The following is a 119,921-nucleotide window of genomic DNA, read 5'->3' as shown; positions in this document are numbered from 1 at the left end:
ATTTACCTGGTCAATACGGTAAGTTTTACGTGCAAATGAGTGGGTTAAACTGTATTAGGTATGACGATTAGCATTTCAGGGACTTCGTGGGGTTCATTTTCAATTTTGGACTTGGGTGGTTTTTTGAATCATATACAAAGACAACAATGTTTGAATGAGATTACCACTAGTAAGATAATACAAAATAAAGCACACAGGTATGTATAATGTTGGTAAGCATTCTGCCATGTAATATAAACCACACACTTTCCTTTATTAAAGCCATTTTTTTCCAAAAGTCACTCTCCAGCAATTATGTGTTACAAGCGGACTTTTATACATACTGGATTTCAATCAATGTGTTACAAGACTCAAATCATGGACTTGGGTTATTCTTTCATACATGCTATTTTTCACATGCTCAATAGACACAGTGGATGAATTTGAGTTGTTTTTTCATACATATGACAGGCCTATGCATAGCAACAAATTCCCATGCTTAACTCAATTTGGCCACAGTATGGACTTGGGTGGGTTTTGTATTCATATATTCAATTCAATTCAGTAATGCCTTGCAAATTGATAGCAATATTCCTTTTTATTATTTTCAATTCCCTGGCATTATGTATCAATAGTGAATTATTGGTTCCACCATTTAGGTGTTTGTTGAAACATACAGAACATTGTTAGTGTACCAAATAATTGTTTGGTTGAAGATGGTATCAAAAATATATTAAAAAATAAATAATCGTATAGTAGTACCTTAATATACTGAGAAATAACTGTTGAGAATTGTCTGTTAACCATGTCCACCCAAATATAACATATTTCAGCTCTAATATTTCTGAGTTTTTATTCAGTGAATAATAGTGTACTGCCACAACTGTCCATTTTTATATGTGAAGATAATACATGTGGTACTGGTAAGGTTCGTAATATGTATGTTGCTTTTTTTTGTAAAACATAAAAGTACCCTTTATTTCCTGCCTTTCACTAGGAGACAAAAATCTGCGATCGGTTGAAAAATCAATGAAAAATCTGTGATCCAACAAAAAATGTTCACGGATTTTTCCAGTCACAGCTTTTTCTCGGAAAAATGTCTCCTAGTATTTATACTTTTACAATATTATGAATATGTAATTTGATATTCAAATTGTTTATCACTTTCAGTTTATACTTAAAGACCCATTCAGTGATCCCAGCGCAAGTGTAAAAAAAATTTTTTTTTTTATAAAGTGAAAGATAAGTCATTCAAATAATTGTCATTTGGTATTTTTGAAATGACAAATTTGCAAAAAAACGAAGAAAACATCAGTACTGACGAAGTTGAAGCCCCATTCAAATACATGTAGCTAATTTAAATAATGTCAGTATCTAAATTACAGATTCGTGTAAAATGTCTTATTTTGTCTTAAATACACGGCTTTCGGCTGAACCACTCGCAGGCTACGTTGGCACGTCTATGACAATGACAAAGGTACCAAAATCTGAATTTTGATGATTTTTACGATCGTCCGGATGAGCAAATCACTGAATGGGCCTTTAATTCGGTGACCGAGGTGCTAATGTAAAGAAGGCCCTATCTGTAATAGCTGCACTATAGACATCTAGTTATTTCTGCTAATATAGCCTATATATTATTGTACACATATACCACCTGGCAGCTATTGCAGTTAGGGGCTTTCTTGCAATAAACATATCGAATTTAAAACCAAGAAACTGTTACTCATTTGATTAGAAATGTTACTCATTTGATTAGGAGTGGTCAGATATTGTGATCAACTGGTCAAGCAATTATTGTTAATTATTAAATATATTAGGTTAGTAAGGTTAATAGGGTTATTGAGTATTTATTTTGGTACCCGTAGGCCGTAGCTCGTAATAAGTACTTTATACATTTGATATAATTAAAACTGCGGCTCTTTGACCCTCTCAGTGTCTTACCCTGCCGAGTTAATTAAACTTTTAAATATAAATGAAAAAATAAGTGAAAAAGAAAATTCGATTCTTTAAACGATTACGTTGTAATTAACCTTTAGCTATGGCCCTGAAAATGTCATAAAAAAGTAAACATTAGTTTTTTTCGTAGCTCTTAAGGTGATTTAGTTTTTCTCCATTGACGTTCATATGAAAATGTTTGATTACAAAAACGATCATCTTACAAATGCTCGATACACCGGAGTACATAAATATTTCCAGCACAGCGAGTCTAGTTTTCACGCAGTCTGTGTTATACTACACGCATAACATCATAAAAGCTGTGTGAGATCTAGTGGAAAATAGACATCTGTGATTGGTTTTTGCCAAAACCTTAAGTGTTTCCTTCATCCAATCAGATGTTTTTTTGTATCGAACGAAAGCTTACACTTCCCCCTAAAAACACGTTTTGCATTAGGTCAACAGATAACACAATTCAATGTTATAGCAAGGCGAATGTGGTAAATCTGTAAAACTACCTATCCTAGCACAGTTTTGGACCGAAATGTAGGTTCTAAATGTCAAAACCTCAAGTGTTCCTTAAAATATTTGTCAAATGTTATGTCATTAAATGAAAGAGCGCACTTATATTGGCCATATACTAGCTTTATTAGAATGAGTAATGGCCAATTCTCTTTAAATTGCAAATCTTGTGCCACTTATTTCCTCTTTTTTATCATTCGGTTGTAAAGTCAATTAACTATGACTTTGCTAAAGAGCGTTAACAAATTGATATGAATCCCATTATATTCCAGTATAGCTTAAGAATTATTGCTTTAAAAGCATCATTCGTAAAAATGGGAGTCATGGTGTCCCACTGTCTTACTCATCTGTAAATACGTCACTATCTCTATAAACATGATAAAGCTTGATAGTAGCTGTGCCCTTGCTGTAGATGTCACTGATGATGTTGATGTAAGCATTGTAAATTCCTGTCGACCAATGCTTGGAGTACAGCTGGTATTTCAGTGCTGTTAAATGCCTTCTCATAATCTATAAATGGTTGTTGGTATTCATTTGTTCTCTCTATGAGTTGGTTACTTCAGATTACTTACTGTTTTTTGCGTTCAGATTCTTTCTTTCTTTCTTACTTACTTTCTCTCTTTCTTGGCAAAAAGTAAAAAAGTGATTTATAGTTCAGTTTTTTCATCTCAAAACAAATTATCAAGTTACAAAAATAATTGCCTGAGTGTAACAAGGCCAGATTTTGTAACATAAAAAATTATGAAGAAATTAAAGGCATGGGTTTTCATTGCTCAAGTGCATTTAGCCGAAATGTGGCATATATCAAATCAAAACTTTTTCATTTGAAGGACTTGATGAACAAAAAATATTTTGAATGATTCATTAAAAGTTTTGTATTACTGTTTATAAGCTTTCTGTGTTACTTTTTAATATTTAAGTGACTACAAGGTTTTTGCCAGTTTTTGCCACCTTTTTGCCAGCTTTCGAACCCTGCTTTCTTTCTTACAATATGTATCTGGTTTTCTGATCAAATTTAGTTTAATTGGTTTCACCTTTGCACCATATTTGAACATTTTAGCTACAATATGGCAAATGTTTACGCTCTTCGCACACATGAATTTTGTACATAAACTTAATCTGTCGCCAAAAGGTGCTGGATCATATACTTCAAGAAATGTTTTCCAACACCCCAAAAAAAAAAAAAAAAAAATCTACGCCACTGGTGACCTTGATCTTTTTTCTGCCTGGAGAGAGATAAATTCAGTCTTAGACTTACGCTCAAATGGGAAATGGTGCCCACGTTTAGAATCATTGCATCGATAGGAAGAAGTTGACACGTATTTTGACCTGATCGGTGGATGCTGAAACATTTGATCCCATGCAAAGGTTCGTTGACTTTCGACTGTTTTCGGGCATATCTCCAAAACTAAACATCTTCGATTAAAGAAATGTTGACTTTTTGTTCCTTGTTTTGTACATGTTGAGATACACATGAGTGTTATCTTTTTCTTCAAATTTTATGCCATTACTCCCCCACCCCCATAATTATATTTTATTTTACGTTTTCTAATACATTCAGCAGACTAATACACTCTCCACATTTAGCTCATTTCGATTCCTAAATCTGAGCGCACCAAGAGGTTCTCTTTCCCATGCAGACACAAGATCCATGGCAGACATTTGAGAAACAACACCCACATCACCCAATAATCGACAGGCACTATCAGATTTGCAAACAGCTCTATTCCTTACTACAATTGAAGAAGACCGTAAGTCCACTTGGCCCCTCAACAAGTATACACTAAAGTTACGTATAGTTTCTTAGGGTTTTATAATGTTTAATTCATGTTCCAGGGTGAAAACATCATAAAAGGTTAATATGAGATTTGTTTTGGCCCCTGAACATGTATAAAACATTACCAAACTATACGAAACTATACGCAACTTTAGTGTATACATGTTGAGGGGCCAAGTGGACTTACGGTCTTCTTGCGCTCAGGTCTTCAATTGACTTCCTGATTGACTTTGTTGTCTGTGCTATTCTTTACCTCTTCAGTTCTTCAGTCTGTGGTAATGTGATGTGTTTTCTAATTACTGTTTCTCACTTTGTTATTTTTTTACATTTTCTATTAAGCAATTTTGGCCTAAGGGTCGCGATTGTGTACCAATTAAGATCATACCATTATCATATCATATCGTAATCATATCATAACTTCGGTGTTAGATGATTTGACGATGATTTGACTACTTCATTTGAATTGGAAAGTGTTCAACTTCCTGTTATCACAATCATCGATTTTCCAAGTTTCACAACCGTATAATAATACTAACATTACCAGAGATTTGAACAGCTTCGGTTTGGTTCCTGAAAAGTGAGTTTGCTTGCATTCCAGATTTGTTTGAGCTTCATAAATGCCTTGCAAATTCTGTTCTTCATGCCTTCACCCCCTCCTCCGTGCCCTTAGTCGTGTTAATGTTCACAATTCACGGAACTATACTCTCAACCCTTTTACACTTGTTTAGACAACATCGATGGCTACAAGTTCATATTGAAGTCTATACGGAATGATAAGGCCCATACACTGGGAAGTAGTCAAATCATCCAACACCTCAGGACCATCGACCAGTAGTTTTGACTACTTCCCCTCAAAACATGTTGTATTTGTATAATATCATATCATATCATATCATATCATATCATATCATATCATATCATATCATATCATATCATATCATATCATATCATAATCAGAAGCGAACCTAAGATGAGCAAGGTGAAAACAATTTGAATATGTACAAAATGACTAGCACACTCAGTATAATGTGTCTCGTCTCAAGTTGAGCGTAATGCCATGTTGGATTTCATCCTGCTCGTCTAGTTCCAAAAGGGACGTTGTGCAGTATCACAAAGAAGAATAAGAAGAAGATTCGAATCAATGCATTTACGGGGTTGCGTCGCCAGCGTACGGACAAATCGCGCTTCATACGCGCGTGTATAGTCCGATTTGAATCTGCTACTGTGAAATCCAACAGGTCGTTCTCTCAACTTCAGATGAGACAGACTATAAAGAACAGTCTATCAGAAACGTTCAATGTGTTTGAAAAAAGGACATCTTGAACCCATTAAATTTGTTACAAAACTTCTCAGACCTAGTGCCAAGTTTATAATCAATGCACGATTATAAAAGGGTATCAGATGAACGTCAGTACGACCAGATGTTGACACTATAGTCCCAAGATGAAAACACATCGGGCCCTTGAAGGCTTCTTCAACACTCCTTCAAATCGTCTTAAGTTGTGGTTTCATGTCGCTACCAAAACACAACCTTTCTTTGTCTGACCTACTCCAATTGCATGTGGACAGTTGTTGGAATCTTGTATTTGTGTGTCGAGTGGTTTGTCCAACTCTCAAGAGACCTCCCTAGTTTTACGTAAAATATATATAATAATCCATTGACGACAAATAAAGCACTACATGTATTGGTACAAAAATCGACCTGGATATATTGTGTAAGAATTCAAGCAATTTTAAAGTTAACGGATGTTATAATCTCGCGAGATTATGCGGACTCTGCAATTGCTACGTGATTGGTTAGATGAATAAATATTTGATGAATTCAATCTGGTAGTTTGTGTAAAGGTTTGAATTTGAATCCAAATGGCAAACGAGTGTAATGATCTGCGTAATGTCTGGAATTTGACGTTAGTGATATCATACATCCTTAAGGAAGTGGAAGGTCTTTTTAGATATATAGTGATTGTTATTCTCCTTTAAATAATGGCATGGCCGGATATACTTGTTACTTATATCAAAAGCTGATAATAACATTTAAAGAAAATAATATAAATCACATGAAGCAGACTAATGATTTCTCGCATTGCCAATCAGAACCACGTGTGATGACGATCAAGGAAATCACGGATAAATATTGGGTTTCCCATATCAATTACGAATCTGGAAAACGTTATCAATAGCGCGTTATATTTCAGTATTAACAACCTACGTTTTTCACGTGCTGCTTTCTCATGCATGAAACCCAGTGACGGGGGAACATAAATTGCGCAAGCTATATATATATCAAACATTGTAATTTTTCTAAAATCTATGTATATTAAAAATTGCAAGTTTTCCATACTTTGATGTGATACTAAATGAAATTTAAATTAAACTAGTTTCCTTAGAATTCTTATCGTGTATATTGCCAATTAAGACCAAAGCAGACGGACTCGTGATTTGTCATTCACTTTATGCCTCGTGTATGGGTTTAGAAATGTTGGAAGTTATAAATAGAATAGTATTAATTAATTGATTTAGCTGGGTTCAAGATAGTACAAGATTGTACTTGTACTACATATGAAGGCAAGTAGGCTGGCAGGGGCCATATTTTCCCAGTTTTACCTATGCATTTAACTAAACACAGCGGCGTACTTCTTAATATTAATACATTGATCTTATAGGAAATGAGTCAATAAAGCCAATAATCGTATTTATATTTCAATAGGTTTGTGGTTCTTGAGTTAAGGCTAATAATATTCCAAAATGAAAGTTTTGGCATTTCCCACCTCCCGATTAAAAACGTGCAAACGGGCATGGGGCGGACATGACACCCGGCTTATATCAAGCCTTGTGCTCTTCTTTAAGAACACATGCCAGAACACCTCTTGTATGTCAGCTTTATTTGTCTCAATACTTGAGTGCAAATACTACTAGGTCATGCATGCTCCCCTGCGACGCTCCTTAATCATGTTAATGTTCACAGTATCAAAGAATGCGTTGTATTGTCAACTCTTTTACGCTTACTTAGACTACATCGATGTCTGTAAGTTCATATTGAAATCTATACGGAATGATAAATCCTGTACATTGGCTTGGTTCAAATCCATTTTATTTTACTTTTTGAAACTGATTTTGTAACACCTGTTGTTGGGTTCCAGACTTAATATTTTGTAAATCCTTTTGATAAATTCCGATTGAGTCATTGAGTGAGATACTAACAACGCCGTCGGTAAATTGCAATATAATCATTGCATAATTCCGTACGTAACCAATTCTCTGTTCTTTATCGCAGTTTCAAAGTCCTATTTTTGCGTTATTGTCAGAAAGAACCCTTTTTAGTATGATTTGCTAAAAATACTCATAAATATTTTTAATGCCTTTACGAAATAAGAAAGTGACTGACATAAATCCCCACGCAACAAATGCACGTTGTTACTCCCCACGCAACTAATGCACGTTGTTACTCCCCACGCAACACATGCACGTTGTTACTCCCCACGCAACAAATACACGTTGTTACTCCCCACGCAACAAAATACACGTTGTTACTCCCCACGCAACAAATGCACGTTGTTACTCCACACGCAACAAATGCACGTTGTTACTCCCCACGCAACAAATGCACGTTGTTACTCCCCACGCAACAAATGCACGCTGTTACTCCCCACGCAACAAATGCACGTTGTTACTCCCCACGCAACAAATGCACGTTGTTACTCCCCACGCAACAGATGCACGTTGTAATCAAAATATATCACATGTAGAATGTGAAAGCTGAGATACGTGCCCAAGTCACTCGTAAGGGAACCCTTTGCGACGTAATTTATTGAGATATTCAGAGATATTAACTCAAAAACGGGTAGTCAAGTTTGACAACTACAAGATAAAATTTGTATACAGTTTTTAATAATGGGTTGGTTCACGCTTACAATTCCAGATCCACACAGATTTTCACCTCGTCCACCTACAATCTGATCAATTAAATTAAAGAGTGATGCTTAACGTGCATATGTTCTATAATCCGCAGTATGTTCTATATTTTGCGAGTTCCATATTTAACTGGAGAAAAATCCGATTCACAAAATTAATAATAATTACACATTCAAGTAATGAAAAATACATCAAGAAATGCAGATTGTGATTGGTTGCTCATTCAACAGTAACGTAACTACTGGATCATAGACGACTAGTTGACGTATGTTTACTTTTCAACATGGGATAAGCTGAAAAATGTCGCTTAAAGTTAAATAGAAATAGTGAATTTAAAGCAAATATGGCGGTTGAATGGCACAGCTCTTTGACGATCAAAATATTACTTTCAATGTCATTCTGAAACTTTAGGCGGGCTTCTTCTAGAAATATTTAACAAGGAAATAAGATGGTTTACAAAAAATAATAATATCCAATACACATTTTCACAGCATCAGCTTTTATTCAAGATTTCACTATAAAAACATTTATTTTGGTAAATTTTACCCAGCATTTGGTTATTTTCAGTAGTTTCCAATGTTGGGTAAACGTTTACCCAACAATGGGTAAAAACCTTACCCAACCCATGAGGTATGTTCATGTTGTACCCAACGGTTGGGTAAAATTACACTTTTACCCTACTTGAGTAAATAATTTACCAACGGGTTTTTTACCCAGTGTTCTAACAGTGCTGCTCATGTAAAAAAAGACTGAAGACAAGGAGAAGTAATGTTACTGTTGAATGAGCAACCAATCTCAATCTGTAGTTCTTGGTGTATTTTTTGTTACTTGATTTTGTGAATCCTGAGATGTTTGTTCAGGCAAATTTGAAACTCGTTTAGCGTCAATTTTTAAAGGCACATTAAATGATTTGCTCACATTACGTTTTGTTACCTGGAGAGATTTGATTATGTCTCACCTGTGTTCTTAAAGGAGATCCCAAGGCTTGACATAACACATGCATAAGGGGTGCTATGTTCACTCCATGCCCATGTGCATGATTTTTATCGGGAGGAAGGAAATACTAGTACCCAAAACGTTCGTTTCGTTTTGGTATTATTATTGGCCTTAACTCATGAACCGCAAGATTTATCGAAATATAAATACGATTATTGGCTTTATTGACTCATTTCATATATGATCAATGTATTAATATTAAGAAATACATTGCCGTTTTTTAGTTAAATGGGTAAAACTGGGAAAATATGGCCCCTGCCAGCCTACTTGCCTTAATAAGGTCAAATCATACCATCTTGTACTATCTTGAACCCATCTAAATCAATGAATACTATTATAATCAGCAGTTCCAACATTTCTAAACCCATACACGAGACATAAAGTGAATGACAAATCAAGAGTTCGTCTGCTTTGAGCTTAATTTGCAATATACACGATAAGAATTTGAAGAAAATTAGTTTCATTTAAATTTCATTTAGTATAACAGAAAATTGTGGAAACCTGCATGTGATATTACTTGTTTGCAACATTTAACAAAAGTATTGCATGCTTAGATTTTAGAAGATAGGAATCAATAAATGTTTGATATAATTTGCGCCATTTATGTCCCCCCGTCACTGGGTTTAATGCCCGGGGTTTAATGCAAGGGAAAGCAGCACGTGGAAAACATTGGTTGTTAATACTGAAATATAACGCGCTATTGATAACGTTTTCCAGATTCGTAATTGATATGGGAAACACAATATTTATCCGTGATTTCCTTGATCGTCATCACACGTGGTTCTGATTGACAATGTGATAAAGCACAAGTCTGCTTCATGTGATTTATATTATTTTCTATAAATGTTATTATCAGCTTTTGATACAAGTAACAAGTACATTGCTTCAGGCCATGCCACAATATGATAAAGGTACAATCACTATATATCTAAAAAGACCTTCCACTTTACGCACATCATTACACTCGTATGACATTTGGATTCAAATTCAAACCTTTATACAAACTACCGATTGAATTCATCCAATATTTATTCATCTAACCAATCACGTAGCAATTGCAGAGTCCGTATAATCTCGCGAGATTATAACATCCGTAAAATTGCTTGAATTCTTACACAATATATATTTTTGTACCAATAAATGTAGTGCTATATTTGTCGTGAATGGATTTTTATATATATTTTACGTAAAACTAGGGAGGTCTCTTGAGAGTTGGACAAACCACTCGACACACAAATACAAGATTCCAACAACTGCCCACATGCAATTGGAGTAGGTCAGACAAAGAAAGGTTGTGTTTTGGTAGCGACATGAAACCACAACGTAAGACGATTTGAAGGAGTCCCGAAGAAGCCTTCAAGGGCCCGATGTGTTTTCATCTTGGGACTATAGTGTCAACATCTGGTCGTACTGACGTTCATCTGATACCCTTTTATAATCGTGCATTGATTATAAACTTGGTACTAGGCTTGAGAAGTTTTGTAACACTGATTCAAGATTTCCTATTTTCATACACATTGAACGTTTCTGATAAACTGTTCTTTTCTCGGGTTCTTTTTCCGCGGTTTCCGCGTATTACCAGGCCTTGGCATAAACTGACCTTGCAACAAAAAAGAAGTCGCTCTAATATTATTGTTATTGCACACTTATTGTGCCAAGGAAAGAAATGCTGTCGGAGACCGTTACCTTGGCCCATATGTATCGCCCAATGATGTTCTGATAACACACATTACATGATGAAATGGGTAATGGTTTTCTGACACCAGAAAGGGACACCATGAGGAATATAAATATATGTTCCAAGAAATCACTGCCTTGCCACTGCCAATCTTGTGTGCTCATAAAATGGGGCATGCGTAGTGTTCAAGGGACACCATGTTTCAAAGATCATATCCGGTGGCAAAAAAATGCTTATCCTAATGTAAACGGTTATCGAACTCAGATCGCCGACAGGGAAGAAAATGCTTTCACGCATCTATTGATGTAACATGAACAGGTAAATGCTTGTTTCATTATCTCTAATTGGTTTAGGCAATTTTGCAATTTAAATATATTGTACTCAACTGAAGAGAAACACATAAGTTAGGTTATGCACAGACCTTAAATACCCTTATTTCTTTATGATCAGAGGGGTGGCACATAGTAACGTTTCCAATAATAAAATCATTTACTACGTCCCTCATCAATAATATATTGTAATTTGGCCGAATGTACGTACGAAACTGAAAACTTGAACTGAAACAATTTGCGATTTCATGCTAAGCGTATTTGAAGATGGCGTTTTAGTGGTGTCGTAGATGGTATAGTAAAGGGAACTTTTGAATGCTTCCAACCCAGCAAAAATGGTGAAGAAATACGTTTTTTCCCTGATATTTCAAAGATTGAGAAGTTATTCAACTTAGCTAGTGGAATTGTATAATTAGGTATTTTGATACGAAAAGGCGATTTTAAAATTGCAATATCAGGGTTTTATGATTTTCATGTTTTGCTAGAAGTACTAAATAATTGATTATCGATTAATCACTGAAGTTTTGAACGTTTTTGGCTATAGTTTTGAATTTGTAGGGAGGTTAGTTTCGGTCACAATCTTCATTTTACATCTAGGACAACTCTTCAGGACAATAGAGCATTAATTCTCGCTCTTCTGGGTCACATATCAATCACAATCAACCTCATATTAGAGCAAATATTTGAACTCCACAAATTATGCGTGGTTGTACCAGGCTAGACTTGCGGCTGGCCTTAAGAAAGCATCAATATTTTCATAATTTGACTAGCTTGTTCTTTTTGCATGGATCGCACGTTCAGGTGGAGCCATGCTTGGCTAAGTTGCCAGTGACCGTAAATTGTTGCCCTAACAAAGATCAGTTGTCCGCTTTAAGGCAGCGTGAAGAAAACTAGTTACAGTCGTGAAATGACTCGTCAATTGTATGTCGCATTGAGATGAAAAGCTATTTAAATTTAAAAGTCGGTTATATTCCTGAAGAGAAAGGGTCAATAACTAGGATTTTTTGGTATATTTATATAACCTCATTGAATTAAGACAACAAGCGAAGACATCGAATATATCGATTATTGTATACAGAGTTTACTATGAGTACAACGATGAACTGAGGTTTAATATATAGCGGGTCATATTTTCCTTCAAAGTACTAAATCTTATTTTTCTTTACAAGGTAAAAAGAGGCTAAATATAATTTTGATAAACGCGCCATATAGGAGAGGCTTCATGAAAATAGGAGCCAAAGTAGGATCATGACAGGCATAATATTCCCTCGAAATATTTTATTTATAAATTAATGGATGAACAAATGAATGAATGAAAAGGGGATGGGTTTTCAAAATGCAACAAAGGATCCGCATGATTTGTTGATTAATGTCATAAACAGTTGCATATACAATAGATTCTTTGCCTTGTTACCAAGGTAACAAACCATCTGAGATATGTCAAACTATTCTTTTTTAAATGTTTCTGCAAGCGGAGCAATATCAAACCATTTTGATGAAAATCAGAGTAATTTTTGTCCCCCTGTGGAATCCAAATTTTGACATTTGACCTCCCCCCCCCCCAGAATTTCTTAAGGTTTTAGCAACAATTGACCAAATGTGAAATTTCACCCCCGCATAAGCGGCCATTTTGGATTTATGCAAATTAGGCACTGTTCCACTACTTGGACTTTTGGGGACTTATACGTTCTTTATTACACGAATGGTGATTAATTGGTTTCTGTTACAATTAGTGGTGGGTGATTATTTAATTTGATTGGCATATTGTCTCTACCTAAATCTGAAGTTTCAACGTCTACATTTTGAGTGATTTTGAAATACGAATGAAAGTTCGGGGTGATTTATCACATATATAATTCAATAGGTTTGTGCATGAAACTCACGTGGCCACTGTGCATGTGCCGGTGTTTGACCATCGATCGTGATGATTTAAAATACCAAATCAAACCTTGGGATGTATAAAAGTAATTTCCGTTTATTATGCATCGGATTCTTATTATTTTCTGTTAAAATTTCCATTCAAATCTGTGCCTTTTCTGCACCATCAAGGGTCAGTGCAGCATCAGTGAAGGACATATTACATAATCCAATTAAATTTTCGCTAACAGCGGCTGATTAAGCCCTTAGTAACTTGCATACCCGGTACATACCACCAGCACCGAGGTGTGATGATCACAGATTCAAAATATTACTGTAATTAATTATTCGTGTTGATTTCAGCATTATTAAGTTGTTTTGTGAGTATATTCAAATAAACGAGGGGCAATTTTAATACGGTCAGGAATGCGGTGACCTTGAAAGTTTAATTAGAGCGAAGGTATGCATTTGTGTAAGATTAGGCTAATAAGAAATATTTCTTGTGTCCAAGCCTATTCTCCGAACGTTTATCGTTGGTTTTCCTTCAGACCTCTTGACTGATCGAGCTGTTGGCCCCGGTGTTCCATCGCAAATCATGAACAGTTTATGTCCTCCTACGAGGATTGCGCCAATTTTTAGTGGCGCCAAAAGTCAAAAACTGAGAAAAAGGACGTCACTGGTCCGGTGTACTGTCCGACCTCGATTATCCGGCCCTCAATTACCCGGATACCTATGTTATCCGGATGTATTTTGCAAGCTGAATAATATAGTGTTGATAGGTTTTTAATAAATTTGTCATTTGTCAAAAACGAGTAAGCTTACTTTGTAAGGACATCAACTGCAAATGCCATTGACCAAGTTTTAGCGATAAACCATGTTGTTAAAACTCATGTAGGCCTATTATACTCTCCGTCACCCATGTTGACTTCCACACGTTTTACAGATGTAACTGTGCTCTCAATGGGCTTTTAAACAAATCAGCAAGGCCAAGAGCGTCAAATCAAACTCTAATAAGGATATTACAGTTATATCCAAAAGATTTTGTTACCATTATATCAAAGAAATCTTGGAACCACTTCGCAGAACTTTCAAGAAATTTGGCATAAGGTGGCATTTAAATTACGAGGATATTGCGCCAATTTTTAGTGGCGCCAAAAGTCAAAAACCGAGAAAATGGAGAATGGTCCGGTGTATGTGATTCCATGTCAGGGACAGACCACAAGAGGAATCTGCCACAAATCATACACAGGGGAGACCTTGAACAAAGACGTCCAAGCAAGCACAACTTCATCGGAAGTCTCCAAATACATCCATATTGAGTCAAATTTTTAGGGTTTGAAAGAGGAGTTAAGGAGACCATCCACATCAGGGCCAACCAAACCAACCATCTCTACAAGTTACCAAAGGTTTATGACCCGATCATTGCGTCACACTTCAAGAGTGTACGATCGGGTCATTCCACTGACGAAGGCTGTAGAAGTAACAAAATCGGTACCAAACACCTTGGTGTTTGAAGGTTTGCAGGTTGTCTTTGGAATTTTCCCATTCTTAAGCATCTGATTTGCAACTTGCCGAGTGCCGCGTTTCCACTGTTTTTACTGTTGTTGGTCTGTGGATTCCACCACAATCTGCCGTGATTAACCGTATTCTGGGGTATTCTGCAGATAATGCATGGCTCTCATTATAATGTTTGCACAACACAGTGGTTTCCTCAGTCAATTTTATTTATATTTTTTATATTCCTGGAGTTTGCACTTTTTGTTGGTGTCTGACCTGCAATGTACTCATTGTACGGCATTCTCTTGAGGTGTTCTTCCTCGATGCTCCTATGAAGGCTGTAGTTAACGCCCGTTGGTTCCAAGTCCTAGGTTCGTGATCAAGCTTGATCAATCGTGCACAATCGTGATCTTTCGAGTAACGTTTCGGTATTTGAACTTGCGACGAAATGGTACTGTAGCATGAGTGACTACATTCTTATACCTGGATGCCAATGGGGCGACGTTGTGCTTTTGGTATTTGACCCCGTAAAATCTTCCTATAAATTTAAATTGGAGACGGCGATGTAAGGATTATACCCCCTCTTCCATCAACCACTGTTGAATGAGTAAGTTAGCGTGGGATAAAAGGATGAGATTAAGTTTATTGGATTCCTTGCCCTTATAAAATACATAACATTTGTTACCAGTGTGTTATTATTTTTTGAGAAAAATGCAAATATAGTCACAAATTTATCAAGGAGTGTAGTACCACCTTAAATTACATTATATTACACTACGTTTATTCAAATGCCCACAATCGAGTTGTTCAATGTCATAATAATATAACTTTCTTCTGTTTACTCCCGTAAGGAATTAGATTAAATAAATAGCGAAACCCAGGCCTTTTGTTTTTACGGTATTCTATAACAACAGTAAATATGAAGTTCAACATGTTATTGAAATGAAATATTGACAAAGACCGTGGTATCGCAATCTTCGTTTAAGTGATATAAATAAACATTAAAATAGAGCGACGTGTCTTTATCTAGAACACTCATTTTGTATTTTTCCATTTTAAAATTAACCTCATTCGTATTAATACGTAATATTGTACATAATATTTCAAGATACCAGATTGTGAATTAAATTACAACTTAGGATAAATATTATAATATTTTCCAGTTACTACATATAAACGTCTTTTAACATCTCATAGAGGGGTATATTAGATGTAAAATATGCACTGGATTCCTGATATGATCTTGACTCCTTCGCATGGTATTTCACAATACTTGGTACCAAAAACAATATTAACACACGATTTTAAAAGCTATTTATGAACCCGAGATATTTTGAAAAACAAGCCAAATATTCCTTGCTACATTTATCACAGTGTCTTCCTTTAAACTTATTTCCAAAGAAGGGTCTGAAATCTTAGAGTCATCCACATGCCACGTTCCCTCATTTAAATTATTCATTGACCCCACGCATCAGCATGATGCAAATAATAGTTTTTATTATATACAATGAGGATTTAGAATTACAACTGAATACATTGTTACACTAGGCAATGATAGTGCTGTTTAGTGAGAAACATTACTTAAATGTGCAACACAATGCTCTAACACGTTTATTTATGCTTTCCACACACAGAAATCTCCACACACAGCGTCTCTGTTGCTTTTACAAGTGGCGGCAGTTGGAAGTGTCCTGGAACAATGTTGAAACACATTCAAAACAAATAGGTAAAGGAGCTTTTCTACCAAGTATGTCAGGAAGTGTTTGGATGCCAGCTGCATATTAGCCACCAATTGAATACATGAATGAAAAACACACCCAAGTCCATGCGTTGGCCAAATTGAGTTAAGCATTGGAAATTGTTGCTTATACATGGGTTTATCATATGTTTATATAACAGGATAACTAAAATCCACCTTCTACATGCGTCTAATGGGGAAAAAATGGGTTTAATCAAGGAAATTGTGTGCTTTATATTACATGGTAGTGTGCTTATCAACATAAATATCTGTGTGTTTTATTTTGTATTATCTTAATAGTGGTGTATTCCCATTCCAACATGGTTGCCTTTGTATGTGATTCAAAAAACAACCCCGACAACAAGTAAATCTAACGGAAGGAATTAAAATGATACACATATTGTTTTAGTTTTCCATGGACTTGGGTGGGTTTTGTATTCAGGTATTCAATTCATTCCTTAAACATTTACTTTGTCTCTCAAACTTAGTTGCGAAGTTGCTAATATTGTCTCTAGGAAATATTGCCACCATTTAAGAGTTGGTAAAAATTCAAACAAAATTTCAAACAAAAATAGTAAAGAGTAATGTGCGTTTGATATGGCGTAGAACGCCTGGTAAAATGATTGCAACAAAATAAAGAGTACTTATATTTTCTAGAGTTTTCTACGACGGGGAATACCGTCCAAAATAATTGGTATAATGCAATGTGTGATTTCAAGGTGGGGAATACATCGGAAAAGTATTGATACAAAGCAAAGAGCAATGTGCGCATTAAAAATTATAGCAACAAAGTACAGAGCAACATGCGTTTGCCATGACGCACATTGAAAGAACGGTGCCAGTGCATGGGAAAGGTCAACCCAGGTTAAATAAGAATGAAATAAAAAAAAGGTTTGGAAAACCTGGTAAAATAATTGCAACAAAATAAAGATTGATGCGCGTTTTTCATTCCATGGTGACGGAATACCTCGTTCAATTATTGAAACAAAGTAAAGAGTATGGCGTGGAATGCCTGGTACTCCTATTGCAACAAAGTACATGGTAATGTGATCTTGACACAGGCATTGACACATGCATGGCGGTTAGCAGCTGCTTTGCAAATTACGTATTCAATGTAATATTTAAAAATATTATCTCAAAATATCAAACAATTGATCGTTATACACAGAGTCACACTCACCCCACGAGCTATCCCTTCATACCCATATAACCACGATCATTCATGAATATACACCCACGGCAATCTTTGCACACAAACTCAAACTATTAAAACTTCAAAATAACAGGACAATAACGATATGACAGGAGAGGGATATATTTCCACTTGATGAATGATCTACCACATCAAACCTAGCACCCTCTCAATCAATCATCCATCCATCCATTCGTTCATTCGTTCGTTCGTTCATTCATTCATTCATTCATTCATTCATTCATTCATTCATTCATTCATTCATTCATTTCTAAATGACTTATAAATAAATAGGAAGAAGCCAAAACCAGGTCATTGATCTCAGTTCAACAAAACACTTCCAAAACGTTAATTGTCAATGTCATATTTTCCAATCGAATATCATCTGAAAATATTTCGAGGGAAATATTTCATGAGGCCTCTCCTATATGGTACGTTGATCAAAATTATACCTTGAAAAGAAAAATAAGATAATTTAGTACTTTGAAGGAAACTATGACCCGCTAAATATTAAACCTGAGTTCATCGTTGCACTCATAGTAAACTCTGTATACAATAATCGATATATTCAATGTCTTCGCTTGTTGTCTTAGTTCAATGAGGTCATATAAACATACAAAAATTAATACGAGTTATTGACATTTTTTCTCCACGAATAAAACGACGTTTCTATAAAATGTAAAGACATGAACTTCCAAATTAATGGAAATTGCCTTTAAAGATTCAGAACTTCATTGCCTTAAAGACTATTTCTTCCCAATGCGACATACAATTGACGAGTCATTTCACGACTGTAACTAGTTTTCTTCACGCTGCCTTAAAGCGGACAACAGATCTTTGTTAGGGCAACAATTTACGGTCACTGGCAACTTAGGCCAAGCGTGGCTCCACCTGAACGTGCAATCCATGCAAAAAGAACAAGCTTGTCAAATTATGAAAATATTGATGCTTTCTTAAGGCCAGCCGCAGGTCTATCCTGGCACTACCACGCAACATTTTTGGAGTTCAAAAATTTGCTCTAACATGAGGTTGATTATAATTACTATGTGACTTAGAAGAACGAGAATTAATGCTCTATTGTCCTGAAGATTCATCCTAGCTGTCGTATTAAAAGACCAAAAGTAACTCATTTGGACTCACGGAAACATCAAGCTTATCAGCTTTAATCGTTTAGGGGGACATGCGACAATTCAAACCCCAAATAGGTATAAATACGGCTGTGACAATACCAATGATATATCGTTCCGGACTCGGACTCGAGTCCGGACTCGAGTCCACTTTTTGTTGAACTCGGACTTGGCTCGGACTCGGATACAAAAAGACTCGGCTCGGCTCGGACTCGGACACAAAATGACTCGGACTCGAAGCCGAGTCCGGTCCGAGTCCAGTCCAATTAAATCCATGTAAAATGTGAAATGATTATCTACAACTGTCAAAATAGATCTCAAATTTGTTGACTTTACTTATTTGGCCATTTTCCAAATTAATTGGGGCTGTGATATGTGATATATCCTACATATCCACCAAATTATTAAAATTTATCTGTCATATTATTGTTATCATTTAAAATGAAATAATTGATAATTAATTAAATGCATAATTTTATTAAATATTTGGACTATAAAAAAATATCTAAGAGATATTTCATGGAACTTTCCAATCCATTAAATTCTTGAAAGAGAGAAACATGTACACTACATGGACCCTACATCTCAGCTCCCACTCAGTAAATTGGTACTCATCCATAGGGCTATAATAGAGTGTCTGTAAGTTGTGTGTGCTTACAATGTACTCATTACTCACTGCAAAATATGTTTAGAATTAACATACTGCAGTTACTGTCCGTTTTCCTATACACAATACACAGTGCTCTTACCATTGACGCGTGACCCCTACAAATGATGTATGTTGGGAGAATGGACACTTGCCTAGTTAACATCACTGTGTGAAAAATAACCAGCCAATATTTTATTTATTCTCCAAAACTTCTAGCAAATATATTTCTCTAACATGACCTAAAATTACAGCTAGGTTAGATGTTCAGAAATGGTCGTACTTTTTGTAAAATATGAGTGAGGGCAAGGCATAGCTAGCCAACTCCCGTGTTATTTGAATGGAGATTTGACCGAAAATATTGGTATCGGACCGCTCACTTCTGAAGGATGCCACAAAAAACCGGTAAAAGCTACATTTAAATTATTCTAAATAGGTTCTAGAAAATAAAGTTTTGTAACATGTCCTAAATTTTAGCTAATTCAGGTGTTTGGAGAGGGTCGTACTTTTGTGTTTTAGGAAGGACATGTAAACGACAGATAACACCAAAAATATGAAGAAATTATTTCTAAACCGTGTTAAGTCAAAAATCATTATGTTGCTCATTTTCAAGAATGCTGGTTTACAAAAAGCACGACATTGTCTGATTTCGTGAACAAAGCCACACATAACATTGTTTCCTTTCGTTTCCTTTATAATCGGTTACCCAACTGAAGCTATGAATACCAGCTTTATTGCGATATCGCACATGAAAACAGTCACTTGTGCACAACCAGAGAAGATCCGATTTAATCAGTTGAGCTGTTTCAATGAGTGTTATCTTGGTTTAATAGCTTTTAATGGGGTTAAGTCCTGCAAAGGTCGAGATGAATTCTACTGTAGACATGACTGCATCATGATGGGGAATTTCTGTTAGTATTATTATTATTATTATGACGATGATGATAACGATGATGACGAAGGTGATGATGATGATGGTGATGATGATGTTATTTTTCTCTAATGTATTTGAATACATCGCAATTCATTTACATGTATGGATCTCTAGTCCCTGGGTGCAAGAGTTTACATGTAGTGTGCCACACACACACAAATATCCCCACATGCATGACTGCTGTCTGATACAGGTGATCTGATACATGTAGATTTTACCTTCAGGAGTTCATACATGTCCCATTGTATGTACGGTTGGTTGGTTGACTTGGGTTGAGTACTTGAAATGTCAACTGTGTGAGGTGGGGGTGGGGTGGGGTTTGGTAAGGTGGGTGTGTATAGGGAGAGGGGTGTGTGGTGTGGTGTAGTGGGTGACCTTTGACCTTCTTTTTCTACAATTTTATCATCAAAATGCCATAAAATGAAGTGGAATCTTTGAAATTATCTTTTTTTTTCAGCAAATTTGTATTGTAAAGTTTTTAATTAGAAACAAAAGTAAAATTTTACTCCATTTCTTGAAAATAATGATCCATTTTTTCAAAATTTTATACCAAATGACCCCTAGCTTATTTTAAAATTTTTATATACGGTACCCAATTATTTCCCCTTTTTCATTTTGTTATACCCAATGACCCATTTTTATACAAATAGGCTCATACTAAGCAATGCCAATAGGCAGATACATGTCACATTTGAATGACCTCCCCCCCCCGAAACCTCCGGGCATGGACTCTGACCGAGTCCGGACTCGAGCCGGACTCGAGTCCGGACTCGGGTCTTATTTTTGTTGGACTCGGACTTGGCTCGGACTCGGCACCTCCGGACTTGGACTCGAGTCCGGACTCGGACACAAAAGGACTCGGACTTGGCTCGGACTCGGATACAAATGGACTCGGCTCGGCTCGGACTCGGACAAGCTGGACTCGGGTACAAGTCTGGACAATACACTTTAAATATAAATTCAAAACTATAGCCACCTTTCAACCCAATTGCGTTCAAAACTTTAATGATTGATAATCAATTTAATACTTTAACCAAACATGAAAGTCCTATAATCGTATGAAATTGCGATTTTAAATTTGCATTTCCGTATATCAAAATACCTAATGATGCAATTCCACTACTACTTACAGGGCTGCAAATTGTGATTTCTTCCTCTGGAGCAAGATTTTTAGGCTCAAGATTTTCTCAATCATAACCAGACATAAAATATCTTTATTCTACACTTCGAAAGACGACAATGGTAACATAGCATTTTTTTCAAGTCTTCGAGCTTTCAAACTGGGTTTTTTTTGGGACGATGTGCGCACGTAGCGCGCAAAAAGTCGCTATTTCACACTAGTTTAGCACATAATTTTGGTGGGACACAGTCTCCTTTCCCCTTCCCCCTCCCCGATTTTCTATTTCATTTTATGTCAGAGTGAGCACATTTCTCTTTCATATTTGTCAGGGGGCTCTGCCCTCCAGGGCATTGCTCCATTGCCTCAAGTCACCCTTCCCAACTTCTTCCCAAATTTGATGTAAGAAAGCACATCTGATCTTAGTTTGATAGACTTGATGACAAAATCTTTGGAGCATTGTGTTTTGTACTACTCTTCTGTCCAGCATCTCAGAAATCTTTCTAAGCTAGTTGCATTCGGTGAGCAAATCATGTGTAAAGTGAGCTCTGTGTAGACTAGATTGAGTGAATCAGAGAATTACTTCTGATCACTGTTATGAAGAGGGACGTAGTAAATGATTTTATTATTGGAAACGTTGAAGTCCCACCCCCTTAGCTTCGCCTCTGAGCATAAAGAAATAAGGGTCTTTAAGGTCTGTGCATAACCTACCTTATGTGTTTATCTTCAATTGAGTACAATTTATTTAAATTGCTAAATTGCCTAAACCAATTTAGATAATGAAACAAGCATTTACCTGTCCATGTTACATCAATAGATGCGTGAAAGCATTTTCTTCCCCGTCGGCGATCTGAGTTCGTCAACCGTGTACGTTAGGATAAACAGTGTTGTTTTTTGCCACCGGCTGTGATCTTTGAAACATGGTGTTCCCTGAACATTGTCACTTTTTGCTTTCTGCGCTTGCCCCCATTTCATGAGCGTACAGGATTGACACGAAGCAGCGCAGTGGTTTCTTCTGCAAAAGGGTCAAAATACTCATTAAGGATGGCACTTTCTGGTATCAGACCAGCAATGTACTCGGTACGGCATCCTCTTCGGATGCTCGTGCTTATCGTCGATACTTCTCTGATCTTCTTCACAAAAGGGCGCAGTTATCGGCCGTTGGTTCCATGTCGGACATTGAACCATAGATTATCAACGATTGAACGATCGAGAGTAGCCTTTCGGTATTTGAACTTGCGACGAAATGATGCTGTGGCACGAGTGGCTATGTATAGCCTAGACCTGGATGCCAATGGGGCGGTGTTGTATTCTTGGTATTATTGGATCCCATATAATCTTCCTATAATAAAGTCTGCACAAAAAGAAACTCAGCTGTTATAAATACGCCTATAGATTCAGTACTAAATTATGAATTGTTTTCACAATATTTCAACATAGTGAGAAGGATGATTTATTTACACGCATTTTGATACCCCATTTGTCCAATGCCGTTCAATATTGACAACACAGCAGAGCTTTTAAAGAAAAATACCCAAATTTAAAAGTTGCAGTTTACAGCCATCAATGGTTATTACACAAACATGTGACACGTAAAACCCGCCATTATCTTCGCGCTAAACTTCAAATCAATACAAATAGCGGCAACTTTTAAATTCGGGTATTTTTCTTTCAAAACGCTGCTGTGTTCTTAGTATTGAACCAAATTGAACAAATGGGGTATCAAACTGCGCGTAAATAAATCCTCCTCCTTTTTATGTTAAAATATTGTGAAAACAATTATTAGTTCTGAAGCTATAGGCGTATTTATAACAGGTGAGTTTCGTTTTGTGCAGACTTTAGACCATCGATGTGTAAACTGAAGATGGCGATGTCAAGATTATACTCACTTTTCCATCGACCATTGTTGAATGAGCTAGGTAACTTGGAATCAAGGATAAGATTCAGTTGGTTGACATCTATCTAAACATTGTGCTTTTGTACCTCGGAATATCCTTCGGGCGATATTCCTCGGTTCCAAACAACTAATGCGCAAACTTCTAATCTATTCCTCTACTGATTCACCATTTGGGTTTGTCTCTGTATATCCCTCTGTTATAAATTAGATTACATTAGCTTACATTACATTACATTACATTGCATTACATTACATACATTACATTACATTACATTACATTACATTACATTACATTACATTACATTACATTACATTACATTACATTACATTACATTACATTACTTTACATTACGCTTTCATTACATTTCATATAACTCATACAAAGTTTCTTGTCACTTGATTGGCCAACTACTATTGATTATTTCTGGTATTTTTCGCGGCCAGCTGCAAAAGGACATTCCGCGTCCGTGCAATAGTTATTTTTCCATTGAACGGACGCGGAGCTGCCATAGCAACGCTGAAAGACGCGAGAGCGTATAGCGCAAGGTTTATTGCCTGCTACTAGCAAAAACTGCTACACATCTAAAATGCATCAGGTACTATGGATAGCCTTTACAAAACAAGCCTTACATTGCCATTATACACAAAAGGCCATAAATATATGATATCAATGATATAAATCAGAAATAAATATATTTTCAATTTTAAGTTGCCATAGTTAGTCATATCTTCATATCTCGTTGTACGCTATATTTGAGTACGAGTATTTAGTACTACGTTTATTCAAATGCCCACAATCTGAGTTGTTCAATGTCATAATAATATAACATAGAACCCGACCCCATTCTTCTGTTTACTCTCGTACGGGATTAGATTAGGTAAACAGCGATGCCCAGGCCTTTTGTTTTTATGGTATTCTATAACAACAGTAAATATGAAGTTCAACAAGTTATTGAAATGAAATACGCATTGACAAAGACCGTGATATCGCAATCTTCGTTTCATATAAATTAACATTTAAATAGAGTGATGTGTTTTTATCTAGAATACTCATTGTTTACTTGTCCATATTTAAATTAACCTAATCTATATTTTTGCACATAATGTTTCGAGATACCAGATTGGGAATTAAATTAAAACGTGAGATAAATATTTAAATATTCTTCAATAACTACATGTGAACGGCTTTTAACCATTCATAGAGGGGAACGATGGAAGTATACATTCCTGACATTACATTACACAGTACACAGTGCCAAAAACAATAAAGAACATTGATTTTTAAAAGCTATTTAAGTTATTTTGAAAAACAAACCACAAATTAATTGCCACATTTATCACAAGATGTTCATAATTTTAAATTTATTTCTAAAGAGGCTTAAATCTAGAGTCACCCAGGTTCCCTCGCCTAAATTATTCACTGACCTCAAGCATCAGTATGATGCAAATAATAGTTTTTGTTTACAATGAGGAATTAGAATTACAAACTGAATACATTGTTACACCAGGTAATGATAGTGTTATTAAGTGAGAAACATTACTTAAATTTGCAACACAATGCTCTAACACGTTTATTTATGCTTTCCACACACAGAAATGGAGGTCTAGTTGAAACTCAACGTGGTTTAACGCATTAATGTGAGTCAAATCATTATCAATTCAAGTCGGCGCTGCGTCTCTGTTGCTTTTACAAGTGGCGGCAGTTGGAAGTGTCTCTTGAAACAATGTTGAAACACATTGAAAACAAATAGGTAAAGGAGCTTTTCTACAAAGTATGTCAGAAGTGTTTGGGTGCCAGCAATTCCTTCCTTAAACTTTTACTTTGTCTCTCACCATTGCTTACACTTCTTTTAAACATATTTTCTAAGAAATCTTAGGATCACCCACGCTATTACCTCACCTACAATGAATTCATTGACTTCCCGAATGATGCAAATGTTATAGCTTATATTACAATGAGAACTTGTAAGCAACTGAATACATTGTTACACAGGGCAGTGCTACTGCTGTTTAGTGAGAAACATTACTTAACTTTGCAACACAATGCTCTTACACGTTTATTTATGCTTTCCACTTAGATTAATGAAGGTCTGGCTGAAACTCGACATGTGTTTATATGCAGCATCAGATTAGTCAAATTAGCCCTATTATCAATTCAAGTTGGGTCTGCGTCTCTGTTGCAGTCTTGGAACTATGTTGAAACCATACCGTGGAAACTTGGCATGTTGCCCATTGGGAACGACGCTAAGTCATGTACCGCGTGAGCAAACTCAAAAATAGCGCAAAAGCGCAAGCGTACACATAAGAAACTTCGCGCGATGTCGCCAGGTCTGAACGCTGTCAGCTGAATTCGAGTACGCTTAGACTATACAGGGCACAGGCATGGAAAATTCCAATCTGTGTATTAATAATCTAAGGTTGAAACAAAGAGGTAAAGGAGCTTTTCTACAAAGTACTAGTATTTAAAAGTGCTTGAGTGTCAGTTATAATATAGCCACCAATTCCTTCTTTGGACCTTTATATTGTACCTCCTACTTAGTTGCAAAGTTATCATATATTGTCACAAGGAAAATAAGCCATCATTAAAGAGATGAGAAGAAATTTAAATCTTTGTCTTTAAAAATGTCAAGATCTTTAAACATCGATATAAAGTAGCGTACCAAATTGCAATAGTTAATCGTTTACGTATATTTGAGTACGAGTATTTAGTACTACGTTTATTCAAATGCCCACAATCTGAGTTGTTCAATGTCATAATAATATAACATAGAACCCGACCCCATTCTTCTGTTTACTCTCGTACGGGATTAGATTAGGTAAACAGCGAAGCCCAGGCCTTTTGTTTTTATGGTATTCTATAACAACAGTAAATATGAAGTTCAACAAGTTATAGAAATGAAATACGCATCGACAAAGACCGTGATATCGCAGTCTTCGTTTCATATAAATTAACATTTAAATACAGTGATGTGTTTTTATCTAGAACACTCATTGTTTATTTTTCCACATTTAAATTAACCTAATCTATATTTTTGTACATAATGTTTTGAGATACCAGATTCGGAATTAAATTAAAACGTATAAATATTTAAATATTCTTCAATAACTACATGTGAACGGCTTTTAACCATTCATAGAGGGAACGATGGAAGTATGCATTCCTAAAATTACATTACACAGTACACAGTGCCAAAAACAATAAAGAACATTGATTTATAAACGCTATTTAAGTTATTTTGAAAAACAAACCACATATTAATTGCCACATTTATCACAAGATGTTCATAATTTTAAACTTATTTCCAAAGAGGCCTAAATCTAGAGTCACCCACGTTCCCTCGCCTAAATTATTCACTGACCTCAAGCATCAGTATGATGCAAATAATAGTTTTTGTTGCAATGAGGAATTAGAATTACAAACTGAATACATTGTTACACCAGGTAATGATAGTGTTATTAAGTGAGAAACATTACTTAAATTTGCAACACAATCCTCTAACATGTTTATTTAAATGCTTTCCACACGTAGAAATGCAGATTTAGTTGAAAATCAACGTGGTTTAACGCATTAATGTGAGTCAAATCATTATCAATTCAAGTCGGCGCTGCGTCTCTGTTGCCTTTACAAGTGGCGGCAGTTGGAAGTGTCTCTTGAAACAATGTTGAAACACATTGAAAACAGATAGGTAAAGGAGCTTTTCTACAAAGTATGTCACAAGTGTTTGGGTGCCAGCTGTATATTAGCCACCAATTGAATACATGAATGCAAACCCCACCCAAGTCCATGCTTTGGCCAAATTGAGTTAAGCATTGGAAATTGTTGCTTATACATGGGTTTATCATATGTATAACAGGATAACCAAAATCCACCTTCTACATTCGTCTAATGGGGAAAAAATGGGTTTAATCAAGGAAATTGTGTGCTTTATATTACATGGTAGTGTGCTTATCAACATAAATATCTGTGTGTTTTATTTTGTATTATCTTAATAGTGGTGTATTCCCATTCCAACATGGTTGCCTTTGTATGTGATTCAAAAAACAACCCCGACAACAAGTAAATCTAACGGAAGGAATTAAAATGATACACAAATTGTTTTAGTTTTCCATGGATTTGGGTGGCTTTTGTTTTCAGGTATTCAATTCATTCCTTAAACCTTTACTTTGTCTCTCAAACTTAGTTGCGAAGTTGCTATTATTGTCTCTAGGAAATATTGCCACCATTTAAGAGTTGGTAAAAATTCAAAAAAAAATTTCAAACAATAATAGTAAAGAGTAATGTGCGTTTGATATGGCGTAGAACGCCTGGTAAAATGATTGCAACAAAATAAAGAGTACTTATATTTTGTAGAGTTTTCTACGGCGGGGAATACCGTCCAAAATATTGGTAGAATGCAATGTGTGATTTCAAGGTGGGGAATACATCGGAAAATTATTGATACAAAGCAAAGAGCAATGTGCGCATTAAAAATTATAGCAACAAAGTACAGAGCAACATGCGTTTGCCATGACGCACATTGAAAGAACGGTGCCAGTGCATGGGAAAGGTCAACCCAGGTTAAAGAAGAATGAAATAAAAAAGGTTTAGAAAGCCTGGTAAAATAATTGCAACAAAATAAAGATTGATGCGCGTTTTTCATTCCATGGTGACGGAATACCTCGTTCAATTATTGCAACAAAGTAAAGAGTATGGTGCGATTGCGATGGCGACCTATTGCAACAAAGTACATGTGATCTTGACACAGACATTGACACACGCATGGCGGTTAGCAGCTGCTTTGCAAATTACGTATTCAATGTAATATTTAAAAATATTATCTCAAAATATCAAACAATTGATCGTTATACACAGAGTCACACTCACCCCTCGAGCTATCCCTTCATACCCATACCCACGATCATTCATGAATACACACCCACGGTAATCTTTGCACACAAACTCAAACTATAGTATTAAAACTTCAAAATAACAGCACAATAACGATATGACAGGAGAGGGATATTTCTACTTGATGAATGATCTACCACATCAAACCTAGCACCCTCTCAATCAATCATCCATCCATTCATTCATTCATTCGTTCGTTCGTTCGTTCGTTCGTTCGTTCATTCATTCATTCATTCATTCATTCATTCATTCATTCATTTATTTATTCGTTCATTTATTTATTCGTTCGTTCGTTCGTTCATTCATTCATTCATTCATTCATTCGTTCGTTCGTAAAAATAAATCAATAAATAGGAAGAAGCAAATCCCAGGTCATTGATCTCAGTTCAACAAAATACTTCCAAAACGTTCCAAAATGTCAATGTCGTATTTTCCAATCGAATATCATCTGAAAATATTTCGAGGGAAATATTTCATGAAGCCTCTCCTATATGGTACGTTGATCAAAATTATACCTTGAAAAGAAAAAATAAGATAATTTAGTACTTTGAAGGAAACTATGACCTGCTAAATATTAAACCTGAGTTCATCGTTGCACTCATAGTAAACTCTGTATACAATAATCGATATATTCGATGTCTTCGCTTGTTGTCTTAGTTCAATGAGGTCATATAAACATACAAAAATTAATCCGAGTTATTGACCTTTTTTCTCCAGGAATAAAACGACCTTTCTATAAAATGTAAAGACATGAACTTCCAAATTAATGGAAATTGCCTTTAAAGATTCAGAACTTCATTGCCTTAAAGAGTATTTCTTCTCAATGCGACATTCAATTGACGAGTCATTTCACGACTGTAACTAGTTTTCTTCACGCTGCCTTGAAGCGGACAACTGATCATTGTTAGGGCAACAATTTACGGTCACTGGCAACTTAGGCCAAGCGTGGCTCCACCTGAACGTGCGATCCATGCAAAAAGAACAAGCTTGTCAAATTATGAAAATATTGATGCTTTCTTAAGGCCAGCCGCAGGTCTAGCCTGGCACTACCACGCAAAATTTGTAGAGTTCAAATATTTGCTCTAACATGAGGTTGATTATAATTAATATGTGACCTAGAATTAATGCTCTATTGTCCTGAAGATTCATCCTAGCTGTCGTATTAAAAGAGCAAAAGTAACTTTGCTCAGATCTTACGATATAAACAGTAGTTGCACCAGGATTACTAGAGTTGATCTGGGGGGTGTGTGTGGGGGAGGTGAGAAAAAGGGTAAGAAAATCTTGAGATTTTTCGATGTCTGGATTTTGAGCCCAGTTTGAGGAAACCTTTTGCGACACGGAAACATCAAGCTTATCAGCTTTAATTGTTTAGGTGGACGTGCGACAATTGTGATGCGATAAACAAAATCAGTCGGAACTCGGAAATATTGATTTTGAGATATAATAATAATAATAATAATAATAATAATAATAATAATAATAATAATAATAATAATAATAATAATAAGAGAGATTTAATAGAGCGCCCAACGCAAATAGCCCCTGGGCGCTTTCCAAACAAAGGAAATATTTCCTTTTGTTTTCTCTTGTTTTGGAAACTCTTTAATTGCTCATATCTTTGGAACTTGCTGTTCAATTTCAATGGGTTTTTTGCAAAATCAAACTTTGTAAATACTTTTTTACTATCCTAACTGAAAGTTTCATATTTCCGAGTTCCGACTGATTTTGCTTGATCGCGTCACAATTAAACCACAAATAAGTATAAATACGGGTGTGACAATACACTTTAGGTGAAAAATGACGCAAGTAGTGCTAAAAATAAAACCAATTGGTGTGGCTATCTATTGAATACCAGATATGTTAGATGTGACACCCTAGTTTATGCAGTGTGGGTAAAATAAAGATTGTAACCGAACATATCCCCCATATAAATTCAAAACTATAGCTACCCTCTCAGACCAAATCCGTTGTGTATACTGAAGCGGATCTCTGGATTGCCGAAACCAAAATGAATAAAACAAACAGTATTTAAAAGCTATGATTGCTACCTGGACGTTGATGTAAGCACCATGTCACATCAGTATTTTCTAATTACCAAAGAGGGCGCTTTCCACTTGCACAATTTTTTTAGACATGCTGTATTATTGATGATGTCACTTCGTGACAAATCACGAACTGTTCATGCTCTGGTTAGATGAAAGAGGGACGTATATAGTAAATGATTTTATTATTGGAAACGTTGAAGTGTCACCCCTTAGCTTCGCCTCTGAACATAAAGAAATAAAGATCTTTAAGGTCTGTGCATAACCTACCTTGTGTGTTTCACTTCAATTGAGTACAATTTATTTAAATTGCAAAATTGCTTTGACCAATTTAGATAATGAAACAAGTATTTACCTGTTCATGTTACATCAATAGATGCGTGAAAGCATTTTCTTCCCTGTCGGCGATCTGAGTTCGACAACCGTGTACGTTAGGATAAACATTGTTGTTTTTTGCCACCGGCTGTGATCTTTTGAAACATGGTGTCCCTTGAACATTGTAACTTTTTGCTTTCTGCGCTTGCCTCATTTCATGAGCGTACAAGATTGACATGAAGCATCGCAGTGGTTTCTTCAGCAAAAGATGAATGAGTTGAGTCTATATTGGTTTCAGGTCTACGTGTGTTTTGCTCTGCACCCTATCACTCCGCTACAAAACGAAATGTGTATGGGGCATTCAGGGTGTGGACACGAAGCACCCGACTAAAGCGTGGGGTATAAGCTGTTCAGAATCAACACACACTATATATATATATGCACTACTCAGTATGGCGCTCCTTTAAGCGCCACACATTCCTCATAGAAGATGGGGAGCTAAGGGATCGTCTTACACAGCCTCTCGAGTCAGCACTGTCGGATCCTTTTGCAAATGATCTTTACTCCTTTTGCAGATCTTTACTCCTCGTCATACAAGGGACATTGATGCCCAGGTTGATAACAGTGGTGGTGATCTATTCAGTGCTGTGATCATGGAGGCCCGACTGAATATGGAATGGTTGAGATCGGCAGTTTTCTCTTAGGCTGTTTTAGCCAAGTCGACAGCTTTACTCACAACTCACAGAGCTCTTCGTCTTCTTCAAGATGATCGATATGAAGTGGCCAGGCGATCTGTCTTTGATCTTCTGAGACAGCCGCCGTGACAGCTGCTCATTACTGATACCAAGTGATGAAATGTCTCTTGTCTCTTGATACTCATTAATAAGCATTGAGTAGGTCCTTGAGATTCGATTTTACAGCACCCACTGCATAGCCATAGTCACTATGCATAGCATAGTCATGCGTTTGTAGTCTGCTATAAAGAGGGGCTGCAGTGAATGGATCCTGTGCTCAGTGAAGATGATCGAATCCACGTGTCGAAAGAACAAAGTCTTTACCTCAGCTCCCCATCTTTTACGAGGACTGTGTGGCTCTTAAAGGAGCGCCATGCTGAGTGTGTGTTGATTATGAACAGCTTACCCGTGGTCTATTCGGGTGCTTCAGATCCACACCCTGCATGCACCATACACATTTAGTTTTTTCGTGGAGAGTTCCACGCACAGATGAACGCGGGCGCTTGGGTGCCAATGGTCCCTGTCTCATCATCAATTTCATAACTTGGTGGTTTACTTGAACACTGAGCGTTTACAAGCTTGTCTGAAGATGATATTGAGATATAATGTAACATGTGATGCATGTAATATGACTTCTAGACCCATATTACCTTGAAGAGATGTTGTAAAAATCACCATATTTGTCAAGTTCTGACAAGGTTTTTCATTTTTGTTTGTAAACTCTCCCATTTACCATGTTTACCTTGGACGATAGTATCAGACGACTTAGGCCCTACACGGCTTGCCACATTTCAGTAGACATCGTTAGGGGATGATTTTGCTGTAGGTAACAAGCAAGCAGTGTTGTAGGTGATCTATGCACAAGTCTCATAGAATATGTTTCTTTCTAAATGTTAATAAATATCTTTGATGCTGCATTCATTCATTATTGATAGGGTGCAGAGCAAAACACACATAGACCGGAAACCAATATACATTGTAGACTAAACTCATTCAAATAATGTGAATATATATGTGCGGGTGTGTGTGTGTGCCAGAATGGGGTATTCATTAGAGGCTATTATGAAGACTCTACGACTACTAAGCATGCTAAGAGCTTTAATTAGAGTATATTATGAAGGCTATACGACAAATTTGAAATTTTTACCTTTCTCAGCTGAAAATCGGCGGCCATCTTGGATTTGAAGGTCAAAAACAGGTCAAATCATTATTACTTGTAGTTTTTAGTGTCCATCACTCAACTCAGCATGTTGAGAGCTTGAATTAGAGCCTATTATGAAGGCTCTACGACAAATGTGAAAATGTGACCTTTCTGAGCTAAAAATCGGCGGCCATCTTGGATTTGAAGGTCAAAAATAGGTCAAATCATTATCACTTGTAGTTTTTAGAGACAATCATTCAAGTTGGCATGATGAGAACTTTAATTAGATCCTATTATGAAGGCTATAGGACAAATGTGACAATTTAACCTTTCTGAGCTGTAAATCGGCGGCCATCTTGGATTTGAAGGTCAAAAGTTGGTCATATCATAAAATCGACAAAAGGGTCAAAATCCTCATTAAGAATTGCACTTTCTGGTATCAGACCTGCAATGCACTCGGTACGGCATCATCTTGGGATGCTCATCGTCGATGCTTCTGTGATCTTCTTCACATAAAGTTATCAGCCGTTGGTTCCATGTCGGACACTGAACGAACGAGAGTAGCCTTTCGGTATTTGAACTTGCGACGAAATGTTATTATGTTTTTATTACATTACATTATTTCTTAGCTTCGTACATATATCATATACAAGGTACATTGCCCGCTACTCATCTAAAATGCATCAGGTACTATGGATAGCCTTTACAAAGTCTTACATTGCCATTATACACAAAAGGCCATGCATACATCAATTATATAAATCAGAAATAAATATTTTTCAATTTTAAGATCCCATAGTTAGTCGTTTACGTATATTTGAGTACGAGTATTTAGTACTACGTTTATTCAAATGCCCACAATCTGAGTTGTTCATAATATAACATAGAACCCGACCCCATTCTTCTGTTTACTCTCGTACGGGATTAGATTAGGTAAACAGCGAAGCCCAGGCCTTTTGTTTTTATGGTATTCTATAACAACAGTAAATATGAAGTTCAACAAGTTATTGAAATGAAATACGCATCGACAAAGACCGTGATATCGCAGTCTTCGTTTCATATAAATTAACATTTAAATAGAGTCATGTGTTTTTATCTAGAACACTCATTATTTATTTTTCCACATTTAAATTAACCTAATCTATATTTTTGTACATAATGTTTTGAAATACCAGATTGGGAATTAAATTAAAACGTATAAATATTTAAATATTCTTCAATAACTACATGTGAACGGCTTTTAACCATTCATAGAGGGGAACGATGGAAGTATGCATTCCTATATAAAGAACATTGATTTTTAAAAGTTATTTTTGAAAATCAAACCACATATTAATTGCCACATTTATCACAAGATGTTCATAATTTTAAACTTATTTCTAAAGAGGCTTAAATCTAGAGTCACCCACGTTCCTCGCTTAAATTATTTACTGACCTCAAGCATCAGTATGATGCAAATAATAGTTTTGGTTACAATGAGGAATTAGAATTACAAACTGAATACATTGTTACACCAGGTAATGATAGTGTTATTAAGTGAGAAACGTTACTTAAATTTGCAACACAATTCTCTTACGCGTTTATTTATGCTTTCCACACACAGAAATGGAGGTCTAGTTGAAACTCAACGTGGTTTAACGCATTAATGTGAGTCAAATCATTATCAATTCAAGTCGGCGCTGCGTCTCTGTTGCTTTTACAAGTGGCGGCAGTTGGAAGTGTCTCTTGAAACAATGTTGAAACACATTGAAAACAAATAGGTAAAGGAGCTTTTCTACAAAGTATGTCAGAAGTGTTTGGGTGCCAGCAATTCCTTCCTTAAACTTTTACTTTGTCTCTCACCATTGCTCACACTTCTTTTAAACATATTTTCTAAGAAATCTTAGGATTACCCACGCTATTACCTCACCTACAATGAATTCACTGACTTCCAGAATGATGCAAATGTTATAGCTTAAATTACAATGAGAACTTTTAAGCAACTGAATACATTGTTACACAAGGCAGTGATACTGCTGTTTAGTGAGAAACATTACTTAACTTTGCAACACAATGCTCTTACACGTTTATTTATGCTTTCCACTTAGATTAATGAAGGTCTGGCTGAAACTCGACATGTGGTTATATGCCACATCAGATTAGTCAAATTAGCCCTATTATCAATTCAAGTTGGGTCTGCGTCTCTGTTGCTTTTACAAATGGCGGCAGTTGCATGTCTTGGAACAATGTTGAAACAAAGAGGTAAAGGAGCTTTTCTACAAAGTACTAGTATTTAAAAAGTGCTTGAGTGTCAGTTATAATATAGCCACCAATTCCTTCTTTGGATCTTTACATTGTATCTCCCATTTAGTTGCGAAGTTATCATATATTGTCACAAGGAAAATATAGCCATCATTAAAGAGATGAGAAGAAATTTAAACCTTTGTCTTTATATTATCACAAGGAAAATAAAGCCATCATTAACGAAATTTAAATCTTTAAACATCGATGTAAAGTAACGTACCAAATTGCAATAGTTTTATTGCAATAAACACCTGACAGATTGTATTTTGTCATTTTCTTATGAAATATGTAGCCATTCACGTGATGAGGACACTAAAATATCAGCCTATGACGTCATATTGTCAATCACATGACGTCATCAAAAGGACTATCCCAATTGTAGACAAGATATCATCACAGCATCACCATCTGAAGACGACTAGCAAAAACGTTCCAGGTGAGCGAAAAATGGTGGTAGCTCAGCTCAAACACAGATGGACTGAATCATGCCCCAAACATGGTTACTTTTAACTATTTCAGCATTTCACTTACGAATAACAAACTTTATATTTGATGGCAATCGTACTTTGTGGCTTAAAGGAAAACAAATGGAGTATTCTGAATATAAAATGACAAACAAGGCTATTCAAGATCTTGTGTATGCACATGCCGATATAAATTGTCTTTAAGTTGGTGGATTTGTACCCCACGATCGACCCACACATGTTTACCCCTCCCCCTGATCAAAATCTGAGCTACGCCACTGAGTGGATATATTGATATAGATGGCTCCAAATATCAATGTTGTTCAGGATTTTATTTAAATTGGTAACAACTGTAGATAAAATTAATTCAGACTTCAATTCTCCTCATGGAGCATTTGCAATAACCACGAGAGTGTCTGTCCTTACGAGCATGACGAGAGACCTTACCATAAACAGTGCGCCGTAGCATTCACAAAAAGGCAGGGCCAGGGGGTTAACTCTTTCAATCAATCCCGATTCTATATGAATTCACAATTCAATGATCTGACGAGCTCTGACACTAGTATCTTCTAGAACAGGTCTGCTGTGACCTTGATGCTAGTTAAGAATAGTGATACTTTGAGATTTTGTCGGTAGGTCAGGGTCACTCTCGGCATTTCACCAACTTCCGCACATAACTAATAAAAATGGCAAACTCGTGCAAGCATGAAAGGCGTGCTAAACTAATGATGAAGGCGCTGCTTGAAGACTTCCACTGTTGGTGAATTCACAACTTCTTCTGGGAGCTCATTCCAATCAGCTACAGTGTGGACAAAAAATGATCCCTTGTGAACATCAAGTCTTTTGTACAGTCTTTGGAACTTGAGAGAGAGTTACTTCCTCTTGTCCCTGTGTCATTTGCTGGCATCAGATAGTGTTTTCCCTCGATACCAACCAGTCCCTTGGTGATCTTGTACAGCATTGTGAGTCTATTTCTCCTCCTCCTTTGTTCTAGTGTGTCCCAACCCAGACTGACAAGCATTGTTGTTACACTACTGTATCTCTTGAAATCACTAAAGCAAAATCTCGCTGGTCTCCTTTGTATCATTTCAATCCTCTGCTTCTGGATGTACAGGTATAGCCATGCAGTTGAAAATTACGAGCCACATTAAGGGATCTAAAATGAGCGTTTAAGGTCCTCGAAGTAAATTATATAAATCTAATGATATATTCTTAAAGTGTATGTAGCAGGGAGGAAAAGCCGACGGTCAATTGAAAATTTTGACCTTTCATATTGAAGATATGGATTTTTTCCCAAAAAGACCTAATTTTTTTTTGTGTTTTGGGAAAAAAATCCATATCTTCAACACGCAAGGTCAAATTTTTCAATTGATCGTCCGCTTTTTATCCCACCTACATACACTTTAAGTATCAATCATCAGATTTATAAAGTTTACTTCAAGTACTGTTAAATATCAAAAATATCAATTTTTAATGATTTGCCATAAAATGTGTATTAAATTGCGAATTTCAAAAATCAAAATTATTTGATATCAGAATGACATTCTTCGTATTCAGAATGCAATTCGATATGTCTAATGTGCTCTGATGTCCCAAAATAAATACTGTCCAAACGTTCATACCCCAGCCCTTAATGGGCTATCAAATAAGAGAATACACTAGATTAGTAGTATCAAAAGTAAAACGTAGTATTTGGCTTTTGTGGTTTAGACGTTTTATTCTCAATTTATGCCTTCATTTGCATCACATGTTTGCACATGTGTTTGTAAAGGAGACATATTGGAAATAAATATTCCTTTTTCATTTCATTTTTAACTAATTGAGCTGTGGGGAATCTGGGGGAAAAGAGGAAGCTGCTCCCCTGTGAGAAGACTTGCTCTTCTCTTGAACTCTTGTGCGATGCTGAGCGCCCTGATATTTAAGATTTTGCTTCATTTTTATGTCTTTTTTTAATACTTTTTTGCTAATTTTTGACCATTTTTGTTAAATTCCCCCTTGAAAATGGCCATGCCTCTCCCCCTACCCCCTCAGAAACAGGTCTTTGCTACGCCAATGGCACGAAGCATTTAAGACAAAACGCCAATAAAAAAAAATCTGAAAATTAGGTGCCACTGAAAAAAGCCAGTCACAGAAATAAAGACATAATATCTATGTTTATGCTAGAAAGTTACAACCAGCACGTCAATGAAACAACAAACTTGCCACTAGTGTGCGTTTTCCCGAATCTACGTCACCACGGTAAATTATTCCACTGCAAATCCTGAACAACTTTTGTACCATCACATACCTAATGGGTATATTTTATGTGGGCTTATTTCATATAAGGGAATTGGTGGTCACCAATAAAAGCACACTTAATACCGTTTACGATGATATAGGAGAAAAATTAGAAGATTACGTATATATATACTACGTGGTCTAAATGACATCGTTATCGCATTGCAGTATTGATATCAACTTCTATGAATAAAGCAGTCGCTCAATTCAGATTGTTGCTCATAGCTCACAAGTGAGGGCGACATATCACACCAAGCACCACACCTTCCGCTATTTCTTTTTTTCTTCTTTATAATATTATGTAGTTCTTAGTAGTAACGACCCATACGCTTAAGTAATGTCTTTGTTGATTATGGTTATGAGTTTTACATATTTTTCAGTTTTGTATTAAAATGGAATAGCTATATGAGAAGCTCTTATTGTTCACGGAATGAACATTTCCCCCACTTGAACCCATATCTCATATGCACATTTTATATTTTAAATAAATAAATAAATAAATAAATAAATAAATAAATAAATAAATAAATAAATAAATAAATAAATAAATAAATAAATAAATAAATAAATAAATAAATAAATAAATAAATAAATAAATAAATAAATTAATTAATTAATGAAAGGCGTGCTAAACTAATGATGAAGGCGCTGCTTGAAGACTTCCACTGTTGGTGAATTCACAACTTCTTCTGGGAGCTCATTCCAATCAGCTACAGTGTGGACAAAAAATGATCCCTTGTGAACATCAAGTCTTTTGTACAGTCTTTGGAACTTGAGAGAGAGTTACTTCCTCTTGTCCCTGTGTCATTTGCTGGCATCAGATAGTGTTTTCCCTCGATACCAACCAGTCCCTTGGTGATCTTGTACAGCATTGTGAGTCTATTTCTCCTCCTCCTTTGTTCTAGTGTGTCCCAACCCAGACTGACAAGCATTGTTGTTACACTACTGTATCTCTTGAAATCACTAAAGCAAAATCTCGCTGGTCTCCTTTGTATCATTTCAATCCTCTGCTTCTGGATGTACAGGTATAGCCATGCAGTTGAAAATTACGAGCCACATTAAGGGATCTAAAATGAGCGTTTAAGGTCCTCGAAGTAAATTATATAAATCTAATGATATATTCTTAAAGTGTATGTAGCAGGGAGGAAAAGCCGACGGTCAATTGAAAATTTTGACCTTTCATATTGAAGATATGGATTTTTTCCCAAAAGACCTAATTTTTTTTGTGTTTTGGGAAAAAAAATCCATATCTTCAATACGAAAGGTCAAAATTTTCAATTGATCGTCGGCTTTTCATCCCACCTACATACACTTTAAGTATCAATCATCAGATTTATAAAGTTTACTTCAAGTACTGTTAAATATCAAAAATATCAATTTTTAATGATTTGCCATAAAATGTGTATTAAATTGCGAATTTCAAACAATCAAAATTATTTGATATCAGAATGACATTCTTCGTATTCAGAATGCAATTCGATATGTCTAATGTGCTCTGATGTCCCAAAATAAATACTGTCCAAACGTTCATACCCCAGCCCTTAATGGGCTATCAAATAAGAGAATACACTAGATTAGTAGTATCAAAAGTAAAACGTAGTATTTGGCTTTTGTGGTTTAGACGTTTTATTCTCAATTTATGCCTTCATTTGCATCACATGTTTGCACATGTGTTTGTAAAGGAGACATATTGGAAATAAATATTCCTTTTTCATTTCATTTTTAACTAATTGAGCTGTGGGGAATCTGGGGGGAAAAGAGGGAAGCTGCTCCCCTGTGAGAAGACTTGCTCTTCTCTTGAACTCTTGTGCGATGCTGAGCGCCCTGATATTTAAGATTTTGCTTCATTTTTATGTCTTTTTTTAATACTTTTTTGCTAATTTTTGACCATTTTTGTTAAATTTCCCCCTTGAAAATGGCCATGCCTCTCCCCTACCCCTCAGAAACAGGTCTTTGCTACGCCAATGGCACGAAGCATTTAAGACAAAACGCCAATAAAAAAAAATCTGAAAATTAGGTGCCACTGAAAAAAGCCAGGCACAGAAATAAAGACATAATATCTATGTTTATGCTAGAAAGTTACAACCAGCACGTCAATGAAACAACAAACTTGCCACTAGTGTGCGTTTTCCCGAATCTACGTCACCACGGTAAATTATTCCACTGCAAATCCTGAACAACTTTTGTACCATCACATACCTAATGGGTATATTTTATGGGCTTATTTCATATAAGGGAATTGGTGGTCACCAATAAAAGCACACTTAATACCGTTTACGATGATATAGGAGAAAAATTAGAAGATTACGTATATATATACTACGTGGTCTAAATGACATCGTTATCGCATTGCAGTATTGATATCAACTTCTATGAATAAAGCAGTCGCTCAATTCAGATTGTTGCTCATAGCTCACAAGTGAGGGCGACATATCACACCAAGCACCACACCTTCCGCTATTTCTTTTTTTCTTCTTTATAATATTATGTAGTTCTTAGTAGTAACATGGAAGAAAGAGATGAGAAGGAACCACAACGACTTCGATCGGCCAAGTTTTAATCCGCTTATCTATTGACGCATGAAAAGAAAAGCTATCAATGGTACTTACTTTCATGTATGATCCATTTACCGCGATCGATGCTTGGCAAAATCATTACTGGGAAAAATTTATAACAAACCTATCCACGAACAAACAAACGCTACCCAGCAATAAGATTATGGAATTTCACTGATGCTCTGAACATGTATAGTAGCTTTGTTTTGGGATCTACAGTCAAACTGTTTTCTTGATCGTGTTGTGTAGAAAATGTCCTATAAAACATCGAAAAGGTAATCAAAATCGGCCGGTTTTTTGCTGAGTTTCATCTTTAGCAAATAAGGTGAGATTTTGGTGACTTTTTCGATGAAAAATAGATGTAAAATGTTCTTAAATAATGCACAATGTTCCGGTTGAGTCCGGTACATAAAACCTGTTTAATTTAATAGTTTATATGTGTATAATCGTAACTAGCTAACTCGTTTCAGTGCCAAAGACTGCCAACTCTGAGAAAAAAGTCATCAAAGTTCGGAAAAATTGGGCAAAATGGAAGAAAAGATGTAGGCCATCAATGACCGATGATCACGTCACCAAAGAAAATCCTATAGGGTGCTTGCACGGAAGGTCATTAGTTCAAATCATCCTTCACACACGCTCCAGAAGACATGCAAATACATGGAATACAATACCAATCACCTATTTAACGCGGGGTATTGACCAAAGTAAATCCTCATGAATAACAATGTCAACTAAATGTCGGTAAAGGGAGTGGACAAAGTGAATGCGTTCGTTGTGGTTCCTTCTTATCTCTTTCTTCCATGGTAGTAACGACCCATACGCTTAAGTAATGTCTTTGTTGATTATGGTTATGAGTTTTACATATTTTTCAGTTTTGTATTAAAATGGAATAGCTATATGAGAAGCTCTTATTGTTCACGGAATGAACATTTCCCCCACTTGAACCCATATCTCATATGCACATTTTATATTTTAAATAAATAAATAAATAAATAAATAAATAAATAAATAAATAAATAAATAAATAAATAAATAAATAAAATAAATTAATTAATTAATTAATTAATTAATTAATTAATTAATTAATTAATTAATTAATTAATTAATTAATTAATTAATTTACAAATAAATTACGCTATTCCATTTCAAATCCACCCCGGGTAAATATCACTGATATTTCAATTCCAAATGCACATTATAATCAATCCAACTGAAATGTTTGCTGCAAATACGAATCCACTGTAAAATAACTAATACAAGATAATATCCATGAAAGATTGATTACATCTCAGTTTTTAGAAAATATATGTGTCATTTTGACAACAGTTCAATTATATGATTACACAAATCGTTAGCAACGAAAGAAAAGGTGAGAGGATTATAAAGGATATGAAAATTTAAGGCAAACCACAAAAAGTTTTCTACACATAGCAGAGTTTTTCTTATAATTGGCACCTTCCAGCCGTTGATGGCGTTTTGGCTCGGCTAACGCCACTCAGGATAAAACTAGCGAAGCCAGGCAACACAATCGTAGCTTTCAGGCTTCACAATCGTCAGTTTCAGTTTTCGCTCGCTACTTCAGGCCTGATTGGAGTTAGGCGAGCCAAAACGCCATCAATGGCCAATTATAATAAAACTCTATACCACTTTATATATACTGCGCCAAAAAGTATCCTTACACATGGTTCAATCCAATTTCTAAGAGCAAATCGGTCGGTTTTTGTCGCACCGGTTTTGGAGGGACAGGCTGTTTGTAGGTATATATTTTACAATTCAGATTCGACCTTTGTAACTTCTTTTTTTTTATCTCCTCAGATCTCGTGAATCGTGATAATGTTTGACCTTTAACCCAATCCTCAAATGTCATGTTTCTCTCACAGTAATGAATGAGTACCCGAAAGCCCACGTACATGTATTATAGCCTATGAAGTTATAAATTATTTTTAATATCTTAATCCAGACCGTACAATAATTTATTAGCGCCTCTGCATGCTGCAGCCATAGCTAGTCATTTATTCTGCTACTACTGGACATGCTGGATATAGCCTTCCTGGTAAGGAATTTAAGCTTCATTTTGTTTTTAATGCTTGTGTGATCTTTAAGCAGGATGTGTAATGCTGATTTCATACTTTCTGCCGCTTGCCGCTGAGCGGCGTGACGCTTCATCATGCCGCTTGCACTTGTCTGCAAGCGGAGCGGCAGCGGCATGACTCTGAAAGCCAATGTTGCCGCTAAGCACCGCTCCAAAATCGTATTTTGTTCTCATACGTCAGAGCGGCACCGCTCCGAGTTGACTTGAATTTAACTCCCAGCGGTGCTGCCGCTTGGGCAAAGCGGTGGAGTGATCAATATATCCGCTTGCCGCTGGTCACCGCTAGCATTTTTGGTGCGACTGCGCAGTGAAGCAAAATCATCTTCAGAGCGGCAAAGCGGCAAGCGGCAGGAAAGTATGAAACCAGCATAAGTTGTTTTTATATTACTCATACAAAGATTCTTGTCATTTGATTGACCAGTTACTATTGATTATTATAATTTGTTATTTTTAGTAAAAAATACTAATGAACTCCGCGCGAGTGCAATATATAATAGTTTAACTCATACAAAGATTCTTGTCATTTGAATGGTCAATTACTGTTGATTATTTTTGCTATTTTTAGAAAAAGAACATTGCACTCCGCGCGAGTGCAAAAGTCAATTTTCCATTGTACTCACACGCAGCTACCATGGCAACGCTGACATACGCGCATTGTAATGCGATTCCTCAGGTAATTCATTACTTAATTGACAAACTGTGTGATGTGAACAGCAAAGGACATTTGTATCTTTCAATTGAATTCAACTGAGCACAACTCCAGAACAATAAACCTGTTCCAACATGATTGAAAACTGCATTTGATACAAAAATAAAAATATTCCAAACTTTTGTCCATGACTGTATTATACTCTGAACATTTGCATTCGGAACTCGTACCGAACTGGTAGTAGGGAAGCTTCGTGAGTTCTGCTCCTCCATAAACTGTCTGTTTGTAATACCTTCTTCCAACATAAAAAAAACAAACCAGAAAGTCTACCTGTATATCGCCTTGTGGTAAATACCAGAATATGTTGAATTTCATTATCACCCAACAGGATGACCGGAAAAAATTTACAACTGTCGTCGATTCACAATCTCCGCGCCAAAGTGTCACTGTAACCAGCATATTAAAGCTAGTCGGACCAATACACTGCCAAAGCAATGACTCGACTCATGATCATTTCTTTATGAAGGAGATTGTTACATTTGATATGCCTTAATGGATTTCTGCTTAAAACGTTGAAATTTATTCCAGTGGAGCAACTTTTTTCAGGCAAATTAATGTATTCATAATAACATCTAAAAAAAGTAACTAACCCCCCTTAAATAAACACCATTAATCCAAAAAAATTCTGTAAAATGCGTAAAATTTATTTCTGCACATTTTGACACCTCATTTGTAGCAATTGACTAAATATTGACGTCACATCGTACATTTAAATCAATGTAACCCAAGATTAATGGATGGCTGCTATACAAGAATGTTAAGATCAGCATTAAATGTGAGCTGGAAAATGCATATGACCAATAAGGAATTGTATGGGGACATTCCACCTGTGACCTCAAAAATCAGCACAAGACGGCTACGGTTTGCGGGACACACTGTAAGAGAGCCAAAGGGAGGATTACATCTGATCTGGTAACATGGAAGCCCACCCAAGGAAAACGAACCAAAGGACGTCCCAAGAAGACCTTTGTGGACCTGCTTCAACAAGACACAGGATACACAGTGGCAGAAATTGAGACCAGCATGCAGGACAGGCGGTTATGGCGAGCCATCATTGATGCCCGACAGCAAGAGTCGACGGAGTAAGTAAGTAAGTAACCCAAGATTTGAAAGTTCCAGTAAATTGTATTGATTTCATATTCAGTATAATGGAAGGAAATATGTGTTGTGATATCTGAGTGTTTTTGTATTTATTTATTTATTCGTTATTTATTGTATAAGTGCAACTTTCAAAACTTTCACAAATTTACCGGTGTTTTATTGTTTTCTGGGCTATTGTATCAAAAGAGGTGTCAAAATGCGCAGAAATAAATTCTGCTTCCAAAGCATTTTACAGATTTGTAATACAATAGCCCGTTTTTGAATAATGGTCATTATTTAAGGGGGGGGGGGTAATTACGTTTTTGAGAAGTTTATTTCTTTTACGTTTGCATCAATCGTATGTCAGTCATTTCAATCGGTCTACTAATGTCTTGTTTTAGACACAACGTCTAATATTTGGTCTTATAGCGCTATCTGTGCCCCAATACGTACCGATGTCTCTTTCTATTATGCCCATTATGAGCATTTGCATAGTGCTTTCGGTTGTTTTTATTTAAATGAAAAATGATAGCACTATGCAAATGCTAATTATTGTACTTGATACAATTGATTACATCACCAGGGTATGATAGAAAGAGTCATCGGTACATAATCGGGCACCGAGAGTGGTGCCTTAGATAGCCCTATCATTTTTATTTCATATACGATCGAAAGGAAATAAGAGTCATGAAACTTCAACTTCCTTAAGATCTAATTAGTTCTGTTCTTAAATTTCTGCAGATACTGACGGCTAGCAATGGAATTCAGACTCTTCACAAACCTTCTGTTCACGGTTTTCCTATTGATTACCCAGATTCATTGTCAAGTTGTACCTGGTTCTGATCCAAACATGAACTGCAACTCATGCTGCCAAGGACCTGCTGGAATTAATGGCATTCCAGGTCCTGCGGGAATCCCGGGGTCAAATGGTAACAACGGATCACCAGGAAGAGATGGAAGAGATGGATTGAAGGGTGAATCCGGTAATAAGGGTGACAAGGGAGAGGTTGGAGTTGGACAAATTGGACTACCAGGGCCTAGAGGATCTTCCGGAGACCGCGGTGATTCTGGATTACGAGGCCTTCCCGGGAAGGTTGGACCAAGAGGTCCAATAGGTCTTGTTGGTCCCGCCGGAATAAAGGGAGATAAAGGATCAAGTGGAAGCAAAGGGGATTCTGGACAGATTCGAGAATCTGCTTTTAGTGTGTATAAAACTAGCTCACAAACAGCTGTAGCCAATCGTGAAATAATAACATTCGATGCAGCTCGCGTCAACATCGGTGGACACTTCGATCTGAATACAAATTGCTTTACCTGCCAGATAGCGGGGACATATTTCTTCTCATACAGCGCTCACGTCATTGGCGCTAGCAATCCGGATATTATACTGGTGAAGGACGGTATCGATATCGCCAACGCCAGAGCTGAAACGGTTAAGATTCAAGTCAGTAGTAGTGCGGTGCTTGAAATGGTGGTTGGTGATCTGGTCTGGTTGAGGTTTGGTGATTCAGGAGAAGGTATTGAAGGTGTACGTGATGCTAACTATGGCCACAATAGTATGTTTTCTGGTTTTCTGCTGTATGAACATTAACCAAGATTTGAAAACAAACAAGCTCGATAAAAACATATATTTTAGACACGGTAGTTTGATGGCATGTAGACTGTATTCACCTTTAAGCAAAGTTGAATACTAATGGCGTAATTTATCTCAGAATTCCTCCTTTGATGCAAAATAAGTTACTTGTCGCAAGTTAATGATATTAAGGTAATGGTTTCCGCAGATAAATATTTATTCCGTAGGTAGATATAATTTGAAATTATACGTTTAGATTATATTGTGAAGAAATTAAGATTACTAAATACTGGTATTCAATAACTTTGCTATGCAAGAATGACGAATTTCTATCAAAATTGCGGCCAAGAATACGATGAATACTATTCCCATTAAAAAGATTAAGACTTGAATAGCGAGGTCACCGCCGGGGGTCAGGGATCGGGCTCGATGTTACACTCACATTGATACGCATTGGTCACATGTCCAGAGAAAATTTAACCATAAACAATGATCAGCAAATAACTGAACTTATAAAATATAATTTACCATTTTAGCTGTCCATAGTATTTTTTTTAAAATATCATGGGTGTGTTTTCATTATTATTATTTTTTTTTTTTGTGACATCCAACTAGGTGATTTTAATTGTGATTTTACTAATAATGTATATTCTAAAGAAGCTGAAAATTTGAAATTCGTATGTGATATGCATCAATTACATCAATTGATCGATTTACCAACAAGAGTTACTGATCACAGTGCAACAATAATTGATCTGTTTTTCACCTCTCAACCTGATTTGTTCGTGGACAGTGGAGTTATTCAAACATCCATTAGTGACCATTTTATGATATATGCAGTAAGAAAGAGTAAACCGATTAAAGGTATGCATAAAACTATTGAGTATCGGTCTTATAAGAATTTTGATGAAAAGTGTTTTCTTGATGAGCTTTTAAATGTTCCGTGGAATGATATAAAAAATTGTGAAAATGTTAATGATGCATTGTATATGAAGAGCTTTGTTTCAAAACCCCTTGCATCCACTTTTGGCCAAATTGAGTTATTGGTATAATATTATAGTGTGGGTAAAAATACACATTTTGGTGGTTGTTTGACCTTCATACTACCTTCCCTTCCGGAGTTATCGCATATTTCCCGTTTGGGAAATCTTAGGAATTTCCGGAAATCTGAACTTAAAATGAATATAGAATTGTTTTGTTTTAAATTTTTGATGTATAATGGTAGCCTGGAATGTTCTTTACCTATTAAAACCAAAAGGAACTGTTTTTGGGTCACTATGTTTGAAAAAATCATTTTAATTAACAAAAGGTGTAGCTTCGGAAATACCCAAAAAATGCCATTTTCCCGAATTTAATTAAAAATTCATAATTAAAAAAGTAAATGAGATATTTCAATTTTTCTTTTTGATTTTCAAAGCATTAGTCAAGTTACATAATGTAGTGCAAACAAATGGGCTCAAATTTGATTGCAAAGGTGGTTTCTAGAAAAGGGGTAAATTTATTTTGTTGCAAAACTGCTTACATCCACAAAAGGTGCGATATAAAAGAAATAATAAAATAAATAGGAAGCCTTGAAAATTGTCCCAAACCTATTCTTTTAGTTTCTATTCATCAACACTTTATCCAATCCCAAATTGAATCTAATCGAACAAGTAATACTTGCACAATTAAAAAAAGCTGTTTTTCTCCAAAAGTCAAAAGTGGATATAAGGGGTTTTGCAACAAAGCTCTTCATATGTGGCAGAAAATGTTTAATAATGTTGTAAATAAGCATATTCCTAAAAGATGCAAGCGTGTTAAAGCTTCTCCCTCCCCATGGCTTAATAGCAACATCACAAAGCACATGTCAAAATCCTAATGTTATCACCCATGGTATCGATGTGAAGCCACAATTGAATTTACCTTGTATTTCGCATGATTTTGTAAATAATGAAATTCTTAACATGAGTCCAGCGAAAGCTACTGGGCTTGATGATATAAGTTGTAAGCTCCTCAAAATTGCTAGACCTGTCATTGTTGATAGTTTAACATATATTATGAATATGTCTTTGTATACAGGTGTTTTTCCAAACGTATGGAAAGTAGCTAGAGTTGTTCCCCTTCACAAAGGTGGCGATTTAAACAGCACTAATAATTATAGGCCAATTTCCATGAAAGGCTGTTCATAGACATGTTTATACATTTCTCAGTAACCACAATTTGATTAACCAACATCAGTCAGGTTTTCGTCCATTTCATTCAACAGAGACGGCGCTAACTGAAATGACAGATCACTGGTTGAGTAATATGAATTCAGGTAAAATGACTGGCGTAGCCTTTGTTGATTTGCGTAAGGCGTTTGATACAGTCAATCATGATATGTTGTTGAATAAATTACAGGAAATGGGCGCAACTGACCACACAGTTAAATGGTTTCGTTCTTATTTACATGATAGAACACAACGAGTGTCTTTTAAGGGAGCTTTATCAAATGAACTTCCTGTAAATTCAGGTGTTCCTCAAGGTAGCATACTTGGGCCACTATTATTCATCATTTTTATTAATAGCATGTGTAAAGTAATTGAGCATGGTTATATTTCAACGTATGCTGATGATACCACACTGTCTGTTAGTGGGGATGATGCTCGTGATATTGCAAGTAAATTAAGGTGTGATCTTGAAAAGCTTATGATTTGGATGCGTACGAATAAGATGTTCCTTAACTCTGATAAGACAAAAATCATGCTAGTTGGTACTAGTGCTAGACTTAATAATGTGCATGCAAATGATTTTTCTGTTAGAATTGATGGTAATGTGTTGATAATTTTAAATGCTTGGGTGTTGTAATTGATAATCAATTAAAATGGCATAAGCAAGTTAATAATGTTGTTCGAAATTTTTTTGTAAACTTGCTTTGTTACGTCGTGTTAAACCATATCTTAATGTTGATACTTTAAATGTTCTTTATAAAAGTATGGTTCAACCTCACTTTGATTATTGTAGCTTAGCATGGTATGGTCGTTTTAAAGAAGATTGTCATAGACTTGATGTAATTCAAAAGCGATGTGCGCGAGTGATCTTGGGTGTTAATTACTACACTCCATCTAATTATATGTTTCAAGAGCTAAGGTGGTCACGGCTATCAGATCGTAATGATTATTTCAAAGCTCTAATGATTTATAAATGTCTTAATGGTCTTGCTCCACAGTATTTAAATAATATGTTCAATTATGTGCGTGACAATCACGATCGTGTTACGAGGCAAGCTGCAGCTGATTTGCTAGCTCTTCCACCCATTGTTCATGGTACTGACATTGAGTCTTTTAAATTTTCGTTTAGCTATCGTGGCGTTAAGTTGTGGAATAATATATAATATAATTTTGTGTCTACTCAGATCTCGTGATAATGTTTGACCTTTAACCCATTCCTCAAATCTCATGTCTCCTTGACGTGTTGTAATGCAAAAGCCTACATACATGTATTATAGCCTACGAAAGCCTACATGATTTCTACGGGGTATTATAGCATACTTAAAAGATCCGATCGTACAATTTATAGCGCCTCCTGCAAGCTGAAGTCATATCTACTCATTTAATCTGCTATACTGCTGTTATAAGATACGATTTTAAAGGATAACACTGACTGGTAAGAAAAGTAAGTTTCATCTTGTTTTTAATGCATGTGTGTCTTTAAGAGGAATGTGTAAGTTGTTTCGTATGATTTATTTAACTTGCGTGACGTGATGCAAGGAAAGAGTGCTGGGCAGGATGACATACTTGACCAAAATTTAACACAAATTATGTACAAATTCATAATTGTGATTGCTCTCGAGCCAAGCAATTTAATTAAAAATTACACATTATATTACAATATCATCCTTAGATAGTGTTCTTTAAAATATAAAACATTACCGTGCAGTTATGGGCCGTTAAATTTACGCATGTTTGTACCACTTAGGAACAGGTAGCCTATAATAGGGGAATGGCACAGTGCGTATAACCAATGTGATTATAAATGTTGGTCATGTGTAGGATTTCGCTAGTAAATCAGCCTGTCATGGCTTTGTCAAATATCCCTTTAATGACCTTTTGACTCTTATGTGAATGTTCCTTTAAATTATCATGGCCCGTTCATGTGTTTTTAAGGGAATTTTTGTTTCATTACATTTCATTGACAAGAAGACAAGAAAATTTTGTTTCGTCTCGTGTCAAGCAACTTAATTAAAAATTACGACGTAAATAATGAATATTGTTCCAAGATATTGTTCTTCAAAATAAAAAATAAAAATCATCATTGGGATTTTTGTTGTTGTCGTTTATGCGACGTTCACATTACGCATATTTACCATTTATGAACAGGTAGTTTACAGGTAAATGGCCAGTACGTGCAATCACCCCCATCTATACCTATTAAAATGTGATCAGAAAATAAGCTGTGGGCATGTGGGATTTCAATAGTAAATGAGTCTCTCATAACACTTGCAGAATACCATATACTCTTATACTCTTTCGGTCTCTTTTGACTCTCTCCCATACCTTTAACACATACTTTACATACAAGAAATGTATCCACGAACATAATCTACGTCAAGCTAATCTCTTGAACCATCCAATTAACCACAAAACACTTGCTTTGAGACGCTGTTTTCGATAATGTTCCATAATTAAACTTGCACTCATAGAAATGACTTGTTCGCCTTGTTGGCGCAATTCAAAAGGAGTAAGTTTGGACAACTCAAAAATAGTGTAAAAGTTGCCAAAACAAAATTCATTTTAGTTATCCGAACTTAAAAATGCTGAAAAAGCTCAAAAGTTCCGTCAACTAATCAACTTTGTTGGCATTACTTAAAAAGTTGATGTAAGTCGTTGCGTCAACTTTTTAAGTAATGCCAACTTCTGAATTCAAGTTCAGGGAACTTAGAAAATAAACAAGGTTCAAAGAACCAATTAGTTGAGTTATTGTAACTCAACATGTAAGTTGATGTATTACTCGTTCATATTAAGTTACTGGTACTTATTGTTTTGAGTTATTCCAATTTGGTACTTTGTTACTTAATTCACGTAATTGAATCATTTTCTGCACAATTAGCAGTATTCAAATATTTATTTTTGTAATCAGTGCAAAATTTTGTATACTATAGCACACCTCTAGAAAATTATGCTAACCAAGTTTCATTTTCTGAGTTGTAACAACTCAATAAAGTAAGTGCAAATGAGTGCGACCAACATAATGATATCGAGTCAGCGTTGCTCAAATTGTACGCGTTGGCATTACTCGGAAAGTTGACGCAACGACTTACATTAACTTACTGAGTAATGCCAACGAACAATTTCTATGAGTGTGGAATTCACTCCAGCTAATATCCAAAACGCACTCAAAATCAACACTTGATCGGCATCTCCTTTCATCTTCCCGGTAATCTTGTAAATTCTTCTTCTTCTTCTTCTTCTTCTTCTTTTTCTTCCTTCATAATCTTCTTCTTCTTCTTCTTCTTCTTCTTCTTCTTTTTCTTCCTTCATAATCTTCTAGTATTTTCTGTCAACAAATTTCTATATTGCTCAAAAAGTATCGTTACACTTGAAAAAGTCGCGATGATTTACAACAGACGAAAATGGTATTGAGCAATATACTCGCTGAATGCAGCACTTTATACTGCCAACTTTGACACCTCATTTGTTGTTCTGTGATCTCGTTGAGAAAGTTACAAGCATTTCAATTGTAAAGGGTCGGATTTCAAAAGTTTCAATAGCCCCTATACAAAAGTGCAAAGCCAATAAATGGGCTATAAATTCATAATAGGAACATTTTCTTCACTCAGAAGGTCGTTTCAAGTTATGGGTTTTAGGATTGGTTTTGGTTTTGGTTACGGGGTATCCTATTATCCTGCCTAAGCTCTTATCTGACATACCGATATCTTTGTCTGTCCCTTTGTTAGAAACTTGTCATGCTTGTAGAAAGCAGTTTCGGTTTTCATTTCAGTTTGTTACATAATCATGGAACCGGAAAATCTCTTAATTTGAAGTTATCTTTATACTCAAAGTATACAAACAAAGTTTTTAAATTTCGCAGTGCAATATTACTCTATCAGTGGCATCACTGAGCGAATAGCGGTTGGTATTTGACCAATGAAGTAACGGCGCTTTTCTCAACGCAACAAAAAGTGTTGGGTAAAAACCAATCGCTGTCGCTCAGCGATGTATATAGTATAAGTTCAGCTTTAGATGTTATGAATGCAGACAAGTTCTGGTTTCTGAACAAAAGAAAAATGGAAACTCATATCTTGAAATTAGGGAGTGGTAACTTTTATTGAACCTGGTTATTTCAATCTCATGCAAGTCTTGTTTTCATGCATGTATTCGTTACTCTCAGTCATGTCAAATGCAGTTTACTTCAGTTTATCCTTCAAATATCGTTACAACAACTGTTGTAATGCGACGTCGCATACATCGGTGAGGTGGCTTATGTCATCTTGGTGCAATACTGTTCATAATAATTTACTCTTAAAATGCTGTAAAAATATTTTCAACAAGATCACAGAGCAACAAATGAGGTGTTAAAATTCGTGGTATGAAATGCTGCGTTCAGCGAGTTTATTGATTTCGGCAGTCTTTTTTAAGGAGATCGTTACGTTTGCATCAGTACAAGACTTATCAATTGATCATACTGATCATGGTATTTGTGGATCATTTCAACGCGTTAACGTTCTACTATGTCTTTGTTTTTAGATATTTTTACTTATACCACGACCATATATATATATATACGACCAAAGGTAATACAATGATATTATCGCATCCAAAATAAATGTCTATTATTTTGAGCTACCATTTTCAGAATTGGAGACATGAAGATTGAAGCAATTTTTTCTATTTTAATTACTCTACACAAGACACCTCTGTCTTGCATAAGATTCGTGAAACGGTTTTCACCTGATTAACTTGCTTCAGATTAACCATTTCTGTTCTTATATTTCTGCAGATACTGACAACAATGGAATTCAGACTCTTCACAACCCTTCTTTTCGCGGTTTTGTTGAATACCCAAATTCATTGTCAAGTTGTTCCTGGTTCTGATCCAAACATGAACTGTAACTCTTGTTGCCAAGGACTTGCTGGAATCAACGGCATTCCAGGTCCTGCGGGAATCCCGGGTTCAAATGGTCACAACGGATCACCAGGAAGAGATGGAAGAGATGGATTGAAGGGAGAGTCTGGTAATAAGGGAGACAAGGGAGAGATTGGAGTTGGACAAATTGGACTACCAGGGCCGAGTGGACCTTCTGGAGACCGCGGTGATTCTGGATTACGAGGCCTTCCCGGGAAGGTTGGACCAAGAGGGCCAATAGGGCTTGTCGGTCCCGCTGGTCGTGTCGGACAAATTGGGCCTGTCGGCCCAATTGGCCCACCTGGACTAATCGGCGCTGCCGGAATAAAGGGTGACAAAGGCTCAAGTGGAATCAAAGGAGACTCTGGACAGATCAGTGAATCAGCTTTTACTGTGTATAAAACGAGCGCACAAACAGCTGCAGCCGATGGTGAAATAATAACCTTCGATGCAGCTCGCGTCAATATCGGTGGGCACTTTGACCTGAATACAAATCGCTTTACCTGTCAGGTGGCAGGGACATATGTCTTCTCATACAGCGTTCATCTCAGTGGCATTAACAATCCGGATATTATACTGGTGAAGGACGGTATCAATATCGCAAACGCAAGAGGTGAAACGGTTAAAATACAAGTCAGTAATAGCGTGGTGCTTGAGATGGAGGTTGGTAATCAGGTCTGGTTGAAATTTGCTAATTCAGGAGAAGGTGTTCTTGGTGATGCTTGGGGTGCCTACCTTAATATGTTTTCTGGTTTTCTTCTGTATGAACATTAAACAATCAACCAAGAATTGAGAATAAAATGTAATCAGAATGAACAGTATAATATTCTGCAATGTGTGCTGTCCTTACACACATCTCTCTTTCTGGAACACATGGTCGGTCGGCCGGTCGACTTTTTTTTCAGGGGCTCGGATTGTGACGTCTTCACATATTTTTTGTGAGACATGAGGGCATATCAGACATAATCGAATTGCATTTTGAATGCGAGGAATGGCCTTCTGATATCAACTAATTTAGATTTTTTTTTAAATTCGAGATATAAGGACATTCCTCGTATTCAGAATGCAATTCGACACAATCTAAGAAATAAAGGTTCTACAAAGGTTCTAAAATTGCCCTCTCCGGATAACCCTTAGCTTAGAAAATGGCCTAAAATGTGATACAAAACCGTTTTCTGTTCTTTAGAGAACTTTTAAGGGTTTTCCAAAATTAAATAACCTTTTTTAGACGTTCAAAAGGGAGGATTCTCCTGAGAGGACAAAAAAGTTCTATTTAGATCCTTTATTTCTTAGAGTGTATGTTGGATGTACTCTCATGTCCCACAAAAATACTGTGCAAACATTGCTATCCGATTCCTTAAGTTATTGTTAATTTCACAGTCAAATATGTTTAAAAAGGCCGTATTTTAAAATGTCCCTATTCTCAAGATTTTCAAAGTTACGGTCGGTCAGGCAAGGATAAGCAAACAATTTGTTTAGCCTTATTAAATAGCTTTGTCAGCAGGCTCTTCAAACACAAAATCCTTTTCTTCGGAACGTTTTTAAGGGCTCACACAGGTTCTAGAAAATGTTAAAATGTCGAATGTAATAGAGGTTATAAAACGTTTTCACAATATTTTTTATTTTTTTTCAAAAACAGTTTCAGAAAACGTTGCTCATAATGTTGTATGAAACTTGAAAAAATATTTTAAAAACTTTTTAGCGGTGCGATTACTGAACAATTTTCTGACGATCAACCCAAATTGATTTTCCGTGTCACAAATTGAATGTTCATTTTGTGAAATGTACGAAGACCACCCGAGGTCGAATCTGAGTTTTTTGTATGAACGTATTAACCACATTAAAATACATCTTTTGGTCTTTGTTTCACATTCATATCTTTTCCGTTGCAGATATATACTCAAATTATTGATTTACTGAAATCTTCGTTATTTTTCGGAAAATGGGGCGAAAATTTGAATAAAAACAGGTATAAGAAACCAATAAACTCCCCTTTTAATGTTTTTTGTTGAATTAAGTTACAGAACAAAGTTCTTTTACATTTAAAACATAAAATTACCATTTAAAAAAATTAAAATTAAATTTGATGAATTTTCGGAAAATCCCAAATAATTGACAATTTTGGTCATTTTGGCTAAAATTTTGACACGTGAAAGCATAAACCAATCATTTCCTATCAACTGGGTCTATCATTTTGCTTATTTAGTATTTACTTTTCTCTTTTATTTGGAGATGAATTAACTCAAAGCAATAATTATTAAAAGCAACGGAATTTCTAAAAATGTTTTTGTGGCCTTTTGAATATTTTAATTGTCATCTGCAATCACGATCGCAGTGATAAGTATAAATGCAAAAGTGACATGGCAAAATTCAGTGATTTCCAAAAGTCAGGTAAAATAATTACATTGTACAGGCAGGAAAACACAATTCAATACACGTGTACCTGCTATGCACGCCGCTATATAACAATATAAGAATAGAGTTGAAATTTCCATTCGCTCCTAATCAATGATAACTATCCTATTTTTAGTAAAGACCAAACAGAATAAAAATCCTATATTGTTGAGGGACAATAAAATAAGCATTTCTTCCTCCATTCTTACGTCAGAAAATTTATTTCTTTTCTATTACTACCTCAAGAAATAAAACAATGAAATAGACAAGGACACGAAAAAATCTTATTGGTGAACAATTGGTAACGGCGTCGAGCGCGCAAACCGTGCCGTAGTTCATTTATTCATCATAATATATCTTCTTTTTCTTCTCATTTTTCTTCTCATATTTTCGTAATATTCAGTCATTCATTTCATATTTGCATACATATAACATATTCATGATCGCGATTATAGATTTCCAACGTAGGTTGACATTGAATATGGGTAAAATACTTAATAAAGTCTCAGATCGCTCAAATCCCGAGGGACTTTGAAGCCAGCAAGGTGGTGGATGAATCGAGTTTAAGATAGGCATTTCTGGCCTTTTCGGTCTTCCATCGTCCATGTTTTGAGATCAGAAAGGATGGCACGTGAGCATTACAAGCAGCTGATGCTCCCCCGGACCTAAGGCTATGAAGGCCATATAACATAATGTCCGGAACTAGGGGCCTGAGTGCATCTAAAACGATCTCACGAGTGCGCGTATAACTCAATGAACTGGAAGAAGGAATGAGACCCGAACGTGTACTGACTAGCCTACGTAAGACAGGCAAAGGTGAATCTGGGGGATCGCCTAACGCTTTGAAGTACCGCTCCGCGACGACCACTGGGCATGTCGGCTTTGAAGTCCTGGCGATTACCACGTCTGCTCCATCCCTATATTGATCCGACTTTGATTTTGCTAGGTGTATAGTCATACGATCAGTTGAAACAGTACAGTCTCTTCTTGTGATCAGACTCAAGTCGTCGAAACGCAGAAAGCCGGCATAACTCACGAAGCATGTGAATAAGACACGGAGGTCGGCCAAGTTTGCGTTGGAATGACCGTGCGAGCTAAATAACTTGACCAACGTGTCTGAAGTGATGGGCTCCTTACGAACGGTTGGAGTTGATCTTAAGCGCTTAAAACCTTGCAAAGCAGTTTTCACCATAGAGTTAGACGTTGGTGAAGGAATACCGGCTAGACCGTGCGCCCAACTGACGGCTGCTGCCGCGGATACCGCGATAGATTTTGGACCTGTGGCAGCGAGGTGTGAAATATAAAGGGAAAAATGAAAAGGGCTAACGGGAAATGTGGAAACTTCAGGATTTGATGAAGCCCAGGCCTCCCATTTTTTCCACGAGGCTAGGTATTTCTTTGTGGTAGATGTAGCCTTTGCTGACATGAGAAGGGCTGGAAGATTGACGCTGGCGAGATGTTTTAAAGTAGGGTCTTGAAGCGAAGATGTTAAACATTTCCAAGCACCTGCAAAGCAAAAATAAAGAACAGACACCAATGGGTTCATAACAATGACGCTAATAGCGTCTTGTAGGCATTCAAAACATGCATACAATAACATGTACAAAGGATTAAACTGTAGAATAATCACAAATTGATTGAGTTATTATTAAATTGTTGATAATTTTAAGAGGTTAAAGATGCTCTTACGATGGCTGACCAATTATATATAACAAGTGACTACACCACATTTCGCCATAATATATTCTAGAAACGCTTGCTGTTAGAATAAGAAAAATTTTAATGCTAATTTATTGCACATTCTAGGGAAGCGTGGTTACCTTTTTAAAATAACCGAGTGAGAGGGTTTTCAAGAAAATATTTTTCCTGTCAAAACTGAAGCATCCTCTGTATAAAAGAAAATATGAATATTAACTGCACATCATATATAACGATTCGTGATACCCAATTGTGGCACATTTGATGTCGTTTAAGAAGCAGAGAATTTTATTTCAATTTTATATACGCCGAAATATTTTTTTAATTGAGCAAAAATAAGGATAGAAAAAACGTTGAAAATCCTATGTGAATATTACATTAGACCCGGCAAAAGATTACTGTTTCGTTTTGATGGTAATCTAATCTTTTATTTCCTGAAAAAACATTTGGGGTCTAAAATGGATTTTTATGTAATTGATAAAAACATCGAACGTGTATACAAGAAAATGGTAGGTTTTCCTCTATAGTATTTTACTGACCATGGAAATGTACTGAGACACAAGCACGTGTCAAAATCGATATAATGTATTGTCCATAGGCAGACGCCCAGTTAACATGTTTATTATTGGATTTTTTTTGTATAAAACACGCAGTTAACAATAATTGAGCGCTAATAATACACATAAATGTTTTTAGGCAAATAAAATTCCAAAATATGGTACGTTTTCTGCCTTTGCTTGTCACGTGGTAGGCCAAGTTGAAGTTGCGATTATATCTTCAAATAAGTTTCAAATGAATTCCAAGAAGACAAGTGGCCGAGTGGTCTAAGGCGCTGGGTTCATAGTGTATCCAAAGCAGTCCGCCGCCGTGAGTTCGAACCCCGCCTCCGCCAAACTTTAATGAAGTAAAATTAAAATTAAAATTTTACTTTAAAAAAATTTCATATTGGGGAAATGTGACTGGCAGAATTTATGTATGGCGTGGAGTGGTGTGACAAGTGACAATGGATTCTATGAATATAAACTGAATGTGAGGTAGGCCTATAAGTTAATACAGCTCTATGGCTTAAAAAGTGCAGATTCGGTGTTGAGCGACGGGCCAACGACGCGGCGTTGGCGCTCAGTGGCCACGAAAACCCCGGTGGAGGAAACGTGAGTGCATCCAGGACGCTCAACGGAGGTGCACTCCCCCTGGACCGAATATGTATGAACAATTCAAAGGGAAAAAACAAAAAAGTAATATGACAAACGAAAAAACAAATTTTGGGTGGGTTTGGGCGGGAAATTACGTGTTGCACGGATGCTTGCTTGACTGAGAGTGAGCTATCAAAAGCGAACCCCAATTGTGGTAGTATGGGTGATTATGTAATCGCCTATTGTGTACCGGTAAACGGTACAACGACCTTTCGTACGCAAACGAAAAGAAATTTCACTTTCTTCCTCCATTCTTACGTCAGAAAATTTATTTCTTTTCTATTACTACCTCAAGAAATAAAACAATGAAATAGACAAGGACACGAAAAAATCTTATTGGTGAACAATTGGTAACGGCGTCGAGCGCGCAAACCGTGCCGTAGAGAAACGCAAAAGAAAGGGCAATGTTGCTACTGATACGAGAGTAAACTCATGCGCAATAGAAACGATAGTAGAGCTGATATCAAATAATCAGTCACTCGTGACAAAAAGCCTTTTAGTATCTTGCCTCAAACTGGCTAAATTCATCCAAAAAACGTCAAATATACAGATGGTGGCAAGCGCCTATAATATCTGCCTCAATATGGCAGTGAAAACAAAGTTCCTCAATGCATACAAAATTACTGCTCGAGTAAGCAAATACCCAAGCTCGTGCCCCAAATAGGCTTAGGTCTAAATGGGTACTTTGACCTCGTGATTATCTAAACACAAGCCTGGCAATAGCCAAGGTCAGAGGCACAAAACCCTCTGTTTATCTTCCTAGGTAAGCATCTATGATCAATTCTCAAAGCTAGCGTCATGAAATTGGGCGCGCTACCGAAAATGGAATTGGGCGTGATGCGTGGTGGGATGAATGAAATATTCAACAATCGCCAATCATGGATTGATGTGTCAAAATGGGTACCATCAGGGCATATGGATGGCCAAAAGTATGCCGAAGGCCACCTAGGAATAATGAGTGTACCGTGACCTTTACTTTTTCGTAAATGCCTCAAAGAGTGCACTATGAGTGAAACTGGTGGGCACAAATAATTGTTCTCACCCGACCAACTATGACAAAAAGCGTCTACGCCCAATGAGCCGCGGCACCAAAATCTTGAATTGAACTTCCGAATCTTGAAGGTGTGGGGAGAGGCAAAACGGTCAAAAGTATGGGGCCCCAAATAGTATCAATGTAATCAAAATCTGATTGATGAATGGCCCAATCGTCAAAATCTGAAACTCGGCTGATCTTATCAGCAATGGTATTCATATCGCGAGGAACCCATTCTGGCAATAGCACGATGTTGTGCTTCATTGACAATGAAAAAATAGACAATGCCAAGTCATGCAAATGAGGTTTCATGCTACCATGCTCAAGGATACGAGGGACGTTGGTGTTATCTGTGTACCAGCGGACCTTTTCATGTGCTAACTCCTCACACAGTTCAGTAAGCATTTTGAATACGGCTGCTAACTCGCGCCACGTAGAGCTACGTAATTTCTCGTCCGCAGACCATGAGCCATTGATATGCAAATGGGAAGACCCAACAACATAACCACCATAGCCAGAGTCGCTTGCGTCCGAATATACGGTGCGAGTGGGTGTATGTTGATGCTTAATAGCAAAACCATTAAAAGCATTGAGATTAGACTGCCAAAATTGTAATTCACCAGTTACGCAATCGGGAATAACAAAAGAATCTCTCCACGATGACCTCGCCTCAATACATCTATACATGGCACGTGTCAAGAGGCGCGTGACTGGTCCAAGGGCAAGGGACATGGATATTATTTGACCAGCGACTGCAGCGAGCGCTTTAATTTGAATCGGTTCTGCACGAGCGTGAGAGACTAAAATATCCTCAATAGATTGAAATAATTTTGCTGTTTTGGTCGCGGGCACCGTAAAGGTTAATGAACGGGAATCAATAACAAGGCCGAGAAATTGTATACTGAGTTGAGGTTGCCATAAACACTTTGTTTTACTGGGAACAAAACCACTTTTGGTCACGCATTCTTTTACAAAAGCGGAGTTACGCAACGCTGATTCTAAATCGCGAGATACAATCAATCCGTCATCTATGTACATAAAAGATATGATACCTTGTGAGCGCCAATGATATACAAGCGGTCTTGTTAGCTTCGAAAACAAATAACAGGCGCTTGTGAGGCCGAATGGGAGGACTCTAAACACAAAAAATCTAACCTTTGCGTTAGCATCAAAGCGCCAAGCAAATCCCAAATACTTTTGGTGGGGAGGAATATGTCGACATGGTGGTAACCAGATTCTAGATCAAAACTCGCATAAAATTGATCAAAATCGAGGACCTGCGAAATGTATTTTAAGTCCTCGTATTTAAACTTTGTTTTGAACACGAACTTATTTGGGTGACGCAGATCGAGTACCAACCTTAACTTTTTGCCCTTGGCCACTGTCAAAGGGTTGCAACAATAGGGGGGTGAATCTATTTCAATAATACAGCGCTTGCACAACAGTTCCGATATAGCGGAAATGACAAATTCGGGGTGATCCAAGCTTGACCTATTGTTCTTTGCATAAAACGGTGGCGGCGTAACAATGAATGGTATTTTATATCCCGAACTTATAACATCAAGCACAAATTCACTTGCTTTCAAATTATCTTTCCAATACAAGTAATGGTTTATCAATCTACCTTGTACTCCTTCCGGTGGTTTAACATCCCCTTGCTGATACTCCCAATCTCTAGTATTTTGCGGCTGTGCTTGGTGGTCCTGACTGCTGCCGCTGAATGGATCGAAGGGCGGGGCAGGACGATCTGACGTGGCCTTGTAGCCCGCACTGGAAACAGGTCCGGGAGTCGTTGAAGCTTCGGTAGGGACGAAAAATGGAGACTGCCTAGCAGTAGAAGCAAAAGAACTCGTTGCGGGTCTGATATATGGCGCAAAAGTCCCTGTCCTTGAATATGCGGCGTTGCTACCACGTTTTTTGGTTGCTGGTTTCTTGGCCGCGGCTGCCTTCTCGGCCTGAAAAAATCAATGCAAAAATTAGCATGAGAAATACGAATGCTTTCATTATTTAAAACATGAGAAAGACGTATCTGAAACTTTGACAATTGGAACGAAATAATTGTATCTCACCTTTTTGATCTTCCTGACGTCCTCTGGGTCCGAGGCAAGGTTATCCGTGACATATTCTTTAACTACTCCCCAACCCAGCTCAGAACGATCGGCGAGTTTGATTAACTTCTGACGCTCTTTTATTTCGTTAATGGCGTCTTGCAAGTTGGTCTTTGCCTCATCCACGTCGAGTGTCTCGAGGTTGCTCTGTGCGGATTGGATGTGTGTCAATACTTTTTCAGTATGCCTGAACTGTTGCTCATTTCCTAATCTCTTGAACGCAGGGACCTCAGTGAGCCGCTGTCTTTTGCATTCCTTTTCCACGCGGCTTTCGAGGCTGTCCTTTAATGAGTTAATAGCCGCAAGTACCTCAGCGTGGCTGTTGGGTGGGGCAGCCGGTGGGTTTGGCTCGCCGTCTTGCATAGTTGAAACCAAAAATATACGTGGTAGACACTGGGTTGAAAGAAGAAAATTACGTGTTGCACGGATGCTTGCTTGACTGAGAGTGAGCTATCAAAAGCGAACCCCAATTGTGGTAGTATGGTTGATTATGTAATCGCCTATTGTGTACCGGTAAACGGTACAACGACCTTTCGTACGCAAACGAAAAGAAATTTCACGTGTCTCGCCGTCTCTATAGAATTCCTGAATGATTAAACCACATGGTGGCAATGAGATAATTTGAAGTAATCACTCGCGCTCTTGTCCTTTTCAAGTGGGCTAGGGGAATTGGGCCGGCCGAGTTGTGCATCGTGAGTGGTGTATCCGCTATTTGATATTCAGACGATAGATCTTTGGATATCGGGGTAGAAAATTATGAAAATCTCCCATCATTTTTGCTTTGTGTAAAAACCAATTGTAAGGCTTGCACTTGAATATATGTCTTGAAAGAACATGATATTCTTAAGTGTGCGTATTGACAAACAACAGTGCGTTTTGAAACCAAAAACTGACAAAAACATAGGGTCCCGTGCATCATTTTTGGACAAAGGTGCCAGCCGGGTAATCGTTTTACCCAAAAATATCAAATCTAAAAGTACCCATAACTTCAAAAGAAAATTGACTGCAACCTTAACTTTTGCTCTGAGTAATAGAGGGCATGTGAATATTTATATCTGTCAACAAAAATATGCCATCATACCATATTGGGTTTTTTCCTGAAGCTTCATTTTTCAACCCAAATATCTCAGCTCACGTCACTTTCCAGAAATGCCAGCCGGGTTAATCACAAAGATGAGACTCTTATGGCTAATTTAAGCCCGGCTGGCACCTTTGTCCAAAAATGTTGCACGAAAACCTTTAACTAGACCAGATAGACCGATGTAGCCTGATGTGACCGATGGGTGACTTATGTCACAGGGGTAGGTGATGCGTCTAGTGCACATAGTTGTAGTTGTAGATGTAGTTAGCTGCTGTTTCCCTACCCTTCATTCTTAGCTTTCTACCCTACTAACATTCTCCTAGCTTCTCTTCTATCGATCTCCTCGCTTCTCTTTTTGCTTGCTTGAAATGCTTCTATACTGCAGATCAACCCAACTTGCCGCTGGCTAGCCGCAAGGCGAAAAGGGAAGCAAATTATGTAAGTCTCCTCCTGCCAGTACATAGCCTCTCCTTACTCAAGACTCCTCATGGCCTCCCAGCGGTCACTACTGGGCAACTGGCATCTTGCGATACCAGGCAGACATGAGGGGATCTGGGAGCAGCAAAGGGCCCCAAAGGTGTGGTACGCAGGCCCACCGGCGCGTGGACATGCCCTGGTTACACACCAACCTTTGCCCCAGCAATCGGTCAAATAGCTGAGGTAGTTCACTACCGCAGGCGTAAGGGAGATAGTATCCTAAACGGCAAGAGGGCGTAGTGATTAGACTTCACCATACCGACCAGTGACCAAAAGCAGGGTGTCTTGGAACCTGTACTATTTCTTGTTTTCTTTGGTTGGAGACAGAGATTACAAGTGTGAAGGGCGCAAGAAAGATGTCTCGTATGTACATTTTACAGGGTCACTGGACAAGCGGAGAAGGAAAACTCTGTTAACAAAGCTAGCTGTAGGAGTTGCGACCACAGCTATATCAGCAATCGAAAAACTATGATGGCGAACCAAAACTACATTAGGGTTAAAGTCCCTAATTCAGTCTTAACATCTCCTGGTGCAGACATCGATTTGCAAATATCACATGACGCCTCGAAATCCTGATGGAAGGGACAAGTCCGATGAAGGTGCCTGCAGGAGGAGAAACCTTGTAAATTGCAAGAAAGTCATTTCAATCTCCACCATGAATGTACATGTACGGACAATAAGAGAACACCAGTGTAGAGAGGAGCTAGTTTCTAATCTCAATGAGTACAATGTGGAAGTATTGGGAATACAAGAGCATCGTATTATTACAACATCAGCAACTAAGAACGATGCGGGAGCTGCAGTTGGAGGGGTTGGAATCCTACTGAACAAAAATGCTAAAAATTCACTAGCCAGTGTAAGATCACACAACAACAGAATTCTTATTGCAAACTTCCAGGGTAACCCAGCAACAACTGTCATCGTTACATATTGCCCAACCAACGTAGCTGATGAAGACATAGTAGAGAATCACTACGATAGTATGACATGTATGAGGAGATTCATCCCAGCTCATAACCTCTTGATAGTAATTGGACTGGAAGACTCTAAATTTACATACCATGACACCACTAACAGAAATGGAAAGTATCTTGTGGAACTAACAACTGAGAAGAATCTCATAATTGTGAACACACAGTTTCGTAAGAAAGCTGGCAAATTATGGACATTTACGAGCACAGGAGGGAATAAATACCAACTAGACTATATACTCATACGAAGAAAATGGAGGAACAGTCTGCAGAACGCTGAGGCATACAACACCTTTGCTAGTGTGGGCTCCGATCACAGAATAGTGTCGGCAAGAATAAGACTAAGCCTCAGAAAGAGCAAGACTTTACCAAGGAAGAACCAGTTCGATTGGAAATCCCTGAGCACTGATAGAAATATCCAAAAGATGTACACCATAGAAGTGCACAACAGGTTTGAAATCCTTGAAGATATGGAGGAAACAGCCACGGATAAGTACAGCCGATTTATCGCTGCCAACAAAGAAGCAGCTGAGAAGATCATCCCTGCAAAGAAGCGATCTCGAAGGGTAAAACTTTTCTCGTGATCCAAGAGTCATAAAGGCAAGAGACCATATCAGGGAGACGTATGAGGTGTATCAACTGGACACTACTGATTGCAAAAGAGAGGAGTACAAAGAGGCGAAGAAAAACCTTGATGATGCATACAACCAAGTTATCGAGGCAGATTTAAATGGCAAGTTGCAAGAGGTTGAAAGAGCGCATGTCAACTCTAAACATGGTGAAAGTTGGAAACTGATCAACGACATCACTGTTAGAAAGGCATGCTGTACAGGTCAGTTGAAGGGAAACACCCACTGAAAGGGTCACCAATTGGTACAACCACTTCAAAGGCCTTCTTGGAAGCCCTCCTGACATTGATGATGAGGAAGAACAAATAACACCAATTTTAGACGAGCTTGATATTAAAGTGGGGCCATTTGACAAAGAAGAATATGAAGAAGCTAAAGCATCTTTGGTTGAGGGAAAGAGCTGTGGAGTGGACAACATACCTCTAGAAGTGCTGAAGAGATGCAATGACGCACTTCTCAAAGGGAAGAAACCGGATCAATGGTCCATACTTAATATTGTTCCTATCCCCAAAACAGGAGATCTTAGTTCAGGAAACAACTGTCGCGGTATCATTCTAACCTCCATCGTAGCCAAAACGTACAACAGAATGATACTTAATAGGATCCGACCTGAAATTGACCAGCATCTGAGAACAAATCAGAATGGATTCAGAGTTGGTAGAACGACTGTTGGACACATCTTTGCACTACGTAGGCTGATTGAAGAGGTAAAGGCGCATAACCTGCCAGCGATAATAACATTCATCGACTTCAAGAAAGCTTTCGATACCATCCATAGAGGCAAGATGTTGAAGATACTCCATGCCTACGGTATTCCGGAACTCATTGTTGAAGCTATTTGCCAAATGTACCAAAACACAAAAGCCAAAGTAATATCACCAGATGGCGAGACAGAATTGTTTGAAATCTTGGCAGGAGTACTTCAGGGGATACCCTCGCACCGTATCTGTTTGTGATTGTCCTAGACTTTGCACTGAGAATAGCTATTGATGGAAATGAAGAGGAGCTAGGGTTCCATCTGGAAAAGAGGCGAAGTAGGAGAGTTGGTCCAGTCGTGGTGACAGACTTTGATTTTGCTGACGATATTGCACTGTTGTCTGAGGAAATACACCAAGCACAAGAACTGCTTCATAGAGTGGAGACTTCAGCTGCTAAAGTGGGTCTGAAGATGAATGGAAGTAAAACAAAGTACATGTCCTACAATAACAGAAGACTGAAAAGTTTCATCTGTGGGATTGTTCGTAATAATTGATTTAATATAGCTGTTTATTTCTTTGTTTTAAAATTCTTTTTCAGTTTTAAAGCTCTGTAATTATTGACATTTGTGGATTGTGAGGTAGACATAAGATAAATTATCATGACTAGCGGGACACCCGCGTTTCGTTCACCTTATCCTCCTCCATCGTCCTTATCTCCTTTTCCCGTTTCTGTTCTTCGAAATCTTTTCATGTACATGTGGGCCTATGTATTGGTCCAAATGGGACATGGCCCTAGTGGGACATGGGCCCTAGTGGGGCATGGACCTAGTGGGACACGGACCTAGTGGAACATGCCTTAGTGGGACATGGACCTAGTGGGGCATGACCCTAATGGAACATGACCCTAGTGGGACATAGCCCTAGTGGGACATGGCCCTAGTGGGACATGGACCAAGTGGAACATGGCCCTGGTGGGACATGAGCCTAGTGGGATTGGACTAAAGTGGGATTGGACCAAATGGATTAGACCAAGTGGGAATGGACCAAGTGGGAATGGTCCAAATGGGATAGGACTAAGTGGGATTGGACCAAATGGTGGTCCATTCCCACTTGGTCCAATACATTTGGTCCAATCCCACTTTAGTCCAATCCCACTAAGACTTTGAAAAATTAATGTCAACTTTTCCTTTTACAGTGTTTCCTGGTCGAGCCCCCAATTTTGTTACGAATCGATATTGACTCAAGGCCAAAATCACCTTTTACCCGAATTCACAAGAATACACTGTTTGATTAAGTTAACAAAATCTAAGTCTTTTAAGTGAAAAAATATGATTGATACATTGCAACAATTGTACGTACAATATAATCACACAATCACAGTTTTAACTAATCAGTACTTAACCAGCAGTCTTCTTTTTGGTGATCGCAGAGTTCTATTGCAATGTTCTGGACGGCTGTATAATTATCCTTAATCACGTATCCTGCGAAAATTACTGTTCAGCGAAGTTCACTGTACATTTGCATTTATAATCCTTTGCGTATAAGATCTTCGCACAAAAATGGTGCTGCTTTCTCCAAACACCTAATTCCTTGCGCAGTTCTCCAAACAATTAACTCGTTGCGCCGTTCTCCAAACATTTAACTCCTTGCACAGATGACAATCTCCAAAACAAATGGTGTTTCTTTCACCAATCACTCACTTCCTCCAGGAAACATCACAATATCATTTCTTACCATTCTAGAATATTCTTAACTATTTATGGGATATTGTAGCATTTCTAAAATATCTCATTAGATCACCACAAGCCAATCACAGTCATTAATCTGTATACATCATATCTAAATAAAGAACATTACCACAACACAAACCAATCAGATCTCATTAGTGTGTATAGATGGTTACTGTAATAGCGCTACCAGGACCACCTAATGTTCTAAAATCTTCTGGGGCACTCCTGATCATTCTAGTAATATCCAAATGTTTCCAGAAATTTCTACATGTAACTAGATATGAATTTCTTGCTCACTTTAATCATTAGCATTCTAGAATATTCTATGACTTTCCAGAATATTCCAAATTCAAACAAATAGAGATAAAATATCAAAACAATTGAAAATTAATGTTTGATGACAAAATACATAACTTTTACTGAATATTATGGAATATTTTTGGGACATATAACAAATCTCAGAAAAAATATGTTCCAACACTCTAAAAGCCTAATTAGCCCATCAGCTGGCATCTATTTAATCACCCGTCTTGGAAATGGTTTCCTTCTACCCCGCCCGTCCAATCGTTGAAATGCATAATAAAAATTATGCTAATCGTCCGGGTTTTTTGTTGTTGTTTGTTTTGTTTTGTTTTGTTTTTGTTTTTTCAATTTTAATATAGGGTCCACAACTTATAAGTTCCCCTCTAAATATTTTTTAAAATAAATCGAAAAATATTTGACGAAATGCAAACCTGTAAAAAGATATCGGTAGCCTTATTTGTTTTCACATGTGGACCAAATTTCAGCGTCCCACATCATTGTGTTCAGTCACAATGGTTCATTATGTAAAAAAAAGAGACCGTTTTAAACAGTGTTAAAAGTTGCATCTTAGTCCATAGGACTCAATTCTCAAACAATACAGTAGGCCAGGGATATTCATGTGATTGTAAAAGAAAACTTAATCTTTGGTATTTTTCTTCTTCTTTTTCAAAAGAAAAGCAGGTGTTTAATTCTTTTCTTTTTTCTTTTTAATGATAAATGGCTGAGATGAGCATCTTTGGGACCATGTTAAAATGAGGTTGACCTTATCAATGAAAACACAACGCTGCAAGAGCTAACCCGAGGCTCCCGAGCAATCCAACATGTATGGAACAACATGGACCAGCAACGGGTCAACAGATCGCGGCGACGTTGCAATGCACTTGTCAACAGTGCAGGAGGACACATTCCCTACTAAACATCTAGACTTAAAGTTTTATTTCCAGATTATATCAACACTTTGTTTCAACAGGGTAACACTAAGGAAGTCTTCCATGGGTATTTGCGGCAAACTTGATGTTTCATACACTTTAATATTTGGAAGACTTCTCTTTAAAAATTTGGAAGACTTCTCTTTCTTTATGTCGTTTCATTATTAGTTGTGTCCTTTTCTATTGTCACTTTGCGTGGGTCATCAATTATGGCCCGCTAGCATTCCTTTCAGTTGGCAAAAAAACCGAGAGGTTTCTTCTGCCACCTCTTAACGAAGATTTTTCATCATAAACTCGTCGGACACCCACTTCTTCCTTTCTTTGTATATGTTTGGCGCCCTCGGCCGCGTTGGTACTTTTTTCTTCCCAATTTAATACGTGTAGGTACGAAGGGAGCGCTGCTGTGACTGGATACCTCACCAAATCATTGAAAGTACTGGTTTTGGGTCTACTGCCACTACAAACAAGTCCACGGGAGCAAGATAATTGGTTTTTTTAAAATAATTATTAAAGAAAACTTTAGAAAAGATATGATCATGTCATAAAATAAGTACGACTATGCATCTTTTCAAAACGTTGGGAGCTGTTGGGCCCAGCCTGCTGATCCGCTAGTAGCCTATTTAGCTCTGGTGGTAAGGAAGTATTCGTGCAGACTGACGCTGTTTCTCAAAAGGTAATCTAGATTTGTATTAAAAAAAACAAATTCTATAAAAATTCATTTTATAAAATTTACACTTTTGAGGAAATAAATTCCTTACCTTACCCTAGATCCACCCAGATACTTATTTCACATCGCTATTTAAATCCCAGGGGACTTCGAGACAGGGGCATGATCCAGGCCCGTGTATACGCACTTTATTGCCTGACAATGTAATAAATCATTAGGAATAGAACTTTTTCCTTATCCTATCTCAGAAAAAATGTTCCAACACTTTAACAGCCTTATTAGCCCATCAGCTGGCATCAATTGAATATTCCTGGAAATGGCTTCCCTTCTACCCTAGACTACCCCGTAGTCCACTTGCCCATTGTGCATACTCTGGATATTGTAATTAAGCTTAAAACTCTGATTTAATTAATGTGTGCACAATTGATAGATTTTCACATCTGATCTTTTCAGTCACCCTACTCCCTCTGTTTGTTAGCTTCCCAAGTGGACTACTGACATTGGATTGCGGTTTACATGCTTAACACGGCTGTCTATGAGCTTCTATGGATGAGATTGTCGGAAATCTGGCCTACTAAAATTGGCGATGATGTAATGCATCTTTAAATGGATCTGGCTTGTGATTGGTCGCCCAGATCTCGTTATGGTTTAAATCCTCCGGGTACCTGTCATTACCATTAATAACTACATGGTACACAAGTATGTGGCCTACGCCGCCTTTGTGTTGTGTAATTGCATGAACGCGTCAGTAAGTCAATGAGCGCGTCTTGTATTTGCTTGCGGTTAAATTTGATTGATAAACAAGTATGATTGACAGTGTGAGTGTTAGGGACTTTGCCTGTTCAAAATCACGTTTTTAATTGAATGTCCATAGTCTATTTTTAACCTGGAATTTCGCGATTAATAAACTGGCAGATTCTAAAATCAGAATTGTTCAGTACTGAAGTGCCAATACAATTATGACATTATGATATGTTGCATTCAATAATATAAGCCACTTTACTTTTACTGTCACTAATATAATTATATTAACTTTTTCATAACAATTTTATACTAGTATTTTGATGTATTAAATATCAGTATAATTTCGAGTTCAACTGAATGCTTTCATCATGATTAACATGCTTTTATTTATCAAAAATAGACTATGGCATAGTCTACTTCTACCCCGGCCGTGCAATGTTGAAATGCACAATATGCTAATCGTCTGGTTTTTTTGTTTGTTTGTTTGTTGTTGTTTTTTTGCTTTTGTGTGTTTTTTTTATTTTTTTTATTTTTTTTATTTTAATGTATACCTATATACAGAGTTGGGTGGATTTTTTTTTTACTCATGAAGGCGATTTTTTTCGTCTATAATATGTCTAGCCTTGATCAAGGCTTCCTCCTTGCTTTTTCTCTATTCATGCTCTTCATAGGACCCATGTATAATCAGTGGTAGAAGTAGGCCTATCATATACTGGACTCTCTCAAATTTGTAGTCAGGTGAGATTTTTTGTGTAGGACGCTGGCAACATGAGCTAGGGAGGAAGCATGCCTTGTGGGCGTGGTGGGCATTTTGCTCAAACACTACCCCTGCAGTGCACAGTATGCCTGGAGTAAAGTAAGATAAGAAAGTCCACTATCTGGCCTCAACAATTCAAATGTCAAATAAAGTTTTACAAAGTTATGATCATGATGAATAATTATTTCGAAATTACTTCAAAATTTTGTAACAGAAATTTTTGGAATATGTGGCAAAGCTTCCAAGAATTTTACATTCACTAACTATGGACGCCAAAGGACTTGAAGCAAGTCTATAATATGTCCTCCCTGGAAATCAAACGGTGCCCTCTAAGTTATCCTTATTTACCTAATTCATAAGCCATAGTAAAGACCTGGGGTAATGATTATAACCAGGGGCGTAGCCAGCTTTCTTGGTCAGGGGGGGCAAAATAAAATTTTTGGGGCACAGACGAAAAAATTGAAGTTGCATCATACAATACATAGAGACTGTATGTCTTCGAGCTTCCCGAAAAGGGCCTTATCGGGATGATTTGCGCGCGCGTAGCGCAAAAAAAAATGGTATTTTACACTATTTTCGCCCATTATCCGGCTAAAAAGGGCTTTATTGTTACAATTTGGGAAAATTTTTGTATTTTACACTATTTTGGCCCTGAATTTTTGGTAGAAAAGGGCTCCTTGCCCTTTTCTTTTCATTTGCCCTCCTGATTTTCTCTCTCATTTTTTGTCAGAGGGGCACTTTTTCTTTCATTTTTTGTCAGGGGGGGCACTCTGCCCCACCTGCCCCCCCGCTGGCTACGCTACTGATTATAACTTTGTTTTAACAGGGTAACACTGAGGAAGTCTTCCATGCATGGTATATGCAAAAGTTTCATACACTTTTGTATTTGGCAGACTAAAAGGGCTTTCTTATTTTTTATGTCGTTTTATTATTAGTTGTGTCGTTTTTTATTGTCGTTTTGCGTGGGTCACCAGTTATCAGTTCGGCCTGGGCATTCCTTTCAGTTGGCAAAGAAGCCGAGAAGTTTCTTTTGCAACTCCTCAACGAAGATTTTTCATCGACTCGCCGGACACCCACTTCTTCCGTTCTTTGTATGTTTGGTGCCCTCGGCCGCGTTGGGTTTTTTCTGCCCAATTACATGTAGGCCTATGTACGAAGGGAGCGCCTGACCAAATCATTGAAAGTTCCGGTTTTAGGTCTACTGGCACTACAAACAAGTCCTCGGGAGCAAGATAATTGTTTTTTTATAATTATATAAATAAAACTTTGTCAAAAAAATTCCTTAACCTATCCTAGATCCACCCAGATACTTATTTCACATCGCTATTTTAATCCCAGGGACTTCGAGACAGGGGCATGACCAAGGCCCGTACGCACTTTCTTGTGTGTGCAAAAAGCCTTTAATCGATGACACACACAAGCACTCTACATCCCCGTGAACCGCGGACCACTCGGCAATGGGGGACCGTCCTCGGTTAGTGGAGGTCTGCAAACGACCGCGATTGCATGTAGGCCCCTATAACGTATTTGCGAAATATGTCCTCTATGGTCAAGTAGGCCTAAGAGATATTCGTCCGCAGTTAGGCCTACTAGGTTAAATTCCATAACCACAAAAATACACAAAAAATACGTCCTTGATAGGACTATGACGATCAAGTACGTATTTTTATTTTATTTTATTTTTTTGGCAAAAAGTGGACTTGACCCCTAAAATTGCCCTTTTTTGGACTTTTTGAACTCCTTATCACCAAAAGGTGGACATTTTGTTAATTTTTTCTCTCACTTTTGGACAGTTTATGGAAATAACAGCAAACAATTGTGGGGGGTATTTCTGTTTAACAATAGGGCACATATAATTGGCCCATTCTTGACAATTTTATCATGCCTCTTCCAGCTTCTTCCTTCGTACTTCGTACTTCCTTCTTATGTCCAGCGTCTTAGTATCCACACTGTGCTTTTTTCCATGCTATATTCCTACCCATGTTGGTAGCTCGCAGGTAGTAATCAGTTTCCCAGTCTGTAACACTTAATTTAGAGCAAAGGGCCTAGGGACCACATCATTATTTTTTTTTATAGTTTCTACTTTATAGCTGTTACCAGGGCCTATATATTGCATAGCCTGGCTATACAATATAGCTATAATAGCCCTATCATTAAAATGATTGTAATCTAACTATCGCGCCTTAATTTATTTTCCTCATGTTGAAAAAAAATTGATGCGACATGATGGTATTCATTTTCACCTCATATATTTCACTAATTAACAAAATAAGATATCACCGTTATCTGTCATTGCTTTTGTGAAAATAATGACTCTGCAAAGAATTATATGCCTTCGAAATATGATATTAATTGGTTAAACAAAGTTTCACTTACTTACCATGCTCACACACAAAATTTATTATAATTTACATTAGGCTAAGTAAAAAATAAAACATGTTTCACGTCCGGGTTTTTGAAAAAAAGGAGGAAGAGGGGGCTTTTTATTTTCTATTTTTTATCGCAAAATTGGTGTAAATACCCATACTTAGAGCTGTTTTAGCGTACAATCCGTACATACAATAATGCCTGGAAAAAGGAGGAGGCCCTTTTTTATTTGTTGTTCTGAGAGTTACACCCCCTCTAATGATCACAAAACCTTCCTAAGATGTTTCTTGTATCTTAACAAGGCTATAGAAAGCATCCCAACTTCCTAGACATATTTTTTGAAAAGTTATAACTGAATTTCAAAAAATAAAATTTATTTGAAAACCTCAAAAAGGAAGCGGGAGGGACGTGAAACATGTTTATTTTTTTATTTGGCCTTACCGACAAGATAATCGTTAATATTTGGATGTAAGTAAACACCATTCTTTGCACACAGTTGAAGTTGGAATACCCGCAGTCTATGGAATATCTATGAAACATTCCAAGCATACATGAACTTTTCAGTAGAAAACTAATGGCTATAGCGTACTATATTATTTGAACATGGAAATATACAAAGTTGAGAGAGAGCATGCAGTTTAATATGCGTCAAACCATGGAAATGGACCGGAGCTGAACGAAACCTTTTACATGCTAAAATAGAAAGCAAAATTGCATGGTGTAATAAAATTGAGCAACAGATATATGGAGTGGCTCCGGAACCGGTGAGACCCGGGGTGAGACCCGCTCCGGATGGGGCTCCCCAATAATTTTGGTGGTCATTAGCCTCATACCCCATAGGGCCCTCACATGACCCCATCCATGTTAGCATTAGACGAAACAAAACTTAATTTTACACCCGGATTTTGTAATGGTATATTAAACATAAATTGATATTAAATAATTATGCAGAATCGGCTTTCACAGTCAAGATCTTAAAAGTACTAAATGCAGCAGGGTCCCCTAATTTAAAATCAAATATAAATGTATTTCTAGTATCTTTGTTTTTACTTAAAACAAAATGACACCTTGACTCTCCGAAACCAAAGGTCCTGTGCAATTTGATCTGATGGTCGCGTGCTCGGACTGCACGTAATTGACCTGAAATTTGGCCTTACTCCGGTCATGTTTAATGCCCGGGGGGTTTCTTCAAAATATTTTGTACGGAGATGTGCCACTCACACTTTCTCTATATCTACTTTTTGCTACCCATCAGTATACCAATTTAAAAAAACAACACTCAAATATCACCCAAATTTGCCATGATTGGGCACTTTTAAGGGCCCTTTTGCCAGAATGCGCCCAATTGGGCGCATTGGTCTTCACTGAAAACCCACCATCGATATACCAACATCGCTGAAAAGGTACCCCAAAACCGTGGCACATGGGGTGACATCCCCGTATCCCTTTAACCAGGGAGAGACCCCCGGGGTTCAATGTAAGATAGCCAGGACATGCAGGAGGGGAGTTCTCTCTGCTTGATGTACCGTTTCGGCGATTATATCGATGAGTGGGTTTCAATTTCTGAAATGAATAAAGTTCCTATAAAAGGGAAAGGTCCATTTTTTATTTCTCGAAGTTAGACTAGACATAAAATAGGCAGTTTGTCTTTTTCAATTTCTCAGGAACAGGGAAGTTTATTTTGGTATTTTCACACCTTTGGAAACCCCTTGCTGTTTACTGAAAATGATATAGCAGACAAAACAATAAGCATTAAATTGGTTTCCTTCAATTTATTGAATTAAAACTGACAAAATAGTCTTTTGGTCTGAGGGGAAATGTGGATGTGTGGGGTGGGTGTGTCGGGTGGATATGGGTGTTGGATGTGTGGTGCGTGACGTGACCAAAGAGAGTTTTATATTTTTTGATATTTTCATACCTTTAATCGAATTAAGAAACTTGCTATCTACTCAAGATAGCAAAAATTAAAATTGAAAAGGCATGCTATCTTTCATGCTAAGCTAAGTTCTTAAATGGGGGAAGATCAAGAAAGTTTGTTTTAGTATTTTCATACCTTTTATCAACTTTTTTGTGAAAAAAATCTACATGCTGTCTACTGAAGATTAACATAACCGGTGTCCTTCAAATTCGTGTTTTATAACCGAAAAATGGCCTATATTAGTGTGAGGGAAATGTGTGTGTGGTTGGGAATGCGTGACCAGGAAAGTTTATTTGGGTATTTACCTTTTTATCAAAACTTTGATAAGCTTGCTATCTACTCAAGATAGCTAAAAATAAAGTTGAAAAAATACAATATAGAATACGCGAATCTAGCCCTAACGAGCTAGGTCACCTGACTCCTCCAACATCCCAGTAACATCAGTTGGCACCAAAGGTCGATGGATGTCGGCCGCAGGCCACCACAACTAGAAACAGTAAGTCGTGATAAATTGGTAGTAAACTTTTCATTCATTCATACAATATCTTTCAATTTCTCATTATGGGGTGCGGGATGATCGAGAAATTTAATTTTGGTATTTTCATACCTTTTACCAGGAAAAGCATTTTGTAAGGCAGCATATAATTATATAATAACAACACTTCATGTCACACTGTATTTCAAGGTAATTCGATATAGGGTATCCAATAACCTTAGTACCCCTGAATACCTGTCTTCAAGAGATCTATCATCATACTCAACGCAAAGGAGTCATCCCCTAATTGTTCTCTCTCTTTTGGCCACTTGAGTGTACATGGTTTCCTCACATTGATTTTGGGGCCTCCAAATTTTGGCCTGGTCTAGGACCCCAAAAAGCTAAATCCAGCCCTCTCCGTGGCCCTGGTTCTTTATTTCAGTCCTAATCAGTAAAAACATTCCATAGTCATTTTTATGAAATTAACCTGTACTACGCCTTCTAGCTAAAAAGGATTCAAATATCACAGATAGGCCTATACTTTTGTAGGTTCTGTGGTTCTTGAGATATGTTGTAAAGAGGGCTGAAACAACAACACTTTTGTAAAACGTACATAACATACATACATTTATAAAAATCTACATGCTGTCTACTGAAGATTAACATAACCGGTGTCCTTCAAATTCGTGTTTTATAACCGAAAAATGGCCTATATTAGTGTGAGGGAAATGTGTGTGTGGTTGGGAATGCGTGACCAGGAAAGTTTATTTGGGTATTTACCTTTTTATCAAACTTTGAGAAGCTTGCTATCTACTCAAGATAGCTAAAAATAAAGTTGAAAAAATACAATATAGAATACGCGAATCTAGCCCTAACGAGCTAGGTCACCTGACTCCTCCAACATCCCAGTAACATCAGTTGGCACCAAAGGTCGATGGAAGTCGGCCGCAGGCCACCACAGCTAGAAACAGTAAGTCGTGATAAATTGGTAGTAAACTTTTCATTCATTCATACAATATCTTTCAATTTCTCATTATGGGGTGTGGGATGATCGAGAAATTTAATTTTGGTATTTTCATACCTTTTACCAGGAAAAGCATTTTGTAAGGCAGCATAATTATATAATAACAACACTTCATGTCACACTGTATTTCAAGGTCATTCGATATAGGGTATCCAATAACCTTAGTACCCCTGAATACCTGTCTTCAAGAGATCTATCATCATACTCAACGCAAAGGGGTCATCCCCTAATTGTTCTCTCTCATTTGGCCACTTGAGTGTACATGGTTTCCTCACATTGATTTTGGGGCCTCCAAATTTTGGCCTGGTCTAGGACCCCAAAAAGCTAAATCCAGCCCTCTCCGTGGCTCTGGTTCTTTATTTCAGTCCTAATCAGTAAAAACATTCCATAGTCATTTTTATGAAATTAACCTGTACGCCTTCTAGCTAAAAAGGATTCAAATATCACAGATATACTTTTGTAGGTTCTGTGGTTCTTGAGATATGTTGTAAAGAGGGCTGAAACAACAACACTTTTGTAAAACGTACATAACTCATTAACAACAACAATGAATCAAGCAAGTTTTCAAAGTATATGATTTGAAGACTGAACTTTTGCAAAACATGAATGTGTTATTTTTCATAATATTGATTTAGACGATGAAAATCGGTCTTTTTTGCTGTCTCGACCAACAATACTTTAAGTCAACCCTTAAAGCTTTGCTAAAATAGCTGTAAATTTCCACTCCGTTTTGGTATTGGTATGGCTGCATTGACGTCGGTTCACGCTGTGGCTCGTTCGTACCAAGGCATTGGGTATCATACCACTCATTGCTTTGTCATTGGTGATATGAGCTTGGGCTGAAAGTATCGCATCAACGGGCGTGCAGGGTATTGTAAACGGACTATAATATTTTGCTTAAAGTTGGAAGACCTTTTATAAAACGGTAAGTTTATCTTTTTCTTATAATTATTTTGTTTTGGCTTTTATTTAAGATTATTTTATTCTTAAGTTTAACATTTTGGGCATTTACTTTCCTTATAAACTTTTTGTGTACTTTTTGTGAAACAATTATAGCTTACTAATACTATTGGTCTTTTTAAACATGTTTTAGATTAAGTTACATTTTCTGAATTTTCACCTAGTTTATCAGTATGCCTGAAGCTCGAGTGTAAGTTAGAAATTAAACTCGATACTTGGTAAAACATGTTTAAATATAACATTATGGGTTTATAGCTTTGTTTTGTGTACTTTCAAACAATATAGCCTACTATTGTTCTTTTTAAAAGTAACGTTATATTTTATCTATGGTGAAAATATTTGGCATCTGAAACTCGAGAGTAAATTAATTAGAAACTAAACTCAATACTTGGTAAAACATGTTTAAATATAACAATTAACATAGCTTTAGCCTATAGCTTGGTTTTTGCATTTTGTGTCAAATTCAAACAATATGGCCTACGCCTACCAATTATTTTTAAAGATAAAGTTACATTTTTACATAGGGTGAAAATATACGGCATCTGAAACGCGAGTGTAAATATTAGAAACTAAACTCAATACTTGGCAAACCATGTTTACTATAACATAGCTTTAGATAATAATATGATTTTCATCTATACAGCTATTCACGAGGCGAAACTGTTCTAAAAATATATTAAGGGAAGTAAAAAATATATAGCCTATACATGTAATACCAAATTACCAATACTAGTATCAGTCTACCACGCGTTGCTCTCGTGCCGACTTTTTTCATCCAGTATGCATGATTCGACCTTCCAATATCTGTGATTCGACTCAGATTGACATGATTGAGAGAATGTTCAATGACTTGCACGTACGACTGGTATACTTTTAAACTTCGCAATTTTTAAAGTTTTAAAATTTCATAAAACAACAATACTGTTCATTCATATCATAAGATATGAAAAGATAAAACAAAAGTGTATATTTTGTTACATCAGCATTCAGCATTCGTATACGTTTCATCAGGCGCTTTAATACTATTAATAATAGGGATGTGACCTTTCATAGTGAAATTAGACTTCATCCATCCTCATCCTCAGGCTCACTCAGGCTCCAGAAATCACGGTTTGAAAGTAATTCAATTAGATCACATGACTGACCGAAGAAAGACCATCTGCATGACTCGGATGAATTGGCCACAGGGATTGGAATCTTAAATATGATACGGTCCAAATATTAACCTGGTTAACATTAACGTAACTTGAGCATTAAAGGGGAAACCGCAGTAGGAAGTTAAATGAAATAAGGGTCAGTATTTTTGTCATTAATCAATTAATTTTATGTTTTTGGTTTTGTTTTTGTTTTCAAAATAAAAACTATAGAATTTGGGCTTTTATTTGCTTTTTTGAATGAAATCGGACATTTGGTTCAGAAGTTGAATGGAACAAGTGAGGGGAATTGAATTTTGTCCAATTATACTGATGTTACTATACACACGTAATGTATTTCTTATGTATTGTATCGAGTATCAAGTGCACAGGTCAGTGGCGGCACCGGGATTTTTTCAAGGGGGGGGCGTTGGAAGTGAATTTCAGGGGGGCGGGGATCGACACATTTTGCGCAAAATTATCGCAAAAAGTGGATTTTTACGTAATGTTGGGGGGGGGGGGGGGTTTGCCCCAATAATAATGGTATTCTTATTAATATTCAAAAACTAGAAAACGCATCAATTTATTTTTTCAATTTTGACCAACCAAATATCCTCCAAAAATTGGTTGAAAATGTTCAATTTTGGAGAAAATGCATGATTTTCACCAACATTTCAAACATTTTTGTTGAAGTTGGTCAAAATTCAAAAAATATAATGTGTTCCTAAACCTTCTAGTTTTTGAAAATCAAAAAGTAAAAATAAAAAATATCTTTTTATGATTTTCTCCAAGTTTATCAATTCGCGAGTATATATGCTACTTAGCGCTAATTTTACTGTAATTAGCGAATATACGCAAATAAGCGAGTCCCAGACTCCATTATTATTACTCTAACTTTTTGTACTCTAAAATAAGAGGGTCCTTTAATATAAGAACCTTTAAAAGAGTTCAGACTTCTGGAGTTTTACTTGTAATGCGATATTAAGTCAAGAGACATGAGACATGACCATGACTCGAGACAATTAGGATCGAGCCGGGTGACCGGACTTGTGTGTTCCCCTGCTGAGATGAACAAGAAAGACATGCGTCCTGTGATTGGTTGATATGTTAATATGAGTGGATTGACCAATCACAGCACGTGAAAAATCATCATAGTCATACTCATACGCACTGTCTAGTGTAATTGGCCATATAATCATCTTTCTCCTCACATTCATAACGACACGAGGACACAATTATCATCAGAATTCAAATCCAACCATATAGAAACGATAAAATATTAGACCCATTTTATAATGATAAATTATTTTCATGAGACTAATTTGATTAAAGTGAATTTTTTGATCAAAGTGAACATTACTTAGTAAAAGCTTTATTAAGGGTAGACGAGGTATTGTTGGTCGAAGAAACCTAAAATCGATTTTCATTATCTAGATCAATATATTATTGAAAATTAACACCTTGATGTTTTGCAAAAGTTCATTCTACAAATCGTATACTCTGCAAACTTGCTTAATTTATTGTTGTTAATTAGTTATGTACGTTTTACAAAAGTGTTGTTGTTTCAGCCCTCTTCACAACGTAACTCAAGAACCGCAGCACCTATAAAAGTATATCTGTGATATTTTAATTCTTCTACACGCTCGCTATGAATTGAGCAATGCAATTTTTGCCAAAGCTCACTACCATTCGTAAGATGCTGTGAGCTACCAAATCACAACAGTTTAAAATAATTAATAACCTTAAATGGTATTAATTACTAGAAGTAGCACTACAGGCTAAATACATAAAGACCGCACTGGCCTACTGAATTTAATTTAATACAAAGGAAATTAACACAAACTGTGTTGCTTATGGTGTGTGTTTTTTTCACACGACTTTACAACAAAGCATTTCTTAAAGTTTCAAGTACACATTATCATTATTGATGGTCAAATGGTTTTATTCGAATGAACAATCAACAATTTAGGCCCTATACCCTGCAGTTGTTGACTGTTTTCCGAGACTTTGTGAGCTAGACGAACCCAGAGGATGATTTAAGTACTACCCACCGCCCCACTTGGTTTACTGTGCAGCAGGCGAGCAGTGTGAGTAACATGACACCACTGCTTTGCTATGCTGCATAGAAGTGCATGGTTAAATTTGAAAAACACTGTGAAGATGCTGGTCGATTTCACATTTTATGTTATCCAGAGAAGGTGTGAATTATCCTTTAAACACACATCACTTTTGTTCTGAAATCGACCAAGTAATAATGACACACGCACAATTCTAAAACAACATCTTTTGCACAGAGTTCGATGGGATTTGAAAAGTAAAGTGGCAGTTGAAACTCTAGTGATAACACTTTCGCAGTGCATGATGGGGCTTCCTTAAATCATCCTCTGAGACGAACCCGTCTGTTCCTTTATCACTTCAGGTGAATCTTATCAAGATGGAAGTAAGAGTGAGAATTACATTTAATGAGCATCACGATTTTTCACTTGACCTAGGAAAATATAATTGTACCAGACCTCAAACTACAAGAAGTTTTTCCCTTGCTGAAATGAACGAGGACGTGTTAATATGAGTGGATTGACCAATCACAGCAATCACAGTACGAGATAAATCAGCATAGTCATACGCACGTCTAATGTAATATAAAACAATATGTAGCGAGAGGTGGTATAAAAAGCTTAAAAATCTCAACTTTTTGAGAAAAGTGTGTGGGGTGTGGGGGGGTGGGGGTGTGGGGGGTGTTGTGAGGCTGTAATGCCCTTTTAATAATTATAAAATATTTTCATAAGACTCATTTGAGTAAGTAAACTTTTTGACTTAAAGTATTAAGTATCACTGTAAAATACATGAAGACCACACTGGCCTTGTATGGTATACAAAGTGAATTAACACAAAATTGTTCTCACAAATCAAACAACTTTACAACAAATCCTTTCATCATGATTGTTTTATCAAATTGTATGTTTCATTCAAAAGAAAATTTTATATTCCTGTTCTTGATGGTTTTTCTGATGCTTTGTGGGATAGGCGTTTGTTTCTTCCCAACAAGGATGGTTATTACTTCAAGTGAATTTTGGGAGTATAAAGAGTGAAATCTTCACAGACTACTACAGACCATGTATCAACAGCCCGGATCAACAGTCAAAGTCCCCGTGCATTGTATGCTGTGAATTCTCGCATATTCATGAGGGTCGATTGTTCAACTGTGCCGTGTCTAAACCACGCCAGCGTTGCGTGCCTCCGCGTATGCGCGATAGAGCGTTACGTGCCTTCGCGATTACGCGATAGACCGTAAAACTACGCCTTCATTATCGGGTGATGCTGAGACTTCGACTGCTTGGGCGTGGTCTGTTATCTTTTTGGTCCATGGAAATATCCTCTATTTTATCGTTATTAATGAATTAGCATTTAATGAGCTTTACGATGACTCAGGAACATATAATTTCACCAGACCTCTAACTACTCCAACTGTCCTAACCAAATCAAAGTAACTGTCAGATGATAATGATAATCTTTCTAATTATTTTCCAGGTGTCAGACTCATCACCTTAATCATGTGTGGTATATGGGCGATATTTGGCTGCAGCAATGACCGAGAAGCGGGTCAACTTTGTTCATCATCTATGAAGATATCTCATCGTGGCCCCGATGCTTTCCGTATTGAGAATGTACACTGTTTAGATAATTGCTGTCTTGCATTTTATCGTTTGGCAATCATGGGGCCTCAATTTGGTATGCAACCCATGCGGATATCGTCATTTCCTCATATATGGCTGATATTTAATGGAGAAATATACAACTACCTCAAGGTAAATGTTCTTTGGAAATTAAAATATTACGGGTTCATTTAAGGGATCTTGAATGATCGTTTTGAGCGTTTCGACAGTATTTTTGTGGGACATGAGAGCACATCAGACATATCGAATTGCATTCTGAATACGAAGAATGTCTTTCTGATATCAAATAATTTTGATTTTTGAAATTCACGATATAATACAAATTTTATGACAAATTATTAAAATTTGATATTTTTCACATTTTTGATATATAACAGTCCTCGAAGTAAATTTTATAAATCTAATGATATATTCTTAAAGTGTATGTAGCTGGGAGGAAAAGCCGACGATCAATTGAAAATTTTGACCTTTCATATTGAAGATATGGATTTTTTCGTCGGATTGATCGTCGGCTTTTCATCCCACCTACATACACTTTAAGTATAAATCATCATATTTATAAAGTTTACTTCGAGTACTGTTAAATATCAAAAATATCGATTTTTAATCATTTGCCATAAAATGTGTATCACATTGCGAATTTCAAAATCAAGGACATTCTTCGTATTCAGAATGCAATTCGATATGTCTGATGTGCTCTAATGTCCCACAATAAATACTGTCCAAACGTTCATACCCCATCCCTTAAGAGCTCTTAAGGGAAAATATTCAAAGGGAGAATTTCTTTTGAGGGCGTAACCATATTCATTTTTTTCCATTCATTCATATTTTATTTCCATACAAATCAAAGACATTACATAAAAAATAATATATACAAACACGGTACATATGGAGGAATAGGCTGGAAGACCAAAAAGGTCTGAAAGTTAGCCTTTCCTTAAAATGAAATGAAATTAACAAAATAAATCAACATCACATAACATAACCAAACGACAAGGGGAGGGGGAGTGCTCACGGAAAAGATTAATTATATTTAGAGATAAGTTTTGTTTTGAATTGATTGCGGAAATGTTTAACAGATTTTGAAGCTTTCAGATTTGTATCTAAAGAATTCCAAAGAATGGGACTTCTTGTACGTATGACATGATCAAAAAAAACTTTCTTATTTTTGGTTAAAATTAGGTCATTTACATATCGTGTCTTGTAGTTATGTATGTCAGAACGTTTGGTAAAATAATTATCAAATTAATAGGGCAGCTCATTTATAGAGTGCCTGTACATGAATGTACCTAATTCCAGTGTGTACATTATCTTCAACTTTTAATATGTTTTAATTTGCAAACAATGGCGCTGTGTGGTCTCTATAGTGACCGTTTGCCACCGTTCTTATACCCCATTTTTGAATTTTTGAATTTTTACAATTTTATTTAAGTAAGTTTTACATGTATTTCCCCATAAAAGTACTCCATAATTCAATCCATAGACTATGCCATAGTTGATTTTTGATAAATAAAAATGTGTTATTAATCATGATGAACGCATTCAGTTGAACTTGAGATTATACTGATGTTTATTACATCAAAATACTAGTAAATGGTTATAAGAAAGTTTATATAATTAGTGCAGTAAAAATAAAGTATATACGTAGGATATTATTGAATGCAACATATATTAATGGCATGATTATAATGGCTCACTTCAATACTGAACATTTCTGATTTTAGAATATACTACCAGTTTTGCAAAAGCCCGAGTAAAAATCGACAATGTACTTTTGACAAAGGACTTATCGGGGACTTTGTCCCTAACACACACTGCCAATCACACTTGTTTATCAACCCAATTTAACTGCAAGTACAAAGCATGAAGCTACAAGACGCGCTAGAACGTACGTCATGCACCACAGATATTGCATGCACCTAGTGAATGTTTAACTTTCCCGCCAACAAAAAGCGCCGCAAATTCCACAGATAGTTGTGTACGATGTAGTTAATGGTAATGGCACGTGCCCGGAGGATTTAAACTATAACGAGATCTGGGCGACCAATCACAAGCCATATCGATTACATCGTGGCAAATTTTAGTAGGCTAGAAATCCGGCAAACTCATCCATAGACATCCGTGTTTAACATGTTTAACCGCAATCCGAAGTAAATAGTCCACGTGGGAAGCTAACAAACAGAGGGAGTACGGTGACTGAAATGAACACTCCTTATATTATAGTAATGCTAGTGCCGCACGCGTATCACGTAAAATGCGGATCGTTTTCGAAAGCACGTACATCAGAGGATGGTTTATGATTTAAGTACTTCTCGATTTAAATACCAACACCCACTGGTAAACTCGGCAACCAGCTCCATGCTGTGAGCCAGACAGGTCACATGTCCACTGCATAGGGTTGTGTGGTGGAAGAAATTGTCGGTGGTTTCCGTTATGTTTAAGATTTTAAAGAATGGATTCTTAAGGTTACTGGACCTTTTCTGTGTAATTATAGAGGGCCATGGGGTTCACACGAATGTTGTAGTGCAGGGCGATATATTCAAAATTGTATTCCTCTATTGCTATGGTAGTTAATCCGATTAATTACGTCACTTCTACTATAGGCGAATACACAGCATAATGAAATTTATGTTTTAAAACGAATAAAAACAGTCGGCTCTCATCACGCGATTTTCAAAATTCCCGGGCGCCGAAATTGTCCAGTGGAATGACGTCCTAGCAAGACAATGAATGCTGACAACAATTGAACACAATTAACCATGACGTCATTGTACTAGACAATTTTGGCGCGGGAATTTTGAATAGCGCGTGTTGAGAGCCGGCTGTTTTTATTCATTTTTATGGTCAATATGAGTTTGTTTCAAATAAAACCACGTGATTCGTGCTTGATAATTGTTTTTCTAACATATAAGGCATATCAAGACCGGAGTCAATCAAAACATGTCTCTCACATTCCGGCTCTGATCATCTTACTTTCTATTATAGGTACAACAGGAGTTTGGGTTCGATTACAAGACTGAATGTGATGCAGAGTCTATCATCCATTTATATGCTCATGGGGGTATTGAATTCGCTGCTTCCATGTTGGATGGTGTATTTGCCTTCTGTCTTCTCGATACTCAGAAGAGACAGGTAAATCTATCTTACATTATACCTTTTCCTATAATCCAATCTATTGACTCGTGAACCCGGGATTAAACTTTTGAAGACCCAAATTGAAGGAATTGTAGGATGGGTTATATAACTGCGGAATTTCTTTATTGTAGGTGTTTATTGTAACGTAGCTAATAAAGACGCATTTTTCCTTCCAGGTGTTCATGGCTCGTGACACGTACGGCGTGAAACCTCTTTTTCGCTTGTTTGACGAAGAACTCGGTCTTCTAGCAATGTGCTCTGAAGGCAAAGGTAACAAAGATCACAAGGTATTTAATGTAATATTTTATGATTGCATCCAACGGGGTTCGTGTTTGTGTTTATTGATCAATCTGCCATTTGTGCAGATTAGACCAGTTGTTGCCCGCGTAATTTCTTTCTGCTACCATGATGGCCCGCAACACGATAAAACCTTGCCTCGGACTATGCGGCTAGTGGTATATTGTGGTCCATTATGGTTCCAGAACGCTTAAAAGCGTCCCGGAAGCCTAATTTCTTTTTGCAACCATAATGGTCCGCAATACCACTAACCCTTAGGGGTGGGGTTAAATTAGGGTTAGCGTTAGGGTTTAGGGTTAGTGTTAGCGTATGATACCCCATTATGATTGAAAAATATTAATACGCGTCCGGAAGTATTAATTAATGTCTGCAACCATACGGCCCGAAATACGCTAACCCTAAAACCTAAATCCTAACCTTAACAGTTACGTGTGTTGCGGTCCATTATGATTGCAGTGACCGATTATAATGATTATGGTTGCAGAAAGCCTTTGCGAATTGTATGCACACCTTCACGTTGAATTGCGCAGCAAAGATCACGTGTATCCATCAGGTTGGTAGTCAAACATACTACTGCAACTTCCTATGAACAACAAGTATACATCTCGTTATGTTAGATGAATTGGTAGAGACGCACCATTTGACTTGAGGGGCTGGACGTTTTTATAACAAAACTTCAGACACTACTACTACGTATAATTATGAGCAACCCCGCCCCCTCAAAAAAAAAACTTTCCGCACTCACTAAAACTCTTGACCCACCTAACTCACGGTTGTTTGATGGCATGTAAAACTGAGTCATTTTTAAGAAACGTTAAACAATGGTGGCGCTATTTATCTTGTTTGCATCTTTACATGCGGCTAAACACTTGTAAAGTAGTATTAGAACATCAGCAAACAGACTAAGAATGACACGTGAATTTTCCAAAAACTTTTTTATCTTTAAAGGGGGGTAACCCTATTGGTTTTGGATATGGATTGTCTTTAAAATTACATAATAATATCAAATATCGCCTCCTTTATGCTGCTTTGTGAAAAAACGAGAGCATTTTCAGCGTAAATGTGAATAAATAGCCTAATTTGCAATCCAATACCTTGGTATACGTGAATTGCATTATGGGCAGGCAATGACGAATGCTGACATGCTGTACAATGCCCGGCCCGTATTGAACGGAAAATGTGTTTTTTTCGTACCGTTTCAGAAAAAAAGGAAACAAAATATATTTCCCCTTGCAATATGTACATTTCAAATGAATATTAAAAAAGTTTGGGTAAAATGGAGAGGAAAAAAAACCCTTCCGAGACCGGGTTTTGAACCGGGTACCTCTCGGGTAAAAAACAAACGCGCTAATCAATTGAGCTATTTAGCACACCACGATTACTGTCGCCGTTTTCATAACTATATACGGCGCACCGTCTCCTCAGCAGTTAGTGTGGTTCGTTTTTTCACAGAATGTGTATGACGCGAAACCAAAGTAGCTGTTGCGGAGACTGATATTTCGTTCATAATTCCCTCCCAGAAATCCAAAGTATTTACCATTGTTTACAAACTGGTAACCTGTAAAAACCGCTGTGATTCATGATTTCTCCGGAAATACATCGACTTGGAGCGTCAAATTTCAGGATAGTAATGAGAAAAATAGTATCTATTATGTGATACCAAAACCTCATCAACAATGAAAAAAAATCGGGGGATGATGCTGTCGATCGGGTTACGGACCTTTAAATGTAAGGTATAACTCATATTATTTGGCTAATTTAAATTCAAAATATATGTAAATAGCGCCCTCAATTTTCACACAAATGTACAGTTTATAGAATTAAACGTACCAACTTATTTTTACAAGCAGAAAAAGATAAAAACGAAAATCTATGTTTAAAATTGTTACTACATAAACAGTATACAGTTTATTAGTGTGATAGCTGTTGGTATTATTCAGGTCTAGAATTGAACATAAACACCAATAACTTTCAAATGGTGCTCCATAGAACTTCTCTTAAAACTGAAAATTCAAAGTCAGAGAAAATGAGAGTTCAACGTCATTTACATTTACAACAACTTCCTCTGTCAGGATCTAGTGCCTAATGTTCAAGGATTTACTTCTGTTATATGTTATGTGTAATGATCCCCAATGATAGGCCTAGGGTCAGTTGAAGCTATTAAAAAAGAATACAATCGTGGGGTGAGAATTGCAATATAACTTGTACAGGGGCGCGGCAAAAAAGCATCAACTCAATCAGCCAGGATGTATTGACACTGCCAACTTGACTTTACGCTCATTTCGTGGTAGCAGGTCACATATATGGTAAATGTTAGATTATTTAGTTAAAGATTCTGATATTTTAATATAATGTTTTCCACTTAATTTAATAAAATAAATGCAGGTTTAATGGGCGTTGCCGAAGTCAAGAAGGAGAGTAAAGCAAGAGTCGACACATTCCAACCGGGATGTTACGCTGCCTATACGATAGGAAATGATAGCAAGGTCACTCAAGATGTAGCAGAAAAGCAATTCCATGCAATTGAAAAAATCCCAAAATGGACGAGTGTGGATGGTCATGTTGAGCCGAACGGTACGTTAACTTGTGTCTTATCGTAAAAGTGAAACATCTATGGTAACATTAACAGTGAAGTTATTTTTAGATGTTTCATTCATTCCTTTTTTATGTCATTTCTTTCTCCTTCTGCTTCCCCCTCCCTCTTTTTCTTCGCTATGTGGGTTTGTGCTTTAACATGTTTAACATTATTCACTTGAAACTTATACCTCTCGATCAGTTGAGCCTGGTATAATGTTAGAATATTGTCGCTGAAGAATATTCAAATACAATTTCAGTAATATTAATTTAAAGGAAGTTGCATTCGTGTCATATCAATTATATGAAATATATTACAATTTATTTCAATTTCGACGTTTGTTTTGCATTTCTTGGCATATAGATGAGTGTGTACTTGCAAACATCAGATTGTTGATAACGGAGGCTGTAAAGAAACGACTTATGTCCACAAGACGTATTGGCTGTATGTTGTCGGGTAAGTACCGCACACACCCCCACCCACCCCATCTACCACTACCCCACCCACACTCCTCACATGCATGAATCATCCAACAAATCCTCCCCAACCACAATATACTCAAGTCCAACCACCCCAGCAAGGTTGATTTTATGTTTCCACAATTATTATATTTCCATAAGGCGACGAAAAAAAGAAACCCTGTTCTACGGGCGGACTAACCTTTCAAGTAGGGTCGGTCGGTCGGCTTTTTTGTTTTTGTTTTGAAATAACCCAACAAATTACCAAAATCTGTAAACAATTTGCAATTTGATAAAATGCAAAATTTGGGTCGGCATTCATTTGTACAGGAATTTTTCTCCCCAATTTGTTCAAAATCTGGGTCGGTCGGGCCCGTAGAACAGGGTTTTCTTTTTTGTTTGAGACGTTTGATAGAGCATGTGCAGTGTCAAAAGTAGTTTTTCCACATGACGAGGTTTCGTCTGTAACCATTAAACCTCAATTAAATCAGATATTTTGTGGGCTATAGACATTAATATAGCATTGATCAAATCATGGAACGTTATACTGCAAATTTTACAGGAGGACTGGATTCTAGTCTTATAGCTGCCTTAGTGACAAAGTACTCCAAAGAAGCTGGCCATAAATACCCGATCCAAACATTCTCAATCGGGATGGAAGGAAGCACAGATATTCTGGCTGCTAGAAAGGTATGTAGCAAGGGATGATTCATTCTTAAAGCAAGGCACCAAACTTTGTCACAGTCAATTCCATGAATTTGGTTTCGTTTAGATGGTTGGCAATCTTGGTTTCCTGTTTCCCCTTCATCATTGTTCATGACTCTGGATAACTAGTAAGTTATCTAGAAGTGCCTTTTGGTAACCCGCCCATATGAGGACCCAAACCAAGAACCAAGCCCCGTCTTACGCCTTGGGTGCTTAGCAAAGTGTACTTCCGAAGGTACCTCTTGACGAGCTAATGATATCTGTCCATGCTAGCAGGGAAGACAAATCCTTAGATGTGGATCTAAAACAAAAGTAACCTCTATTCTTCAGATGCTTCAGATAATAAACATAATGCTGTCATCAGCACCAGAAAATTTGCGACTATAATAGCTTATAATGGCTCTGAAAGGTGCCGGTTTATAATGACTAGGAAATTGGATAACTCCCTGCGTATAAATAAAGAGACACAGTACAAGTTTCTTGGTCTTGTCCTTTCTTTACTTGTTGCTCTTCTTTTTATTGTTGTTGTTCTTTTTCCTGTATTCATTTCTTTCGGCTGCGAAGCAAGCGACTACAAAGTTTCTGAAGCCAAAGTGGTAATGGCATCTGGCAGTAAAAAGTTGTGGAAGTCCCCCAACAGGTTTTGCACATAAGACAAGTAGGATGTTCTTTCCTGTATCTGATTATTGTTTGTAGTTGTTTGTTGTCCTTATTATTTTGACTAACGGTCACGTTATAATTCATAACACTGTTTCCAGGTTGCTGATTTTATCAAAAGCGAGCATCATGAAGTGATCTTTACTGCAGAAGAAGGAATCAAAAACCTTGACGAGCTTATTTACTTTCTGGAGAGTTATGACATCACCACTGTACGCGCATCCACAGGTAATGTAATGATTTAGATATTTTAGCCTAGATTGAGTTGATGTGACATAGTATTATTTTCTTATAGGCAATACCCTTGCATATGTTGGGAACAAGTGGTGTTTTTCCAAGATGATGTTATAAAACGCTTAGCGTGACCTATTTAGTGCGCCTTATAAGCTTACATTGCATTACAAGGTCATAGCTAGTGGGAAACATACACCTTATAACCAACATATGTAAGGGTGTTGCCGATTGATTTTAATGAACTCGTTGACATGACTTTGTTTCCTCTACATTACACCAGGAATGTACCTTCTCTCCCGATACATAAGCGATAAGACAAACACAATCGTCATCTTCTCCGGTGAAGGCTCAGACGAGGTCGCTCAAGGATATATCTATTTTCATAAGGCGCCATCTCATGAGCAGGCAGATGAAGAAGGCAAGAGAATTATGCGAGACTTGCACTTGTTTGATGTGTTGAGGGCAGACCGTACTACTGCTGCCCATGGGTATGTCTTCCGTGGTTGAAATAGTTTGTGTGCTTCTTTACTAGTTAACCACTTCTTCAATGACAGAGGGTTGCGCCTAGAATTGCCCCACATTTGGAGCTTGCAGAAATTAGCGCAACCACTAATAACATCTCCATCCCTTGCAATGAAGTATACCACTTGCTGTTGAATATTATTGTGTCCAGGGTGGAACCACTGATGTAATAACCAGTTATAAAGTTTATCGGCCAATGCACAATAAACAGAATTACCCCCCGCGAAATGGTTTAGGCCAATTGCGGTTCGAGTTTCAGTGCTTAAGGGTAGACGAGGTATTGTTGGTCGAAGCAGTAAAAAAAAATTTCAATATCTAAATCAATATATTACTGAAAAATAACACCTTGATGTTATGCAGAAGTTCATTCTACAAATCATATACTTTGAAAACTTGTTTAATGAGATATGTACGTTTTACAAAAGTGTTGTTGTTTCAGCCCACTTTACAACATAACTCAAGACCACAAGACCTACAAAAGTATATCTGTAATATTTGAATCCTTCTTCTAAAAAAAAAAAGCGTAGTGATTTATAGTACGCTACGCACAGGCACAACGCCTAGACGTTGCTCCACAAGCCTAAGCACACTCTACACACTCGCTATGAAATCAATGCAATTTTTGCCAAAGCTCACTACCATTCGGAAGATGCTGTGAACTACCAAATTGCAACAGATTAAAATAGTTGCTAACCTTAAGTGCAGCATTCTTAAAGAATCAATTGGCGTCACAGCCAATATGGTTTACCTGAAGCGCATATCATTCTGTTACGGGAGTAGTAGGAGGTGGTTTCGTTCTTGGAAACATTTTCCCTCCCACCACACCCAAACAATTTTTTTCCTGGCATTTTCTTGCCTATAAATTTGTATTTGAAAAGTGTCCTTGTGTACATAGCTTACAGGATACCGGAGGTGGGGGAATTGATTAGGATAAACAGTTGGGGACCACTTGAGGGCATCGTGCAGGAGAACCGGTGACGGAAAATAACGGACAGCGCCAGGAATTCCATCCAAAATGGAATATTATTAAGTACTTGCCTTTACGAGGTTTTTGCATTTAAAGGGCTTTCAAATAGTAAAAATTGATTTAAATAAAATCGTAAGGATACAATAAAGTTACACTGGGAAATTCCCGGAAGGGCCTCGTACCTTAAGGGGAATAATTTTAGGAGAAGGCTCGGTCCCGTAACTTACAGGTTAATAAAATATTTATGTAAACTTCTTCAATTGTATCCATGCATTCGGGCGCGGGAAATTCCCGGTAGAGGGCCCCGTAACTTGCGGGGAAAAGAGGTTTGGAGATCCAAGAAATATTGGTTATAAATAGAAGGTGATTACTCCAGACAGATGAATTGCAAAACTTCAAGTAGTATATTTTTATGAGTGTAATTTCTGTTGCTTTCGCTTTGAAGACAAAAACACTTTCCTCTAGTGTTGGCTTTGGAATATGATTCTCGTTGATCTCGAAACTCTTGCAGTCTAGACGTCTACTACTCGAGATGATCCTTGCTCGAATCATTTTGATTTTCTCGTGGTGCTTCCGCACGTCTGATGTAATTTGAAAGTTAAACATAATTATTATGATTGATTTTCTTTTTAGTTCTAGGTCATTACTTGCAAACTATGCAAAGGTACCTCAGTATATATGAGCATAAAAGTCAAACATCAATAGAAAAGTAAAAAATCGCACAATAACTAAAAAGTAAAAACTCATATCGTTTGATAACAACTAATAATATAAAATGCATCTATTACAAATTAAGACATATTCGATAGCTTTTTTCATACATATGTGTATTATTGTTGCCTATCACATACCAACAAACCTTGTTTAAATTTTGTCTTATAGTTTGGAACTGCGTGTGCCGTTCTTGGATCATCAATTCACATCGTACTACTTGTCATTACCCTCTGAGATAAGACGTCCAACTAAAGGTATCGAGAAATACCTGATTCGGAAAGCCTTTGATGGGATGGGTCTGCTACCTGATGATATCCTGTGGCGTCCAAAGGAGGCTTTTAGCGATGGAATATCATCATGCAAGCAATCCTGGCACAAACTGCTTCAGGCACATATTGAGAGCAAGGTAAATGATGAGGCATTGTACAGAATAGGTAAAGAAATATTGTAATATTTCCTGAAGAACGCCCTCAATATTTTTCAAAATTCGTTTTTTGATACGATTGTAATGTACATTATGGTAAACTAACATGCCCTGCAAAAATCAAGACTTCTGGTGCTCTAGTTTTGTCAAGATATTGAATGAACCGTCTGAACAAGACGGTTTATTATTACGATAGTAATATTAGTCGAACGCGTACGCAATTTTCATAACGTACATGGCATGCGGGCAGTCGTGACATGTCAAAAGAACCGAACATCTCATCATCTCATTTCTTACGGAAATATTACAATATGGCTTTAAGTTAAGAAACAAACAAACTTCCTAATTTTCAACGCTTTACAAAAGGATATGGAAATAACGAACTTACTTACTAAGACGCAACTATGACCTTAATTTGGTGCAATATTTCTACTACTAACACCTATCAACATAAATATTAATTTGTCTTCCTCGACAGGTTTCAGATGAAATGATGGAGAACGCCCCCAAGCGATTTCCTTACAACCCACCTCATTTTAAGGAAGCCTACTTCTATCGCGACCTCTTCGAGTCTCATTACGGAGGCTATAGTCACTGGATCCCGTACTACTGGATGCCAAAGTGGACCGCCTCTAGAGATCCTTCAGCACGTAGTCTGGACCACTACAAGAAATCAGATGTCACATCTGACAAAAGGCGGCGAGTGAGAGCAAAAGGCGACAAATATGATACAAAACGGAACTTGTAATGGTGTATCTACAAATGGTGTTAAAAGTTAACTACTAGACACATTATGCCTATTGGGCAACGTTTACCAGAAAAGGTGACATGGAGGTATTATAGGTCCCACAATGCATCGTGTCAAGTTGTCAAACTCATGTCCAAGGTGACCATTTTGGTTTATCACGAGGATCAAACACCTCACTTTACCGAGTTAATGCATGGGACAATGGTCCACTCTCATGTATTGGTTTATATTAAAAAGGATGAAGAAAATTAAATTGATGCTTCCAATGTTTGAAGGAAATGTCTTGAATCTATTTCGTCTAATTGCCCTTAAATAATGAGTGCAAGATATTAAATATTGCAAATAAGAGGTCAACTGCAGTAGGATTATGTGCAACTCTGAATACAACAGTGTGTTGTGGGATGCGGATACGTTCTTGGCAAAGATGCCAATTATGGTAGTACACAGGCAACCGTAAGAATTTTGCGAAAAAATGTACATTGCCGTTATTCAACATACATTCAAAATTATTAGAGTTCGGTTTATATGTATGAACATTGAATGAATGTCTGACAGTAGCCGTTGGGTGTCGGTCAATCAAAGTATTAGACCGTCTAACACCCAAATGTACCGAGAAATATCGCTTTATTTGCAATCGTGTTTATGAGGATTCCTTATCACAATTAGCATGATCAGATTCTATTTTACACAATGTGAATCCATCTTGGGCATTATTTTACATAGCCAATATAGGGACCATTAAACTTATTATGTATATATATGCCGCCAAAAAGAAATAAAATATTGTAATTTTGCGGGTTATAACTGCTTCAAATGATCACATATTGCATTGTTGAGTGAAACAGGTAATACACTTTTAAAGAAAACAGATAAAGCGAAACTTTGACATCCTTATAACATGCAATAGAAACTTAACCTCTTTGTACGGCAATATGCCTTCTGATAGTGGTGCTTGTAGGTTTTGGTGACGGTTATTTGTACAATTTTTATCGTGTAAAATAGATATTGCAGGCTACAGTAATGTAACGGAGTTGCAAGTAAAGCACTGGACAGTCGTAAGATTTTATTATTTATGATATTGTACTATTTAATAACTCTAAAAGGAATGTATTTATTTTATTTTTACCTACATTCTTTTAAGGTGCGCTTTCTAGTAATAAATAAATATATGTATGCTAAGGATGTCTTTATAACGACTTCGTAAGTACTTATATATGTATCTTTTAAGTTTAAAATATGAGCATTTGATGCAATAGTATTGTCATTCTTTTGAAGATATTTATAAGATTCGATTTTATAATGCGCATGCTTTGATGCAAAAACAAGCAAGAAATTCCACAGATGCGTTGAAAGAGTTATTTGAGTTTGGGTATCATGCGTTCTGACCATAGCTGTATTTTACTAGACGCAGGTATATGGTTTTTAAATAAAATATATTTGGTGAATACGTTTCCAATTCTAATTGTATTTGTAGTTGTAAAAATAATTTATCAATTGTTTAATTATGATGTTCAATTTTTGACCATCGTCCTTTTCCCAGTCACTATTAGTCATTTTAAATTCTTTGTCATAATAGGAGCTCAATGTCCTGTAGTAGAATGTAATTCAGATTTTGTGTGTGTATCAACTGTTCTAGCTGGGCTGTTTAAATAATATCTGTGCTTTTGTTGATGTATTTTAATTCTTTTTTAAGTTTTATATTAATGTATTTAAATTCTAAACACGAATTATGAAACTGGACTATTTGATTTGGCGATGATTAGATGATATTGTCATCTTGGATAATCAAGTGTTATAATTTTTTTAATGTCAGGGTCCCTCGGTTCTTAAAATAGCTCTTAATATTGTGAGAAATTATTTCAAAAACTTTGACATTTTATGTTGAAGCGTATAATGGCTAGCACGCAGAGCAACTAAACAAAACAAATTATTGCTTAAGACGCTAGAAAATATCTGGCATTATAGATGAAACACGAGGCTGGGTTTGAACTCTTAATTTTACAAATAGATATTGCTACAGTGTGTGATTAAACATGGGGCTAAACGTAACCTTTATCTCTGTTAATGTTTGAAAATGCAGTCATTGTAATAATACGTATACTATTAATGGATTCCTCGACGCAATCCACTTAGTCAAATCACAGTGTTTAGATAGAGGGTGGGATGATTTATAGAGTGGCCTTTACCTTTTTTACCGTGTAGTATATAACAGAGATACATTATATATACAGGGTGTCCCAGAAAAAATTACCGAGCAAATAAAATTGAACGTAAGTCGAGAAATAGGCATCAGAATCAAAAAATTAAAATGTAGCGCATAGCTTATTTTGTTGTGCATCACATACAAAAATTTTATTTGATTCGGTTGACTGGTTGCGAAGAAATTAACGATTACATAATGTGTGCATCAATTCAGTTCATTCCAAGTTTGATCAACAGACACCTTTTTCATACTCGCTCACCGCTGCCTTTAAAGTGTGTGTATCTCATTAAATTTAGTCCATATTATCTATTTTATAATCGGACGGTGTTATGTCATTCATGCTTTCACTGAAGATGAATAACAGTTTGTCCGTAAAACTTTGATTTCTGCAATTGGAAGCTTTCCAGCTTCAATTCTTTATGTTGTGCAAATATGTTATATTTTAACTTTCCAAAGAATATTTGAGACAAGAATAACAATGATCAAGTGCTTACAGCTTTACGGATGATTTTTGATACCATGTAACATCATTACTGTTTAACTTTTAAAAGATTTAAACTTTGCATTACAATTTCTTGGAAATATTCCAAAAACATTAATGTGTGTGAAAATTTTTTAGGCCAGCTGGAATTATTTATGCAATAATTCTTTATGCAACATTAACGAAAAATATATATTTACAAGTACCGAGCATCATCTTATATGCAAGCTTTCATTTTCAATACCATGCAGGTTTTCAAATTTGAACAAAACCTAATTAAATGTTTTGAAAGAAACAGATTGTTTAAAAAAAACGAGGATTTCACAGAAGAAAGTATGGAGCCCATTGACAGTTAACAACTAGTGTGCATTATGTTGAATGATCTTTCTTTCAAACTTGGAATGAAGTGAATTGACATATGTGTTATGTAATCGCTCATTTCTTCGCGATCAGTCAACCGATTCCAGCGAAATTAGCGTATAAGATGCAGAATAAGATGGGCTACACGCTGATGTTTAGATTTTTGGATTCTGATGTCTATTTCTCGACTTACGTTCAAATTTGTTCGCCCGGTAATTTTTTCTGGGACACCCTGTATATATATATTTGTATTTAAATTCCTTTTAACTGAACATAGTTAAAGTAATACAATTCTTTGAATATCTTCATCTGGGATGTTTTTAACAAAACTGTGATTTCCGATTATTTTTTGCAATTCCGAAAAGAAAATTAACACAGTTGGGAAGCAGACAAATGTGATGTGTTGCTAGTCTGAGGAACACTAGTGTAGTGGTAAAACGTCACTAAATGTGACTAATGATCTTCCTTTTATTGCAAAAAAGAACCTGAAATCACAGAAGTGATCGAATTATTTAAGAGAATTCCATTGTCGAGGCTATAGATCTAATTTAACTTTTCGTTATAATAAACAGAAAATAACAAATTTACATTATTGTGTGGAAACGGGTAATATTAAATGTATTTATATTTACAAAATTATACATTTTTACAGCTGGAATTATAGCTCAGTTGCTAGTGATGATAAGGGAGTTTGTATTCTCTGATAACGATAATCTATAGCCGCTGAAGTATGAATTCGGCTGACATTCTCACCTATGTTGTAAAATATAGTGAATTCCAATAGATTTATGCAATAGAAAAACCATTCTTGCTTATATTTTATTTTCAGGATATTAGGTTTAGTAATTAACTGCCCAAGGTGACAAATAGGCCCTGCTGACTTTGTATTCTTCGGGTTTTATACAATGAATATCTCCACCACAAAATAGGCTTCTTTTGAAATGAAACAATTATAATTATAATCACCTCAATCCATACTTAAAGTAAATTCATCTGGTTCATCATTTAATTAATCGGAACAGTAATTTATATGAATCTCTTACCAGATTCTGACATTTTTAACAAAACTGAAAGTATTTGAAAATGATCAGGATTCCAGTTTTCTTATGAGAACGTTTTTTAAAAAAGTTAATAATTAAAAATTATTAACTTTTTTAGGTAAACAAACACCCCTTCCCTACATTTAGATTCTCAAACAATAGACCCTACTACATATTATTACGTAACAAGTTGAGAGATATAGACTTAAGCTTTTAGCTATATTCTAATCAATTCTGAATGCCTTTTTAAAAATATGTTTTAATGCACTCGTATGTATAAAATGTACTTTCCCCTGATATGGGGGACACAGAGTACTAAATGAAGTAATCAATATTTGTAAAATAAGTTAATAAAGATTGCCGTGGCAATAACTTGTAAAAGACTCTCGGGTGTATTTTTAAGTGTCAATTTACTGAACTAGTTTGGTTGTAACCATCCGATAGGCTCAAAACACAAAAGATTATACGCGTAGTCGCGTATAATAACATAAGGACGTTCACAGTGTAATTCCTCTAATCTTGGACGCCAAGAATTCAGACGAACCAGACCGCCATAAATCACAAAATTGTGTGTAACTTTTATTCTATAAACTGTACACTGGTGTGTGCACATTGAAGGCGCTATTAACATTTTAAATTGAAATTAGCCAAATAATATGACTTATTTCTTATATTTCATAAAAAAAACCAATTTCCTTGTCATTAGTATTTTCCCCGATGTTCTACCATTTTACAAGTGTCTACCCCGTGTAAATTACAAACAAGATTTAAGAGAAATAGCGCCATCATTGTTCAACTTTTCTTAAAAATGATACGGTTTTGCATTACATCAAACAACCGTGAATAAAGGAAAGTGCATTATGATTATTTTTATTATATTTTTCATCCCGAGAACGGGGAAGCACACAACCGTATTATTTTAGACACTTATGATGAGAATCCAAATTTATATTCACATACCATGCAATAAACCATTTGTTAAACTTTCTCATTATTATTAGTAATATATTACTACTATTTACTACAGTTTTCATACCGAGAACGGCGGAATACACCCACCCAGGATCTACTCTCACTTCCCTGATCCAACCGTATAATAATTTACAAACAGCAACATCATCTAGAATTTGTTTTGTTGGGAGACGCCTATGACTGCTACATAATCTAGTGTTAAACGTTTACTTATATCTATAACTATCTACAATTAACCAATAAGTATACCGGGTTTCCCAAAAACAGGTTACATGTAATGTTTTGAAAATATTCTAATGAGTTAATATTAACAAATATAAATTTTCTTTTCACGACATAATCTACGTACCAGAGGCGGATTTAAGTTGTCAGCAAGTCAGGCCCCCTACCATTTTGGTCAAAGGGAACACTGGTTTTTGTTGTTGTTGTTGTTGTTGTTGTTGTTTTTTGCTTAAGGCCTAATGGTTATTTGCAAGGTTTAAAGGTGTTGTGAGTAGTAATAGTAATGAAAAGGTTATATACAGGGTGCACAACTTATAAGTTCCACCCTAAGTACATTTTAAAATAAATCGAAAATATCTGACAAAATGCAAACTTGTATAAAAAGGTATGGGTAGCCTTATTTGTTTTACACCTATGGAACAAATTATAGCATCACACGTCATTGCGTTCAGTCACACTGGTTCATTATGTAAAAAAGACACCGTTTTAAACTGTGTTAAAAGTTGCATCTGAGTCCATAGAAGTCAACTCTCAAACAATAAGTTTGTTAAAGAAAACCTGACTGCTCTGGTGCCACTTTTAAAACGGCCTCTAATTCTCTTACATAATTAACCATTGTGACTGAACGCAATGATATGTGACGCTATAGAGGCCCTGCATGAAATTATCGATTGGCTCCAAACAAAGGATTTGAGGCGGTGTCCTTCACCGTAGTTATGGCGGAGTCCATTCAATCAAATGTTGTCATCAACCTATTTGATCGTAGTGCAGGGTTATGTATGTGAGACGAACTGTCACGGTAGATTGCAATCATGCTTTTGTTGAATGCATTTGAGTAGTCCGCCATATTTACGGGATGATACGTCACATGCAAGGCCTCTATAAATTGGTCAACAGGGGTAATACAAATAGGGATATACATATCTTTTTACATTTCGTAAAATGTTTTTCGACTTATTTTAAAAAGCATCAGGGGGAACTTAAAAGTTGTTCACCCTATATATATATGCCCGTACGTGAGTGTCAAGGCAGCCCTAAAACAAAACAATATCAGGCCCGGTATGTGGCACACCTATGGCTCTACCCCGAAAAGTTTCATTTTGCCCGTTTGGGCTCCAACAAGAGGTCAAAGGTCAAGGGCCCCAGGGGCCCAAATTTAATATTTGTGAATACAATTTCTATAGAATCAGGATTATGAGTTGGTACACTGATAATCCTAGAGTATTGTACATTCTCAAAATATTAGTAGGTCATCTAGCATGGGCCCAGGGCCCCGAATGTTAAATATAAGGGTATCATTAAATCTGGTACTAAAAGTACAAAAGACTCCATATGTTGACCGTGATAGTATTGGGCCTAAAGGCCTTTCCCCTGGATATGAAAATTAACTAAATGTAAATCAACTTTTACTTCATATAACATTGTATAGTATGAAATGGAATGAATATTTGCGCACTGTGCGCACATATATCTCATAACATTGGGCCGAACTAATGCTTACTGGTCTTTTTTTTCTTGCCCTCCTCCAGACAAAAGGTTCAGGCAAGCTCCTGATTTCAACTCTTTACTATTGGGCCCCAGGATATTTTGCTGTCAGGGCCCTTTTCCTTAAATCCGCCTCTGCTACGTACCCTCTACTGGTCATGCTGGTAATAGAGAGATTGCGACTTCCAAACGTAGCATCGAACATACGTGGATGGAATCTATTCAAAATCTCGTTACAGGAGAGTGGTTTTGAATAGATTCCACGTACGTTCGATATGTACGTTTCTATTATCAAGTTCACAACTTGCATACTTAGCCCACATTAGACTGTGCTCCTGAGCAAGTGGTTTAGGTGACATTATACAACACTTATTGAACGACACAAGGTTCATCATACAGGGTGAGTAAAAAAGTTCAATTGGGCAAAGAATTATTTATGTAAGAACCAAGTTGAACTTTCCCATTGTTGAAAGTTTTTATAAATGCCACACTCAATAGTCACCTTTTGTGAACTCCAGTTTTTCTATTCCCAATATGGCCAACTTACTGGATATTTTGTAATTCACTCCACTTCAATTTGCAGGCATTTCTTTTCGACATTTGAAAAACCGCTCACAAAATTTATGTTTCTTTTATAGAGTATAAATAGCTTTAAAGTGAAGGTAAATATAAAAAATAACAACAAATAATGTTTCTTCTACTTAAACGGTATACCAGGGGCAATAACATAACACTTTGAGTGCTCAATTCTACTTCAGTGCCAATGAGGTTATCAAAATGACAGTTGTTTCAAAATCTACCTTACACAGTGGCGGCGCTAGGAATTTTTTTTTCGGGGGGGGCATGGGGGAGGCAAAGTGAATTCAGGGGGGGCAAAATAAAAGTGGAAATTTACCTGATTTGGGGGGGTTTGCCTCAAAAGTAGCGCCGCCACTGACCTTACATAGAGTGTGCTGACATTAAGAAATAAAATTGAATCCTGAAGGGTAAAAAATGTATTCCTAAAAATAATGTCAAGCTTTTTAGGAAAAAAAATCTGGCTACAGTTTTATGAAATTTTCCGTGGTGTTCGGCAAATCTTCAGTAGTAAACGCCATTCTGAAAAAAAAAATCAAAGATAATTTTAACTCTCGTCCTACTATCATGAGTATGTCAAGCATGGTAATATATCCTACAAAGTGGGTTGTTGCAACCCTAGATTTTCTAAACGTGTCAAGACTTTTTTCAGTGAGTATTAAGGAAGGTTTATTCCCCGGGGTTTATTCACTATTCAAAAAATACTATATTATTCGATGCCGGGAAAGTAACTTACTTCATTCTGCATAGTTACAGACCATGGTTGGAAAAAATCATCCCCTGTGTCATTAAGTGGAAATAGTGTCATTTCTTGCAGTTCGCCAGGATAGCCTGTTGGTTCGCCAGGATATCCTGTTGGTTCGCCAGGATAGCCTGTTGGTTCGCCAGGATAGCCTGTTGGTTCGCCAGGATAGCCTGTTGGTTCGCCAGGATAGCCTGTTGGTTCGCCAGGATATCCTGTTGGTTCGCCAGGATAGCCTGTTGGTTCGCCAGGATAGCCTGTTGGTTCGCCAGGATAGCCTGTTGGTTCGCCAGGATATCCTGTTGGTTCGCCAGGATAGCCTGTTGGTTCGCCAGGATATCCTGTTGGTTCGCCAGGATATCCTGTTGGTTCGCCAGGATAGCCTGTTGGTTCGCCAGGATAGCCTGTTGGTTCGCCAGGATAGCCTGTTGGTTCGCCAGGATAGCCTGTTGGTTCGCCAGGATATCCTGTTGGTTCGCCAGGATAGCCTGTTGGTTCGCCAGGATAGCCTGTTGGTTCGCCAGGATAGCCTGTTGGTTCGCCAGGATAGCCTGTTGGTTCGCCAGGATAGCCTGTTGGTTCGCCAGGATAGCCTGTTGGTTCGCCAGGATAGCCTGTTGGTTCGCCAGGATAGCCTGTTGGTTCGCCAGGATATCCTGTTGGTTCGCCAGGATAGCCTGTTGGTTCGCCAGGATATCCTGTTGGTTCTCAGGATAGCCTGTTGGTTCGCCAGGATAGCCTGTTGGTTCGCCAGGATAGCCTGTTGGTTCGCCAGGATAGCCTGTTGGTTCGCCAGGATAGCCTGTTGGTTCGCCAGGATAGCCTGTTGGTTCGCCAGGATAGCCTGTTGGTTCGCCAGGATATCCTGTTGGTTCGCCAGGATAGCCTGTTGGTTCGCCAGGATATCCTGTTGGTTCGCCAGGATAGCCTGTTGGTTCGCCAGGATAGCCTGTTGGTTCGCCAGGATAGCCTGTTGGTTCGCCAGGATAGCCTGTTGGTTCGCTCAGGATATCCTGTTGGTTCGCCAGGATAGCCTGTTGGTTCGCCAGGATAGCCTGTTGGTTCGCCAGGATAGCCTGTTGGTTCGCCAGGATAGCCTGTTGGTTCGCCAGGATAGCCTGTTGGTTCGCCAGGATAGCCTGTTGGTTCGCCAGGATAGCCTGTTGGTTCGCCAGGATATCCTGTTGGTTCGCCAGGATAGCCTGTTGGTTCGCCAGGATATCCTGTTGGTTCGCCAGGATAGCCTGTTGGTTCGCCAGGATAGCCTGTTGGTTCGCCAGGATAGCCTGTTGGTTCGCCAGGATAGCCTGTTGGTTCGCCAGGATAGCCTGTTGGTTCGCCAGGATAGCCTGTTGGTTTAGATACGGTCCTCTTAATACTTAGTCTCCTTCGGTAGATTACACATGAACATGCCAGGGCCATAACTACTAACATGATGATTCCCGTGCCGCCCACTGTGAGAGCGATGGTCAAAGTACCTGTGCTATCCGATACCACAGCTTAAATAATAAAAAAAGAACAAAAGAAACATTAGATTACGGATGATAATGAAAATATTCAATTAATGGCCGCTCCAAATATCTGGAAAACACATTAAGTTGGGAGCTGTTCAAAGTTTGGTGGTATAGAGGTAAACATTGACTTGATTATATTTTAAGCCTACTTAATTGGGTTGCCCTTGAAAGTTTGCCTGGTCAACTGGATGGGTCTTTAAGCAACGATATATCACCAATAAAATGATAACGTAACTAAACGCATCCCAAAAGAAAGTATCCAGTTTGATTTTGGTCCATAAATCAAAGATGGGGTCTTAAATCAAGACCTACCATAAGTATGTTACAGATGAGTTTATTCCGCACAGTTTATTACCTCATTTGTCCAAATCGATGCAGAATTGATGACACAATGACTTTTTGAAGGCAATCACCTCAATTTTAAAAGTTGCAGTAAATTCCTATTGATTTGGTCCTGCTACTCAATATGGGTAGAGATAGATCAAGAGCATGCGCCGCAGATGTCTGGCAACAGGAGGACAATTGATGCAACAGGAGGACATACCAGATATTGACTGTGAAGTGTGAAGGGTAAAACATTGAGGAAGGAGTAAAAGAGTATCTGTATTGAATAAAACACATGAAGTGAAGTCAAACAGTCTTAGACCGTCTCTGTTATTGTATACCTTTATGAAGAACCTTGAGAAGCGAAGCAGGAAAACCACATCAATAGGGATTATTGCAACTTTTAAAATTGGGGCGATTGCATTTAAAAGATCACTGTGTTATCAATTCATCGATTTGGACAAATGAGATAGCAAACTGTGCGGAATAAATTCATCTGTAACATACGTTTGGTAGGTCTTGATTTAAGACCCCATCTTTGATTTATGGGCCAAAATCAAACTGGATAATTTCTTTTTGGGATGCGTTTACTAACATGCTTGATAATACCAAAAATGTAGATTTATAAATAGCCTAGGGTTACAGCAATTAACCTCAGGGAAATAAATACATGAAAGTCTTCCGGCGATTTTTGATGCAGCTGACGATTGTCTCTGAAATGAAAATGTTTGAGTATTGCACTGTCACTACGAAACAGAACTGAACATAATGTAATCCCACGTGTTCTAGAAGTCCCCCATGATAATTAGATGCGTATGATTAGAAGACCAGAAAATACCTTGCCGATTCAAATTTGGGTCTTCTTTTACACAAGTTTGAGAATATTAATTTTGGGAGAAAATTTCTTATCTTTAAACTTCTGTAAAAAAAATGGTGTAACAATTCCAGTGACATAAATAAAGCATTGGGCACAGTTGTTTGTGATATAAAATGCCACGAACGCAGCCTACTATTTGCTCCATTTGCAAAACTTACTTGGAACAGAAATATCAGCACTGAATGGTCCCAAGCCGTAGTCATTGGCAACAGCGACACGGAAGAAATAGGCAATGTTCGGGTCAAGTGTCAGAGTCACGGATGTCTCTCTGACGTTGCCGTTCCTATCAAGGCTGTTATCAGTCTGGTCAATCAGTTCATAGCCATAAGATACAAAAATGCCTCTTGTCAATTCACATGGTACCACGTCCCATGAAAAGGTAACTTGACTCTCTGCGGACTCCAGGTACACAACGTTCTGTGGTGCAGCAATAGGTGCTGAATATAAACCAAGAAATATAACTTTTACTTTAAAGGAACTAATCCTCTACGTAGGGGAAAACATTACGCGCCTGCAATTTCATCATGTTCATTGTACTTCAAATAATTGTATCTCATCAAACGATAAGCATGGGCGTATCAACATAAAAATGAGGAAAAGATAAGTTATTTACCGGCTGCATTGGAATTAACAATGATTGTCATTTCTGGGCCTTCACCAGCACTGTTACCAGCAGTAACCCAGATTTGATAGATGGCTTCAGGCAAGATGTCATTTATAGTCGCTAGCATTTCGGATGTTTCTGTATACTCAACCCGGTCAGGTACAGGTATGTTACTGTTACATTCGATATCTAGCACCTGGTAATCCACAAAGAATGTAGTTGCACGACATGGATTGGCAGTTGTAGTCTCAAAATCCCAACTGATTTCTATGACATTACTTGACGTTGATGCTCGGAGGTCCTTTACAGACGAAGGTGCTGTAGAAAAAGGAATACATTAGGTACTTGCTTTATCATCTTGTCATATTAGTTTTATTTCTGATCAGCTTCCTTTTCTTAAACAATACCAGATGATTCTTTTCGTGTCGACACCATCTTGTTTAAGATTCTTGGAGGATACGGTCCAATTGTTTCATGCAAGCCGATTACCTCTGAAAAGGTTCACATTTTGAAGGCCGCAACCCCTCCCTCCAACCCCAACCCAACACTGTACTACCAATATCCTTTCCGCAGACCATTATACAACAATTGACCTTTTTCCCTCTATCCCACAATGGACTATTCCAGGGGGGTATGACGTAGTCAATTAACCTCATAGATCGTGTGCATCCGATGGTCTTTGCAATTATCTTAATTGTCTTAATATGGGCATACTGATTCCATATATTATGCGGATTATCGTAAAGGCCATCGATGTTACTAATTATGCAATTATTGAATACACGAGTGATGCAGTTACGAGCGATGCAGAACATCTGTATAAGAGATTATTGTTTACGTTTTATTTTCATTTCCGAAAAGAGTGAAACGGACGCCGACCATATATCACTGCGTGTCCCGTCATTAGTTTTTCACCTCTAGGTCTATAAAATGTACACAAAGTTAGGTTTCAATAACAGGAAACTTTTTTTCGCGACGACACCATGTCAATAAGGCATAGAAATGTTGTTTTTTACCCACGAAAGGTATTAGTGATCGTGCGCCATTATCATGATTATCGGTGATTCCTTTTTTGTGATGAAGGCACCAGCCGAAATGTCCGTATTCCAGAATGTAATGAACATAACTCTGTACTCCCCCGGGGAGATGATGTATTTTGCGACACTCATACCCCCCTGGAATAGTGCATGATGGGAAGAAGATAAAAGGTTCTATAATATTTGTTAATCTGATGTGGCATTGACGTCAACGCGTTGAGCCAGCTATTTTGCGCAAGCATGCGGCCTCTTTAAGTGCGTGCGTGCGTGCGTACGTCAGCGCCTTGAGCGTCCGCTAGCTACCTGAAGCTGTGCCTAATGAAATGCGCACTGACATCAGTGGCGTAGTGTCATACTACAATCGATTTGAATTTTTTTTTAAATCCCATAGGAAAATTGCCGAAAAACGGCTTGTGCCCCCAATCAAACCATCCCCATCCCCAATAGGATGACTCATACTACGCCACTGACTGACATCTTTCTTTCGTTTGAACTTCATAATGCTACGTTAGTACTAACCTGTAGTCTCGGTAGATACAATAACACTTTCGTATTCTCCGTAACCGGCATTTGTCCCCGCTGCAATACGTAATTCGTATGTATAACACGGCTTCAGATTTGATATGCTCGACGAAGATATGCCATTAAGGTTTACATCAATTAGCCCTTGTGCAACCTCAAACCCCTGGTCACGCTTAAAGGCGCCAGACCTATCAAAATATAGCGGTAGCCTACAATTTCTCCATTTCGATCGCCGCATGGGACTGAGTCCACGTTGATTATGATGGAGGTAGATCCGACTTCCGTTGATATCACATTGCTAGGTAGCTGTAACGGCACTAGATTAAGTCAAAGAAAGAATGAAATGTAGTATTAAGGGACGCACCATTAGATTCTCAGGGGGGCATGGGAGTTTGGGTAAGGCAGATTTGTTACCCATCTTCGGCGGAGGAATTTTTTTTCGCCGCTTTCGGCGGCAAAATGTTTTTTGTCTCACTAGTGGGCGAAGTGATGACGATGATGCTGATGAAGTAAGAGAAAAAGAAAGAAGGATAAGGAAGAGAGGGAGATGAAGAAGCCGATGAAAAAGAAAAGAAGAAGGAGGAAAAGACGACAGCGAAGAAGAAAAAGACGACAGCGAAGAAGAAAAAGACGATGCAATTGAAAAATAAGAGTTTATGTGGCGAACTGACTAACCTCCTTCCCCTGTTGTTGCAGTGGCAAATCGTACAGGTCCATTGCCCGGTCCATTGCTACCGTCATTTAATGGTGTCACATAAACTCGGTAAGTTGAGAATTGCTCTAGCGGCTCAATGGTCAATTGTGATGATGATACAATAGCATGTTGTTCCTTGATCATTGAACAGCCAATTTCACATTGTTCCTTGTTCAACAATTCATACTCAACGAGGAATTGTATGGGACACCGTGTACTCATTGGATAAGTCCAGGAAACCTGAAGTGATGTGCTAGACTCATCTTCAACAACCACAAGCTCTTCTACACCACTCAAGCCTTGTGTAATGAGAACAACAACAACAGAACTGATTTAGTGTTTGCGTAGAGCAAACAATATTATAAACAACTCATGCATTATGTGTCTGTGGTGTGTGTAGGGGGTGGGGTGGGTAGGAATATATGGTTGGCAGTTTGTATTGCGTTTAAGTCGGTGTGTGCCTGTAGAGACCGGTGAAGTTGCTGTTGATACTCAGAGTGCAATTTAAGAAAACGAATTAGTTCAAAGTATGAACTGACACTGACATTATATTTTCTATCAGATTTAACATTAAGCGGCCAATAAGCGCATACTTTAATTTTAACACAATGTATTAGTGTTTAAGATCTCCAGCAATGCGGTCTTTGAGGGGAGTTTGCCAAATGAGTTGGTTTGTTAACTCAACCTCCTCCCAAAAATTATAAGAAGTGCAACTATTTTAAATGTGTCTCTGTTGCTTGCCATTTATTGAAGAAATATTGTTGTCTCCCCTCGGCGCTTGTCAGAGTATTTGGCACGAGCTGAAACAAAAACTGGGGTCAGCAATGTTACATTAATGGGCAGCAAAAATAGTCACTAGACCCTCAAAATGATTTTTACAATGTATAACCCGATTTCTCCATTCATATAAACTACACATGACATGAACTAAACGCAATAATTCTATATGCAGTACATAAACCTACTTACTTGGAGAAGAAGCGGCAGTTACACTGATATTTGCACTAAAGGGTCCAACTCCAGCGCTGGTTTTTCCTGCTATACGGAACGTATATTCTGCACATGGCAGTAAACCATTTATCACATAAGCCTCCTTGGGGGAGCCGACACTACCAGAACTAACCGACACACCAGACTCATCACATACTTCATACATGTAGTCAATGATTTCACCATTGCGATCCCCACATGGAATATGTTTCCAACAAAAACTCACTGATGTTGGATGAATCTCCAAAATTGCCAAGTCAACTGGAGCAGAGGTAGGGGCTGAATGAGAAAAAAAAACATGACACATTATTAAAGCTATTCCACAACGTGACTGCCCTTGGATTGAAGGAGTACTGGTGATATTGATCAGCTTTGAGGCAGACAAGCTGTGAGTGTGACCTGTGAGTGCAGAACGTCTATGTCCTTTTGGAATTCCATTCTGTTCTGTTCTGGTGTACACCATGATGCCACTAAGTCCTTAGGCCATACGATGTGTGTCAAAATCGGATAAGTGACATCGGTCAGGAATTTGGTTCAGGGAAAATAATGTAATAATTATTTTGGCAGGTTTCTTGTAAAATTTGAGCCGCGTCCATTTGAATATCAGTTTTAATTTGATGGTAAGAATAACTCGAAAGAACATGATCGACTATATCCCGAGACGAACCGACGAATGGTGGGGAATATTTATAATTCAGTTTAGGTGCCCCTAATAATAAATTAATAATCGCCAATACAACACAGCTATTAAGTTGCGGTCCTCATTATTTTGACTAAGTATTATGCGACCACCTCAAGTGATGTGAATATCTGCATATTATCTGTATATGAACGCTCGTCGTAAAAGCCCATCCCATAATTTGTTTAACCTTACAGGGAGGGCAGAAAGAAATACTCAGTCCTGAAGAAGTGTGAGCTACTCCTGACGAAAGCTTGTCCAAACTTGTCCGTCTGCGATCCCGCTAAAAAACTTACTAATTGTTGTGAACTCCCGTTGTAAAAGCCTATCCCAAATTTTTTAACCTCTACGGGGAGGACTGGAAAAAATGCACAGTCCTAAAGAAGTCAGAGCTACTTCTGACGAAAGCTTGACAGTAACAAACTTGTTACGAACTCCCGTCGTAAAAGCTTATGCCACAATCTGCATGTTATTTCACGAACATTTTTTGATTTTTTTCAATAAGATGAATGAAATGATTTCATCATAACTCACCTGCTTCAATAGTTGTTGCATTCCCAGTCTCCACGATACTCATGTCGTCCATAGTTTGTGTCGTAACAAACAAGGTATAAATGGAATTGGGCTCCTGATCCGTGAGGGTCCTGTTTAATTTCAGAGTTGTTCCGGAAGTAACTTTGACTGGATAAACGATGGGTTGACATTGGTCCCGATTCGTTAGTTGATATTCCACCAGATAACCGGTTATAAAGGCACATGGGTTCGGAATCGGCGCAGTCCACGTCACTAGTATTGAAGTTGGATTCGATGGATTTGGTGTACCGGCAAGATCTTGAACCGGGTTGGGTTGGGCTATGTATTTTGATTTGAAGCATAATAATAGTTTTTAATAGGATTGTGTACTGATGATTCAAGATTCGTTATTTAAACCATGGTTCAGGTTGTGTGTATTCATAAGAGCATATACTAGTAATATATGTATATAAAAATTAAAGATCTCTGGAAAAAATACTTCAATTCATAACAATCTTGATTGAACAGATTAATCAGGATCGGTATAGTAAACTGCTTAACAAAGTTCTTTATATTTGATCCAGAATGTTCACTTACTTGTGTACGTTTCAACAACACCTGTTGTCTTTATCAACACTTGATGGGTAGTGTCTGCTTCTGGCATCCAACTGGCAACTCCAAGATAACGCTGGAACTACTTCTAGCGTCGGTTGCCAGTAGCAGTCACTACCCATAAAGTGTTGATAAAGACAACAGGTGTTGTTGAAACGTACCTTCTATTTATTACGTATTTCGTTTAAAAGGCAGAAATTTGCCCCCAAATGGCACAATTTTCACTGGAACGTTGTTCCTGAGTGCCCCACTTTTCCAGGCTTGGTTAAATATCTGAAACATGGTGATATTTCCTGCATTTTCGAATTTCTCCACTACGTTGACTAGTATGGACAAGTATATACTCTAATAAAATTCAGTTACCTGATAGTGTTGTAACGCTTAGGGCCTCACTGGATGGGCCTGTACCAGCACCGTTCGTTGCCGCCACACTGAACACAAATGTTGTCCTGGGCATTAGATCGACAATCTCAACAGTGGTTGGATCTGAGACTACTATGTTACCAGAATCTACAAGATTACCATCAACATCATGGAGGAAGTAGTTGTAAACAGTGATGTCACCATGACGGTCACCACATGGTATGGGGTTCCAGCTAAATATAAGGGATGTGCACTGGAGATCGCTGTTTGTAACTCCATCCGGGGCTATAGGTACTGTATTAGGAAAACAAAGTACTTGCATATTAAACAATTTGAAAATAAACGATTAGGATTGTTCAATGGCGTCGGAAGTTGAGACATTTACGCGTGAAAATTTTCAATTCAATGCTATTTTAGCCCAAAATAAAGGTGCGTTTTGTTATTTGATGGGCTAGAGCGCGAAAAGCGTGCAAACTTGTGCAATTTTACCCTAGTTTGGCCCCAAAACAAGCGGTGTATTTCGGGCTAGAACGGAAGATGCACAAGCCAATTGTTGCTTTATTTGTTCTTCTAGGCTATTAGGATTTTTAGGGGAACATTACCCATACAGAAAAATTCAGGGGGCGCCCGTCCCCCATCCACCTATGGGTTTTTTGTTTACTATTCTCTATTGTTTGATAGAGGATGGGCAGCTACTATTATATATTTTGAATGGTGAGCAGCCGGTATCCACTACGATAGAAATCAAAAAAATATTATATCCTCTATCATCACACGCGATAGGCCTAGCAGCTAGTAAAAAACAAAAATTCCTATCGTTCATTCTCATTCTTATTTAAGCGATTCTTAAAATATGGATTTTGATTTAAATTTGCGCGTTCACAATATTAAAGTACCGTCGTTCGAAACTAAAATACCTATAATCGGTATGTCCACAATCAATAATACCTGTGGTGACATAAGGTCGTCGTCGAAGCCCGATAGACGACACCCGAAATCATGCCATTGTCCATTACCCACTGAATAAGATTTAATGTTCTCCTACAAATTTATGACTTTTAATTCATCAGTAAATATTGTTGTCCTAGTTTAATTATCGACAAAGTATTTTCTCTTATACAGGAATTATGACAAAGTAATTTGTTTATAAGTTTCGTGTTTAATTACCCGCTTCAATGGTAGTAGCCATATCACATTCAGTTGGACCATTAACAGAACCTAACATAGGTGTTACACATGTAGTATAAGTTGAATACGGCTCAAGACCAGTGATGACAATAGCCACATCAGTTGTATCAGTGATGAAAGTCATTTGTATTGGAGAAGCGATGACTTCACATTGATCTCTATTGGTGAGTTCAAATGTAACGGTAAAGCCAAGGGGTATAGGACAAGACGGAAACGGATGTGCTGGGCTTGTCCATGACATCAACAGCTGTGTTGCATCAGACGAATCAGGAGTGAGAGAGAGACCAGTGACACCGCTAGGAGGTGTTGCTGGATGGTGAAGAAAAGGAATAAAATAATGTCAGTATATAACATAATTATTGTTACAATTTTGGCATACTGCGATTCATCTCTTCGTTAAATTCATGTTAGCAATGAATTCTCTTGAATTAATGAATAAGGTATATAGAGAACCAGAGGGCAGCATATCAATTATTTAACGGTGATTCAGCATGATAAGTGAGCCAAAGAGGGCGGCATACAGGGCTAGTTAACGGTGCATTGTCGCACCGCCTGGTACCCTATTTGCTGATTCAAGGGATTGCATACGTAACATAAATTTAATAAAGAGGCGAATTTGGCGAATTGTCAAACGTCGTTCAATATTAACAACCCAGTAGTGCTTTTAAAGAAAAATACCCGAATTAAAAATTTGCAGTTTATAGCGATCAATGGTTATTATGCAAGCACTGTAGCACGTAAAGCCATCTATTATCTTCGCGCTGACTTCAAATCAATGCATTCGGGTATTTTTCGTTCAAAACACTGAACTGAATTGAACAAATGGGTATCAAAATACGTGTAAATAAATCCTTCTTTTTGGTTGAAATATTATTATTATTAGTTCTGAAGCTATAGGCGTATTTACAACAGCTGCGTTACTTTTTGTGCAGACTTTTCTTATAGTTCATTTGGCTTCCTCGAGGCGTTGTATATGTAGAGTGCAGTCACTTCTTGCCGGATCGCGCGCTATAGATACGTGTACAACGCCTTTATCTCGCGTGTTTCACTCGAGAAAGACAAATGGACTATATAATTCGCTGTCGTAGTCCGACGTCACTTCCTGCCGAGGTCACAACTACTTCCGTAGTGATGGATCAAGCGGTTGCATGACGTTCTGCTGTTTGAAAAGCACGTTTTAGCCATTTCTTATGGGTTTCACTGCCTAGTAAGCTGGTATGACTGGTAATTTAAAAAATTGATATATAAAGTCCATACATTGATATCGCCATTGCGGTTCTTACGAAAGCGTGATCCAATCTCTATGGTACGCCCCGGGGTCACCAATATGACGTCATGTCTACGATAGCGAATAGTAAAACACTTTCAAGTATGAACTATTATATTCCCCTTCCACCCTATTGTCTGAAAAACATAGATAGAAACTAAAAGATATAAGATATAAGATAATAACAACCACTTCAATTATACGGGTGTTGAAAAAAAAAAGTTTTTTTAACCAACATAGCGGGTGTACACCGTTCAGTATGCGTGTCCTCACATGTGAACACCCCAAAATTATTATGCACTAGTACAAGATTAAATTGTGGAGGTACATACCTGATGCTGTCGTGAAAGGAAGCGCAGGATCATTGTAGGGTCCATCACCGGGGGTAGCGCTGGTTTTTGCTCTGACCAAAAAGGTGTACATCGTGCCTGGCATTAAACTCGTAACAATTACCATTTTTATGGCGACATTGCCATTATCAACTTGAGTGCCAGATGAATCATAGACAATGTAATCATATCCTATGATGACTCCATTACGATCACCGCATGGAACATCAATCCATGTAAACGTTGCGTCGTCGCATCCCACAACCGTATTCATAATACTGTCTGGCGGTGCTGTAGGCGCTGTAACAAAATATTCAAACACACCATAAACCCAAAATAATTTATATAACTATATAATAATACACATAACACTGTACCGTATGTCCAAATGGCTTTAAAACCCAACCGCCGGTGGGCGCTTTAGCTCAGACAGAACCGGAGACCCTGCCTGGCTTCTATTGCACGGAACAGTAGAATATGGTTTGATGCCAAGGGCACCAGCGGTCGACTGGCGGTTGCGTTTGAAGCTATTCCTAACTTGAAAGCGGTGTAACATGAACACCCCCATTTTGTACATTCCCGCACTTCCGCTCCCTAAGGTAAGTTAACAAAAATCCCCCTCAATCGGTCCAGGAGCATTGCGATTTCAGGAGCATTGGCGTAAAACAACTCGGCTTCGCCTCGTTATTTTACTTACTATAAACAACACCTTTATTCTCTAATTAACGTACGGAAAAATAATTCTGTCAATTGTACGCGCACAGTATTTGAAAATGAAATTCACCAGTGTATGCACAATAATCCAGAAATAATCAATTTTGCTCTGGCTAGGCGGGGTTTGGACTCTTACAGTCTATAATTAAAGACAGAGATAAAAACAATTTATCGCGTCTGACGTCATCTGTCAATCAAATTCGAGCACGGTTTGTTTACAAGTGTCGTGATGATGACTTGCTGAACGCGGATTTATAACCGGGCGCCTTATTGTTAATTTTGCACCTTTCGACATGCAAACCATCTCAAAAGTTAGGTCTTTCTAGTAGGAAACTTTCTTAACCGAAGGCACCATGTCCACAATGCCTAGAAAAGCTGCTTTTTGCCTTGTAAAAGTACGTAATTCAGTTTTCGCCATTTGCTGCTATTCCTTTTCTCCGATCAGCACCAGATAGATCGGTCTTCCTTTTGCGCGCTGATTAACCTATGTAAACCAATCAATAGGTATGCCAGGTGAATTCAAATTTGCCATCAAACTGCATCATTTTATATACCAAATTAAAGCCCTTCAGGTAAAAAAAGCCAAAACTGAAAACCTTTTTTTCATAGCACTTTCCATAGCAAAGTTACATCTTGTCAAAGATTGACTTTCATCAAAAAGATTCAGCTAGCAAAATTCCCTCAAAAAGCATTTCGGTGGTGTTTCTAGATCTTAGACCTCATGTTGATAGCAGCTTTTTTAATGGAACTGCTATCAAAATCCCTCTAAAATTCCATGTGCGAGTGACTTATCACCATAAAAAACCATATATTTGGGTTAAGTGAAGTATAGACAACATATTTATGTAGGTTTCCTTGACCGGCCAGTTCTTTTATATTTCTATGTATATATATGTATTGTGTTCTAGGCAAATTTGGCTGACTAGCACGTGTTAACTAAGGTTTGCCTGGCATACCTAAATCAAGGATCGTAATTGACAGTGACATCAGACGCGATAAATCCTTTTTATCTCTGTCTTTAATTATACACTTACCTGCTTCTGCTGTAGTTGCCGTGTCGGATAATATCGTACCACTATCGACCAACTCTCCGCATTGGTTAACTGCAAACACAGAGACGGTATAGTCGGAATTTGGTTCCAAACCCGGGACCTCAGAGGGATAAGCCAGACTACTCCCACTACATGTTTCGGTAACTGCTTCACACTGGTCTCGGTTCGTCAAATCATATTCTGTTGCGACCACAACGGCAGCTGGTGGTGTGCCCGGGGCAGGCGTAAATGACACCATCAGTTTGCTGGAATCCCCTGAATCTTGGGTGACGGTAAATGCTGTTACTGTGCTAAGGAACGGTGCACCGGCAACAGGAGCTGTGAATGAATCACATAGACTCGGAGAAATGATCGGTTATCGAACAGAAAGAAAAAGTAACGCAGTCGTTGCAAATACGCCTATAGTTTCAGAACTATTAATTGTATTCACAATATTATAACATACACTGTAGAAACGTGGTTATATACGAGTATTTTGATACACCACTAGCCCAATTTCATTCAATATTATTAACACAACAGTATTTTCAAAGGAAAAAACCCGAATTTAAAAGTTGCACTTACAGCGATCAATGGTTAAGACTGGGGGTCTGTATCAATTCAGCAATGTGTGGACAAAGCCAAAAATAAAGGTTCATGGGGGATAGGAAAGGTATTTGGGTCTAATGATTTTGTAACTTGATCACAAATTCGGTTCTTTGAAGATTGCCACAGGGAAAGTTCATTTTTTCAATTTTGCAATACGAAAAAGACACATTTTTGTAGCTAGCACTAACGAAATTGCTAGAAGTATGGAACAATTTAAATTGCTGCTGATAAATACATATGTATTAGACGTTACAAAAATAATATTGCCAGTTTTCTCACCCACCTAGAATATTGTGTAATATGCAATGCAAAATCCCTTTTTTTGGCAAATTTCGAGAAAAATAAGCTAAGCACTTTCAAATTATAAAAATCATTTATTGGCTTGAGATTTGCAAATAACATACCCAGAATTATTCATTGGCCCATCATTGTTTAGTGACGGAGGAACACAAACCGGCTGGGACCGAGACAAGAATTCTACATACCAGATAAAGCAGGTGTCAATTCAGTGGGAGGATTGGTATCAACTCGAAACACGCGTAGTCCATTACATCCCGTATTCCCAAGCGTAGTGTCCAGAAGTGTATAATCGGTTATGCCTGGTACCTGGAATGTTGTCCCATCTCCCTTGTGAAATCCAACCTATGCAGAAATTGATAATTAACAAGCTGAAAGTACATCTATCTGAATTCTGAATGATCCGAAGCAAATTCATCGATTTTCAGTTAGAACAAATTATTACACATTTCTAAATACAATGAAAATGTATTATAGAAAGAAACAGTGGCGTCTGGTCCACGGTCCAACCTTGCATACGTGAGCGTAGCCAACACAAATCTACATTGATGGTCTTGGGCTACTCCTGGGGACCCCCAGGGGGGGCTTCGAGTAGTGTAGCCATGTTTTCGTAACAGGACTCAAACAAAAACGTGATTTCACCGCAGAGTGTACTTAGCTTCGATCTCCACTTAGTAGCTTTCAGTGGCGTACCAGCCAAAATGTCTAAACTTTTAAAATTACTTTACTGGGAGGGACAAGTATTCGAGAAGCGCGCGTAAAAATGTGGAATTTAATGCTTAAATGGGCCACAGTTTTGGACTAAAACAGGCCAAGAGGAAGACGCACATCACAGATTTTGCCCGTACCGACGACCGGTAATGCACCAACGGACCATAATGACTAGGTGCGCTGGTCCCGAGCGCTGGTGGGTGGCCTACAGCCAACCGCCCCACCCCACCCCACTGGTTACGCCACTGATGGATACACAAGACCAAGTAGCAACTTGAATGTCCAGAATAGTAATGCTCTTGGAGGCATAGTAATACTAATCTAGCACAGCATGTACCAACGGAGGACACAATGTCTTTAGGAACAAAATGAACCTATATACCACACCCTACATAAATATTGTTCATGCCAAAAATGTACAGCTATAATGATATTATAATGACGTGTCATGTCAAAAGGAGACACTTTTGGGCACGATTGTAAATGGAGAAATAGCCAAAAATCAGCCCAGGGGTGATCTTTTCACAATTTGGGTTTGTTGTAAATTTGTGATGTTATTAATGTTAAAAATATTGTCTGATAACTGATATAACTGGCATCTTGTACTTTTTGAGACATTTTGCAAGGTAATTCCTACTCTCAACATTATCAATAATATGTTTAAAGGCCGATATCTCAATTTCCAATTTTATAATACCATAACTTACGAACTCAATATCTTCACTTAGGAATGTCCGATTTCATTTAGGAAAACGGCATTGTGGAGCAAAATATCTCTTTATTTAAGATATGTACAAACCTCTAAATTGATAACCTGCCCTAAAGTGTCTCCTTTTGACATGACACGTCACATATTATCTTCCCATAACAAACGCCCTCCGCGTCTTATAAACACAGAAACAATTATACGCTTACCCCATCTGATGCGCCATTCGTCCGCTGCATACTATCCCAATCGAAGATAACGTACGATTCTGTGGTTGACGTCACTAGAATACACTGCCACGAGTTTTTCTAAATATAAATGATAAATGGAGGGATTACCTTTGGCTACATGAATAGCATACTGGCGAAATGACAAATGATCGAATTTGTTCCAGGTAGGTTTCGTCTCCATTTAATTTTATATTTGATTGCAATGTCCTATAGTACTTGGTCAATGTATTGGATATGAACCCAATTGACCTTTAACCCAAAATATGTGTATACATAGGCCTACACTACTCGGGCCTACACCATAGGCTAGATATTGGCTACAATATCAGATGCGTTTATATGATATGATATGATATGATATGATATGATATGATATGATATGATATGATATGATTTTATTAACCTGTACAACATCGCGGCCAAACGACCGAATTGCATTAGACAAGAAACACAACATATATTATGAAAGAAACAAAGTACACATAAGTCAAAAAATATGAAACAAGGCAACTTGGCATGGAAGACAGCAGGGAGATACAAAAAGGGCACAAAGGGAAGGCAGATAACCTAACCAATTTCCCCACTGAAAGATGATAACACCCACCAACTTTCATTACCGTCCAACAATCCAACAGCGGACCTCAGATGACCTTGACATAACCTTAAATATGTTTGGGGCTTAATTGTGATCACATCCGCCACGTTTCATGAAAATACTCAATTGACCACATAATATATGACCTTGACATGACTTGACATGACATACATTGTGGGTGCACAATTGTGATCACATCAAGCACAGTTTCACGACAATCTATGACATTTTTCGTGCTTACATCTACCATGTTTCACGACAATCCAAAAGACCACCAATAATGAGGTATGCACCTTAAACAACAAACCAGACCTTTGACCTCGGGTGACCGCAGGTTGACTTTTTCATGTTTTCCTCATATCAAGGATTCCAACTGGAGCAACTTTTATTTTGACCTGACCTTTGACCTCAGATGACCATTCCGGTTTCATACTCCCCAAGTACCGGGGATTGTTTGTTTTCCCCGAGTTACAGCCCGATCGGATCAACTTCGCAGCTAACAATTTTTCGTTGTTACAACGTTGTCTAAAAGTTATATAAAGTCGTACAAACGTAATATATGGACGTTGTAAGTACGTAAATCTGTGAACTCGTATTCGTGTCGTGAAAACGTTATTCCCGAACGTTAATGTAACATCATTATGGCGTTGTTTCGACGTCAAGTTGTGAACGTCGAAACAACGCCACTATGACGTTATATCAACGTCCGAAAATCACAACAAGAATACGAGTTCACAAATTGACGTAATTACGACGTCCGTAGATTACGTTGTATCGGGGTCAGACCATGACATTTACACGGCGTTGTAATAACGTACTTTATACGTCGAAACAACGTCATAAATTTGCGTACTAACGACGTCCGTAGATGACGTTGTATCTGGGTCAGTTCATGACTTTTAAACCACGTTTTAACCACGTGCTTTATACGTCGAGACAACGTGATTTTAATGTCTTACAGACATTATATTAACATCTGGCAACAATGATGCTCAATCCCAAAAAGGGAGAGCGTATAAAAATTTAAAGTTTAGAACTTCAGGAATAGAATTACTTTGAGTTTCATGCCTAAAGGCGATCGTCAAACGACACGATGAGAAAATTTTGGCTGGACAACAAACTCCTTGGAATGGAAGAATTAACATTCCATGGTGTCAATATCTAAACTATTTTTCAGATACGTATTTGTGTAACGTTTTCTGAACGTATTATTCAAACGTTGTCACCAGGTCTGGTCAAACATTGCATCAACGTCGAAACAACGTCATTACAACGTCATAATGATGTTATATCAACGTCCAAAAATCAACGTCAAAAATAACGTTGTCACTACACGAATACGAGTTCACAGATTTACGTATTTACAACGTAAATGACAACCTAAGTCCAACGTCCGCGAATGTCGTGAAAACGTAGTGTGTTAGCTGGGTTAAAACGTGACCTGACTAATGACCTTGGGTGACCTTTGCGGCTTCATAGTCCCCAAGTGTCAGCGATCATTTTGCCTGAGTTAATGCAATTTTAAACTTGACCTGTGATGACCTTTGCGGTTTCATACTTTCCAAGTGTCAGTAATCATTTTTCCGTGTTACAGCTCAATCGGTGCAACTTTACATTTGACCTGACCTTTGACCTCTGATGACCTTCACAGTTTCATATTCTTTATTAGTGACAGTGATCATTTTCTGCAAGCAACAGCCCGATCGAAGCATTTTAAATTTGACCTGACCCTTGACCTCAGATGACCTTTCCAATTTTATACTCCCCAAGTGTCAGGGATCATTCAAGTTACAGCCCGATCAGAGTAACTTTAAATTTGACCTGACCTTTGACCTTTGCAGTTTCATACTCCTGAAGTGTCAGGGATCATTTTCTGCAAGTTATACCTCGATTGAAGCTAATTAAAATTTTACTTGACCTTTGACCTTGGATGACTTTTGCGGTTTCATACTCTCCAAGTGTCAGGCATCATTTTCCCCGAGTTACAGACCAATTAGAGTTACTTCAAATTTGACCTGACCTTTGAACTAGGATGACCTTTGTGTCAGGAACCATTTCCCCCAGTTACAGCTCAAGGGGGCGCAGCACTAATTCAGAGTCCCATAGGATAACGTGTGAATTCGGCCTACTTCAAGCCCCATTTCTGGCGTCCCTGCAATACTTGGTAAAATAAATTTGGTATCAAATTAAAGCTCTGTTTCTCTAGATTCCGAAACTTTTGTCGGCATCGATGACCATATGACCATTGACTTTTTTTCGCTATTTTGCGGTGCAAAAAAAGAGGTAAAAATATACTAAACTCACCACTCACATTTCAAAATCGGGTTTTCTCTTAATCCGCCACAGAGAATTGCTTTTGAGATCAATTGTCCAGTTTTTTCTGCATGTTATCATTAAAGACACTTGTCGAATTCATATGAGCCGATTTTGAGTGATTTAAAGTGAACATGTCGGTAGATATGGTCGCTACAATCTCATATTCACTATGGACTATATTAGCCGAATTTCGTTGTTACATAAAATGCGGAGTGATTTAGTGTTGCGCCCTCTCAATCGGAGCAACTTTACATTTGACCTGACCTTTGACCTCAGACGATCTTTACGGTTCTATACTCCCTAAGTGTCAGGGATCATTTTCTGCAATTACAGCCCGATTGGAGCAA

General features: G+C 37.4%; 6 protein-coding genes across 6 annotated transcripts; 3 read left to right on the top strand and 3 right to left on the bottom strand.

The window, feature by feature from the left end:
- The first annotated feature begins 48,795 nt into the window (after positions 1–48,795).
- Positions 48,796–54,354, top strand: LOC140156273 (uncharacterized). Its single transcript, XM_072179260.1, has 2 exons — positions 48,796–48,922; positions 52,247–54,354. The coding sequence occupies exon 2, from the start codon at positions 52,259–52,261 to the stop codon at positions 53,144–53,146; it is 888 nt and encodes a 295-aa protein (XP_072035361.1). The 5' UTR covers positions 48,796–48,922; positions 52,247–52,258; the 3' UTR covers positions 53,147–54,354.
- Positions 54,355–55,099: 745 nt separating this feature from the next.
- On the bottom strand, positions 55,100–61,161 carry LOC140157655 (uncharacterized). Its single transcript, XM_072180895.1, has 3 exons — positions 60,760–61,161; positions 60,315–60,645; positions 55,100–56,272 (listed from the first exon to the last, which is right to left on the bottom strand). Exons 1-3 carry the CDS (start codon positions 61,159–61,161, stop codon positions 55,281–55,283), a joined length of 1,725 nt encoding a protein of 574 aa, XP_072036996.1. The 3' UTR covers positions 55,100–55,280.
- A 1,751-nt stretch (positions 61,162–62,912) lies between these two features.
- Positions 62,913–64,912, top strand: LOC140157654 (uncharacterized). The gene is made up of 3 exons (XM_072180894.1): positions 62,913–63,893; positions 63,928–64,159; positions 64,218–64,912. Exons 1-3 carry the CDS (start codon positions 62,913–62,915, stop codon positions 64,910–64,912), a joined length of 1,908 nt encoding a protein of 635 aa, XP_072036995.1.
- An 11,453-nt stretch (positions 64,913–76,365) lies between these two features.
- On the top strand, positions 76,366–95,071 carry LOC140156762 (asparagine synthetase [glutamine-hydrolyzing]-like). Its single transcript, XM_072179722.1, has 11 exons — positions 76,366–76,493; positions 81,190–81,467; positions 84,321–84,467; positions 84,647–84,740; positions 87,153–87,341; positions 87,706–87,798; positions 88,363–88,490; positions 89,264–89,390; positions 89,677–89,884; positions 91,768–92,005; positions 92,502–95,071. Exons 2-11 carry the CDS (start codon positions 81,213–81,215, stop codon positions 92,769–92,771), a joined length of 1,749 nt encoding a protein of 582 aa, XP_072035823.1. The 5' UTR covers positions 76,366–76,493; positions 81,190–81,212; the 3' UTR covers positions 92,772–95,071.
- A 6,489-nt stretch (positions 95,072–101,560) lies between these two features.
- Positions 101,561–106,034, bottom strand: LOC140157653 (uncharacterized). Its single transcript, XM_072180893.1, has 4 exons — positions 105,728–106,034; positions 104,181–104,489; positions 103,726–104,004; positions 101,561–102,351 (listed from the first exon to the last, which is right to left on the bottom strand). Exons 1-4 carry the CDS (start codon positions 105,966–105,968, stop codon positions 101,561–101,563), a joined length of 1,620 nt encoding a protein of 539 aa, XP_072036994.1. The 5' UTR covers positions 105,969–106,034.
- A 366-nt stretch (positions 106,035–106,400) lies between these two features.
- Positions 106,401–117,508, bottom strand: LOC140157651 (receptor-type tyrosine-protein phosphatase delta-like). Its single transcript, XM_072180892.1, has 9 exons — positions 117,500–117,508; positions 115,205–115,361; positions 114,114–114,449; positions 112,369–112,665; positions 110,749–111,078; positions 109,582–109,875; positions 108,628–108,945; positions 107,394–107,693; positions 106,401–106,723 (listed from the first exon to the last, which is right to left on the bottom strand). Exons 1-9 carry the CDS (start codon positions 117,506–117,508, stop codon positions 106,401–106,403), a joined length of 2,364 nt encoding a protein of 787 aa, XP_072036993.1.
- Positions 117,509–119,921: the final 2,413 nt, after the last annotated feature.

This window comes from Amphiura filiformis, chromosome 7 (genome assembly GCF_039555335.1).
Source record: "Amphiura filiformis chromosome 7, Afil_fr2py, whole genome shotgun sequence".
Taxonomy (NCBI): domain Eukaryota; kingdom Metazoa; phylum Echinodermata; class Ophiuroidea; order Amphilepidida; family Amphiuridae; genus Amphiura; species Amphiura filiformis.
This window is presented reverse-complemented; position numbering and strand designations above follow the sequence as displayed.

What these genes read in the sequence shown, in the direction of transcription:
- LOC140156273 (XM_072179260.1), top strand. Translation starts at nt 52,259, where the DNA reads ATGGAATTCAGACTCTTCACAACCCTTCTTTTCGCGGTTTTGTTGAAT.
- LOC140157655 (XM_072180895.1), bottom strand. Translation starts at nt 61,161, where the DNA reads ATGCAAGACGGCGAGCCAAACCCACCGGCTGCCCCACCCAACAGCCAC. An exon ending in ACGTCAGGAAGATCAAAAAG is followed by an intron (nt 60,646 to 60,759) that starts GTGAGATACAAT and finishes TGATTTTTTCAG; the next exon opens with GCCGAGAAGGCAGCCGCGGC. An exon ending in ACCACCGGAAGGAGTACAAG is followed by an intron (nt 56,273 to 60,314) that starts GTAGATTGATAA and finishes TTTGCTTTGCAG; the next exon opens with GTGCTTGGAAATGTTTAACA.
- LOC140157654 (XM_072180894.1), top strand. Translation starts at nt 62,913, where the DNA reads ATGACGCCTCGAAATCCTGATGGAAGGGACAAGTCCGATGAAGGTGCC. An exon ending in CAAAGAAGCGATCTCGAAGG is followed by an intron (nt 63,894 to 63,927) that starts GTAAAACTTTTC and finishes AGAGTCATAAAG; the next exon opens with GCAAGAGACCATATCAGGGA. An exon ending in TAGAAAGGCATGCTGTACAG is followed by an intron (nt 64,160 to 64,217) that starts GTCAGTTGAAGG and finishes ACCACTTCAAAG; the next exon opens with GCCTTCTTGGAAGCCCTCCT.
- LOC140156762 (XM_072179722.1), top strand. Translation starts at nt 81,213, where the DNA reads ATGTGTGGTATATGGGCGATATTTGGCTGCAGCAATGACCGAGAAGCG. An exon ending in TATTGGCTGTATGTTGTCGG is followed by an intron (nt 87,799 to 88,362) that starts GTAAGTACCGCA and finishes CAAATTTTACAG; the next exon opens with GAGGACTGGATTCTAGTCTT. An exon ending in ATATTCTGGCTGCTAGAAAG is followed by an intron (nt 88,491 to 89,263) that starts GTATGTAGCAAG and finishes CACTGTTTCCAG; the next exon opens with GTTGCTGATTTTATCAAAAG.
- LOC140157653 (XM_072180893.1), bottom strand. Translation starts at nt 105,968, where the DNA reads ATGCGGCGATCGAAATGGAGAAATTGTAGGCTACCGCTATATTTTGAT. An exon ending in TGTTAATTCCAATGCAGCCG is followed by an intron (nt 104,005 to 104,180) that starts GTAAATAACTTA and finishes GTTTATATTCAG; the next exon opens with CACCTATTGCTGCACCACAG. An exon ending in TGCTGATATTTCTGTTCCAA is followed by an intron (nt 102,352 to 103,725) that starts GTAAGTTTTGCA and finishes TTATTATTTAAG; the next exon opens with CTGTGGTATCGGATAGCACA.
- LOC140157651 (XM_072180892.1), bottom strand. An exon ending in ATTGACACCTGCTTTATCTG is followed by an intron (nt 114,450 to 115,204) that starts GTATGTAGAATT and finishes ATTCATTCACAG; the next exon opens with CTCCTGTTGCCGGTGCACCG. An exon ending in GGCTACTACCATTGAAGCGG is followed by an intron (nt 109,876 to 110,748) that starts GTAATTAAACAC and finishes TTCCTAATACAG; the next exon opens with TACCTATAGCCCCGGATGGA.